This window comes from Mytilus edulis, chromosome 10, assembly GCF_963676685.1.
Source record: "Mytilus edulis chromosome 10, xbMytEdul2.2, whole genome shotgun sequence".
Classification (NCBI taxonomy): Eukaryota; Metazoa; Mollusca; class Bivalvia; order Mytilida; family Mytilidae; genus Mytilus; species Mytilus edulis.
Genome location: NC_092353.1, coordinates 63,118,444 through 63,262,622, shown reverse-complemented (window position 1 = coordinate 63,262,622; position 144,179 = coordinate 63,118,444). Strand labels below are relative to the sequence as shown.

Sequence of the window (144,179 nt, the reverse complement as noted above, 5' to 3'; positions counted from 1 at the left end):
TAGGACCAATTGAATTGGACAAGCCAGGTTAAATAAAAAATGCACTGAACCAATGAGAATAAATGTATCATTTTAATCGTGCATGCGGAACTAGCACTGAGGAAAGTAAATGCTAATAGTTATATAAACAAATAAAAGATACTTGAATTTTAATTATGCATTTTAAGAATAAAAAAATTACAATAAGAACACACAATATGGATAAGATTTGTTTTAAATATTGTGTTGAGGAATATCAAGTCCCCAGTTTCTATTGACGCAACATTGCCACATATAAGCACTCCTAGACAAAGATGTACTTCGCATACAATCTGATAAGTTTGTTCGCTTTGCCGGACATTGAGAAATGTAGAAAATATACAATCATCCATTACACATCTCGGGGAAATCTCGAGAGACTCCGACTTTGATAGCAATATTTATCTACATTAGTGTTGCCTCCACATCAAATTTAATTATAATCTTCGAGAGAAACTATCATCGATTCCTTTGTGTTATATTTTATATAAATATTCACCTTAAGTCAGATTATTACAAAAATTAAGCCTCCACAGGTCGCTTATAATGTCTATATTATCGGAACTAATAAAAAAAAGTTTTTAACAATACCACGAAGAAAAAAGTAGTGTTGTATACGTCGTGATACATAGATTAAAAGGAAAAACCAACTTTTTTTTAATTTGGTTTATAGAGTTTGATGACGTCATTTATTCCATTTTGATAATTATTCAAAAATATCTACTTTTGGCAAAGTATCAAATTAGCTTCATTTCTATTGATTTCTTGTTCTTATTTCAGGTCACTCTATATCGAAAAGGGATTTTTATTGTATGTTGTCATTCTGATTGCTTAATTATCAAAAGCTATTTTTTCATTTTGTTATTTAGTGTTAAGGATTTCTATCTATAACAGTTTTAGCTTCTTTTAATTTTTTTAAGTGATGGTAGAAAGAGGAGGCAAACGAATCAAGTCTCAATGACTTTATTCATTTCTGGAGAAAATACATCGACATAAAACATGTCCATATTTTGATGTAATCATTTCAAGGGATAAACAAAAGGGAAGATAAATAAAACTATATAAAAAAAACACAATAATACGAAGGATTGTTCTTATCCAAAGCATAGATAACCTTAGCCGTATTTGGCACAACTATTTTGAATTATGGGTCATCGATACCCTTCAACTTTGTATTTGTTTGGCTTTCTAACTATTTTTATCTTAGCTTCATGGATGAATCATATGTAAACGAAACGTGTGTCTGGCGTGTTAAATTATAAGCCTGGTACATTTGGTAACTATTTTTATCACTGGGTCGAATCCACTGCTAGTAGTCAGCACTTCGGTGGTAACATGAATATCAATTATATAGTAATTTTTATAAAACTACTGTTTGCAAAAGTACAAATTATTCGAAATCTAAAGATTTTCTTATCCCAGGCATATTTACGCTTAGCCGTATTTGGTACGACTTTTTGGAATTTTGGGTCATCGATGCTCTTCAACTTTGTACTTGTTAAGCCATCTAACTCTTTTGATCTGAGCGTCACGGTTGAGTCTTATGTAGACAAAACGTGTGTGGCGTGATTAATTATAAGCCTTTGATAACTATTATATATATAAAAAAAAAAAGATGTGGTATGATTGCCAACGAGACAACTCTCCACAAGAGACCAAAATGACACAGAAATTAACAACTATGAGCAAAGCCATAGCTATAAAAGGCCCCGAAATGAAAATGTAAAACAATTCAAACGAGAAAATTGACGGCCTTGTTTATGTAGAAGAAATGAACGAAAAACAAATATGTAAGAAATAACCAAACGACAACCACTGAATTACAGGCTCCTGACTTTGGACAGGCTCATACCTACATAATGTGGCGGGGTTAAATATGTTAGCGGGATCCTAACCCTCCCCCTAACCTGTTAACATCAACGTCCTTTGACTCTGCTGGTTAGTTGTCTGGCTATTTTGATACGGTATGCAGTGTATGATTAATTTGCAGCAGCGGCTGGTTTTGCTTATGGCAAATTACAATCCGTAAATAAGCTGCATTAGCTCAAAGACAAGACACGAGCCTAAGCAAGGAGAGTACGATTAAAGTAACGACATAACGTATATATTCGACACAAATATTGCGTCACGGTCACCCAATTTCTGCTGGCACAATTAAAACCCTCAATGTGATGAGTTCATTTTTACAATGAGGGACTCTGGTTTAGTAGCTTCTCTATAACCACCCCTCTGCAACAAATAAATACGGGTATAACAAAGATGTTGTCAATATTAAAGCAATCAAACATCTTGATGACGTTACTTGAACTTGTTTCTAAAATTAGAGCGCGTTTCTATTATCATAAGCAGGATATTTCTACGCTTGCAATTCTTTTTATGAAACAACAGTATTTTTGTTATGAAGGAAGCAAAAATCATAACAGGAATCCAGATCATAAATTTAAAGCAAACGTCGAAGAGCTGGACAAAATTGAAAAGACATAAAAATAGATTTTAATCAGATAAAGTTACCGATAAACACTTTAACGAGTTTTATCCTGTATTATTTTGGAAAGAATATCGGTATTTTTTTATCATTGCAATTTTTTGAATTTCGTATTTACATGTTATTGTCACAGTGTTGAGATACTCATTGGTGTGTGTTACAATAGGGAGCTAATTCTCCATCAACCAGAGATTTCAACTCAATGATAATTTTAGCATTGATAGGCTAAAGGGATCATTAAATTGGTTAATGAAATACAAATGACATCACAGATAATCTCTAAATTTATATATTTTTTTCGTCGCATTCATAACTTGAAAAACTGTGTAAATGATCGACCAAAGTCCGTTTTCAGAGACAAAGAGGCTATAGAATGTCTATCATCTATTCAAGATAAGTATGTTGTTGTTCCTGCGTACAAAGCTTCAAACAATATTGTCTTTATATGTAAATCGTATTACTACGAGTGTCTTGTAAAAGAATTAGGAATAAACGAGCACACAGGTAATCCCACATACAATAAAATATCATTTGACAAGGATGAGATTTTGGCGAATCATAAGTCCTTCATGGCTTCAATGAACATTGCATTGAACAACAATTCGGAGGACTTACCTTGTTTGTATTAGACACCTAAGCTTCACAAAATTCCGTACAAATAACAATACATTGCCGGCTCATCTGCATGTTCCACTAAAGAATTGTCCATTACTTTTGATTAGATTGACTAAACTTCTGTCCGCAGTGAAAGAGGGTCTTCAGAAATACAGTGAAACTGTTTACTCGCGTAGTGGTATTAACCATATGTGGATTCTTAAAAACTCTAAAGAACTTCTGGATAATTTATATATCTCCCAATTGATACGATATTCCCGTGCTTGCATTTGCTATCATGATTTTCTTGATAGAGGGTTACTGCTCACAAGGAAAAAGTAAAAACACAAAAATACTGAACTCCGAGGAAAATTCAAAAAGGAAAATCAAACATGAAAAGGCAAAATCAAAAGTCCAAACACATCAAACGAATGGATAACAACTGTCATATTCCTGACTTGGTACAGGCATTTTCTAATGTAGAAAATGGTGGATTGAACCTGCTTTTATAGCTAGCTAAACCTCTCACTTGTATGACAGTCGCATCAAATTCCATTACATTGTCAACGATGCATGAACAAAACAAACATACTCAAAGAGTAAAAATGTCAAAAATAGGGGTACAACAGTCAATATTGTGTTATCATCTTAATATCACTACATAAACAACAAATGTAACAAAGTAGCACAAAAAGGCATACATCAAATTTAACATTCTCATTTTGCTTTTCTTATACGGCTGAATTTATCTATGTAAAGTCTACCCATAAATGAAAGAAGGTTTTCATTACTGGTGTAAAATTGCGCGTTTGAAATTCGCACAGGTAGACATAAAAATAATTTTGTCGTATGACGGCATACATAAATGCAGACTCACGTAAAGTAGATATAACAAGAAAAAGACTTACAGTAAAAATAATAAATAAAATAATGGTGTGGTTCAAAGTATGACGGGACACATAAGTACAGTTTCACGTCAAATACGGCTGAATTTATGTATGTAAAGTCTACCCATAAATGATAGAAGGTTTTCTTTACTGGTGTAAAATTGCGCGTTTGAAATTCGCACAGGTAGACATAAAAATAATTTTGTCGTATGACGGCATACATAAATGCAGACTCACGTAAAGTAGATATAACAAAAACCAGATTTAACAGTAAAAGTAATAATAATAAATAAAATAATGGTGTGGTTCAAAGTATGACGGGATACATAAGTACAGTTTCACGTCAAATGTATATCATAAAAAACAGACTAAACAGACAAAGTAGTCTTATTGAATTAAATAGTTTAGTCATTCATAGTATGTCAAGATCCTTAAGTAAAAGTAATATCAATAAATGAAATAATTTTGCCGTTCAAAGTATGTGGTTTTACGTAACCACAGAGTCACTTCAAATGAATATCTAAAAAAGACATATAAAAGAATACTATAATACGTAATTAAGATGATAACAAACGTCAGTACGCAAAATCTATACTTCAAGACCATCTTGTATTATTTGTGAAGTTGATACGGAATATTTATCAACAAGTTCTGGGTATCTTCCGATGAACTTTTTTAGAAAAAGGACGAGACGTTCTTTGACATACCCCTGGTTCATCAATTTTCTGCTCAGACACTGGTGACGTTTTACAAAGTCTGAATAGGAGCTGCAAGCTCTTGAATACCTAATAAGTTGGGAAATGTATATTCCATATGCAGGTGAAGTTGGTATATTACTACTAAGGTGGGGGAAATTGATAATTTCAAAATTAAAATCGTCTCGTTTGTCATAGATTCTGGTACTGAGATGACTGTGTATGTCAAATTCGAGGTATAAGTCTAAAAATGAGGCAGAGGAAGCCGTGTCTGTGGTCTCTTTAATTTCTAGTTCTGTTGGGTATATTAATGAAATCCAATCAGAAAAGTTCGGATTGTTAATGGAAAGAACATCATCAATATATCTGCATGAAAGTGAAATTAAATAACCTGGCTTCTTTGATCTTCTTGTTTTTGACAAGTGTCTGAAGGAACTCCGATTCATATGAAAATAAGAAGAGGTCGGCAAGGAGAGGCGCACAGTTTAATAGCTTCACAGGAAGCTATTAAACCAAGAGTTCCAAATGGTGAAGTTGAAATCATCCCTTCGTAAATTTTACGGACGCCATCACGAGTTGGTTGACCGTTATGGAATAACCGTTTCACAAATGATATCGGATATGTTCCTTACGTCGTAACTACAATCCCCTTCCCTTTCATGAATGTGACCTACCGAATTAGACTATTTACCGGATTTGTAATCACATAAGCAACACGACGGGTGCCACATGTGGAGCAGGATCTGCTTACCCTTCCGGAGCACCTGAGATCACCCCTAGTTTTTGGTGGGGTTCGTGTTGTTTATTCTTTAGTTTTCTATGTTGTGTCATGTGTACTATTGTTTTTCTGTTTGTCTTTTTCATTTTTAGCCATGGCGTTGTCAGTTTGTTTTAGATTTATGAGTTTGACTGTCCCTTTGGTATCTTTCGTCCCTCTTTTATAATCTCGGTCTTTTTTCTGAAATTAGTTCTATCAAAACTTTTGATTTTTCAACCTTGTATACCACCATTCCCCATGTGAAATTGAAAAACCGTCTAAAAGAAATAATCCACAATGCTTTTCATCATAAAAATGGAAGCATACGCTATAAATTTATTACTTTGGGATACCATAAGGCATATTTTGTAAATAGTGAACAAAGGGGTAAAACATGCTACACAGAGGAACAAGTGATCAGTATGCTGGAGTTTCTTATTGACAATATATTTGTTGAATTTGGAGGTAGACTTTTTCGACAAATTGTCGGCATTCCTATGGGAACGAACTGTGCGCCTCTCCTTGCCGACCTCTTCTTATTTTCATATGAATCGGTGTTCCTTCAGACACTTGTCAAAAACAAGAAGATCAAAGAAGCCAGGTTATTTAATTTCACTTTCAGATATATTGATGATGTTCTTTCCATTTTGGGTTCCATTAATATATCCACCAGAACTAGAAATTAAGGAGACAACAGACACGGCTTCCTCCGCCTCATTTTTAGACTTATATTTCGAATTTGACATACACAGTTATCTCAGTACCAGAATCTATGACAAACGAGACGATTTTAATTTTGAAATTATCAATTCCCCTCCCCCTTAGTAGCAATATACAAACTTCACCTGCGTATGGCATATACATTTCCCAACTTATTCGGTATTCAAGAGCTTGCAGCTCCTACTCAGACTTTGTAAAACGTCGCCAGTGTCTGAGCAGAAAGTTGATGAACCAGGGGTATGTCAAAGAACGTCTCGTCCTTTTTCTAAAAAAATTCATCGGAAGGTACCAAGAACTTGTTGATAAATATTCCGTATCAACTTCACAAATAATACACGATGGTCTTGAAGTATAGATTTTGCGTACTGACGTTGTTTATCATCTTAATAACATGTTATAGTATTCTTTTATTTGTCTTTATCGGTAATTTGTATATTTTTCCTTTGATGTGTACTCGCTGATAATGTCAGTATCAGTGGACTGGCCGTGATATAAAAATTATTGGGTTAGTACGCAATTGACATGCGCGAATACAACGCGTAAGGATCTACTTTCCCCTTTTATTCACAAAATTGCGCGTGATTTTTTTCGCAGAAACGCACGAGATTTTTGGCGAATGAAACACTTTACATTCACTGGTGGTAAGCGGATGGTCGTAACTAAAAGTTACGACCATCCGGAGATGGGAGACAACTCTAGGGATAAGTTTTTCTTTTCATATTTTCGTGCAGTAAAAGGTTCATTTGAGCCAAACCGCTGGTCTCATATACACTTATCGCGAGTGCGTTGATATTGAAACCAAATTTGATAGACAAAATCATTCCAATTTTCGTAAAATAGTCATTCAAAAGTTGGAGCTTGATGGTCGTAACTTTAAATGTGTGATGGTCGTAAATTCAACTATAATATTTTGGATGATGGTCGTAACTTTGAAAGATGACCGTAACTAGAGTATTTAGACAAACTTTTATTAATGTATTTTAAAAGTAAAAGTAATAAACTCAGATGTCATACATGATTTGTTACAAACAATAATATTTGTTACCATGATAATGGTATGCAGAAATTGAGCTAGGGAATTATTAAACACACACAGTTCAGATGTATTCAAAACGCTCATCATTTAGGAGGAATAGTGAAAACTGTTCAACTCGCATTAAGCCAAAAAGTATGTTTGGGTTGAGTATTAATATTTTTTTTTACTGTACGTTAAGGCATAAAATTATCAAATGCACGTGTGTTCCCTTATATTTTTTTTTTATTTTCGACTTTTTTTCTGCAATCATGTCGGCAGATGAAATTATTAAACGTACAATTCTGAACACTCATCGTTAACTTTTAATCATCTATTGCAGTTCTTGTAAACTATAGGCCTTCAAATATTCGGCTTTTGGTGGTTCATGCGGAATTTAAATCCACAAATACACTTCGGAGTCCTGGGTTGAGTTCAATATCGTAGCAGCTACGTATAGTGCTACGTAGATTTTGATTATTGAACGTGTAGCTATAGACTAGTTGCTAGATAGATATTGATAGCAGCTACGTAGCCGCTACGATATTGAACTCAACCCAGGATTTTTTAACGTGCTGTCTATTTTTTATCGATTACATAACGATTATATATATATATATTTTACTGTGAGGCAAAATATGTCTTGTAAAAGTTCAAACGTCATCTATTCTCTCATATGTTCAAATTGTGAGGAATTCTATGTTGGAGAGACAAAAAATGAACTGCGGACTAGAATGACTTTACATAGACAGCAAACCAACCATGAAGATTTAACACTCATCAGGGCAAACGACCATTTCCATCGTTGTTCTAATGGACGATTTAAAATATTTCCATTGTATATGGTCAATCGTCAAAATGATTTATATACAAGTCACATTACCTGAAGATCTGCGGAAGCAGTGAAAGTACTAGTAAAAAAGTGATGCATTGAAACCGTTTTTATCTTTTAATAATTTTCTTATATATATATATATATATATATAGCGGTATATCATTGATATTAGTTCTAAGTATTGGTACGGAATGAAAACTGAATCCATTGTGTCGCAATAAAAATTGTATTAATCTCTCGAAAGTAGGAATATTGTTGATATATATATTTTACACTTCTACACGCGCTGACTTTAAAAGTAAAATAAAATACTAGTTTGAAGCCAGGCTTAAGCTTGTAACCAGGATAATATGTCAGAGACTTAGGTAAAACTAAATGTACTGCGGCAACTATCACATACAAACCCCACGGTATGCAGATTGAACATTATGTGTATGTTATATGTTTATATTGTATGAACGGCTACACGCTACTCATGGACTTCGTAATGGACATAAATGTCCACCTTATTATCAGCTTGATTTCACCAAATAACAATATGACTTCTAAAAATCCAGGCTAAAAATAAAGCGTATGTTCTTTAACTCAGGTACGGACCTGCGAATTCGCGGGAATGGTCTAGTCTAGATAACGACCTCCATAACCTATCAATATTAACTTTTAGATTATTTTGACTCCTTACTAATGCTATTTCGACTTATGTATCAATCTTAAATTGTAGATTAAAAAAAAAATCAACTAGTAGGTACATCCTCAAAAACTTTTTACAATGTTTATCTTTAACAAAGATGCAAAATCTAAAGAAGAAAAAAAAAAACAGGATACTGTTATTTCATGTGATGTCCATTTTACTAAAAATGCCTTTCCTTAAAATCATTTATTTTGTAATTAAAAATGATTTGATACATTTCGTGCTTTTTATTTCTAATTAAGAATTATCATAACCAAGGCTGTGTTTCTTATTTTAAAATGAATTCTCCACTTTTGAGAAATTTACATTGTTAATGAATTTAATTGCTTATACATTAATTCAACTATTTGCCTCTGGTTAGTTTTATACATTATATTTTCAGTATATATGACTGTCATTTCATTTTGTATTGTTTCGTTCGATTCGTTCCAATTTTCTTCCGTTTCGCACTTTACAGGTACCCCTCTCTTCACCCCCTTTATATTTTATCATTGGTGAAAACAACTTCACAATATATAATATAATATTTCATATAATAAAAGACACGTTTAAAACTGTTGACTTGCCTTGTTCGGTCCAAAACATTTTAAAAATTTGGAATTTTAAACCAATTTGAAACTTTAATCAAAATTCCCCCAAACTAATATTTGAAAACTTTTTTTAAAATTTTAATTGATAAGTGTTACACAGATTGAAATTGCTTTATTTTACGTTGTATGTAAAATTTTTAAAAAATCTTCAGAAATACAACATATAATATATACATACAATAAAAGACACGTTTAAAACTCTTGACTTGCCTTATTCGGTCTTATTTAAAACAGAGTTACGACCATCACAAATTTTCGTTACGACCATCCTCAACATTTTTGTTTTTTTAGTTACGACCATCATGCTCGAATTTTTGAATGCCTATTTTACGAAAATTGGAATGTTTTAATGCATCAAATTTGGTTTCAATATCTCCGAACCACCGAATAGTTTGTATGAGATAAGCGGTTTGACTCAAATGAACATTTTACTGCACGAAAATCGGAAAAGAAAAACTTATTCCTAGAGTTATCTCCCATCTCCGGATGGTCGTAACTTTTAGTTACGACCATCCGCTTACCACCAGTGTACATTGTTTGAAACTTTCACAAAGTTAGTTTAGCCTTTTAGAACGATTGATGTCAAAATGTAAACAAAATATGCATGAAAAAGCCGATAGACTTTTAAAAAAAATGCGTTATCTATAATTGATATATTAAGTACATGACTAACATTATTGTATTGTCCATGATGTTCCAATCCGAGTTTTTATGCATACAATACCAATACATAGCCGGGTGGTGTTCCAAGTAGTTTTCTTTCACATAAATAGTGACCAAAAAGGTACCGCTATCGCATGAGAGAAGCTAGAAAATAATGGTCAATTTAAAGACAGATATTCATAGAACAAAGAACAAAAAAGTGAACTTATTCATTTGCCGATCTACATGTAGGATAAATTTTAAAAAGGGGGGTAACCGGGGTCACCAAACTATACATGTATAAAGGTCTGCTTTGACCTGAATTGTAGCCTTTATAAGCTAAGAGGTGACTGACACGGGTCGCCTTCCCCTAAATTCACATAAGAAATTAAAGGTAACCACAGTGACTGTAAACTCAAATCTCATTTTTCTGGTCCGTGTTGAAAATAGATGAACAAGACTTTGACAAAAGCAAGAATTATATTAAGCTAAAAGTTTAGTGACGTCTATTAAAATGTTTGAAATAATTATGAAGTAGGCAAGAAATGAGCTTGTTCAGATAATTTACAAATAACTTTAACAGTCACTCAGCTCCAAAAATGTCTCCTCACATAGTCCAAATAATCATGACGAAAAAATATAATAAACTTTCAAGACGTCATAATTATTTGGACTACTCAGTGCTTTCTTAAAATTATTTGAAATCAATGTGATCGTTTTCATGATGAACACTGAGCGAATAATGACAAGATAAATGTAATTTTATCCACTAAACTAAGTAAAATATAATTATAATAACTTGTCGTTAAAACTTAAAAATGATGATCGATGAACAATCTGCTGATTCATATCGTATCATTCTAATGTTCTGACTTACTATGCTCGGGGGGTCATGGATGCATGGATAGGACCTTTATCGGGACTCCGGGATCGGGTGTTTTTAAGCTCGTGATTTCGGGATGTCGGGATTTACTTTATTTAAATTCGGTACCTCGTGATTTCGTGTTTTTAAACGGGCCGGGATTTCGGGATCAGGAACCCTCCTATCCCCCTCTATGTTGATGCTTTGTGAAAAATACAGAAATTTGACTTACCGGTATGCTACCATTATATTTGCCATCGTTAGAGTCATGTCCAAAGCAGAATATTAATGAAACACATGCAATAATTCCTTCAAATCTTTATACTTTGTGCAAGAGAACGCCATGTTTAATGTTTACTGCACTGTGACAAAATTTCAAATGACGTAATGCAGCCTGTGACGTCAAGTGTGATTCGCCGTGATCCGACGCGAAAAAGAAGTTCGTTTGTTATTTACTCTGTTATTGTAGTGATTTTTAATTTTTTTTTAAATTACCGATAAACAGAATAAAGCACTTTTAGTTTTTGATACTGACTTTATCACAGAAAATATCAGGCTCGCCCTTCGGCATTGACCGTATATTCATCTCGAAATATCAATGTTATTTGTACAAGGCTTAGAAACAGGTAGAAAGCGAGGCTGTTGAGTACAAATAACAGATTGATATTTCGAGACAATGTATGGTTATTCTTTATATACTGCAACTCTCATAACTGTTCAAAATGAAGTATTTAGGGTAAAAACCGTCATTCTTTAATTGTGAGCGGACAACGTAAAATTGCCGCGAACCTGTATGTTTTATTGACGTCATAAATAAAACTCTACGGAAACACATTGTCAACGTCATAAACAAGGCGATACGGTCAGTGACTGTATATCACATATGAATATACGGTCAATGCAATTTGACTGCTCAAATAGCACAGCTGCAGTATATTTATTAATATTACTTTTACTGTTTAGTCTGTTTTTTTAGATATCCATTTGACGTGCCTCTGTGCTTATGTATCCCATCATACTTTGAACGACACAATTATTTTATTTATTAGATATTACTTTTACTGTATTTTATTTCTTATTATTACTTTTACTGTTAAGTCTGTTTATTGTGATATACATTTGACGTGACTCTGTTCTTAAGTATCTTGTCATACTTTCAATGACAAAATTATTTTATTTATTAATATTTCTTTTACTGTTAAGTCTGTTTTTTGTGATATACATTTGACGTGACTCTGTACTTATGTATCCCGTCATACTTTGAACCACACAATTATTTTATTTCTTATTATTACTTTTACTGGTAAGTCTGTATATTGTGATATACATTTGACGTGACTCTGTTCTTAAGTATCTTGTCATACTTTCAATGACAAAATTATTTTATTTATTAATATTTCTTTTACTGTTAACTCTGTTTTTTGTGATATACATTTGACGTGACTCTGTACTTATGTCTCCCGCCATACTTTGAACCGCACAATTATTTTATTTATTATTATTACTTTTACTGTTAATTAAGTCTGTTTTTTGTTATATCTATTTTACGTGACTCTGTATTTATGTAACCCGTCATACTTTGAACGACAAAATTATTTTATGTCTACCTGTGCGAATTTCAAACGCGCAATTTTACACCAGTACTTAAAACCTTCCATCCTTTATGGGTGGATTTTACATAGATGAATAAAATCGTATAATATAAGCAAAATGAGGATGTTAAATTTGATCTATGCCTTTTTGTGCTTCTTCGTTACATTTGTTGTTATTATAGTGATTAAGATGATAACACAATGTTGACTGTTGTACCCCTATTTTTGACATTTTTTACCTATTGTGTCTGTTTGTTTTGTTCACGCATCGTTGACAATATTATGGCATTTGATGCGACTGTCATACAAGTGAGAGGTTTAGCTAGCTATAAAACCAGGTTCAATCCACCACTTTCTACATAAGAAAATGCCTGTACCAAGTCAGTAATATGACAGTTGTTATCCATTCGTTTGGTGTGTTTGAACTTTTGATATTGCCATTTGATTGGGGACTTTCCTTTTTGAATTTTACTCGGAGTTCAGCATTTTTGTGATTTTACTTTATGATACTTTTCGTTTTCAAATTTACTTTGAGTTCGGTGTTTTTGTTATTTTACTTTTTCTCTAAAATCTTGTCCGTTTATTTGCAGACTCTATTTCATATTGTGGTAGCAACTTTCAATTTGACAAACTATTGACCTTTTGTGGTACATAAGAGAATCTCATGCCATTGCCACAAGGTCATGCATGAGAGTCTGGATGGGGTCTGTTATTCTGTAAACATTTAATTTTCACCCCTTTTTTCTCTATTCTTCAAAAAATTAACCCCTTTTTTCTCTTATTTTCAAAAAATTAGACCACGCATTTCTCTAATTTTCATTGGTTTTGCCCGTTATTCTCTAATCTTCATTTTTAAGGGCATTATTCTTTAATCATTTAACCCCATCCAAACCCTCATGCATTTCTCTGACTTTTTATGACGTCTTAACAATAAAGCCATTGGATGTTGGATGTGTACTGATATGATTGATAATTTAGTCTTAGATGCATGATTTATTCTGTTAGTGGGGTTGAACTAGCCGTTAGTAAATGCGAGTACTCACATATCTGCACTTGGTGTCTTTTGTATTTGGGATGTACAAGTACACGGCCACGTCCACTTTGTGTTTTTGTTAGATGTATTTTTATTTGTATCAATCTGTTGAGTTTTTCAACTGATTTTTATCGTTCGTTCTTATTTTGTACTGCTACACCACGGTCCTGAGTAATGTAATGCAGTCGTTTGTTGCTGTGCTTTATATTTGTTTTCATTCATATTTTTGTACATAAATTAGCCGTTAGTTTTTCTCGTTTGAATTGTTTTACATTTGTCATTTCTGGGCCATTCAAGGCTGACTAGGCGTATGGGATTTGCCTATTGATGAAGGCCGTTTTGTGACCAATTGTTGTTAATTTCTGTGTCATTTGGGTCTCTTGTGGAGAGTTTTCTCATTTGCAATCATACCACAACTTCTTTTTTATATCAACAGAACAGACAGTACTGTGGTCCACCAAATGGTCTTCACAGAACAGTCAATACTGGCTTAGGTCTATCAAAAGGCCTCCACACAACAACCGATTCTGTCTAATGTCCGCCAAAATGGCTTTCACAGAACAGTCAATAGCATCTAAATTCTACTTAAAAATTCTAACACTGTCATAGTAAGAGAAACTTAGAAATCAAATGACTATCTTCAATTGAAAGAAATAACTCATTGTAAAAAAATCGTGTAAAAAGAAAATAAATCAGATATGTTTCAATCAGATTTTACCAAACAGGGATAAATTTAATCAGAAGAGACTGTTTCATTTAGTGCTACATGCATTAACTACATCCAGTCAGGAAAACTCCAACTTTATTTCTTCTCTTTAAATTAATTTGCCCAATATCCAATTTGTTAGATATTCCGTAACTTTGTCTGAAGACAAATTTCTTTTAAACAAAAATGACTCCATGATGCACGATATCGAATATTTGTGTAATTGAACATTCTTGATATTTTGATTTTATCGTTTTGATTTATTGTATTTGTTATACATATTAACTATTACATACTCGGTCACACCTTAACGGGTAGCGCTAACGGATGCCTAACGGATAATTTTTTTTCAATCTGTTTATGTCCGTTAGACGTCCATTCTTATCCGACAGACGTCCGTTCATATCCGTTGCATGTCCGTTAAGCGTACGTTTTATCCATCGACGTCCGTTCTGTCCGGTGGAAAATTTTGAGCATGTTCAAAACTTTGAACGGACGTCCAACGGATAAAATGTCCGTTGAACGTCCGTTAGGCGTCCGTTTTGTACGTTACTCGTCCGTTTTGTACGTTACTCGTCCGTTTCGTTTCCGTTTTGTATCCGTTACGTGTCCGTTCTACATCCGTTGGAGGTCTGGAAGATAAATTCACCAACGGACTTCTACCGGACGTTTAACGGATAAAGTGGATGAGAAACGGACTTCTACCGGACGTATAACGGATAAAACGGATGATGAACGGATCTGAAACGGATAAATGCCAATTGAAAATTTCGCGTGAGAAATGTCAATTATTGGTATGTCAGATTTCTTAAGGTTCATGAATTCTTATTATTCATAATCGATCTTAGAGTATAGGCACGTCTTCAAACAATCAAGCAGTTCTTATTCAGGCCAGACACTGCCCTTTGGCGGCATTTTGAAGAACAAACCAAAACCAGTTACACAGAAACATTTTGAATATTTATGCGATTTACATGTATTATTATTTTCGCCTTTGATTTTTCCTTAAATCTTGTTCATCCGTTTTATCCGGTACGCTTCCGTTAGGTGTCCGTTTTATGCGGTACTCGTCCTTTGGATGTACTTTCGATATCCGTTCTGTCCGGTACGTTTCCGTTTCTCGTACGTTGCATATCCGGTGTGTGTCCGTTATGCATCCGTTACACGTCCGTTTTATTCGTTCAGTACATCAACGGACTCCCAACGGATAACAATTTTGTCAACGGACAACTTTTATTTTCATCCGTTAGGCGTCCGTTCGTGCTATCCGGTAAGGTGTGACCGAGGCTTTAGGCGTCCGTTCGTCTTATCCGGTAAGGTTTGACCGAGGCTTTACAGTCTTATATCATGAAATTGCTTTAACTCAAATGAATTTTTGAAGCCGAAGATTTGTATCAAAATAGACTTCAATACATCTTATCTTATTTTATTAAAGAAACAACAAACAGATATTTTATATAGCATTTACCCCCGATCACGAAAAAAAATCTTTGAGTAGATATAAAAAGAGAAATCAATAAATGAGAAAAACGGATTGATAAATAAATAAATTCGTTACCAAATAGATCAGTTACGAAATAAAGTTAAACGTAGCTTACTTATAAGCTAGTGCTTGCGGCTTAATAGACTAATACCATTTCTCATTATAGTAACAGGACCAATCTTTGGAAAGTCTTTGTTTTACATAGATTTATAATTCAACTTATATATAATATTTTATTCATTATCAGATGTCGAAATTTCATCACAAGGGAAGCTGGTAAAAATGCCTTAAATTCAATGTACAGGTATTCAGGCAAAGAATCACCAAATAGAAAACACAAACTTTTCTTCACGGTGAACAATATTGCAGGGGCGTCCGTAAATCTCTTAAATAAACTTTTTAGAACCTTCATATTTAAATATATCTGTTTTAAATTACTTCTCAGATAAATATTTCCCTTTTTTATAGCATTAACTGTACCAAATTTACTGAACCAGATGCTCATTTCGACAATAATTGTCCCTTCGATGATTTACAAGGCAAAACTATTCAAATATTCAAACCTTATGCAAAAAGAGCTGAACAAAGAAAACAAAACATCAAGCAAACTTCTGACAAGGAATCAGAGCTATACAGAAAACAGAAGCCCTTCTTAATTAAAGATGATTTCCAAAATTTTATAATTGCAAGTTTAAATAATTTTACTGGATTAAGCATTTTTTATATTACACTGATCAATTAAAACAATTTACGACAATCAAATTAAAGAAATGACAATGTCGAAATTAAAGAGATCATGTGTGTGTGGGTGTTGTGAACTTTCAATCCACGAAAAGGGTGAGATGCAATCACCGCGAGATTTGTAAAAAAACAATTTTCTATCCAAAATTACAAAGCTCATTCCCATTTATGAAAGCCATTTTCTTTTACTCAAATACATATCTTTGTACGTTATTATACTTTTTCTACTTCAGTTTTTAAATTTCAGTACAAACTCTTCCAATTAATTATATAGGCTATTTTATATGGTGGCATATATCTGCCCCTACTTGTCACTTAGTTAAGTAGTCATAATTAGCCAATTAAGTCGACTTGTCAGTAAATTGAGTCTACTTGTCACTTAGTTAAGTATACTTGTTAGAAAATAGTTACATTTTATTATCTGACAAGTAGACTTAATTAACTGACAAGTCGACTTATTTGGCAAGTAGGGGCAGATATATGCCACCATACTTGTATCTTATCCTCCCCTGAATATTTCCTCGATGTATCAAATGTATATTATCAACTTTTATTTTTATTATAGTCTCAATAGAGAAGATAGTCCTAAAAAAAAACACGATTTTATATTTTCATACTTGCATGGACATGAACAAGGTAAATAATTACCATATAAAATTAACGGCAGATCATCAAGTTCTATATTCTTTGTCATATTCGTTGTTTATCTAGGCAACTATGTTAGCGTGAAAGTAACAAGAAAACATTGCAAACATGTTTAATGCTTTGGAAAAAGTCATTCTAAAATGTTCTTTGTCAACGGAAGTCAATTTTAAAAACCATTCTTCGTTAAAACCATTTTCATAACAAAATTAATGAAAAGCATAACAAAATCAATTGCTTTTTTATTTGTTGGTGACATACATGGGATTAAAAATTGCAGAGAAAACAAATTGGCGTATCTGTCACTCAGCTTGAAACAACTATTTCTTGTGATTTTGGAAATTGAAACGGAAGTGGAGTAATGAAGTTAAGTTGTCGTAATTTATTGTATCGCATTGGCACATAATATCGTACAATACTAGAAGCTAATGAAACGTTTTATAGAAAAATATATCAATCTTTCAAACCACTCATTCCTTTAGAATAAAGTCAACAATAGCAATCTTTGCGCCGGAAGCTTCGAAGATTGGACTTTGTATCATTTATAATATTTTTTATTTACTGCCATGGAGTGTATTTCAGACTGTCATTTTCCCATTCATATTGCAAGAGAGTTCACAGTGTCTTCACTATATTAAGTTTTTATCAGATAGTGGGTATAGAGAAGGTCGGAATAAAACGAGTTGCATAGCTTCGTAACATTTCACAACACCAATGATATATCTATGACTATAAATCAATGGCTGACAAGAAAGGATCGTCCAATTTTATTTGTCATGATATGATGAGCCTATTTTACTAACATTAAGACTCAAACTAGAGATCTTTATTCGCAAAAAGAATTGCATTTTTTCTTGATTTCTCATTTCTGATTAAAGCATAACGTGAGATTTATCATAGGGTTGGGAAAGGGACTTTGAAGAAGTATTGGGTTATTTTTCGTTTTATTCGTGGTTTTTTTTTCATTCACGTTTCAAAATCTTAACTAAATGATGTCAGCCTTTTATTCAACACTTGTTGCTTGTGAACGGGTTGGGTTTTTTTTTAAGTAAAATTAGTTTTAAATTCATTCTTTTAGATTCGACTTCAAATGATCAATATAAAAAATGAAACTTCAGTACTAATAAAAATACTGTTGACTCATGTGTTTGCACCTGTCTCAAGTTAAAAATGTCCCCAAAGTGTCCATGGAAATTTAATACTTTTCTTCTGGTTGTGTATCAAAAATTCATTTTAATATCCGATTGTCATGTTACATCAAAGTGTTGTTCTTGTGGAAGCCTTATAATATAATAGGATTCATTAAAAGTTTGATTCATTTTATTCTTATAACAGCCATATGAATACTGTGATTTACAACTAACAAATGAATAAACAGTTTTTGTAGTTTTTACTATTACAAACCTGAACAGGTCAAACACAATAAAACCTGCCCAATGTCGATTGATTAATTAAAGTACATAGCTATCATTCCCAACTAGAAATCTCTATTTTGCGATAACAAAACAAAAATAAAGATAAGAAGATATGGTATGGTTGCCAATGGTAAGATTATACAACAAATGACAAAATGACCTAGCAGCAAAACGTTATTGTCATAGGTGTTTTCCCAGGCATGGGAAAATCTGCAGAAACTATTCACTTCACGAGAGTAGCACAGCAAACTGATGAAGATGGTCACAGTTGTTAAAATAAAGCCCTCTTTAATTGTGATGCTCTCAAAGGTTATAGTTTATTACGTATACCGTTGCTGAAGGTTTTCCCAGAAATACGACATAAGGCCCGACTTCACATTGTTTTACATTTGTCATTTCGGGTCCTTTTATAGCTGAATATGCAGTGTGGGCTTTGCTCATTGTCGAAGGCCGTACGGTGACCTATAGTTGCTTATTTCTGTGTCATTTCTGTCTCTTGTGGAATGTTGTCTCATCATTTCACATCTCTTTTTTATTTTCATGGTCCATTTATGTTTCATTTTCTTACATTTCTCAATATTTGTCTTCGCAAACTTTTGGTTCAAACTACCAAAATGAAGGTTATTGAAAACACAAATACCATGCGCATTGAAATTGGTTTCAAACGTTAACCTTGTAATTCATAATCATGAAATAAGAATATAAGAAACCAACATATTAATATTGTTTATGTTCTTCTTCGCTATACTCATACGAACATAAAAATTGTCTTAATAATACATAAATAAAACAAAAAGCGATTTGGGATGAGAAATTGTACTGATTAGTTTAATAGAAATAAATTGTGACAACTCTGGTCATGTAAATCATGGTCTCTGGATCTCCAAAAATGGTAGGAAATCTACAAATATAAAATTGTTAAATCAGAAAAAGAGATAACTGTATTTAATTACATATCATGAATGCAAAATATACGTGTCGATCTGATCATATAAAAAAGAAGATGTGGTATGATTGCCAATGAGACAACTATCCACAAAAGACCAAAATGACACAGACATTAACAACTATAAGTCACCGTACGGCCAGTAAATTTTTCTCGACAAGAGAAAAGGCGCGAAATCTGGATATATATGTGTGAAAACCGAATTACTGATTTAAGCGTATGCGAATATTTATACGCCAAATTAAGAAATGAATTTATCATATTTCATATATATGAAATAATTTTTAACGGCCTTCAGGAAATATTTTAGACGACTAAACTGAATTCGGTTTTGACCTTTGGGTATAACGATTTGTGGACGTAATTAGATAGAATACATTGGATATGTCTACTTTGATGGACTGAAGTGGTCCCTTTAGCACCTGAGGTCGAGATAGTTCTGCGAAATATCTAGCAGTAATGAAATCTTCACCAACATGAGGAATAAGCGACAATTTGTCAAGACACACTTTATTAGATTCTAATGACAATTAAAATCACGAGCGGACATTCAAAGATGGCTGACTTGGGAAATCACTGACTTTCTACGACAACTTATTGAGATGATCTAGCAATTACCTTCCTACTTTTCTTCATAAATGTAATAAGAAAACGCTAAACAATCACACTTAAGAGAATTTGACTATTTTTCATTTTTTTGTCGTTTGATAATTAGCCCAGTAAATAGACGTGATCGCAACCATATTTATTTCGATTTCTCTTGATAATAAAAGTAATAAGAACACAGTTTATCATTTCTTGAATGCTCAGCGCACGGAATTTAAATTTTATCAAATCAAAAATGTATAAATGTGATAAATATTCATTGTATATAGCATAATTATTTATATTTTGTATGCATGTTTTTAACTTCTCTGTACCCTATGAACTTGCATAGTTTTATGAGAACAACCTATTTATCTATCTATAACTTAACAAGGGCAAAGCGGAATTAACTTTGTCTGAACAAATGTCACTTAGCTACAATGTCGTTTTGTAGTTTAAAGAAAGTTGTGGCTTCTTAAATAAATCTCTAAATTTAGAATGATAATAAAATTTGATAAGTTTCTGGTTTATAATTGTAATATTTATTAAACCCGATGATTAAATAAGTACAGTTATTTTTTTATACGGTTAACGTTCATTTGCTCTTACTTTTTACATATTAAATTCCAGCGCTCTAAAACTGTTGCTGTATGTACAGCACAACCTTTTTGTTGGTCAAAAATATGGAGGTAAGCATTATACATTTACGTTGCTCGGATGTTATGGTCCTTATTTTTTCAGGCGAACATTTACCAGAAAAGTCACATTATGCTGTATAACAATCTAAAATGTTGTTATTGATAGATTCAGATATATAACTGAAATAGTATATACTTATGCATAACTTAAGAGATGGCGTTGGATTGGCCACGTATTAAGAAAAGGAAATGAGGATATCACCAAGATTGCTTTGCGATGGACACCTGATGGTAGACGAAAAAGAGGGAGGCCAAAAAGAGACCTGGCTCAGAATGAAAGAATCAGAGATGAAAGCACTTAGGAAGACTTGGAAGGGGATCGAGAAGAAGGGAAAAGACAGGCAAATGTGGCGAGTACTGGTTGAGGCCTTATGTGCTGGCAGGCACGAAGAGGATGATCAATGATAACTTATGGTTAAACAAAAAGAAGAGTAGTTTCAGGGAATATTATAGATGAGATATGAGTGACAATGAGACAACTCTCCATCCAAGTCACTATTTGTAAAAGTAAACCATTGTAGGTACGGTCTAGGTACGATTGAGAAAAAAAAGAACATAAAATATCTATAACAGAAGAATTTTGTAATAATATTTCGCGATGAGCGGTCAAGTCAACTTGCTTAAATTTGTCAAAATAATCTTAAATGTATCGATAATGTATAATTTGCTTGCAAGTCAATAATTCCATCTCATGTGAATCTGTGTTCATGCAATAATACATTTGACCTTAAGCTGGCGATGGCTTATTCATGGACTAAGCATGTTTAGTTATAAAAAAAAAAAGAATGTCAATATCGAAAATATAACAGTGAGTCATCTGAAAACTACTTCGCTTACTCATTCGTCTACAGGTTAAAGTTAAACATATGATTTAGATATTTTAAATTTTTGAATCGATGACATGGAATCAAACAAATTTGGCAAACTATTTGCAGTATTCGAATGCACATATTTTAGTGTATTTATTTTTACGTTTATCTTTATATCGGATCATAGACCGTCGGAAATTCTTCGGATTTCATCTATAATGTTAGTTAGATAGCGTCTAGTCTAAGATACACACATAATGGGGATACATTATTATAATTTAAATGTATGTTTTAGTATGTTATAGATTGATTATGAAATTTGAGTCAAATCGGTTAACATGAATTTGACAGCTAATGTCCCTTTTTAAGAGACCTGGGTTTTAGGAGAATAAAATAAAGAAGTTATTATCGCTCCAACTTAATATGAAAGGATGCATTATATGAAATACTATTTTACAGATAATTCATTTAAAAGTTAACAAACTATATTTTACACAGATTCTAAAGAAAGCATCGATTCAATGACAAAAGATAAACGGTATTTGATTATTTTTATAGCGATGCAACTGGGAAATATGATAAAACAGTAACTTGCCCACCTTTTGGATATTTGGGACTCACGAGACTGAAAATTAAATCAAAATGATAGTTTTCCTTTTATTACCCACTTGAATCGTGAGTTAGCGTAATTAATTACAACTAAATTTTTGAAACAAATTATTTTGGAGTAGAATTAATTATATAAGAAATGGCAAAATAATCAACAGAAATGAAAATGAAATAAAATAATTTCCAAATGTCTGAATAAGAGACAGAAAAATTAATCTTCTTTCTGTAAACCTTTTGTAATGAATTCCGTGTGAAAGCCCCATCAACCTGGTTAAATTTCAGTCTGTTATCTACAAGATACACTGTTACATCTTATTACTTAACTTTATCTTCTCAATAGTTTGAGTAATTCTCTACTATTGTACATCGATTCTTGTACAGCTTTACAGCTATTGGTTTTCACTTTAATAGCAATAAGGACAAACATCTGGCAGTCAGACAATAAAATGTTGATGAAGTAGTATCAAGGGAATTATTGATATTTTTAATTTAAGTTACTGTTGAACTGTAGACTTAAGGATAAATATCTTTGTTGTAAGTAGAATGTTTCTTTAATTTTAATAAAATGTTCAATACAACAATTAGCAACTTTAACTTGACACGCAATTATTCACAGTTTGACTGGAACAAAACAAGAAATTTAGAAACATTTTCAAATCTGGAATCAGTACTTATACCAATAACTTTCTCGATGATATTTTTGTTTGGAATAATTGGAAATGGAGTACTTTTATCATACATGGTACGTAGGAGGAGAATGACGTCACCTCACAACATATACGTCATCAACCTTGCAGTTGGAGATTTGTTAATGCTAACTGTTTCTATGCCTTTTATGTCAACTATTTTTACTTTTGAAACGTGGCCTTATGGGGACATCGTTTGTAAATTAAGTGAATTCTTCCATACTTTGTGTTGCTCGGTAACAGTATGTATGTTGACAGCTCTCAGCATTGAACGGTACATTATTGCATCCGGTAGATGTTCGGAACACCGAAACAGTATGGCAATAATCGCTGTATTTGTTATCTGGGTATACTCCTTTATGTTTGCCATTCCTGATCTTGTGTCAGCAAATCTGTACGAAGACCCTGGCTATGAAGTGTGCGTTCTGTACAGACATTCGTGGGGCGAAGCCTATGCTAAAACTATGACAATTCAGAAACTTATCTTTTTATTCATTGTTCCAGTTATGACTTCTTTTCTCTGCTATACGGCAACTCTAATCAGACTTTTACAAGTATCCTCTAATTCATCCACTGTACAGATCGACACTGCTAGAGAAGACGGCAAAAAAATGCACTTAATAATCCTGATATTTATACTAATGATTGTTTTTATATTCAGCTGGTTGCCGAGGAGAATATATTTGATGTGGTACTACTTTGATCCTTCGCCTTATGACAATTTTTGGCATCTTATGAAACTTACAGGATTTTGTTTGATGTATGCAAATTCTGCCTTTAATCCGTTGGTATTCTTTGTCTTAGATCGCGATTTCCGAAAATTCTCGATATCGTGTTGTCACAAATGCCGAACACAACAATACTCCACCGTTGATAGCGCCAACGCAAAGAATGGGCAAACCATGATGCTTACAGGACTTACACCGATAGATGAAATCGGTTCTATGGTCTAATTATATTTAGTTATGTACAGTAGTTTTGTTAAACATTACGACGTATGAAATATTATTGTGATAGTTGATAGTTGTTAAGTTGTAACAAATAATTTATTTATATTCTTCAATATTATAATTTTGCTTATAATGAACAATATAGATAAAATGAATTATGTATTTTAAAGCTTTATTAGAATATAAAATGTATGTTGTTTGTATATAAAATAATATATGTGAAATACATTTGTAATAATTTACATTGAATGATTTAACTGATGTAATTGTAATTAGTTGGGTTTTTTTAACATGTACCCATTGCTATTGTATGGCAAACCGTTCAGGAATTAATTCGTCATTTTTTATTAAAAAAAATCGTTAATAAGCCTGGTACCTTTGATAACTATTATTAACATAATCTACTCGCTGTATCATGACTCTTGTAACACTATCGTCACGAAAAAATCAAGACTTTAATAAAAAAAAATCCTATGTGTGTAGCCAAGTATCGCATATGCTAGACAATCACATGTCTATTAATTTCACAGTTTGGTCTTTTTTATAGACTTTTTCATTTAATATATGTATATACTCACACGTATTTGTATTTAACTTATTTGTATGCGTTGCTTTTAATTTCAAAATGGTTTTATAGTAGACCTTTGCCTTTTCTTAAATAATATTTTATGTCTGACAAATACTTATGAGAATAATCCGGTTTTTCTATTAATAAATCGATGTGATATTATAGTTACTTATAACTAGGGTCTGGTGTGGTATTATATTCCAATTACAGAAGTATATTGGGCACTGAAATGACATTTAATACACAGCCAGATCAGGATCAGAAATTTGATAAGAAATTATTCTTCATTCAGGAGGCGTATAAGCCTCTTCACGTCTTTTATTTTGATTTTCACGCCCCTAGAGTTCTAAAAAAAAATAGACCGATTATTCCTTTTCTAAATTAGTACCTTAAATGTTGTTACAGAATTTTGTTTAACAAAAATGTGAAAATCGTACAAACGGTGAAAGTTAAATAAATAATGGGATATATGTGCAGATTTCATTTGACAAAAGCAGGCGACACAAAAAAATCTAAAACATTCTTAACGTTTTTCGAATACCAAATTCATCAAATGATCAAATATATTAAGATACAATAAAAGACACAACAGAAGATGTTCCTCAGTAGGACTGGAGGACAAAAGACCATTTAGGGTGATTAAACAAGTTTATTACAGATATCTATATTCTACTTTTAAATCTGAATCTACAATAAAATTTCATAAATTCATCAAAAAAAATCCTCGACATCTTTATGATAAACATGATCGTATTAAATAGTTGTCGAAAATATTATTTATTTGGATAATACTATTTTTCTATTAAATTATCAACCAAAGAGTTTCTCTCCTATATTGAACGAAAAAAGTTAGAGTTAGAGAACTAAATTGCACGACAAGAAAAAAACCTTGTTTTTTTCTATATTGGACTTTTCGTATAAATTTATGTATCAGTATTTCGTCAGCACATTAATTCTAATAATACTTGACATTTGGTACGAAATTCCGTTGCCTCTTTTTCTTCCATGATTTTCATGACAGAACATATTGCTCCTTTTTAGTCAATGGTTTCTACTGGGTATGTTACAGGTATCTATTCAAGTTGTATCGACGCCAATAGGGTTTGGTTGACAGCTATAACATATGTTTTACAGACGATATGTTGTAGTCACAAGTATTTCTTACTTTTCACATTTCTGAGTGCCTCTGATGAACCAGGAACAGGATGGCTAAATCCTTTCCTGGAGCTTTCGGTTTCAGTGGGGTTGCGTTAGTCTCAGGTTTCCTAAGTAGTGTTTTGTAGATGTGTCTTGTTGCCTTTTTCTTTTTAGCCATGGTGTTGCCTATCTTTCTTAGACTTGTGGTTTCACTTTTTATTCAGATAATTGATCCCAAAAAAATCTTCAAAGATTATTTAAAGTTATTTTGATGGTTTTGAAATGAAGTATAATTTAGCTAAACGACTTAATAGAATTGAATAGTTTCTAAAATATTTTTGCTGCCAAAAGTTCATATATAAAGACAAAATGAACAGATCATGAAAGTAGGTTTAATCTATTATTATATTTTTACCAGATTTTGCCGGCAATTGATTAAAGTTTGTACTTGAAATAATTTGATTCTTGGTTGATGTTGTTAATTTGTCAAATGAAGAAAATTAGCAATTATTCAGACACTATGTTTTGAAAGATCGCAATAGATTTTAATCAATTTCTAAATAACAGAACTTTTTTTTTATGTATTAGTAAATAAGTAATTGTATATTGATCAAGTCATTCTGATATCTAATACGTGTTTCACCTACACACACTTTTGACATAACGCAAATACGTGGAATGCCAACATCCTACAAATTATGTTCTAATCGAGTTTGAAAATTTTCATCATTCAAACGGATATCATGGATTGTCAGTAGATGAGAAAATCGTCCGACAAACAAAATATAAATCAAAACCTGTTTATCCGCTGCATTTGTATGCATCTGTTCTAAATCAGGAGCCTATTGTTCAGTGGTTGTCGTTTGTTGATGTGGTTCATAGGTGTTTTTCGTTTCTCGTTTTTAGATCACCTGGCCGAAAGGCCAAGTGAGCTTTTCTCATCACTTGGCGTCCGGCGTCCGTCGTCCGTCGTCGTCCGTCGTCCGTCGTCGTCCGTCGTCGTCCGTCGTCGTCGTCGTCCTGCGTTAACTTTTACAAAAATCTTCTCCTCTGAAACTTCTGGGCCAAATTTAACCAAACTTGGCCACAATCATCATTGGGGTATCTAGTTTAAAAATGTGTCCGGTACCCCGCCAAACCAACCAAGATGGCCGCCATGGCTAAAAATAGAACATAGGGGTAAAATGCAGTTTTTGGCTTATGACTCAAAAACCAAAGCATTTAGAGCAAATCTGACGGGGTAATATTGTTCATCAGGTCAAGATCTATCTGCCCTGAAATTTTCAGATGAATCGGACATTTCGTTGTTGGGTTGCTGCCCCTGAAATGGTAATTTTAAGGAAATTTTGCTGTTTTTGGTTATTATCTTGAATATTATTATAGATAGAGATAAACTTTAAACAGCAATAATGTTCAGCAAAGTAAGATCTACAAATATGTTAACATGACCAAAATGGTCAGTTGACCACTTTAGGAGTTATTGCCCTTTATAGTCAATTTTTAACCATTTTTCGTAAATCTTAGTAATCTTTAAGAAAAATCTTCTCCTCTGAAACTACCGGGCCAAATTTAACCACACTTGGCCATAATCATCATTGGGGTATCTAGTTTTAAAAATGTGTCCGGTGACCCGGCCAACTAACCAAGATGGCCGCCATGGCTAAAAATAGAACATAGGGGTAACATGCAGTTTTTGGCTTATAACTCAAAAACCAAAGCATTTAGAGCAAATCTGACAGGATGTACAATTGTTGATCAGGTCACGATTTATCTGCCCTGGAATTTTCAGATGAATCGGATAATCGGTTGTTGGGTTGCGGCCCCTGAAATGGTAATTTTAAGGAAATTTTGTTGTTTTTGGTTATTATCTTGAATATTATTATAGATAGAGATAAACTGTAAACAGCAATAATGTTCAGCAAAGTAAGATCTACAAATAAGTCAACATGACCAAAATGGTCAGTTGACCACTTTAGGAGTTATTGCCCTTTATAGTCAATTTTTAACCATTTTTCGTAAATCTTAGTAATCTTTTAGAAATACCTTCTCCTCTGAAACAACTGGGCAAAATTTAACCAAACTTGGCCATAATCATCATTGGGGTATCTAGTTTAAAAAATGTGTCCGGTAACTCGGCCAACAAACCAAGATGGCCGCCATGGCTAAAAATAGAACATGGGGGTAAAATGCAGTTTTTGGCTTATAACTCAAAAACCAAATTATTAAGAGCAAATCTGACAGGAAGTAAATTTGTTGATTAGGTCACGATTTATCTGCCCTGGAATTTTCAGATGAATCGGATAATCGGTTGTTAGGTTGCTGCCCCTGAATTGGTAATTTTGAGGAAATTTTGCTGTTTTTTTTTTTTTATTTTGAATATTCTTATAGATAGAGATAAACTGTAAACAGCAATAATGTACAGCAAAGTAAGAACTAAAAATAAGTCAGTATGACCAAAATAGTCAATTGACCCCCTAAGGAGTAATTGCCCTTCATAGTCAATTTTTAACAATTTTCTTAAAATTTGAAGATTTTCAATAACATTTTCCACAGAGAGTACTGTTATAGATAGAGATAATTGTAAGCAGCAAGAATGTTTAGTAAAGTAAGATCTACAAACACGTCACCATCACCAAAACACAATTTTGTCATGAATCCATCTGTGTCCATTGTTTAATATTCACATAGACCAAGGTGAGCGACACAGGCTCTTTAGAGCCTCTAGTTTATAGATAGATAGACCGACGGCTTTCCGGTTTGAATTGTTTAAAACTGACCATATTGGGGCCCTTAAAAGCTTGCTGTTTCGGTGTAAGCCAATGCTCCGTGCTGAAAGCCGTACTTTGATCTATAATGATTAACCATTTTTTACATTGTGATTTTGATGGACACTAGTAACACGTGTTTTTATTTATATTAGCATGTAACACAATCTATTCTATACAATAAAGGCAACAGTAGTATACCGCTGTTCAAAGGTTATTTAGTATCACTATTCGAACACGTTTGTTCAGGTTCACACTCGATTTAATTTCAAAATATATTAGTTTAATCTTAGATTTAAATACATTGTGGACGATATTGGAACGTTATAAACATATTTAGTAGTATGAACACTTACTATTAGTTTTAGAATAATTAAATTCACTTATTTTGTAATAGTTTCAACGAAATTATGCTGTGTTTTTGTAGTTTATGATACTTTTATAATTGAATTAAAAGTTTTTCCTGCCTTTTATGTGCTCGTATATCTTTTCAATGTGTGTTTTCCATTGATCGATGCATACAGCATGCACTTGTCATTCTATGTGAGTCTCGTCCATTATTAAAAGACGTTATACAGTATATAAAAACTCTTTCCTAATGTAGTGATAACACTCAATAAAGGTACTTTGGTTCACTAGACTCGCACGTATTCAAGTGGTACCTATATATATTAAAACGAGATGATAAAGCTTCTTTTTATAAATTGTTAGATTAAATGATGAAATATTATACGAATTGTTTCTACATGGTCACTAACAGAGTTTGGCAATTGCGTAAAAAGTTAAGGTTAATGTTGTTCTTTCTCTAGTTTTCTATGATTCTTCTTCACTAAGCATGGAATAGAACAAAGATAGGATAAATAAAACAAGATGAAAATACCAAAATGATAGTCAAATTCAGAACTGATAATACTATTGAAAAAAAGGAAAAACGATCAAAAGGCAAACAACAGCCTAGGACACACAACAAAGAAAACTAAAGAGGTTAAAGTTATACATGTAATCATACCCGACCTCTGAACAATGACATCATTATAACCAACCTCTCTACAATGTCATCATCATACCCGACCTCTCTACAATGACATCATCATACCCAGCCTCTGTACAATGACATCATCATACCCAGCCTCTGTACAATGACATCATTATACCCGACCTATGTACAATGACATCATCATACCCAGCCTCTGTACAATAACATAATCATACCCGACCTCTTTACCATGACGTCATCATACCCGGCCTCTGTACAATGACATCATCATACCCGACCTCTGAACAATGACATCATCATACACGGCCTCTCTACAATGACATTATCATACCCGGCCTCTGTACAATGACATCATCATACACGGCCTCTCTACAATGACATCACCATACCCGGTCTCTGTACAATGACATCATCATACCCGGCCTTTCTACAATGACATCATTATACCCGGCCTGTGTACAATGACATCTTCATACCCGGCCTCTCTACAATGACACCATCATACCCGGCCTCTGTACAATGACATCATAATACCTAGCCTCTCTACAATGACATCATCATGCCTGGCCTCTCTAAAATGATATCATCATACCCGGCCTCTCTACAATGGCATCATCATACCCGGCCTCTGTACAATGACATCATCATATCTGGCCTCTCTAAAATGACATCAGCAAACCCGGCCTCTCTACAATGGCATTATCATATCCGGCCTCTCTACATTGACATCATTATTACCAGCCTCTCTATAATGACATCATCATACCCGGCCTCTGTACAATGACATCATCATACCCGGTCTCTCTACAAAGACATCATTATACCCGACCTCTGTACAATGACATCATCATACCCGGCCTCTGTACAATGACATCATCATACCCGGCCTCTATATAATGACATCATCATACCCGGCCTCTGTACATTGACATCATCATACCCGGCCTCTCTACAATGACATCATCATATCAATGCTTACAATTTCGTATGCATCTATAGATTACAGATGATGTCTTTATTTCAAAAGTTAACAGATTTTATAAACACTATTATTTCAAAAATGTGGCGTATATAAGAGAGGTATCCTTATTACCTTATCTAGCATAGAAAAAAGCACAATTAAATGGTAAGAGTGTGCTCTAAGATTGTCATGCAACACAAAAAAGGGAAACACATAACATAAGAACAATATAAAGTGTTGAAAAGCGCAGCAGTAGTATACCAATGTTCAAACCTAGTAGTCCATCTTTTATATACAAATCAAGATAAAAAAAACAAATCAAATTGAGTGTGATCACGTGTTTCATCTCATCTGAAAGATTGGGGGTTTTTTTTATAAAAGATTTGTTGTTGAAAATTATCTAATCGGGTATCGCACGAATTTGATATACTAGTAAGCCATCACAGAAACCACGGTTATCAGCAAAACCAAAAAGCAGAAATAACTAATTGTAGAATAGGAAACAATATATATATTGTTTCATGTGGAGCTTTCTAGCTGCAATAAGTTGGTGAAACTGAAACAAAAGATTCAAAGATCATCGTTCTTTTAGAACAAAATATAAGAAACAGCCCACTTAAAAACATCTTTAAAAGACATTCCTTGGATATATCACCTTTGATTAATAGAGGTGATCAAACAAAGAGGCAAACTAACTTAGTATTAAGAAGATTTTGGAAGCATCAGCTGTGTAATACTTTTCCACGAGATTATTGAATAAGAATAATGAAAAGAATCGTATCTTGCAAGCAAGTTCTTTCTTAATTATTAACATCTATTTTATCAGCAATCAAAGACGGGCTTCAAAGTTATTGTGAAACTGCCTATTCTAGAGGTGGCGTGAATCAGATGTGGATACTTAAAAATTCCAAAGATCTTTTAGAGTACATACAATCTAACTCTCTTTCATCTTGTAACAGTATTAAAACATTTGACTTTTATACTCTTTACACAAGTATTCCACATTCCAAACTAAAAGACAAATTGAAAGAGTTGGTATTACTTTGCTTCATAAAAAAGAATGGCCAACGTAGATACAAGTATCTTGTCTTAGGGGGGGATAAATCATACTTTGTAAAGAATCACTCTGATTTAAACAAAAAATTCTCTGAAACCGATATTATCAAGATGCTTGATTTCTTGATTGACAACATATTTGTAACGTTCGGAGGGCGTGTTTTTCAACAGACTGTCGGCATCCCAATGGGAACAAACTGTGCCCCTCTACTTGCCGACTTGTTTCTTTATTATTATGAGGCTGACTTCATGCAGGAACTTCTTAGGAAGAAAGATAAGAAGTTATCAATATCCTTTAACTCTACTTTCCGCTATATAGATGACGTTCTTTCACTAAACAATTCAAAATTTGGTGACTATGTGGAACGCATCTATCCCATCGAATTGGAGATAAAGGATACTACAGATACAGTTAAGTCGGCTTCATATCTTGACTTACATCTAGAAATTGACAATGAGGGTCGGTTGAAAACAAAACTTTACGACAAAAGAGATGATTTCAGCTTTCCAATTGTGAACTTTCCATTTCTAAGTATCAACATTCCAGCAGCACCTGCATACGGGGTATATATCTCCCAATTGATACGATATTCCCGTGCTTGCATTTCCTATCATGATTTTCTTGATAGAGGGTTACTGCTCACAAGGAAGCTATTAAACCAAGAGTTCAAAGTGGTGAAGTTGAAATCATCCCTTCGTAAATTTTACGGACGCCATCACGAGTTGGTTGACCGTTATGGAATAACCGTTTCACAAATGATATCGGATATGTTCCTAACGTCGTAACTGCAATCCCCTTCCCTTTCATGAATGTGACCTACCGAATTAGACTATTTACCAGATTTGTAATCACATAAGCAACACGACGGGTGCCACATGTGGAGCAGGATCTGCTTACCCTTCCGGAGCACCTGATATCACCCCTAGTTTTTGTTGGGGTTCGTGTTGTTTATTCTTTAGTTTTCTATGTTGTGTCATGTGTACTATTGTTTTTGGTTTGTCTTTTTCATTTTTAGCCATGGCGTTGTCAGTTTGTTTTAGATTTATGAGTTTGACTGTCCCTTTGGTATCTTTCGTCCCTCTTTTCTAGGTGTAATAAACAAACAGGTCTGTTACCTATTCTGACATCGAACTCGGACCTCTCTTACATTGAGTTTTACTATGCGTATTGTTGTGTGTGTTTTTTTTCTACATTGGCTAGAGGTATAGGGGGAGGGTTGAGATCTCAAAAACATGTTTAACTCCGCCGCATTTTTACGCCTGTCCCAAGTTAGAAGCTTTTGGCCTTTTTTAGTCTTGTATGATTTTTAAATTTAGTGTATTGTGTATAATTTGAAGTTTAGTATGACGTCCATTTTCACAGAACTAGTATATAATTTTTTTAAGGGGCCAGCTGAAGGACTCCTCCGGTTGCAGGTTATTCTCTCTGCATTGAAGACCCATCGGTGGCCTTCGGCTTTTGTCTGCTCTGAGGTCGGGTTGTTGTCTCTTTGACAGATTCTTTATTTCCATTCTCAATTTTAAAATAACAGAACTAGCGAACCCCGAGGAAAACTAAAAGCGGAAAGTCCATAAGCAAATGGCATAATCAAAAGGCCAAACATGTCAAATGAATGAATTACAACTGTCATATACCTGACTTGTTCAGGTAATTTCTTTTGTAAAAATGATTGATTCAGCTGGGTGCATAGCTAGGTGAACCTCTCATTTGCATGACACTCGCATAAAATTTCATGAGTAAGTAAGCTGGAAATGTATTCACATGAATCCAGATGATCAACAGGAAAGTATCATGCTTGTGTTTTATAATTGTATTTCTTATTTGATATTCTTTTTATAAGTCTTTGTTTTGTAGGGTACACCTCTATATATACAATTGTCATACAAGTGGGCGTTCATGCTTATCTATAAAACCAGATTTAACTCTTCCTTATGAAGACACGAAGTTGTATTGAAGTGTGGTCACTATTCAAAGGATGATTTTATTTCTTATTATTGGATAGGATTAAAACAATTGAAAATACCTAAAAAATATCTTCATCTCTATAATATGTTTAATGAACTTTACATTTTTATAAAAGTTTATAGTCAGAATGACTTGATACGTTGGAGAATTCCTGCACATTTTCTTATTCTTCCGAATTTCACTTTAATTGAATTTATTCAAGATCAAAAGGAGTTGATGTTTAAAAAAAAAACCTATCACATTAAATATGTATGTCTTAAAATGAATAAAAATGTAGGAGTTCTTCACTTTGAATTAACCAGAAGAGAAAGGCTCGTGAATTACATGACATAATCATATAAACCTCTTTGTTGGGCGTTTGACGTGCAATATGTTGTCGTGACAGCTTTATTGTTTAAGTAATAAACTGTAAAAACAAGTGTCTTCCTGGAGTCGTTTGAAGCGAAAAGTTAATAGATAGATAAAAGAGATATAACAAATATAACAATATTTTATGATAGATAAAGATAATCAGGTAAAAAATTGAAAATCCACGTGTTGTTGCATTTCTTTTATATTAACATGTTAACATGCGATTGAATTTTCTAAAACTATAGCATTTTAAATCCATACATAGCCTTTTGTTATATGCAAAAAGGGCGGCAGAAGATACCATAGGGACGTACAAACGTATAAATCGAAAATAAGCTGACAACGCAATGGCTAAAAAAGAAAGAGACAAACAAACAATAGTACACAAAACACAACAAAGAAAAATAAAGACTGAGCAACACGAACCCCACAAACAGTTGGGGTTATCTCGGAAGGTTAACCATAACCTACTCCGCAAGTGGACTCGTCGTGTTGCTTATGTTAGTAAACACCCGGTAATACGTCTAATTCGGTAGGTGACATTCGTGGAACATTTTTTGAATGTAATATGTACAATTAATGAGGAGATGCAACTAATTTCGTGTTTTAGTGATTTTTGACAATTAGCGTTTATAAATGTATATATTAATTTTCAAAATTGCACTATTCGGGTCACTTTGGTATATTCATGTCTTCCAATATTAAGTTTTCAGAATTTGTCCCGTTAGTACTTTTGTTGTCAATTGAAGTTTTATCAATAATCTGAATTCAGTCCTAAATTAGAATGAATGTAAACACTAGTTTGAATGTACAAACATTTTTGATCTATTTTTAGCATTTTTCTTTAATTTCCGTATGAAATCCCTATCTTTTGTATACCAACATGTTATTTAATTCATATCACATCTAAGATTCGAGAGAGCCCACAAAATTTCAGCTTCATTGTTGTTTTTGTGTTGAATTACATCATATACTTAGAACAACCTAATATTTCAATTGGAAAGCATTAATGATACAATTGTGAGGACGTTAAGAATACCTTAAAAAGAGAACCAAACCTTAAAAAACTGCATCCTTTACTTCACCATACATATTTCTTGCCACAAAACTATTTTTTTTATTTTGAATATGCAATATGACAAATGGAATAAAGTGTTATAATCAAATTTTAATAATAACAATTACATGTACTATGGTTTAAATTGTGTACCTTGGAAATTACGAGAAAGTGATTATTCCAAAGTTGGTTGTAGTACTTTCAATAATAAACAGGGTAACTTTAACTAAAAAGAGCAAATATGATGACATATTGGGTCTTATTAAATATCATGACAGCATAATGGTCAAAATATAAACTTTTTTTCAATCGAAGAAGGTTTTATGTTGTATTAATGCAATTTTTACTTATATGTCTTAATTAACATACTCATTTATCTTTTTATATTTTCTCTCCCCCAAAGAAATAAGTTATGTTCCTGTCGCAGAAAAAATGGGACACCAATGTTTTCGCCAACCTGGGTCACTAATATTTTGGGCGTGTTATATATAGTGGGCCATTTTCTGCACTGATAGAGTCGTCCAGTTTAAATACTTTATTATTATAATCTGCAAGTTTACAAATTGTAAAGTAAGTTTACAATTGTGTTCCAATAAATATGAACAATATATTTGACTGAAATATTTGCATGCAACGGAGCATTATTCAGACATTAACTGCATACCAAAATGCGGCTTTCAAGCCATACTGAATTCTATATATTTGAAATACTAAAGTAACTTTACTTTAATTGAAACATTTTAAACATGGCTAAAAGAATAAATAAAGTTACAAGTACCTGCAGCGGTGACTTTTGTCTTCCGCCCTCCTGAGTGTAATATTGACCGTGACTAACTCGAATAGTGAAGTTATATAAGTATATATATGGTAAATATTGCCGCGCTTTGAGTTCATGCATAACATATGCCATTTAAATATAAATATATATCATTTAAATAGTAATAAAGAATCGCTTTAACTTTCTATTGTACTAATTTAAATATTCAGTATATAAAGCCAAACATAGCGTACAAGGCTATAGTTTGTTTCAAAATACGCAGCGCAAAACTATGTGTCGTCAATCGTCAAGAATCACGAATATGAAATATGAATATGATATGAATGTGAAACATATAACACTGAAAACACTAATAATATAAAATGCTTGATAATGAAACAAAATGGATAAATATATCCGGTGACATTCCTTCAATATCGTACCAAATTAAACATTTAAAGTTTTTCCTGGAACATTTATCAAGCCACTGAACTGAATACTACAATTTGCATACACTTATCTGTGGCCCATTTCGTCCATTGTTCATGGAGAAATCAAACCATAACTGATATGATATTTATAAATGCAACATAATTACATAATTTGCCATAAATCAGATGCTTGTTCTGTAACTGTGAAGAATGATGCAGACGTAATAGGAATTATTAGTACGTTGTCTTGTATTTCTGTTCTTTTTTACATGCTATTTCCGTTTAAAACAAAAATAAAAATAGCTTTGTAAAAGTGTTAAAATAGTTAAGTCAATCATTTCAACGTTCTTCAATTTTTTTCAAATACTAGTACTGGTTTCTAACCTTATTTTCTTTATGTAATCATTGAGTTGTAAATTAAATGCTGGCTTCTAATATATTATTGTTTTACATTTGGAAACAACTATGCTGCATCTGGACAGAGAAGGAAAATAATAAATATCTTCATATGATAGATGGCTTCTCCAACGTGTGATACCACTGTCAATAAGGCTTTACAGATTAAAACAAAATTGAGAACTTGGATAGTTTAAATTAAACATAGATGATTAGAACCTCAAAAGAACATACCATTACTAGTTATCATACCGTGCGGTCAGGCCATGATTTATCACTGAATAATATTATTCCAATAGCGTTTTGTCAAGATTGTATTCTTAGTTTAATTGAATTTTGTTATCGTTATGATTTGGATAAAAATAATCGTCATATCATATTAAACGATTGTACAACACAATTTTTTATATGAAAAATGGTGACGTTTTTGTTTTCACTTAATTGTATAATTCTTAAAACTTTCTATAATGATCTCGATGCCATCAATCAATGACCTATCATATCCGCCATAAATCAGTTCATTCGAAAATATCACCCCACTTTGAATATCAGCAAGCTCTAAGATATCTTACACATGCACCGCACCAATTACTATTTTTCTCTACAAATGCGTGTTTGGAATCTAAATATTGCCGACTTCAAGTCTAAACCGCATGATTGGACCGAATCATTTATCATTTTGGCTGGACTGTGCTTAAGACCTACATTAAAACTATCTACATGACATCGCATTTGTCTTTCCAACGTTTCGGGGATACCTTTTTTAGTTGTTTATGCTAAACATAGACTTATTAATTCCTAACATCTGTTAAAAATACATACAATCCTCTTGCAATGCAGTTAAAAGATTTCAATTCTCTTCGCTTTACACTCGAATTCCTCATTATAAACATAAAGACAGACAGAAATTAATTATCAAACCTTTTTTTGTCCAACGCAGCTACAAATATTTCAATTTAAAAAAACAAAATCGTACGGTGACTTATAGTTGTTAATTTCTGTGTCATTTTGGTCTCTTGTGGAGAGTTGATGGTTATCATACCGCATCTTCTTTTTTTATATCGAATTCGAACAAAAATTTCTTTGAAACTAACACTATCAAGATAATAGATATAGGAAGATGTGGTATGAGTGCCAATGAGACAACTCTCCATCCAAATAACAATTTATAAAAGTAAATCATTATAGGTCAATGTAGGGCCTTCAACACGGAGCCTTGGCTCACACCGAACAACAATCTATAAAGGGCCCCCAAATTACTACTGTAAAACCATTCAAACGGGAAAACCAACGGTCTAATCTATATTAAAAAAACGAGAAACGAGGACCACGTATAAATTACATAAACAAACAACAACTACTGTACATCAGATACCTGACTTAGGACAGATGCAAACATTTGCAGCGGGATTAAACGTTTTAATGGTACCAAACCTTCTCCCTTTTTCTGAAACAATAGTATAACATCACAACATAGAAAAACACGATAGAATATCAATTGGAAGGCTTAACATCAAAAAACGTAAATTAACACACTATGAACGAATGTCTTTATCTTTATTGACCAAATATTTGTTACGTACTAGATGGTGTGTTTATAAACAAAAATCTGCGCTCCCACTGAAACCAATTGTGCTCCTCGTCTTATCGACTTGTTCCTTTATTCATATAATGCACACTTCATCTAGAAGCTTCTAATGAAGAATGAAAAGAAGCTAAGTTTCTCAACCCAATTGCTTAACATCTAGTTAATCAGGGTTTTTTTCTTCTCACTTAATAATTCTATAGTGTCTGACTATGTTGAACTGATCTCCTCCCAGATATTCCTAATTGCGTTGGGTTTATTTGTTACTAGGCATAACAGTCATTGTTCAATTAAACACTTTAGTAATATATCATTCAATATTCCCGCGCAAACAGTATTTGTTTGCCCTTGCTGCTCCACGTATGTGTAAGTACTTATGCATCCTTACAATTGGCTTTCATTCTTTTTTCATTTGAACGTTCTAGATGATGGCAACTCAAGGAACTCGCATTGAACACAACTAAATAATAATTACAGACAACAGGAGTATACCGTTGTTCAAAAATCATCAATCGATTGAGAAATAACAAATCCGAGTTAAAAACTAAAACCGAGTTTTATTTTCATAGTAACTTTAACTTAAAGAGTGTCGACATTTAAACACGTCGCGCTTCTCGTGTAGATACAACCCTGGTGATACGTCTAATTCGGTAGGTAACTTTCGGATTATTTTAACGACAATTAGAACATATCAGTCGGTCGTCATCTTTGGAACAGTATTTTCCATAACGGTCAACCATCTCGTGATGGCGTCCGTAAAATTTACGGAGGGATGATTTCAACATCACCAGTTGGAACTCTTGGTTTAATATATTAGCTTTCTTGTGATCAGCAACCCTCTATGAAGGAAATCACGTTAAGAAATACATGGAATATATTATCAACTGAGTGATATCTACTTCGTATGCAGGCGCTGCTGGAATGTTGGTAAATGGATATAGAACGATCACACAATTAGGAAGCTGAAATCATCTCTCTTTTCGTATAGTTTTATTTTTTAAAACCGATCCTCAATGTCAATTTCTAGTGAGAGAACATCATCTATATAGCGGAAAGTAACGTACGAGGATTCGTACTAACACAGTCTAGATGATAAATGAGATACCACCTATCACATATAATGCGACAAAGATTCTTACCAATATTTAGGTCATTAAGTCCAAGGTAAATGTTAACATGAATAGAATGAAATCTAAGTGGTTTCAGATGCCAAAATGAGACTACAGCGTTTCACTTGATGATAATAGTAATGGTGTTTCTTCGGTAATTCTCTGTTTAATTTGCTCGCCACTTGTAAAGTGTAAGACAGAGAATATGATTTATGCACTTGTTTGATATAGACCATTGTAGGTTGCTGTCTTGACATCGAAATAAACCCACGCATCATTATATTCATATTTTCACACAGAACCGTTCACAGCTATGTTCAAATATCTTCAATATCATAACGTTTCAAGAAATTTGTAATATTGTTAGCTTTTATTCTCACAATGGAAATTATCACATACCAATCCATGATCCCCGCACATTTACAATGTTAAATAGTGAACGGTTAAATAAAGCAGTCCTGTCATCTTGCAATAACAACTTGGTTTCAGAAACATTTCCTAGCCTCTAGTGTTACTTCAGCGATGAATGTTTTGTGGAATCTTCAAAAACCATTTTCTCCAAATTGCTCTATGGTCCTAAACTTGATACTTTATTTGACGTTTAAGCTTTTTTATTTTAGCGTCACAATGAATTAATCTGAAAACGAAGTTTAAAAGACTTTGCAAGATATTTTTTATTTGTCATTAACACGCTACTGTGTGAATTCTGCTTCATTTGATCACAAGAAAAGTCGTCCAGTATTGTCGGACAATAACTAGCCATTGGAATACCGACTGTCTACCGAAATATCATTAAAATAAACTCAACAAACATATGATTGATCAGTTTGTACTTAGTATGTGACAACGGAATAAGTTAAAATTTCATTGCTGAGGATTTTGCAAAAGAATGGTGGACATGGTTTCTATTTTTGTAAAATAATCAACACAGTGTCATAAATTTCCACCAAATTTGAAATGCACATCTTTACAAAAATATCCGAAATATTGTTTTTCGTTCATTTCATCAGTTGGAAGATACCAAAAGGAAGGAAAAAAACTCGTTATCAGACTACACAAGTATCCGTTTATGAATTTAAAACCTAGCTCTAAATGAGATATCTATTTAGGTGAAAGATATGAAGTGTAATTTGATTTTTCAAATTTTGGGTAAGGATATCGATAGAATTAAATTTTCAATAAAAAATAACGGAATGTATGATAATTATAATTTCATTCGTTTAAACGGGCAGTGCATTAGAGTGAAATTAATTTCTCCTGAGTGTTTCATCATATGTAGCATAGAGGGCGTAATGTTTTCCCGCTTCAAAATTATTTTCGCGGTATTTTATTGCCTATGAAATCATTCAGCACGACATCGTCAATCTGAGCAGTCGAATTTTCTTGGTAAATTTTAATTCTGGTTAAAGTTTATTAAGCTTTATATTTGAAGAGTTTTTTTGTTTGATACTGATGTTTGAATTATATATGATATGTGTAGATATATATGTATGAATTGTGTTTATTTCTTATTAAATATAGAGCATCGGCGTTGTCGTGCGACTATCCACTTTACAAAGTCTTTAGTATTTATTATAGCCTTTTATGGCGTGCATATTCAGAGTATTTATGTATACTTGGATATTTGGTACAAGTATTGGTTATACTTGGATATTTGGTACAAGTATTGATTATACTTGGTTATTTGGTGCAAGTATATGTTTTATGTCTACATTGATGGGTGGTTTATACCAGGAGAAATGGTGGTTTTATAACTAGAAATATATGTACCGAAAGCTATTGTCAAATTATTTCAAAATGATCAATTAACAAGACTTGAAAAGTATTCATGTCATAATTATATTTCCTGACAACACAATTGAGTTTTATGTTTGTCTTCAGTTTGGAAAAAGACCGTGTCCTTTCTGTTCGTTTTAATTTTGCACCGGCTTTGTGAGTCTTAATCAAACATTAGTACGAAAGTGCTTAAGCAATGGTTGTAGTAATAGGTACATATGATTGTGGCGTAATTTTGTTGAAACAAAATTTCAAGCTTGTAGAAATCATTCTTTATTCAGTTCTAACAAAACTTTATTAGAGCGAATTCGCTTGGCGGGTGTTACATGCAATGAAGTCCAGTGGTCCAGTTACGTTTAGAGGCGTACGTTTCGCTCCTTTTTTTTTTGCTTGGTTCCTTGATTTGTCTCTCCTTTGTCGATTTATAAGATTTGAACATGAACGGAAATCCTTGGATATACGCTATTTGTGTCTGTCATAAAAGATGATATTGTTCTTCTGTAATACCACAGTCCCACTAGGCCACGATTGCACTACGATCTGTGTATATCACAGTAAGGTCGTAAAACGGTCATGGTGAGGTCTTCAAGATCGTGATGAGCGTGGCCAACTGTGAACATGTACAAAACAATCGTGTTGCAGTCGTGGCGAAATCAGGTCGTAGTAGAAGCGTAGTGAGAGCGCAGTAAGGTCATGGTAAGATCGTGAAGGTCGCTGTATCATCGTAGCGAAAGCGTGTTTCTATTCGAAGAGACTGCGCTACGATCTCACAGCGACGTTACTACGACCTCACTACGACCATCACGTTCTCACTGCGACCCATCTACGCTTCCACTACGACTATACAACGTTTACATCACGCTGTTCAAGACCATAGTACGATTCTAGCACGCTCATGCCGTCCTCAACACGCCCTTCTTACGACCTGACTACGTTCATACTACGACCATCATGCTCATTGTCATTTTCACATGAAATATATAAAAGCTATCCATGTTTTGTTTGTCTGAATGTAATTTTGACCTCTTGTCTTTTTTCTCCAACGGATCAATCATGCTTGACACATTTGTGTCATCTCTGCTATCGTTCACTAAAACACCGTCATTTGAGCTTGATGAACCAGCAGTAGGTTGTGATTCAGGTTGCATTGTCCGGTCCGACATCTCTGCTAGATCAGGATTCGTTACTATTAGAGCTCCCTTTTCCCCTACATCTACTCCTACCACCACGCCCACGTCTTCTGGTAAATTTTGGTGCCACGACTGTGTTGTTTCCGATAAATCTACGTACTAATGAAAAATATAAGGAATGGAACAGTTTTTATATGGAACAAGATGTTGACGTTATTGCTGAGAACGTAGTAAGATCGCGGTATGAACGTAGTATAATCGCAGTAGAAGCGTGGTAAGATCGTGTTGCAATCGGATAACTCGTGGTATGGTCGTAGTGAGGTCGCAGAATAAGCGCAGTGAGAACGTGGTATAATCGTAGCGGGATCGTTGTAGAAGCGTAATGAGGACGTAGTAGCATCGTGAAAGCAACGAAAATTAACATTTTCATGCCGCTCATACCGCGACCTCATCACGATCTGAATTTATTTTAGATCGCGCTGAGCGTGGTGCGATCGTGGTCTAGTGGGACTGGGGCTTAATATAGCTTTATAGTCTATAGACTGTCTGCTCTATGGTCGGGTGGTTGACGCTTTGACACATTCCCCATTTCCATTCTCAATTTTATCTAAATACTACCTTACATCATGTATTTTGTTACAAACTTATGTACATTATACTACATTGCAGAACTGACTTGTTGGGCTACGTGTGACACGAACTAATCAATCTAAGGTGCATTATATGTTATTGTTTTTTCCATAAGAATGATTATGTACCCTGTGATGATTTTATGCTAAACATATGAAAATTTTTATAGAAAAGGACTTTTGTAAACAATAAACGCTTGCACATCATAGAAAAACAAGTGAGTAATCTATGTTTTAAGTTTTATAACAAAAATCTCTGTATTAAAGTCTGTGGATTTTCTACAAAAGTATTGGTTTCATCTTCACCAAATTCTCTTTTTCTACTAAATGCAATTAAACTATAAATTATAATGCTTTGCACGAGGTTTACCCTTGGTATATGTACAAAATTGCCCATCTCTATTATTCATTAAATTTGCTATTTTGATACTATTGCAGTTTGAAAATTTCGTAATTCACAGGGCACAGAAGGGGTCATAAACCTTAATATGTAAGACCACAATATTTAATGAAAAAGTCAAAACCATGTCCTTTGCGCTGTTAGATTGGGGAAATCGTTACCAATTGACAATAGATTTAAATCATAAATTGGTGCACAAAAAAAAATAATATGAAAAGACTTTAACCTAGGGTCACACAGTAAGAATCCTTCTAAGATTAGCCCCAGTGTTCGTATTAAATTATAAGCCTTTTACATTTGTTAACTATTACACCACTGGGTCGATGCCAATGTTGGTGGACGTTTCGTCCCCGATGGTATCATCAGCCCAGTTATCAGCACTTCGGTGTAGACGAAACGCGCATCTGGCGTATAAAATTACAAGCCTGGTACATTTGATAACTATTCCCGATGACTAATCAGTTTCTGCTTCAGTGGTGATATCCATAATTAATGTTTATAGTATAGTTGTATTTTAAGACGTGTCCAAGCTATCGAACAAAATTCCAAAAGATTATAGCAGACATGTCCTATTAAAGTGCAAGACTAAACGCCTACAAAAAATAAACAGTTGTATCAATCATATCGTAATAACTATACAACTTCTTTGTTGTAGGCGTCTTAAAGGTTACAGGACATTTAAATTGGTCATACATAAGACGTTGTCAGTAAGCTATATCACGGGGAATTAATCATCCATTACACACTTTCAAATGTAACAACTATTTGTGCTAGAACCTTATTAGTTGGAAGATATTTTAATAATTTTCTACGATAATCAAATGTTAATTTTTATAAGATGTTGATATGAATCTTTTGCTTCCTTAAAATTGATTGTTATAACTATTTATTATCGACTCCTATGAGACGATATTAGAACTGAACGATGGACAATCAGTGCGTGAATTTTTCTTGCTACCTGATTGGAAGATATTACGAGACGTGAATAATCAAAGTTTATTGATTGGTTAGGACAATCCAGACCTAGTAAATGTCCTTCAATCCCGTAGAGTATCGGATTTGTTCTCTCTATTTTAGCAATTATATTTTGCCTGGTCATTAATCATTCATATTCATGATATTGGTACACAGGTAACTTTTATCTATAAATAGTCGAATCTTCTGGAGTTTCGTAAACAACAGTGTTAAACGATATATACTACTTCATAACGTGTGACCTCACGTGTGTGGTAAAATTTGTTGATTGATGCACGTGGCTATTCTAGTAAATGAATTAATCTACAAAGCGAGAGCACTTTCCATTTTCATCAGCTAAGAGTCGAATAGCCCTTTTTGAAAGGCTAATACTTGTGCATATATATACATGCAATGATAATCTTACTGAATCGTCCCTTTCAGTTGATTGAAATAAGTGAGGCTACTGTAATATTCTGATAGTTGATAATATGATTATAGCCTTATCAATAATATTAACAAACTAGATGCGGATTTCGACAATAACTGTCTCAATGATGCTCGGACAATTTATCTCAAAGTATAATCCTGATATAAAAAAGGCAAAATTTAAGCATCACAATATCCGTATGTGCATGCCTTTTCTGAAGTACTGGCTACAGGGCTGGTGATATCCTCGAGAAATAACAGATAGTCCACCAGCAGCGATATCGACCCAGTGGTTGTAATAAGGTATTAACGGTACACAGCATTGCAAAAACACATTGTTCATGATGATCAAAGCTATGACCAAATATGACGTCATACACATTGGTTACTTTTAAGATTCGTGGTAAAGATTTTTCGTATATCTATTTTTGATTAATAATATATGTGACATATTCAACTGTTTTACTGTTAATAAGTATCTGGGTATCTATTTTTAGCAACAAAACACAGAAACGATCTTGTTTTTCTCTAAATACTTGATTAAGTTTTCAAAAATATTTGTTATGTGACGTCGTGTACGCCTTATTTTACATGCACTCTGTTGTTTTCCTTTACAGATATTAGGTTTACAAATCCTAATTCAAAAAGATTGCGATTATGTGGACACAGTATGGCTATACAAACACCCCACCCACTCACTTGAATTGATACAGCTTTTGAATGATAAAATATTCTGATCGTTTAACGACGACCACAAAGATTTTGACATAAAATTCGAACACTTAATTAAAATTTTGTGTTTTTTATAGGGGGAAAGGTTTACTAAGTTACCATAATACACCTCAATCCACATAAGACGGTTGAACATTAATTGCAGCTGATACGGAGCCTATGTATGTAATAAATTGCAAATGACAGTAGACTAGTTACGATGTGACGGTTTGCTTCATGGAAATGACTGGGATATTTATTACCATTTATCATGATTTCTGACATATTGATACATAAATTACGTCTATCTTTGAAGCATTTGTCAGCCCGTGGCAGCAATTACTGCTGCGGAATCAAATAATTAGCCAATATTTCACCGATGATAAACATGTATCTCAAATGATCGCACATGGTTTCTTCCAATTTAATGTTCCTAATTGATCTTTTCATTCGAAATACTACTCTGGAATTTGGATCAATGTAATGTGTAAGGTTAACTTTCTGGTAGTCATAAATTTGGCGGGAACACAAAGTGAATTAAGTTTATACGTCTGCCTAATAAGAATTGTCGATCATAACTCTGACAAATTGACACAACAATTTATTCCAGGACAATTAATCAATCTCAATTCAATACGAATGAAAAAAACATGAACGGAAATATATCCATGTTTGCTTTGTCGAACACGCATGGAATGGTAGCCTTTAACATGCAGAAATCACATTACAGTCTATTTGTGTAGTTCTCCCACCGGAAGTTTTCTTGTTTGTGGTCATTATTAGTCTCACTTCGAACATATAGACATTCAGCATAGCAGTTAGAGTATATAGAATCAAACTGGAAAGCTTTTAGAGTCTTCTTCCATTATAGTTAAACATTAATTTTACGATTATTATTAAATCTGCAGGATATGCATTTACAAATACGGAAGTTATTTTGAATTTTACACATAGAACAATCATGACAATGTTTTATGCATATTAAAAAAAAAAAGATTTACAAGTGGGGTTTACCTAGCTGGAAAAAAGGTTTGATACAAAATAAAATTCCTGTGCCAAGTCAGGGATATGACAGTTGTTTTCCACTTGTTTGATTAGTTTGAGCTTTTGGATTTCCCATTTGATAAAAGAATTTCCCATTTGATTTTCCTAAGAGTTCTATATTTTTTTTATTATTGTACGTTTACATCATTTAAGCTCAATACGATATAAAATGCAGATGCGATATACAACAAGTTTTCTATGTCAGTGTTCTCTGAGGTTAGTAACTGACACTTTTTTCTGATATCGAAAAACAGATGTACAGCAATGAGTAATTCTTTCAAAATATGTATATCTTCAAATTCTTAAATGTGATTGATTTGTTCTGAGCTTAATCTTTGATAGACAATGTTGCAGAAACTTTTTTCGTAACATATCCATAATAGGCACAAGGATTATAATCTAATAGGCCAGACGCGCGTTTCGTATACATAAGAATCATCAGTGACGCTCAGATCAGAAAAGTTATAAAGCCAAACAAGTACAAAGTTGAAGAGCATTGATAACCCAAAATTCCAGCATTGATGACCCCAAATTCCAAACATTTGTGCTAAATACGGCTAAGGTAATCTATGCTTGGGATAAGAAAATCCCTTTTAGTTTATTCGACAATTTCAAAGTTTTGTGAACAGAAAATTTATAAAAAAATTATAAATAAGCGATAAACATGACTGTATGGTATCCTGGTATGTAAGAAAATAAAAATATTGAATTATAAAACACTACATTCTTTTTCTAATTCCTCACAATGGAAATAATGCATTAGACCTTGTAAAAGTGTAAAAAAATATGATAAAAATTAAATTCATCAAAATTTCATGAATGATCTGAGTGCATTAGTGTTATGAAAAATATGATGACATATGAATACAAGTTTATTAGATGAGGGTTATTCCGTTATTTCTTCGCTTCAAATTCGGATAAAATCTCAATCAAATGAAGTTTTTGTTATAAAGTTAATGTTTCATAATCTAACATTTATGGATTCCAGTCAGTCAATAAAGCGGCTCACTCCTTAATGTTTTATATCCAAACTATAGATTTCACGGTCATAGATGTCATATCCAAAATATATCTACAAAGCTCATCAAATTCATGAGGGAATGTGAACTTTACTGGATATAACTTCTTTCAATTACAAACAAATAATCCACAATCGACTATTCTATATTACAGCTGTTATCCTAATTCTAGCAAGTTCAATGTTTGGTTGTCTTGCTTGAATGGCTTGTGTTGTTTGATCTAGAATTGTAATAAAGATTCACATCTGCAATCAATATAAGTAGGCGGATTTAAGCCTGACAATGCTAAATGTAAATTAAACAAAATAGATACAAGTTTAACTCCTATGCTATATTGTCTTCAGATGTCAATCTTGAACAAACATTTATTCAAACAAAGCGAACAGTTCAACCAGACCTGGTAATAATAACTTGCTAGCATTATGATACAGCTGTTATCCTAATTCTAGCAAGTTCAATGTTTGGTTGTCTTGCTTGAATTGCTTGTGTTGTTTGATCTAGAATTGTAATTAAGATTGACATCTGCAATCAATATAAGTAGGCGGATTTAAGCCTGATAATGTTCAATGTAAATTTAAATAAATTATATACAAGTTTAATTCCTATTTTATATTGTTTTCAGATGTCAATCTAGATAACACTGTTTGAGCAAACATTTATACATACAAAGCAAACAATTCAACCAGACCCTTAACTTGCTAGCATTATGATAACAGCTGTTATCATCTTTGAACGCCGTGACCACTACTAACCATTTCCATTATTATAAAATTCCAAAAAACAGTTTTTTTCCATCCACTATTGTATCAGGTGTGGTATCAGTTATCACTATATTTGCAAACTGATTTATGCTAGGTAATGGATTTAATGCAAAATACGTAAATATAGTTAGAATTCAAGGTAGTTGATACAAATTAGATTAAAAACTGAATTGGTGTAGGAATAACCAAGCTACATTGATCCTCAGACCAAAATGATGGCAAATACTTGTCTTCACTCCAAAACGGGTATGGTGGTTAACCAAATATGAAATCTGAATAGTTATAGGTTAGTTTAAAAGTCATATGAAACGAGGGATCTGTGAAAAATAAAGTTAATCCAATTCGCGAACCAATGCATATATATATCAAAAACAGTCTTCTGTGCACGATTTTATCATTTTTATCGCATAAATTTTGTGTAATCGTCAAAAACATTTTCAATCGGTCAGTGTTGTTGTGAAACTACAGCAGCTAATTAATGATCGGTTTTGAAACCAAAGTTAAACGATTGTCATCCGTTTGTTAACAATCAACAAAGAAGCATGGATATTCAGGTAAGCATGTGCATAACAGGTACAATAAGATATAGTTTATCTTGATGACGGAGCGATGTTTACGTTTGGTTTTCCATTCGCACTTGCGTATTGCGATCACCGGATTTTTACGAAAAAAGTCACGCTACATATGGAAAACAAGTCGGCGAATTGTTTGCTGGAAACAAGCAATTATAAAAAAAGTAAACTGTGTCTAAATTTGGACAAATCAAAGAATTTTCTTCAGAAAAAAATATATGTACATAAGTTTTATAATAATAACTAGCCATTTAGTTATTAAAAACATATGCATATTTTATTGACTGTACAGGATACATAAATGAGAATGGTGTCCTAGCAAACATTATTTTGTCGAGACTGCTTTTGCATGTGCTCTGAATAACCCATCTTTTAATATTCAGTTGCTTAGCAATTAAATACGGCTTTAGAGTTACATAAAAATCAGGAAATGAGTAGTGAATTACTTAAATATTACAAAGTTGGTGAACTCTGCAATTACAAACAAGAATGTGTCCAAAGTACACGGATGCCCCACTTGCACTATCCTTTTCCATGGACTGTAAAATTAATCTAATTTGGCATTAAAATTAGAAAGATTATATTATAGGGAACTGTGTAATAAGTTTCAAGTTGATTGGACTTCAATTTTATCAAAAACTACCTTGACCAAAAACTTTAACCTGAAACTCCCACTTTCATTTTCTATGTATAGTGAACCTTGAAATGGGGTCAAAAGTCTAATTTGGCATTAAAATTAGAAAGATCATATCATAAGCAACAAGTGTACTAAGTTTCAAGTTGATTGGAATTCAGCTTCATCAAAAACTTCCTTGACCAAAAACTTTAACCTGAAACTCCCCCTTTCATTTTCTATGTTCAGTGGACCGTGAAATTGGGGTCAAAAGTCTAATTTGACTTTAAAATTAGAAAGATCATATCATAAGCAACAAGTGTACTAAGTTTCAAGTTGATTGGACTTCAGCTTTATCAAAAACAACCTTGACCAAAAACTTTAACCTGAAACTCCCACTTTCATTTTCTATGTTCAGTGGACCGTGAAATTTGGGTCAAAAGTCTAATTTGACTTTAAAATTAAAAAGATCATATCATAAGCAACAAGTGTACTAAGTTTCAAGTTGATTGGACTTCAATTTTATCAAAAACTACCTTGACCAAAAACTTTAACCTGAAACTCCCCCTTTCATTTTCTATGTTTAGTGGACCGTGAAATTGGGGTCAAAAGTCTAATTTGGCATTAAAATTAGAAAGATCATATCATAAGCAACAAGTGTACTAAGTTTGAAGTTGATTGGACTTCAGCTTCATCAAAAACTACCTTGACCAAAAACTTTAACCTGAACGGAGGCACAGACCAGAAAACATAATGCCCCTCTACTATCGTAGGTGGGGCATAAAAATAGTTTACTTATCTACCCTTTTCACTCGTATTCCCCATTCTAACTACTTAAAAAGAAAGACAGATTAAAAATGTGTCAAAACATGTGTCAAATAAACTCATCATAGATACCAATAATAAAATTATGTACGCCTGGGCACGCTTTTCCTCTACAACTATTTCCCATCGAACTTGAAATAAGCAATCCAAAAGTAGTTATATCTGCCTCATATCTTGGATGCAGAGTCAGTTAAGATCAAAACTTTACGAAAAAAAGAGATGATTTCAACTCTCAATTTATAAGTAGCAATCTTCCAGCAGCGCCAGTATATCGACAAGTCGTTATGATATTCCAGAGCTTGCGTTTCTTATCTTGATTTTCTTGATATATATATATAAATAGTTTATGACAAGGAAACAATAAAACCAAGGATTCCAGGTAGTTAAATTGACGTCATTACTTTGAAAATTTCATGGCATCTATCTCAAGTTGGTTGACAATTTTACAGATGACATCAGATATGTTTGCCATAGACACAGCCCCGTATTACTTTCCTCAAATATGTCATCATCGAATGAGACTCACCAACGATTCTGCAGTTACATATGAATAACGACAGCTGCTTAATGTGAAGCAGGATCTGCTTACCTTCCCAGTACACCTGATATCCCCCGGTTCTTGATGTGTTTCATGTTGTTCAGTTTTAATTTTTAACGTTGTGTTTAGTAGACTGTTTTTTTTTCTTCTTTTTATGCCATGTTGTTGCAAGTCTGTCTTCCACTTTCATCACTTTATCTTCAGCCACCAATTGTGTCAATGTTTTGATTGTACCAGTTTGGTGTATAGACAAATAGATATGGAATTTTAAATGGTCATTGACTTGTTTTTAGATTGAGTTAATCAAGCTTCAGTTTAAGTATTTGAAAGATATCGATTTATAGTTGGAGAGTATCTTTAATGCTGGCATGCAGACTGGTCTACCAGAATATGCTAATAGGGAAAAAAAACATAAGAGATCAATGCTATTAACTGAGTCATTCATAAGACCTGACAAGTGCTGACTGTGAAAATGTATTTCATAATAGAGCATGTTTACATTAAGGATGTACTTAGGTGATGTTTTGGAATTTGTGACAAATGTTCGGACTCCTTGGTGTTTTTTCATACAATACAATGTAAAATATTTTGCCCCATAACACCCATTTATTTTTTTCACATAAGACTAAACAGCTCATGAAAGGTCATTTACCAAAATTTTAGAAGATTCTTAATTTTCTTTCTTTTGTTTTGAGACCCAATAATACCAATGCAAAGATAAGGTAAAAGTCTGAGTCAGCCTTTTCCCGCCATATTTTAATTCTCAAATATCTCGAAAAGGAGGTCCATGACCTATCAATATTTTTAGCTTATGTTTATCCTTAATTGATGCTCTACCAGCTTATAGTATCAATTTTAACTTCTTAATTCATTAATTTTCACCTAACCTCACCTAAGTACATCCTTAAGTCTGATAACCATTTGTTGAAGGTGTGATATATAGTTCCCAAACAAAATGTAAAGAAAACAATATAATCAGTAAGTTTAGGAATTTTCAAGTATTCTATTAACATGAGAAGCAGAGAAACTGAAAATGCATCATTCAATATAGCATATGCACATGTAGCTTGAAACTAAATTTCAACCAGATGCTCCGCAGGGCGCAGCTTTATACGACCGCAGAGGTTGAACCCTGAACGGTTGGGGCAAGTATGGACACAACATTCAAGCTGGATTCAGCTCTAAATTTGGATTGTGATTAAATAGTTGACACAGCATAGGTTGCTGACACAGAATGAATGTGGTCTAATATTGTGATTAAATAGTTGACACAGCATAGGTTTCTGACACAGAATGAATGTGGTCAAATGAACTTAAAAAAAAATGTTTACTTTGAGCAATTCACTATGCTGTTGAATATAAATCCTCTCAAAAAAATGTTTGAAGAAATTTTCTTTCTATTTATGAAATCTGAAATGAAAAAAATTGACCCTCCAATTTTTTTTTCACATCCCCCTTTCCCTTATTTCAAAACTGATCTCAATTCAAATTTCTAATGAAGTTTGCAACAATAACTGCTCATTTAAATACATCATAAAATATTAAAATGTAAAAAAAGTGCTTGTTATCACTGAATGGTAAAGATTGTTTTAATCTATCAGTTGGTAGTAAAAGTGAATATACATTGTATATTGTATAAAACAATGATTTAAGTTGATTCAACTACTATTCTGGACAAAGAAAGATAACTCCAATTGAAATCCAATTGGAATTTCTTGCTATTGCACAATATTGTGCAATTAGATATTTCTTGCTATTGTGAAATACTGTGCAATTGAAAATATTTGCTATTGCACAATACTGTGCAATTGAAGATTTCTTGCTATTGCACAATACTGTGTAATTGAAGATTTCTTGCTATTGCTGAATACTCTGCAATTGAAAATTTCTTGCTATTGCACAATACTTAATATAATAATTTTGGATCCTGATTTGGACCAACTTGAAAACTGGGCCCATAATCAAAAATCTAAGTACATGTTTAGATTCAGCATATCACAGAGGCCCAATAATTCAATTTTTGTTAAAATCAAACTTAGTTTAATTTTGGACCCTTTGGACGTTAATGTAAACCAATTTTAAAACGGGACCAAAAATTAAGAATCTACATACACAGTTAGATTTGGCATATCAAAGAACCCCAATTATTCAATTTTTGATGAAATCAAACAAAGTTTGATTTTGGACCCCGATTTGGACCAACTTGAAAACTGGGCCAATAATAAAAAATCTAAGTACATTTTTAGATTCAGCATATCAAAGAACCCCAAGGATTCAATTTTTGTTAAAATCAAACTAAGTTTAATTTTGGACCCTTTGGACCTTAATGTAGACCAATTTGAAAACGGGACCAAAAATTAAGAATCTACATACACAGTTAGATTCGGCATATCAAAGAACCCCAATTATTCAATTTTTGATAAAATCAAACAAAGTTTACATCTGGACCCTTTGGGCCCTTTATTCCTAAACTGTTGGGACCAAAACTCCCAAAATCAATACCAACCTTCCTTTTATGGTCATAAACCTTGTGTTTAAATTTCATAGATTTCTATTTACTTATACTAAAGTTATGGTGCGAAAACTAAAAAAAATGCTTACTTGGGTCCCTTTTTGGCCCCTAATTCCTAAACTGTTGGGACCTAAACTCCCAAAATCAATACCAACCTTCCTTTTGTGGTCATAAACATTGTGATTAAATTTCGTTGATTTCTATTTACTTTAACTAAAGTTATGGTGCGAATGTAACACAACACATGGTTATTTGGAATAGTTGTTTATTAAAGCCGGTCTGGACCAGTGTCCATAACGGACGGTCTCCCTATATACAGTAAAATACACAAGTATATATACAGAAAATAAACAGTGTCAAGGATTCTATTAATTTGACCATTATAGTCTTAAATCAAAAGATACAGGGATGAATATCTATTAAGTTGTCTCTAATTGACATGTTTTGACATGCTTTGACCAACCTGGAGATTGATGGTCAAAGAATGCACGTATGTCCATTGTTTTAACTAATTGCTACATGTCACTACTTGGTCTAATGTAAACATGTTATATATATATATATATATATAACCTAGAGGTCAATTGAACAACCTTTTACAAGGTCATGTTTTTCTTAATAGATATTCCCCTGAATTTTATTTAATTTAATAAACATTTTTGAGAATATATAATCCTAAATATAAATATAAATATATATAATATATATTTATATATACATTTTAAGCCATCATATTGTCACATTCCTCCCTTTCTTAAGAAATATAATTTTATATTTTAGTTAAAATCGGTGACAATATGAATGCTCGCAATTTCCCTAAAAACAACAAAAAGTATTCATAAACAAAATCATTTCAAAAGTTCAACAACATCTAAATGTTCAGCAATGTATAGTTCATACAATTCTTGTGTGAATAACTAAGTTCGTAACATCAAATATCGGAACTTCTTATTTCCAGAAAAAGGCGCAACCATTAACTGCGGACCGTCTTCATAACCCCGACTCCAGTGAACTGCTCCTCTGATCGTCGTTGTCAACTCCAACAATCCCTTTGTTTATCTGCAACGCCAATTCCCATCATTAAGAAGTACTGCAATTACTCCGACCTGCATGTGATCCACCATCCATCGGCGAAAATCCAACCTGCATGTGATCCACCATCCATCGGCGAAAATCCAACCTGCATGTGATCCACCATCCATCGGCGAAAATCCAACCTGCATGTGATCCACCATCCATCGGCGAAATTCCAACCTGCATGTGATCCACCATCCATCGGCGAAAATCCAACTTGCATGTGATCCACCATCCATCGGCGAAAATCCAACCTGCATATGATCCACCATCTGTCGTTGATTTACTCCTAACTGACCTAGCTTACCTACTCTGTTAATTCAGAGTCCCTGACTAGGTTGCTCAGTTATCACCGGCTGAAACATTACAGGCAAATCTACCTGTGATGCTGTAGAACAATTCCCTCTACCAATATAAGTTATGTGATCGTATAGTTTTATGTACATCTAATCGTCTGCGTTGTGTCCAATGATCAAAGCCAATATCCAATACTGGATAATGGTTCTTAGTGGCTGGTTCTTGTAATGGTGCAGAAGCTATTTTAACATCTCTGGAGGCAGTACCATCGCCCTCAACATTAGTTGACACCATTTGATCGCCACCAAGGTATCGTGTGACTATTTGAACCTCTCTATTACTAAATTCTCTTGGCTAAACACCTATTATTAAACTTAAGAATATTTTAATAACAAAATACCTATAAATATAGCAACAAAATGAATTAATACATTTACTAAATTTGATAGTTCAAAGTCGTCCTCAAGTTCTAACTGCTTTAATTTGAAAAAATTAAATTATCGATATAAAAATAAACTCAAATACAAAAACAATAAACTAATAAGATAAACTTTTCTCTAGTTAGGACTGAAAAATTATTTAAATAAGGTTTGACATCCAACCAACACTTTCCTTCCTTTTTCATAAACAAAGCTGTGATTCAGAGATTACTGATATTTATAGGATTTCTAAACAATCAATTTTTCAGCGATCAATCTGAAGCGAGAATTAGAATGATTAATCAAAACAAAATTATTTTATATACACATATATTCATTTAAAAACAATCATCACGAAGCCTACTTTTACGACATGTTAGTCGTTCATTTTATTAAGATAACAAGAAATGTTTGAGAGAAAACTTAAAATTAATTCGTCTTTCTTTTCAGACTTTTTAACATTTCGCTTATTTTTCTTTGGTATTATGATTTCATCAACAGGCATGTCTTGATTACTTTCTAAATTATATCTATCAGAACTATTATCATTTGTCATATCACTTAAACTGGAAGTTAAAGATGACCTTATGCTCTTGTTTTTCTCATTTTTTCTTGGGTTGCTAATTTTCTTTTAACTCAATCAGGGTCACATTAAAATATTTGCGGAAGATGTATCGCGTTATTGTTTATAACGATTAATCATATGATACTTATTTCCATATTTTAAGTCCTAAATTGTTTTATTATGAAAACATTTCCATTTTCAACCCTTAGTATAGATTTATGTACTCTATAAATGTATAAATAATCCTATATTTCATCTATCGCTAAATACTTTTGAAACTTATTAAACCCTATATTTCCTTAAGAGTGGACTTAAACAATTATATCAATTTTTATCATTTAAGTGCTATTTTCCGAAGATAGTTCCTCAATTCTTTAAAAATACCACAATAACTGTGCGGAAATAAAGGTTTGGATTCTAAATAACATAGAATATTTTGTTTCTCTAAACAAATGTGCTTACGCACCTACCCAATTGCGTCAACCATATTTAAACAACTATATGATTATAACATCGCAGAAATACCCTTAAATCCGTCGCCAAAAGTGTTCTTATGAAACTTTCTTATACCAATGTATATAGGCGCGTATATTCTAGAATTACAGATTGTCTCTTCAGAAAACAGCTCAAAATATGAATAAAAAATTCAATTATTATATTCAAAATCAAGATATATTAAATGTTTTAATATTATCATTATTCACGCAGTTAAATACTTTAAAATATAACCAACATCTTTAAAATATTTTTACCTATTGTTATTTAATTCTTAAATATTAATATTCAAGTGTTTTTTTTTTTTCTTATTTAAATATCTATTCTGTCTTTTTAAAAAAACAGCATATAAAAACTTCTCATTATATCATTACAATATGTACGCAAATCTTATATATTGACTTATACTATCAATTAAATACCTGACAAAGTTGCCAGTCTTTTATATTGACTAAAACAATCAAATACCTATTATAAGTACCTTCACCCTGATGATAATGATTACATAAAAAAAATATCAATACAAAAATCAAACCTTCACCATTGAAAAAAAATAAATATCTACATTTTCGCTTAAAAAAAACTTTATTTAATAAAACTTTTTTTTAATGAATTAATCCACGTCATTATCTTGAACATGAACAATTGTGCTCACATCTGGTGCACCTAATCCTATTTTTTTCTGATATTGAACCATCAAAGCTTCCAATCGAATTAATGCCTTTTTTAAACACCCTTTGAGTAAGACTTTGAACTTTTGTTATTAAATTTTGAAAAACAGACCCTACATTGAATTTTTGTCTAGCCATTTTGAGAAATTAAATAAAGAGTATCAAATAAAAAGTCACTTTACCTTAATATCCTTTGGTCACGGTTAACCAAAAATAACCACATGTAACACAACACATGGTTATTTGGAATAGTTGTTTATTAAAGCCGGTCTGGACCAGTGTCCATAACGGACGGTCTCCCTATATACAGTAAAATACACAAGTATATATACAGAAAATAAACAGTGTCAAGGATTCTATTAATTTGACCATTATAGTCTTAAATCAAAAGATACAGGGATGAATATCTATTAAGTTGTCTCTAATTGACATGTTTTGACATGCTTTGACCAACCTGGAGATTGATGGTCAAAGAATGCACGTATGTCCATTGTTTTAACTAATTGCTACATGTCACTACTTGGTCTAATGTAAACATGTTATATATATATATATATATATAACCTAGAGGTCAATTGAACAACCTTTTACAAGGTCATGTTTTTCTTAATAGATATTCCCCTGAATTTTATTTAATTTAATAAACATTTTTGAGAATATATAATCCTAAATATAAATATAAATATATATAATATATATTTATATATACATTTTAAGCCATCATATTGTCACACGAAAACCCAAAAAAATGCTTATTTGGGCCCTTTTTTGGCCCCTAATTCCTAAACTGTTGGAACCAAAACTCCCAAAATCAATCCCAACCTTTCTTTTGTGGTCATAAACCTTATGTCAAAATTTCATAGATTTCTATTTACTTAAACTAAAGTTATAGTGCGAAAACCAAGAAAATGCTTATTTGGGCCCTTTTTGGCTCCTAATTCCTAAAATGTTGGGACTAAAACTCCCAAAATCAATCCCAACCTTCCTTTTGTGGTCATAAACCTTGTGTTAAAATTTCATAGATTTCTATTCACTTTTACTAAAGTTAGAGTGCGGAAACTAAAAGTATTCGGACGACGACGACGACGACGCCAACGTGATAGCAATATACGACTAAAATTTTTTCAAATTTGGCGGTCGTATAAAAACCTCTGATTTCAAGTTCTAGAAAAATCAGAGCAGATTGCTCTGAGGGATACGATTGCCGTTGTTTCATTGACTCATGACTGTATACATGTACATGTAGCTGGATAATATTATTTTCAAAACTAATTCAACTGCACATTTAAAATAGTTACAAAATAGCCAATCACGGATAAAAGTGTATGAACAATGTAATCAGGCCTGTTTTATTTTTATACTATCAATTCCAAGTTTACTTTCCACAGCAGTCACTGAGACTCAGACTGAGAGAAGGTATTTCACTTCGTATCTTATCACCTATTTTCCTACGTTAATTCTAGGAGGAACCCCATTCCTAACTCTTTAAATATTTAATTTCCTTTGGGTCAGTGATCATGACTCCTTTCCGTACACATTTATCGGTTTAAAATGCGATCGTTTTTTAATATAATACGACGTTTATTGACAGAACGAGCTAATACTCGACGTGTTGTATTGGGACCGTTGTTTTGATTCAGAATTCACGGAAGTCTTCTGGAAGGGAGACAACTCGAATAATAATATGGAAGACTCCATTTCGCCTGAAGGGGTGTTCTACGATGAGGACTAATTTATTTTAATTTAAATGATGCATATGATTTAAAATTATGCAACAACAATAACCTTCAATAGCAGACATACATAGAAAAGATCCTATGAGTTATAAATTAATTAATTGAGTGGAGAATCCAGAGCAACCATTCAATCCAAAACCCCTTGAAGTCAAGAAAACTATACGCATGCGCATAATTTCCAAAACAAACCCTGGAGCAAGAACGTACAAATGTAAATTAAATGTTTATTAAACGACCTAGATGGTTCTCTATTTCTTTATGGAAGTACAATCTCAAATATCAGTTTCATAACGGTAACATATAAGAAAAACTCCACTTCAATTCTTAAATGACAGAAATAGATTTATCGGAATTCAGAGAACTCTCGCATTTTATCAAAACTGGGAATTCCCTCTGACGTGTTTCTAAATTTATAAAAATACTAAATATAAATACTGCTTAATTCTGAATTTTTGGAAAGTTGTTTAAGTTCAATCCCTTTGTTAGTTTTTACCTTTTAAAGCAAGACAATCATAAGAATCTGAGATGTTCCTTAATGTTTAGAATAAAACGATTGACGTGAGAGCAATGCTCTGAGCCACCGGTATAAGTCTACAGATTGCTTGAAAGCAATCGTATCCCAAAAAACGAAAATTTACTGGTACAGGAGGATGGAAATACTGACAGAAAGATGGAGAGACAATCAATGATGGTGGCCTCGAAATAGTTGTCAAACTGATATTTATAGTTATTTGCCACAAGTAGTTCCAATAAAACTAACTTAAGCAGAAAACTAATCAATTGTTGATGCAGATGCTAGAACACCAAATCCTATGTGTCAATTTCCTTGCAGGTGAAAAACTGCATCTATATTGATTTTTCTGCTTCAAATAAATTAAAACCCACTGCAAATTAGAAGTTATTTATTATAAAACATACTATTAACATCTGTCTACTGGTCAAGGCAAAGAAAGACAACTTTAATGCAATTATTTCAATGAAAATATTAACATTTACAAATTAAAAGATAAAGACTTCTCTGCAATTAATTGCATACATAAAATATTAAAGTTAAAAAATGAAACAGACTACAATATCTTTGAAATAAGATCAACCTAATATTATATTTACTTAAGCTCAAAAATTCATTTTTACAGTACTATTGTGTAGTGTTACTTGTACATATATCACTGAAGTAAAAGGATACCCCAAGTCTTAATTGTACTTCGAAATTGTAAACACATTTCTAAAATTCTCTCAGTCTTTATCTTGCAAAGTACAATCATCAAAACCAGATCTTTATTTGCTTAAAATACAATTTTACCAGGAGAAATATTTGTTTATTTCAAGCTTCATATTGCACTTATCAACCTTACTCATTCAAAATAGCTTTTAAAAAATAAACAATACTTCAAACTGTCCTTAGCAAATATGACTCAAATAGAAATCTAATAAACTAACATAACAGTTAATTTACATTTTAAACAAAAATAATATAATAGACTGGTTAATTGCAAGTTCTTCAATGCCACTGCACCACCTTATGAAAGAACAGAAATCTTTAACAGTATGTTTCATAACAAAGTTATTCTATCAATGAATATACAGTTTGTAAAATGAGCCATTTAATTCTTTTTCTTATAAAAATAGACTATATAAAGTACTAAGTACTTAAAGCTGTGAATACAATGGGGGTAATGATTATTACAAATTAATTATATGAATGCATGTTTGTTATATAAGAATTGTGGTTTTAATGATATTGTGGTAATATTTAATCTGCACCAAATACCAGGGAATGCTTTGAATGTAGCAATTCTGCACCAAATGCCAGATAAAGTTTAGTTGGTTAAACTACTATGCACCAAATTCCAGAAGGTAAATTTTTAATCTCAAGACTTTCCAATCATTTTAAAAAATGTAAAAAAAAATAAAAAAATTAGGTGATTTTTTCTGTAATTAGGATGATTAAATGGTGTATTGGTGAATATTTAAATGATTTAGTGTTTGAAAATAAGGTGTTCAAATAAAATCAAAATAAAAATGTCTAACTTTCAACATCATGTGATTTTTTTTATTGTTTAGTACAAATATACAACACATTAAACAATTACATAAACAAAAGATTTCTACTAAGCATTACTATATTTATGCACTTATGATATTAATAAATATTATTGCAACAAAACTCAATTAATTTAAAATCATCCACTCATGTATTGTTACCATATTAGTAATTAGACTGAAATAGTGCTATGTATCATTATGATGATTTGTGTAAAAAACTAGAATTATGGATGATTGGTTTATATTATATGACAAATGTTTAAATAAATCTACATAAATTACAGGTTTTTATATTCCTTTTTAGTTCCTACTCATATGCAAATGAAATAATGAATAGAAATTCTGTTCATAATACTATTAAATATTTGGCAAATCACATGGCTCAAAATACAAACTGTTTAATTCAACAGTAACAATGTATATATAAATAAAATGTCTAGATTCCACTTGTGTAAGCCTGTTATTTAATCAAAATTTTCTCTGAATGCATAACAATAATTTGAATATAAATAAAACTGTTCCTAGATTCCACTTGTGTTTATCTTGTAGATTCCACTTGTGTTAATGTTGCTTGTTGAAATGATGCCAATTTATTTTTTGTATCCAAACTCCTTAGCATCATCTTCAGTGAAGTCTCCGTAGCGCCAAAGATTCAACTGGAAAATAAAAAGCATAAAAAAGTTGAATCCTTGCAAAACAATGAAGAATAAACTGGAAAAATAAAAGGCTTATGTATAATGTTTACCTGGAAAATAAAAAGCATAAAAACAAAGAATCAACTGAAAAGTAAAAAGCAATATTTTCTTCAACACGACTGACTGTTTATAAAAAAACAAATAAATTACTCACTCTTCCTGCTTTGGCTTTCTCCTGAGCCTTCTGGTAATCAGAAACCAACTTGGCAAGTTTTTTCTCTCTCCTTTTTTCAACGATAAGATATCCGTCAGAAATGAGTCCTTGAGCGACATCCTGGTCTGTATCCGGGTACAACAGAACCACATAGTTTCCACCGGATCTGTATTCTATATTCAACTTCAGTTCCTTGTTCACTACACTGTCATAGAATTGATCTAAGGCATCTTGTTTTGCATCTTCCTATAAAACAAAAAACAATGGTCCAATCTTTATTATAACATTTCAAAAATAGATCTGCTGACACAGAAAGATATCTTGCCTGCTTTGCAGTGAATCAAAAACTGTTTTTATCATATTACTGCATGCATATAATTGCAATAAGGATGGATCTCTTTTTAAGTATTTCTATAACTAACATTTCAGCCGAAACTTCTAATTAAAGTGTACAAATGTTAACAATATATCAATTTTTTGGTGAAAGTATATCTCTACTAACATAACAAATCAGTAGACACATGTATCTGACCGTCTGCTACTTACATCTGGTGGTAATGCTGAACATGCCAATGTGAATTCTGTTGCCTGAGCTGGTAATGTTTGATAGGAAGCTGGCAGTGTAGCAAGTTCTGTTGATGCTGTTTTCTCTCTCTGTAAATAATTAAATTTAACTATAAACTAGAAATTAGAATCATATTGTTCAATTATTGTTGATAAAGAATGCTATTGTCACTAACTTCTCTGAAGATTTGTTTTACTTTTTAATCCATGATTTACTTATTTTGTATGAAAAATATTGCTTTCTTACTTCTTTACATTTAAAAACTTTTTCTGTTCAGTTGTCGGTTATCAGAGAAAAATGTTTAAAAATAATGTAACTATATGTACAGGTGTATTTTCCTGTTGAGCTAACTGATATAATTGTGACAAACAGTTTAGACACATAGAACTGTTATTTTTAGAAATTTTGATAATACATGACAAAACACACATTTATATCATGATCAGCTAGAACACAATACATGAAATAATGATTTAATTTAACAGCAATCTGCAGACAGACAGTAAAAAGGGTTCACCATTTTTTTTTATCATTTTTTCTTCTGAATTTTAGAAATAGCATTACTACTAATTAAATGGAAAATTGAACACATAATGACAGTTTTTAATTTAATTTTTAACATGCATCTTTTTGTCTTCAAACTTGTGTTCAATTTTCATATTCCCTGTACTTACATTGCCATAATCTATAAATAGAACTGTGAATTTTCCTTTCTCATTTTTCTCTACTTTTGCTCTGTACCTGTACAGAAAATAATGTATATCAAGATCTTTAGAAAGCTAATACAAACCAACAACAACATATGTACAAACCACTATTATAAGCATAAGTAAAAATAAGCATCAAATTGAAGAGCAAATGAATAAAAAATACAGTCAAATGTCACCTAAGCATATCCTTATTTAAATAAAACCAAATCAAATTCAAGACAAAAATCATTAGCATAAGCATTAGCAAAACATGTAACCAATAATAAAAAGAAAAGTTAAACATTTGCTATTTTTTAAACAATAGAGTATGTAATAAATCATAGTAAGCCAGTTCTTAAAACTTTCAAAACGTTTTAAAATGTGTGTTGCACTTCAAATATATTACAGTAAATTGCCCAATACTTTTATTCTAAAATTGAGCTTTGAAAGTCTGGTCATGTTTTATTATCTAATATCTCCATTTGGTTTTTTTCATGAGTAATTTTTTATCCCCCTTTCTAGTGAAATATTTGTTATCTCCCCTTCTAGTGAAATATGAATAAAAGATTACTTTTTTTTCAAACGACCTGAGGTATACATACAAAATGTACAACAAAGGTGTTAACAAATGCAACAGAACAACTACTATGTTGGATATCATTGTAACAAGTCTGACCCACATCAAAAAAAATAGCAGCCTCTAATTGATTAACTTTATGATTGTCAAAAAAGTGGATGCAGAAATTGCCTGTTTAGCAGGCTATCAGTTTCAAAAGTATAAACCCATACTGTGTTCAAGAAATTTTAATGCTTTTAGAAGTTGCTTTAAAATTGCGTTCTCACATGTTGGGGTATTTTTAGCAACCAAATGGTCAAGTTATATAGAAATTTATCTACATAAAAAGGTTCATATAAGCTTCCCTTGTTTTTAATTCATGTCAAGGCATTTAATTTAAGTAATATATTACTGCTAAGCTTACCATTGACCATCCTGAGAGAATTTAGCTGCACATAAATCACCTTTCTTTGGACTATAAGCACCAGGCAGAGGTGGGTTAGACTCCATTTCAGTCCTCAATTGTTCCATTAATTTTTCTAGCTGTGGTCCTGGAAAAGTAAGAGAAAAATTAATTTTACAGAAACTACTTTTTTTATATACATTTTATATAAAGAGAGCAGGTTATGTTAGTGCTATGAATGTAAAGATTTAAAAGGTAAAACACTCAAATCAAGACCATCATGTGTTGATGTAAATGAAAGGAAATTTGGAAATGGTACAATTTGATTAGCGACACTTTCATACTTCCTCTACCTAGATAACAATGCCTAGTATTGATTTTTCTACTTTTAAAACAATGGCTTGGCCCCCATGAGGGATTTTCCCGCTAGATAAATTATACAGGGTTTCAATCCACAACCAGATGCTCCGCAGGGCGTAGCTTTATACGACCGCAGAGGTTGAACCCTGAACGGTTGGGGCAAGTATGGACACAACATTCAAGCTGGATTCAGCTCTAAATTTGGATTGTGATTAAATAGTTGACACAGCATAGGTTTCTGACACAGAATGAATGTGTTCTAATGAACTTAAAATTTTTGTTTTCTCTTAGAGCAATTCACTATGCTGTTGAATATTAATCCTCTCAAAAAAATGTTTGAAGAAATTTTCTTTTTTATTTATGAAATTTCAAATGAGAAAAATTGAACCCAATTTTTTTAATCACATCCCCCTTTCCCTTATTCCAAAACTAATCTCAATTAAAATTTCTAATGGAGTTTGCAACAATAACTACTCATTTAAATACATCATAAAATATTAAGATGTAAAAAAAACTCCTTGTTATCACTGAATGGTAAAGATTATTTTAATTTATCAGTTGGTAGTAAAAAGTGAATATACATTGTATATTGTATAGAACAAAGATTTAAGTTGATTCTGGACAAAGAAAGATAACTCCAATTAAAAAAAAATCTTGCTATTGCACAATATTTTGCAATTAGATATTTCTTGCTTACTATTCTGGACAAAGAAAGATAACTCTAATTAAAAAAAAATTTGCTATTTCACAATATTGTGCAATTAGATATTTCTTGCCATTGCGCAATACTGTGCAATTGAAAAGACTTGCTATTGCACAATACTTAATATAATAATTTTCTGATTTGGACCAACTTGAAAACTGGGCCCATATTAAACAAGAATGTGTCCTCAGTACACGAATGCCCCACTCGCACTATCATTTTCTATGTTCAGTGGACCGTGAAATTGGGGTAAAATCTCTAATTTGGCATTAAAATTAGAAAGATCATATCATAGGGAACATGTGTACCAAGTTTGATGTCGATTGGACTTCAACTTCATCAAAAACTACCTCGACCAAAAACTTTAACCTGAAGCGGGACAGACGGACGAACGGACGAACGAACGGACGGACGAACGGACGCACAGACCAGAAAACATAATGCCCCTCTACTATCGTAGGTGGGGCATAAAAATCTAAATACATTTTTGGATTCAGCATATCAAAGAACCCCAAGATTTCAATTTTTGTTAAAATCAGACTAAGTTTAATTTTGGACCCTTTGGACTTTAGTGTAGACCAATTTGAAAACAGGACCAAAAATGAAGAATCTACATACACAGTTAGATTTGGTATATCAAAGAACCCCATTTATTCAATTTTTGATGAAATCAAACAAAGTTTAATTTTGGACCCCGATTTGGACCAACTTGAAAACTGGGCCAATAATCAAGAATCTTAGTACATTTTTAGATTCAGCATATCAAAGAACCTAACTGATTCATTTTTTGTCAAAATCAAACTAAGTTTAATTTTGGACCCTTTGGACCTTAATGTAGACCAATTTGAAAACGGGACCAAAAGTTAAGAATCTACATACACAGTCATGACAGTTAGATTCGGCATATCAAAGAACCCCAATTATTCAATTTTGATGAAATCAAACAAAGTTTAATTTTGGACCCTTTGGGCCCCTTATTCTGTTGGGACCAAAACTCCCAAAATCAATACCAACCTTCCTTTTATGGTCATAAACCTTGTGTTTAAATTTCATAGATTTCTATTTACTTATACTAAAGTTATGGTGCGAAAACCAAGAAAAATGCTTATTTGGGTCCCTTTTTGGCCCCTAATTCCTAAACTGTTGGGACCTAAACTCCCAAAATCAATACCAACCTTCCTTTTGTAGTCATTAACATTGTGTTTAAATTTCATTGATTTCTATTTACTTAAACTAAAGTTATTGTGCGAAAACCAAGAATAATGCTTATTTGGGCCCTTTTTTGGCCCCTAATTCCTAAACTGTTGAAACCAAAACTCCCAAAATCAATACCAACCGTTCGTTTGTGGTCATAAACCTTGTGTCAAAATTTCATAGATTTCTATTAACTTAAACTAAAGTTATAGTGCGAAAACCAAGAAAATGCTTATTTGGGCCCTTTTTGGCCCCTAATTCCTAAAATGTTGGGACCAAAACTCCCAAAATCAATACCAACCTTCCTTTTGTGGTCATAAACCTTGTGTTAAAATTTCATAGATTTCCATTCACTTTTACTAAAGTTAGAGTGCGAAAACTAAAAGTATTCGGACGACGACGACGCCAACGTGATAGCAATATACGACGAAAAATTTTTCAAATTTTGCGGTCGTATAAAAAAATATGAATTATTTATTACTGATGAAGATTTGAGAGTTTTGAGAAAGCAACATTTGAAGTTCTTTTAACTCAACAGAACAAATAAATCTATTCTTTACCAACAACATATCTGAAATAATGTATAATCTTAATTTTAAATAAATATTATACACATTTAACACACTAAGAGTTAGGACAGATTACACAACAACACTTCTGCTAGATTTCTATGACTCACATCAGTAATTCTGCTAAGCAAGATAAATAATATATTACCATTGTCCACATACTGTGCAAAGAAACTGAGATCCTCATTGACTTCAGTCACAACAACATTTCTATAATTCACTTCCCGTTCAGTTTTGTCATCTACAATTTCTTCATGAACACTTGTGTCTTCAACGTAATCTTTCCATAGCTAAAAAAACACAATACATTAAGTCTCAAATCTATACTTTTTCACTTAATTACTATTCATACAGGTTTCCCGCTTAATATACAGAAGTCGGTTTCACAATAAAACTTAGGACTAAGATTGATTGTAAGTATACTGAATTGTTCTTGAATTATGACCAATCTTAGTCCTAACTATTTTTGTGAAACCAACTCCAGCAGAGAAGCTTTCAACAGTACCAAGAAAAAAAAAGAAACATTCATATGACCTGTCAACCTACACAGACATATTATTCTGAATCAAAGCCGACCAGCCTTGTATCTTTCTCAACAAAAAACAATACTTAGCTTAGAATCTAAGATATGTTTCATACCCTTGTCAATCTTTATAAGATCTTCATTCAAAATGATCTTATTTTACCCACAAAATAATTTCTTATATATAGAGGAATAATATTCACCAATAAAAGCAAAGCTTGAGGAAGTTCTGTTTAAAATATATTTTTGAAGCTTTATTTGCACTAGTGCAATATGATATACTAATGCATCTTTGCTTTTGATTATGTTCTGCATGATGTTCATTGTTGCAATATAATAAAAAAAAATATTTCAGTTTCTTGTTTTGCAGTTTATTATTCTATTTATAATTTAAATTTTACAAGTCATTTAGTTCTGAAATGTTTAATATTACAACTTACATTAAGCTTCTTTTTCTTTGCATTTTCTTCTGCATTTAACATCTGTTTATAAAAATTACTTCTTTCTGCAGTGAAGTGGACTTTTGCTAGACCTTCTTCTACCAAGGCCAGAGACAGATTTACATTATCAACAAACAACCATCCAATGAAATTACCTCCCTTGTCCATTGCTTCTACAGTAACCTCAACCTATTATAAACAAACAAATTATAAATGATAGTAATGTCCCTTGTTAATGGTTTTGATGGTATTGAGCATTTTTTTGCTGATACATGATCAGTAAGTTGACCTTGAAATACTTTTTCACGAAAATATTTATTTTCAAATGCTAGCTTTTTCATTTCAATTGACAACAAGAATGTGTCCCAAGTACATGAATGTCCCATCCGCACTATCATTTTCTATGTTCAGTAGACTGTGAAAATGGAATAAAATCTCTAATTTGGCATTAAAATTAGAAAGATCATATCATAGGGAACATGTGTACTAAGTTTTAAGTTGATTGGACTTCAACTTCATCAAAAACTACCTCGACCAAAAACTTTACCTGGACTAAAAACTTTAACCTGAAGCAGGACAGACGATCGAACGCACAGACCAGAAAACATAATGCCCATAAATGGGGCATAAAAATGCAATTTTTACTTGAGATTTCAGGAAAATCTGTATACAGTTAAATGCATCAGATAACAGATTGCAAGTTCTTCTCATCCAGTGGAATTATTAATACTTATAAAAACACTGCAATAATTTCTGAATTCAGAGTGAATCATATGTGGCCTTATGAGATATGGACTTGTAAAATGATAACAACTGAATTATATGTATCCTTGATCCTGCACTATCCAATGGTTTAAGATGTCCATAATAAATAAGTAATAGTTTAGTCATTAAAACTTTAGTTAATGGTAAGACTTTTTGAGTGGTAGTTTTCAAACAAAATTGTTATTACCTCTCTCTGTAGACACATTTCTTTTGTGAATGCTAATGCTTCATCACCATAGGGCTCAGATTTACTGGTCTCTCCACCTGGCAATGGTCTGGCTCCACGTGGACATGATATACCTGCAACAGTTGTAACAAATATTGTATATCAAACATTCTTTATCATTTCATACAAATATTATGACAAACCAAAATTATTATTAGACTATGATACCTTTAAGAAAATACTAAACAAAGTAAAAGATAAAGTTTTAAGCTCTATAAAGGAGAACAATGATAAGGAGGGAAAGGAAAGCTGATATACAACTAAAAACCTTTTATAAGTAAATTGAGTTCATCTTTTTTGTTTGTCTAATTATTCTGTATCAGAGATCACTTTTAAGTAAGCGTTTTTTTAGTTTTGTTGTCTCTTTTGACAAAATATAATAGAAAATGTATTTAAATGCACCATTTAAACATAAACTGCACAAGACCTAAATGAAGCTGTTAAAGTAACAATTAAATTTTACCTGATAACAGGAATGTAACAAGACAAGTCTCCCTTGGTATATACAGCCTCAGACGAGAACCACTGGCTATAAATTCAACCAAGGCTTCAGATCTACCTGCTCTTTGTAAAAATGGCAGAAATTGCTTAGATTTTGCTATATCCTGTAAAGAAAAACATAATAACACATTACATCATTTCATCACTGACATATTCTAAACCATATGTCAAACTATAATCATTATAAACTTGGTATTCAAGATGTTTCAAGTATTATACATGTGTTATTAAAAGCAGTTTGAACCAATGCCTGGTATATCTTTTGAATGAGAGAATTCTTTAAGTGTATTATTTTTTTTATCTAACTGTTTAAAATTTCTTCTTAGTGGAAAAAAATTTAAGTTTTTTAAAGAGTAACAATAAAAGCACTTGTTTCATTAAATCCTAGTATATCTTTAAATGATTTTTATGCCCCACCTACGATAGTAGAGGGGCATTATGTTTTCTGGTCTGTGCATCCGTTCATCCGTCCGTCCGTCTGTCCGTTCGTCCGTTCGTTCATTCGTCCGTCCGTCTGTCCCGCTTCAGGTTAAAGTTTTTAGTCAAGGTAGTTTTTGATGAAGTTGAAGTCCAATCGACTTCAAACTTAGTATACATGTTTCCTATGATATGATCTTTTTTATTTTAATGCCAAATTAGAGGGTTTACTCCAATTTCACGGTCCACTGAACATAAAAGATGATAGTGCGAGTGGGGCATTCGTGTACTGGGGACACATTCTTGTTGTATTATACTTTTTCCCTATATCTATTTTTCAGTTTATCATATAAATGAATGAAAGAAGATGTGTGGTATCAATGTGACAACAACCCAATACACAAGTAAACCAAAATACACATTTATAAATTTTACTTGGTTTTAACTTTCATAAGTTCTATGTGACAATTGGAAATTTAGAAACAAAATTGTACATTCAAAATCTCTATACTCAATGAAAAATTGGTAACAACCAAAAATAAATTCACAGTATTTTATGTAATAATTGTATCCTAGATACTAACCCCTGAGACATCAGCTACTCTGTGTATTGGAGCTTCTTTTTTTGAATGAATGCCTACTAATTTCTTTTCTGCCCTGGCTTCAGCTGCCAATAATTCATCATAATGAGATGATCTTTGGTCATCGTCCTGTCTGTATCTGATTACTTTGGCTAATCCCTTGCCAACTAATGCCTCTCCAACATTTCTGGAAAACAATGAATATAGGTTGATAAATATAATATCATTTTCAAACTGCAGAACTTTATTGACATCAGCTGATTAATTATCTGATGTTTTTTCTTTTAGAAAAATTTCAGAATGTTCATGAAATGATAACAAAAATAAATAAAGAGTATGTCAATGACAATGCATTTGACATATTAAGGTCAGGGATAGTTTACCCTGTAAACTTTAAGGCAACTAGTTGAAGAAATTAAAATTACCAAGTGTATGTAAATAAATTTGTATAATAGCCGTTATCAGATCTCTAAGATAACAATTAGTCCTAGACTTAATACTTACACTCCTCCAATGGTAACAGTACAGCATGTTTTCTCTGGAAAACCTTGGTTTGCTGGCTGTATATAATCTACCTTTACATTAACCTAAAATAATCCAGTAAATGTTAAAACTTAGCACAACAAGACATATCTACTCAGCAATCACATATGGTTTGTAAAACTTCAAATATTTAGTATGTTCTTATTCAAAGGTTAATTAAAAGTTTCTTTTTAACAAGTGGTATTGGTTTAGGCTGATATCAATGTGATTTCAATTTTTATACACCAAAGTTTTACAAGTAATTCTGTTAAAAATTGCTAAGAAACAAAAAATATCTCGATGTTTGTGGAGAAATATACAGAAACAACATTTCAAACTTCAGAAATCTAGAAAATGATTAAAAATTAGTTGACAGTTATATATTAATATTGACATGAAATGTATGTGTACCTTTTTCCCAATGAGTTTGGTCCTGAGAAATTCTCTAGCTTCATACATGTAAGGTATATCATATAATGGTCTCATTCTTTTATTTGGAGCTTGGTTTTCTGTGTTGTCTACTGCTCTTGGTGGTCTTACGCTGGACAAAAAGACTTTTTTTGACTTTCCATCTCCCATCTTGACGACTAATGCATCACCATTTACAATCTCAACAACCTAATTACAAACAGAATCAACTCTTAATTCTTTAACTTGAACTTGTATGGTCAGTTTCAAAATATTCCATAGCCATTTTCTCAATAGCTAGTGATTTAATTATTTTTTATATATTGTTGATTTTTAGCTAACCTGGCCCGAAGGGCCATGTGAGCTTTTCTCGTCACTTTGTGTCCGTCGTCGTCGTCATTGTCATCCAGTGACGTCTATTAACTTCTACAAAAATCTTCTCCTCTGAAACTGCTGGGACAAATTAAACCAAACTTGGCCACAATCATTATTGGGGTATCTAGTTTAAAAAATGTGTCCGGTGACCAGGCCAACCAACCAAGATGGCCGCAATGGCTAAAAATAGAACATGGGGTAAAATGCAGTTTTTGGCTTATAACTCAAAAACCAAAGCATTTAGAGCAAATCTGACATGTATGGGTTCAAATTGTTTATCAGGTCAAGATCTATCTGCCCTGAAATGTTCAGATGAATCGGACAACCTGTTGTTGGGTTGCTGCCCCTGAATTGGTAATTTTACGGAAATTTTGCTGTTTTTGGTTATTATCTTGAACATTATTATAGATAGAGATAAACTGTAAACTGCAATAATATTCAGCAAAGTAAGATTTACAAACAAGTCAACATGACCAAAATGGTCAGTTGACTCCTTTAGGAGTCATTGCCCTTTAAGTCAATTTTTAACCATTTTTCGTAAATCTTAGTAATCTTTTACAAAAATCTTCTCCTCTGAAACTACTGGGCCAAATTAATCCAAACTTGGCCACAATCATCTTTGGGGTATCTAGTTAAAACTAGAGGCTCTCAAGAGCCTGTATCGCTCACCTGATTCTACTTGGGTTTTTGAAATCATATGAAAAAATATAAAATTTGGCTAAAAGTGACAACACAACCTCATTGATAAGGAAAGGAACATGTTTAATTTCATTCAAAAGTCCCCCACTGGCGGCCATCTTGGATGGTGGATCGGCTACAAAGTAACAACACTTGGTCAGCACCTCATAAGGAACATTCATGCCATGTTTGGTTTTATTCCATTCAGTGGTTCTCTAAAAGAAGTCATTTGTATGCATTTCCCATAGGGTCCTATGCTAAACTAAGTCCCCCGCTGGCGGCCATCTTGGATGATGGATCGGCTACAAAGTAACAACACTTGGTCAGCACCACATTAGGAACATTCATGCCATGTTTGATTTCATTCCATTCAATGGTTCTCTAAAAGAAGTCATTTGTATGCATTTCCCATAGAGTCCTATGTTAAACTAAGTTCCCGGCTGGCGGCCATCTTGGATGATGGATCGGCAACAAAGTAACAACACTTGGTCAGCACCACATTAGGAACATTCATGCCATGTTTGATTTCATTCCATTCAATGGTTCTCTAAAAGAAGTCATTTGTATGCATTTCCCATAGGGTCCTATGTTAAACTAAGTCCCATGCTGGCGGCCATCTTGGATGATGGATGGGCTACAAAGAAACAACACATGGTCAGCACGGCATAAGGAACATTCATGCAATGTTTGGTTTCATTCCATTCAGTTGTTCTCTAAAAGAAGTCATTTGTATGCATTTCCCATAGGGTCCTATGTTAAACTAAGTCCCCCGCTGGCGTCCATCTTGGATAATGGATCGGCTACAAAGTAACAACACTTGGTCAGCACCCCATAAGGAACATTCATGCTATGTTTGGTTTTATTCCATTCAGTGGTTCTCTAAAAGAAGTCATTTGTATGCATTTCCCATAGGGTCCTATGTTAAACTAAGTCCCCCGCTGGCGGCCATCTTGGATGATGGATTGGCTACAAAGTAACAACACTTGGTCAGCACTCCATAAGGAACATTCATGCTATGTTTGGTTTCATTCCATTTAGTGGTTCTCTAGAAGAAGTCATTTGTATGCATTTCCCATAGGGTCCTATGTTAAACAAAGTCCCCCGCTGGCGGCCATCTTGGATGATGGATCGGCTACAAAGTAACAACACTTGGTCAGCACTCCATAAGGAACATTCATGCTATGTTTGGTTTCATTCCATTTAGTGGTTCTCTAGAAGAAGTCATTTGTATGCATTTCCCATAGGGTCCTATGTTAAACTAAGTCCCCCGCTGGCGGCCATCTTGGATGATGGATCGGCTACAAAGTAACAACACTTGGTCAGCACCCCATAAGGAACATTCATGCTATGTTTGGTTTCATTCCATTCAGTGGTTCTCTAAAAGAAGTCATTTGTATGCATTTCCCATAGAGTCCTATGTTAAACTAAGTTCCCGGCTGGCGGCAATCTTGGATGATGGATCGGCAACAAAGTAACAACACTTGGTCAGCACCACATTAGGAACATTCATGCCATGTTTGATTTCATTCCATTCAGTGGTTCTCTAAAAGAAGTCATTTGTATGCATTTCCCATAGGGTCCTATGTTAAACTAAGTCCCATGCTGGCGGCCATCTTGGATGATGGATGGGCTACAAAGAAACAACACATGGTCAGCACGGCATAAGGAACATTCATGCAATGTTTGGTTTCATTCCATTCAGTTGTTCTCTAAAAGAAGTCATTTGTATGCATTTCCCATAGGGTCCTATGTTAAACTAAGTCCCCCGCTGGCGTCCATCTTGGATGATGGATCGGCTACAAAGTAACAACACTAGGTCAGCACCCCATAAGGAACATTCATGCTATGTTTGGTTTTATTCCATTCAGTGGTTCTCTAAAAGAAGTCATTTGTATGCATTTCCCATAGGGTCCTATGTTAAACTAAGTCCCCCGCTGGCGGCCATCTTGGATGATGGATTGGCTACAAAGTAACAACACTTGGTCAGCACTCCATAAGGAACATTCATGCTATGTTTGGTTTCATTCCATTTAGTGGTTCTCTAGAAGAAGTCATTTGTATGCATTTCCCATAGGGTCCTATGTTAAACTAAGTCCCCCGCTGGCGGCCATCTTGGATGATGGATCGGCTACAAAGTAACAACACTTGGTCAGCACTCCATAAGGAACATTCATGCTATGTTTGGTTTCATTCCATTTAGTGGTTCTCTAGAAGAAGTCATTTGTATGCATTTCCCATAGGGTCCTATGTTAAACTAAGTCCCCCGCTGGTGGCCATCTTGGATGATGGATCACCTACAAAGTAACAACACTTGGTCAGCACCCCATAAGGAACATTCATGCTATGTTTGGTTTTATTCCATTCAGTGGTTCTCTAAAAGAAGTCATTTGTATGCATTTCCCATAGAGTCCTATGTTAAACTAAGTTCCCGGCTGGCGGCCATCTTGGATGATGGATCGGCAACAAAGTAACAACACTTGGTCAGCACCACATTAGGAACATTCATGCCATGTTTGATTTCATTCCATTCAGTGGTTCTCTAAAAGAAGTCATTTGTATGCATTTCCCTTAGGGTCCTATGTTAAACTAAGTCCCATGCTGGCGGCCATCTTGGATGATGGATGGGCTACAAAGAAACAACACATGGTCAGCACGGCATAAGGAACATTCATGCAATGTTTGGTTTCATTCCATTCAGTTGTTCTCTAAAAGAAGTCATTTGTATGCATTTCCCATAGGGTCCTATGTTAAACTAAGTCCCCCGCTGGCGTCCATCTTGGATAATGGATCGGCTACAAAGTAACAACACTTGGTCAGCACCCCATAAGGAACATTCATGCTATGTTTGGTTTTATTCCATTCAGTGGTTCTCTAAAAGAAGTCATTTGTATGCATTTCCCATAGGGTCCTATGTTAAACTAAGTCCCCCGCTGGCGGCCATCTTGGATGATGGATTGGCTACAAAGTAACAACACTTGGTCAGCACTCCATAAGGAACATTCATGCTATGTTTGGTTTCATTCCATTTAGTGGTTCTCTAGAAGAAGTCATTTGTATGCATTTCCCATAGGGTCCTATGTTAAACTAAGTCCGCCGCTGGCGGCCATCTTGGATGATGGATCGGCTACAAAGTAACAACACTTGGTCAGCACTCCATAAGGAACATTCATGCTATGTTTGGTTTCATTCCATTTAGTGGTTCTCTAGAAGAAGTCATTTGTATGCATTTCCCATAGGGTCCTATGTTAAACTAAGTCCCCCGCTGGTGGCCATCTTGGATGATGGATCACCTACAAAGTAACAACACTTGGTCAGCACCCCATAAGGAACATTCATGCTATGTTTGGTTTTATTCCATTCAGTGGTTCTCTAAAAGAAGTCATTTGTATGCATTTCCCATAGAGTCCTATGTTAAACTAAGTTCCCGGCTGGCGGCCATCTTGGATGATGGATCGGCTACAAAGTAACAACACTTGGTCAGCACCTCATAAGGAACATTCATGCCATGTTTGGTTTCATTCCATTCAGTGGTTCTCTAGAGGAAGTCATTTGTATGCATTTCCCATAGGGTCCTATGTTAAACTAAGTCCCCCGCTGGCGGCCATCTTGGATGATGGATCGGCAACAAAGTAACAACACTTGGTCAGCACCTCATAAGGAACATTCATGCCATGTTTGGTTTCATTCAATTCAGTGGTTCTCTAAAAGAAGTCATTTGTATGCATTTCCCATAGGGTCCTATGTTAAACTAAGTCCCATGCTGGCAGCCATCTTGGATGATGGATCGGCTACAAAGTAACAACACTTGGTCAGCACCCCATAAGGAACATTCATGCTATGTTTGGTTTTATTCCATTCAGTGGTTCTCTAAAAGAAGTCATTTGTATGCATTTCCCATAGGGTCCTATGTTAAACTAAGTCCCTGGCTAGCAGCCATCTTGGATGATGGATCGGCAACAAAGTAACAACACTTGGTCAGTACCTCATAAGGAACATTCATGCCATGTTTGGTTTCATTCCATTCAGTGGTTCTCTAAAAGAAGTCATTTGTATGCATTTCCCATAGGGTCCTATGTTAAACTAAGTCCCCTGCTGGCGGCCATCTTGGATGATGGATCGGCTACAAAGTAACAACACTTGGTCAGCACCTCATAAGGAACATTCATGCCATGTTTGGTTCCATACCATTCAGTGGTTCTCTAGAAGAAGTTCAAAATGTAAATTGTTAACGACGACGACGACGGACGACGACGGACGACGGACGCCAAGTGGTGAGAAAAGCTCACTTGGCCCTTCGGGCCAGGTGAGCTAAAAATGTGTCCGGTGACCCAGCCAACCAACCAAGATGGCCACCATGGCTAAAAATAGAACATGGGGGTAAAATGCAGTTTTTGGTTTATAACTCAAAAACCAAAGCATTTAGAGCAAATCTGACGCGGGATATTTTGGTTATCAGGTCAAGACTATCTGCCCTGAAATTTTCAGATGAATCGGACAACCTGTTGTTGGGTTGCTGCCCCTGAATTGGTAATTTTAAGAAAATTTTGCTGTTTTTGGTTATTATCTTGAACATTATTATAGATAGAGATAAACTGTAAACTGCAATAATATTCAGCAAAGTAAGATTTACAAACAAGTCAACATGACTGAAATGGTCAGTTGACCCTTTTAGGAGTTATTGCCCTTTATAGTCAATTTTTAACCATTTTTCGTAAATCTTAGTTATCTTTTACAAAAATCTTCTCCTCTGAAACTACTTGGCCAAATTAATCCAAACTTGGCCACAATCATCTTTGGGGTATCTAGTTTAAAAAATGTTTCCGGTGACCAAGGCAACCAACCAAGATGGCCGCCATGGCTAAAAATAGAACATAAGGGTAAAATGCAGTTTTTGGCTTATAACTCACAAACCAAATCTGACGTGGGGTAGAATTGGTTATCAGGTCAAGACTATCTGCCCTGAAATTTTCAGATGAATCGGACAACCTGTTGTTGGGTTGCTGCCCCTGAATTGGTAATTTTAAGGCAATTTTGCTGTTTTTGTTATTATCTTGAAAATTAATATAGATAGAGATAAACTGTAAACAGCAATAATGTACAGCAAAGTAAGACCTAAAATTAAGTCAACATGACCAAAATGGTCAATTGACCCCCTAAGGAGTTATTGTCCTTTATAGTCAATTTTAAACAATTTTCATAAAATTTGTAAATCTACTAACATTTTCCACTGAAACTACTGAGCCAAGTTCATTATAGATAGAGATAATTGTAAGCAGCAAGAATGTTTAGTAAAGTAAGATGTGCAAACACATCACCATCACCAAAACACAATTTTGTCATGAATCCATCTGCTTCCTTTGTTTAATATTCACATAGACCAAGGTGAGCGACACAGGCTCTTTAGAGCCTCTAGTTTTATATTCAATGTATGGTCCAAATGTTCTTCTCATTCATACATTGATAAAAAAAGTTATGTCAAAATTCCTAATAACTTTTTTTGATATTATGATGGAATAAAAATTGTGCTCATGGCTTCTGACATTAGGATGACATGGAAAAATAAAATGCTTTGCTGAGCGTAGCCGGATACGACAGCAGAGGGTGAACCCTGAACAGATGGGGCAAATTTGGACACAATATTCAAGCTTGATACTGTCTGAATTTGAATTGTGATAAAAATTTTGACATAATATAGGTTTCTGACACAAATTAAGTGTGGTCAAAGATCTTACAAATCTATTGCCCAATACTGTGCAATTGAAGATTTCTTCTTGAAACTTTTCAAAAATTCCAAATTTGAAAAATTTTGAAAAAATAAATAAATCCCTTAAAAACATTAGAACCCCCCCCCCCCCCCCCCCCCATTTTTTGAAACCCCCCTTGAAGCAATAACCCCAAAACTCAATACCTGCCTTTCCTTTGTAGTATGTAACCTTGTAGTACAATTTCAGAGAGATCCATACACTCAAACACAAAAGTTATTATCTTGAAACTACAAAAATGCTTGTTTTTGGCCCTCAATTCATAAAAAAGGTTGGCCCCATAACTGAATCCCAACCTTCAACTTGTGATATTAAACATTGTGGTACAATTTCAGAACAATCGAAATACTTATACTCAAATTATTATCCTGAAACTAGACAAATGCTAGTTTAGGCCCTATTTGGGCCCCTAATTTCTTAAAGGTTTGGACCATCATCCCGAAATCAATGCCAATCTTCCTTTTGTGGTATTAACCTTTTTCCAAAATTTCATAGAGATCCATTTACTTAAACTAAAGTTATTGTCCAGTAACCAATGTGTCTTTGGACGACAGAGCAGAAGATGATGACAACGTACTATTATACGATCCCAAAATTTTATTTGTGGTTGTATAAAAAGATCTAGGAGACAATAGGCAAAACCAAGTAGTTGTCATATAAAGATTGAAATAAAAATCCATGCATGAATGAACAAGATATAAGATATACCCCTGAAACAGTCTAGAATTACTGACGACCGACTATAGATTTGGGTATAAAATACAATAAAAGACCAGATATTTACCTTGCCTTGGAAAGCTTTGTCTTTGATATCAATGGACGAACTTGAAGGTGTGTATTCTTTCCAAATTCTCTTCTTTTTATCTTTTGCTTCTCTAAAATCAAATAATCAGTTTGCTAAAATTAGTTTATAGACACAGCAGTAAAGGTTTCATTTCAAATGGACAAAACTAACTTAAATCCTACAATGAATTGTGTTTTTCTTTAAAAACTTGAAATTTTCTGCTCTTAATTTGTAGAAGTATATTAAAAATATGCAGCTTATAGTTATGAACTTGTCAAAAAAACATACATTTGCAAAGCATTTCAAACATACATTTAATTTGTAAAGCATTTCAAGCACAATTTTATTTTCAATGATTTTCCTCTTGTTTAAAGGATCATTTACCTTTCTGCTGCTCTCAGTTTATCAGCCCCTTGACTAACAACACCCATGCTCCAGTCTACACATCGGGCAAATCCCTCTCGGAGTAATAGTTCAGCAATGTTACCATTCTACAAACACATAGCAATTTTACTTGCTCTTTAAAAGTCAAGACACAACCATGGTATGAATTTGTGTTACAAGCCTATCTGAAGTATATTATAGCATTGTTTTCTGTGTGCTGTGGTTTTAAGCATTGTGTATGAGTTTATAAAATATGCATGAGGGACACTAAAGTTAAGAGTGCAGAAAAGAAGATGGAAAAGACAAACAGTCAAGGGTAACACTAAATGCTCCCTAATGCAGGGGCATAAAATATGTTCATGTACAGGGAATGAATTTTGTGCTTAAATTGACATTTAACAGACATTGAATGACTTTTTTTTAATTCACACATTTTTACTTTAAAAATTGCAAAAAAATCATTGCATGTATTAAATTCTTAACCCTTTCAACGCTACACAAAAAAATAGAAAAATGGCTGCTGCTGCTGCATTTTTTTGTGTTCATTCATTAGAACAGTATATTCCTTTTCAGACTGCTGTATCTTTTTTATTATAAGAGATACAGAGAAAGTTATTGCATGAAAAATGCTCAGGAGAGTATGAACTGTAATATTAGGTAGTTATTTCAGTAAAATTTTTATCAGGTTACCTTCATTTTCAGGTAGTTAACAGGTAAAAGGTGTTATTTATCACATTTGTGTTGAATTTTGAATAAAAACTGCTGTTAGTCTTCATCTATTTCGTTGTTTTATCTGCCATATAACAAAGAAGACACCATTTGCTCTATTCTGTAGCGTATTGCACCATACACAACGTATTATGTAATCGTGGCACAGATCAGTGGCTCCGTCCTCAAAATTTTCAGTCAACCTCCGTTTCCCCCCCTTTTTCTTTCTCGTAATGATCGATCAAATCATATTTCCCACACGAATTCATTGTGATAAACACATTGAGATAACAAGATATTTACAGCTTCGTTTCCGATTTCCACCATTTGCATTTGTCAAAATATTTGTTTTTATTTTTCTTCTACTGTATGATTTTACAATAAAAATTGCCGGGATTTCAAGCGCAAATGAGACCTTGCATATCCTCGATTCATACAAGGAAAAATTAGAGAGGACCTGAATGAAAACCGAATGGTTTAAGAGTCCTGGTGAAAAATCCATTGTCATCGCGGCATATGCCGTGAATAGCAGTGGCGGACGACTATGTCATCGCGTCATATGCCCTTCATAGCGTTGAAAGGGTTAAAACATACAGATAAAAGCAATAAACTTACTGGATGTAAAACAGTTCCAATAAGATTTTGGTTAGAAACACTCTCTAGGATGACTTTGACATCTCTCTGGAGAAGTCTGACCTCTGTGTAAAATTTAGCTTCCTCTGCAAAGGGTTCTGACACTTGATCACCTTTGTCATCTTGTTTAAACATTGGAGCCTAAAAAGTAAAAGATTTTAATGAATAAAATGATTTAAATACACATGTAAAATATGTTATCATTGATTACATAAACACTACATAACTATTCTTTTTCAGATCATGCATCCCCTTGCTATCTTTTTTAGGCACTTTTTCTATTCTATGAAAAAGTGTTCATAATTTTGATTGCAAAATTCATACTACAATGACCATAAATTTATCCTTGTGGGAAATTATGTCTTAAGTACGATCAATTTTATTTGATAAAATAATATAAAAAGAAAAGAAGAAAAATCACCATCAATCTAATATTGTTCTCAGTGATATGAATATATATGTACCTTTATTCCTGACAACAAGATGGTGACATAATCCATCTTGGGAAGAAGGAATGCTCTAACTGTGCACCCATCTCTGACATGTTCTATAACAGCTGAAAAAGTTCAATTAACATATACATGATATATAAGTTACATCTGTATGGCACAGTTATCTAAGTAAATGTTACATCTGCATGGCACAGTTATCTAAGTAAATGTTACATCTGCATGGCACAGTTATCTAAGTAAATGTAACATCTGCATGGCACAGTTATCTAAGTAAATGTTACATCTGCATGGCACAGTTATCTAAGTAAATGTTACATCTGCATGGCACAGTTATCTAAGTAAATGTTACATCTGCATGGCACAGTTATCTAAGTAAATGTTACATCTGCATGGCACAGTTATCTAAGTAAATGTTACATCTGCACGGCACAGTTATCTAAGTAAATGTTACATCTGCACGGCACAGTTATCTAAGTAAATGTTACATCTGCACGGCACAGTTATCTAAGTAAATGTTACATCTGCACGGCACAGTTATCTAAGTAAATGTTACATCTGCATGGCACAGTTATCTAAGTAAATGTTACATCTGCATGGCACAGTTATCTAAGTAAATGTTACATCTGTATGGCACAGTTATCTAAGTAAATGTTACATCTGTATGGCACAGTTATCTAAGTAAATGTTACATCTGTATGGCAAAGCAATTTAAGTAAATATCAACTTGTATTACAAAGTTATTTAAGTAAAAGTTTTGCTCTTATTTGAATTGTTTGTGAAAATAAAAACTTAACAAACAAGTGAAAACGCATCACACGCTATAGCTGACTTATATAAATCCTGGAACCAAATTTCAGAAATCTTAATGATGTACATGATGTAGTTCCTCAGATAGTTGTGACGAAAAATATCCATGGGACGGATAGATGGACAGACAGAGTTAAACAGAATACCCCACTTTTTTGAAGCAGGGTATACTTTTTTTAAAGCAAGGATATAATAAAGTAAATGGAGAATATATGTCCATGGGGAAACTGATGATGCCCTCACATGCATATATTACATTAACAAGAGGCTGTCACAACGACAGCAAACCAGGTTTATTAATATTTATTTGTGTCCTGGCAATATCACAAGAACCATTACTTATGAATGGTGAAAGTGAAAATCGTCAATATCAAATTTGACCTCCATTTTGTCATCAGTATCAACATCTTAAAATTTGAAAAGCTTAGATTGAATGGTTCATGAGTAAATGCAACAACGTGAATGGAAACGCCATTTCATAATCTTTCAAGAACCATAACTCCTGATCATCATTATTGAACTTGACCTTCATTTTGTCATCAGTAACAACATATTAAAATTTGGGAAGCTTAGGTAGAACAGTTCATGCGTAAATGCACGGACACGACTGGAAACTCCATTTTTCATTCTTTCAAGAACCATAACTCCTGAACGGTAAAAGTCACAATCACCATTATTGAACTTGACCTCCATTTTGTCATCAGTAACAACATATTAAAATTTGGGAAGCTTAGGTAGAACAGTTCATGCGTAAATGCACGGACACGACTGGAAATTCCATTTTTCAATCTTTCAAGAACCATAACTCCTGAACGGTAAAAGTCAAAATCGCCATTATTGAACTTACCTTCATTTAGTTGTCAGTAACAACATATTAAAATTTTAAAAGCTTTGGTTGAACAGTTCATCAGTTAATGCACGGACAACATTTGATTGCCGCCCGCCCGCTGTACATCCCCAAATCAATAACCGATATTTTTGTCACAAAAATCCGGTCAAAAAGGGACATAACTAGAGAACTGAAAAGTGACCCCACCCAAAAACCAATTTTGGGAACTATGTTATTATAATTATGTACAGAATGACAGATCTAGCATGGATAGACAAGGGTAACACTTATTGACCTCTTCAACAAAAAAAAAATTTTATTCACATTACATGTGAAACTGGCTAAGAAATATGTGTGTTTAAACACTGAATGTTACTTTGTAACTTACCATCAATTGGCTTGTTATGAAAGGAATCGACAAAGTTTCTTGGATTTTCTATAACCCATGTGATGTCACGTACATGTTTACTGGCACCTTCTCCCCATCGTCCTTTACCCTGAGATTTAGCTTCTTCTTCTAACTGTATCAGTCGCTGTTGGTTAACACTGAAATAATAAATGTAAAGGTTGAATATTGGAAAAAAAATTACATGAACTAAAATTTCGAAATAAGCATACTATTCATAAAAGAATAACTAATTTATAGGACTACATAAATCAATGTTAATTATAGTTGAACTATTGCTGAGTACATATTTATTACTACTTAGTACTAAGGAACATTCAAGAACCTTAACTACCCATAAGGGTCTTTCATGGTCAGCATACTAATAATATACAAAGTTCCATGATAATATATTAAGACCAAACATGAAGACTTACTCATCAGGTTTTAATCCTCCTCTCCTGACCTCAACAAGACCTTCAGACACCATAGATTCTGTTATATTTTCTGCATTTGTGTCTGTAAATAAACAAAAATAAAAAATATACTAGGAATCCTTCAAACAAGCTGCGAATGTTATTGACATTTTGTGAGGCAGAAAATGTATGGGTGTGTCCAATTATCGCTATCTGAAACAGAATCCATTTTAAAATGAAATTTACCTTTCAACAAGATTACCTGTCCATTTTTAAAAATGTACATGTACTGTACAAAGCTCTACAATCAAAAAATGAAAACAGTGAAAATTTAATTGGTCCTTTAAAGGCTCTACCACTCTCAAATCTGACCCCAAAATAAACCAATATTACTGGATCATTGGATCTGCTTTGTCCTCAATATGACCAGACGAAGTGTGAGCCAAGGCTCCAAGATGAAAGCCATACTTTGACCTATAATTGATAACTTTAAAACATTGTGATCTGGATGGAGAGTTGTCTCATTGCCACTCATACCACCACATCTTCTTTTTTTATAAACGCTAAAAATCATAAATGTAGTCACTTGTACTCACTACTAGTCAAGGTTGGCAAAAACCCGGGTTTTATGAGTATTGCTCATCCCAGTGGGAAATACTGGGAAAACCCAGATTTTACTGGGTAATACTGGGCAATACTGGGTAATACATGTATATAAGATACTAGCCAGAATTAAAGAGGATTCAGTAATCAAAACACAAATGCAATACATTTAAGATATATATAAACATAATTTGATTTATAAACAAAAAAAACCACATGAATACACTAACCTATTACAGACCCAAAACCACACATGAATAAAGTAACTTGTTACAGACCCAATACCACAAATGAATACAGTAACTTGTTACAGACCCAATACCACACATGAATAGAGTAACTTATTTCAGACCCAAAACCACACATGAATACAGTAACTTAGTACAGACACAATACCACACATCAATACAATTACTTGTTACAGACCCAATACCACACATGAATACAGTAGCTTATTATAGACCCATTAACACACATGAATACAGTAACTTGTTACAGACCCAATACCACACATGAAAACAGTAACTTATTACAGCGGCAATACCACAATGGAATACAGTAACTTATTACAGACTCAAAACCACACATGAATACAGTAACTTATTACAGACCCAATACCACACATGAATACAGTAACTTAGTACAGACCCAATACCACACATGAATACAGTTACTTATTACAGACCCAATACCACACATGAATACAGTAACTTATTACAGACCCAATACCACAATGGAATACAGTAACTCATTACAGACTCAAAACCACACATGAATACAGTTACTTATTACAGACCCATAACCACAAATGAATACAGTAACTTATTACAGACCCAATACCACACATGAATACAGTTACTTATTACAGACCCAATAACACACATGAATACAGTAACTTATTACACACCCATTAACACACATGAAAACAGTAACTTATTACAGACCCAATACCACACATTAATACAGTAACTTATTACAGACCCAAAACCACACATGAATACAGTAACTTGTTACAGACCCAATACCACACATGAATACAGTAACTTATTACAGACCCAAAACTACACATGAATACAGTAACTTATTACAAACCAAAAACCACACATGAATACAGTTATTTATTACAGACCCATAACCACACATGAATACAGTAACTTATTACAGATGCAATACCACAAATGAATACAGTAACTTATTATAGACCCAAAACCACACATGAATACAGTTACTTATTACAGACCCATAACCACACATGAATACAGTAACTTATTACAGACCCAATACCACAAATGAATACAGTAACTTATTATAGACCCAATACCACAAATGAATACAGTAACTTATTATAGACCCAATACCACACATGACTACAGTAACTTGTTACAGACCCAAAACCACACATGAATACAGTAACTTGTTACAGACCCAAAACCACACATGAATACAGTAACTTATTATAGAGCCAATACCACACATGAATACAGTAACTTGTTACAGACCCAAAACCACACATGAATACAGTAACTTATTACAGACCCAATACCACACATGAAAACAGTTACTTATTACAGACAAAAAACCACACATGAATACAGTAACTTATTACAGACCCATTAACACACATGAATACAGTAACTTATTACAAACCCAAAACCACACATGAATACAGTAACTTATTACAGATGCAATACCACAAATGAATACAGCAACTTATTACAGACCCAAAACCAGACATGAATACAGTTACTTATTACAGACCCAAAACCACACATTAATACAGTAACTTGTTACAGACCTATAACCACACATGAATACAATAACTTATTACAGACCCAAAACCTCAAATGAATACAGTAACTTATTATAGACCCAACACCACACATGACTACAGTAACTTGTTACAGACCCAAAACCACACATGAATACAGTAACTTATTATAGAGCCAATACCACACATGAATACAGTAACTTGTTACAGACCCAAAACCACACATAAATACAGTAACTTATTACAGACCCAATACCACACATGAAAACAGTTACTTATTACAGACCAAAAACCACACATGAATACAGTAACTTATTACAGACCCAATACCACACATGAATACAGTAACTTATTACAAACCCAAAACCACACATGAATACAGTAACTTATTACAGACCCATTAACACACATGAATACAGTAACTTATTACAAACCCAAAACCACAAATGAATACAATAACTTATTACAGACCCAAAACCAGACATGAATACAGTTACTTATTACAGACCAAAAACCACACATGAATACAGTAACTTATCACAGACCGCATACCTCAAATGAATACAGTAACTTATTATAGACCCAATACCACACATGACTACAGTGACTTGTTACAGACCCAAAACCACACATGAATACAGTAAGTTATTATAGAGCCAATACCACACATGAATACAGTAACTTGTTACAGACCCAAAACCACACATGAATACAGTAACTTATTACAGACCCAATACCACACATGAAAACAGTTACTTATTACAGACCCAAAACAACACATGAATACAGTAACTTATTACACACCAATTAACACACATGAATACAGTAACTTATTACAGACCCATTAAAGGGAAACTTTGCAAAAAAATCAAAAATTGATATTTTGTTCATTCAGTATAAAAATGCTCAAATTCATTGTTATTAAAGTTTTATTCCGCTAGATAAGAGATCACCATCGATTTTAAATTTAGAGTATCAATTCTCTGCGTTCGGCCATTTTGACTTCTTTCCCGATTAATAACAACGATATGTCTATAAACCACAAAGGAACAAAACTACAGTAACCGATGTAGTCGTAAGTGCGTGTCGATATCTTGTCAATCGTACGGTTGTTTTATCGGACTAACTAACTTGATACGGAAAATATTCTTATTTTTCTTAATTACCATGCTCTGTTGTTTTTAAACTGTTGATATTGGAATTAGGTAAAAAGTCAAAGTTGAAATCATAAATAAGTGTTCCGTGAAAACTGTTTTCGAAAATCTAATTTGTTCATAATTCTTTAAAGTAATAAACTTTTTTCAAATAAATTCTGATCTTCCCTCATCTGATCACCAGCATGGCTAAAGGTATTACTTCCAAAGGTATTGTGAAGGGTGTGAGGTGGCACGTCCAGGTATTCAAGCGATTTCCTGTCGGGCTTGCAAGTTCATGCATCGTTTCACCTCTGCAGGTATTGATCAGTGTACACGGCGGATAACTTATAACTTTCCATTTTGTACTATTAGATGTATAATACAATAAAATTGAGAATGGAAATGGGGATTGTGCCAAAGAGACAACCCGACCATAGAAAAAAACAACAGCAGAAGTTCACCAACAGGTCTTCAATGTAGCGAGAAATTCCTGCACCCGGAGGCGTCCTTCAGCTGGCCCCTAAACAAATATATACTAGTTCAGTGATAATGAACGCCATACTAATTTCCAAATTGTACACAAGAAACTAAAATTAAAATAATACAAGACTAACAAAGGCCAGAGGCTCCTGACTTGGGACAGGCGCAAAAATGCGTAGGGGTTAAACATGTTTGTGAGATCTCAACCCTCCCCCTATACCTCTAGCCAATGTAGAAAAGTAAACACATAACAATACGCACATTAAAATTCAGTGCAAGAGAAGTCCAAGTCTGATGTCAGAAGATGTAACCAAAGAAAATAAACAAAATGACAATAATACATAAATAATTAAAGAACCTTAGTGAGCACGCTCACATACCCCACGTCCCCACATTGTCATTGGAGAAATTAAATATGTATAAGAAAAAAAAATTGTATAAGAAAAAATATTGAATAATAATTTCCTGTCAATATACACATCTACATAGTATGTCCTTATTATCTACAAAATTTCATGAAATTCTGTTGTGTGTTTTCAGAGGAGTTGAGATGACAAACTGTTGCAGAAGTACATTGAAGCAAATAAGTTCAAAGGGGCGTAACTCCTAGAAATAAAATTGAATCGTAATTTCCCGTCGATATGCACAACTACATAGTATGTCCTTATTATCTGAAAAGGTTTCATGAAATTCTGTTGTGTAGTTTCAGAGGAGTTGCGATGACAAACTGTTGCAGTAATACATTGAAGCAAATAAGTTCAAAGGGGCGTAACTCCTAGAAATAAAATTGAATCGTAATTTCCCGTCGATATACACAACTACATAATATGTCCTTTTCATATAAAAAGATTTCGTGAAATTCTGTTGTGTGGTTTGAGAGGAGTTGCGATGACAAACTGTTGCAGTAGTACATTAAGTAAATAAGTTCAAAGGGGCGTAACTCCTAGAAAAAAAATTGAATCGCAATTTCCCGTCGATATGCACAACTACATAGTATGTCCTTATTACCTGAAAAGGTTTTGTGAAATTCTGTTGTGTGGTTTGAGAGGAGTTGCGATGACAAACTGTTGCAGTAGTACATTAAAGTAAATAAGTTCAAAGGGGCGTAACTCCTAGAAAAAAAATTGAATTGCAATTTCCCGTCGATATGCACAACTACATAGTATGTCCTTATTATCTGAAAAGGTTTCGTGAAATTCTGTTGTGTGGTTTGAAAGGAGTTGCGATGACAAACTGTTGCAGTAGTACATTAAAGTAAATAAGTTCAAAGGGGCGTAACTCCTAGAAAAAAAATTGAATCACAATTTCCCGTCGATATGCACAACTACATAGTATGTCCTTATTATCTGAAAAGGTTTCGTGAAATTCTGTTGTGTGGTTTGAGAGGAGTTGCGATGACAAGAAACAGGACTGACGGACTGACGGACGGACGGACTGACGGACGGACGGGTCAAAAACATTATACCCTCCGCAACTTCGTTGCGTGGGGTATAACAACAGACTACTAGCAGTTAACTGACATGCCAGCTCCAGACTTCAATTAAACTGACTGAAAGATTATGATTATGTCTTACTTGTCATTACTAAACTCATACGCTTGTTTACAAATAACATTTCTGGTGTAAAGAATATTATTCAGAAAAATATAAATAATACCCAAAAAATAAGATTTGATGAAATTAAAATCTATTTAAGGTTTATGTACCCTTCTGTAGCCATTTTTGTACGAACTTTTCAAACTTCAATTGTATCAAAACTACAGATATAATGAATAGTAGAGATAGGCCATTTTGTACATATTCCAAGGGGAAACTTGATGCAAAGCATTATTTTTTACTGTTCCATTGCATTTAATAGAAAAAGAGGACTTTGTGGCAAATAAATCAAGATTTTTATAGAAAATCCACAGCCTTTATCCTTGTACTCTCATATTTGGCAATTTGATGGCTGATAGATATAGGACTATTGCATGTAGTGCTAGCATTGATTTTCTTAAAACAAGTTTATACATGTAGGTATTGGTTAAGACAAGTATAAATATGGCCAAAATTAAGTACACCTTTTAGGGTGCGCTCGACTTTAGTGACTCAGCACGAGGTGTTTTGGAATTTACAGGTTACTTAGAACTTTTTGTAAAAAATAAACACTAGCACATCATAGAAAATCAAGTGAGTAATTTATGTTTCAAATTTTATAACAAAAATATCTGTATTAAAGGCTGTGGATTTTCTATAAAAATCTTGATTTATTTGCCACAAAGTCCTCTTTTTCTATCAAATGCAATGAAACAGTAAAAAATAATGCTTTGCATCAAGTTTCCCCTTGGAACATGTACTAAATGGCCTATCTCTATTATTTATTATATCTTTAGTTTTGATACAATTGAGGTTTGAAAAATTCGTACAAAAATGGCTACTAATATTTAAGGGTATATAAACCTTAAATATTTTTTCCAAGGGTGAATTTGGGAAAATGTAATATATACTCATTGTCAATAGTGGAGGACAGATTGGAACATACCAGAAATATTGATTTAAAAAAATGTATGCACTTGTCGACGATTCGTTTATACGACTGGGTAGAAAGTTATGGAACTATAGCGCAATTTAAAATATATAAATGTATACATTGAACATAAGAAAAAAACATATATTTTGAATAAATTGGGGTAAAAGTTTTGTAAATAGACTAGTCCACGTATGCCAACAGTATGTAATCATCGAATGTCGATAGACTATTGTATACCAGAAGAAGAAGAAGAAGAAGAAGACAACCAATTTGATTTAAATACAGGTCGATGTATAATTTGCTTTGGTTCATCAAAGTTGTGGACATAGTAAAATCACAGATTTATATTTCAATAAGATTGTTCTCGAACAAAGGAAGGAATTCGTCATCACAATTGTTATATATGCCACTGGACGAACACTAATTATCTCCAAGGGATGTGAATATTTTGCTGGGAAACTATTGAGTATCAAAGTTTCAAATTAATTTCAGGATTTATTTTCTGTCTTGGTATTCAAGGGAAATATGACATTAAATTGGTTCTGTCTTTTTTTTAAGCATCGTTAAAAAGATGTGTGTCTAAGGTGGACGCCACAAGAACCCTGTACTACTAGTACGAGAGTATAGCATGTAAACATTCCTTCTCAATAATATGGTTGTATTGGAAATCTTTTCATACAGATTGACAACTCATGGTCCGATATGCATGTAATATTTGCCACATGAAGCCCATAGTTCTTTCTACCATCATCATCTTATTCTTTGATATTGCTGTAAACATCGATGGTTCACACCCAAACAAAATGGGAGTAATGTACCTTCAGAGCTTCTCCGTGGTATACACTTGTGAAACTTAATACATAGACGAAATTTCTGTATTGAAATGAATCTACATCTTCAAATAACGATTTTGAGTAATCACCTTACAAACCAATATAAACGTATGGCAAGATATAACCATGAAGGAATTTAGTTTTTGTCAGACCCAAGAACTCATCACTATCATAAATGTATACGTATATATGCATGCAGTTTCAAATATCAAGAACAAGCGGTCGATGTCGATAGTCTGTTTTCTAACTGTTCAGAGTAAGACATGTCACTTGTTCATTCTTGGAAGCCTTCATATTCCCCGTCCAACGATGGGAACTCTTTCTGGTTGTGTTGACTATAAATGCTTGTATGGTAATTCTGTCGTTTATCTGTACAAGTGGTTGCATTTCCTCTCCTTTCCCAACAAACAAACTAATGAAACGCTACTAGTCTGCTTTCTCTAGAGCTCATCCTCATTGGCGCTTATACGTCAGGAAACTTACATGTATACTAATAATGATTGTTTCAAGAACAACGATGTATGGACGAACTATTTTAAATTCGTCAATATCAGTTATGCATGACTAAAATATTAGTTTTATTACAACTACTGTATTACTTATTTGGATTAATGACGGCTATCATGTTCAACATTGCACAAATATTATCAAAGAATTTAGAAAAAAAAATGTACAAAAATCCTCAAAAAAAATAATGCCTTAGCTTAGATCATTGGTATTCTTTCACAAAAAGTTTGTGTAAATGATTGTTAAATGAATTTAATAATTATGTAAGAATGAAATGTTAAAAAGAAACTAAAAAAAAATCATGCATGTTGTAAACTTTAAAATTGGGATAGTTTTATGAGCATTAAGAACAGCCAGATTTGAATACAATTTAAGAAATTCCGGTAAAGTCAATGATATCAAACAGATGTGCAATGGTATATCAAATTGGGAAATATTGCATTTAGTTTTTATTAAAGATTAAAACTAATATTTTTTACTTCATATTTGAATCTTTACGCCAATTGCCGCTAAGAAAGTAATCCAAAATGGTTTCCTTTTTATTTTTATACACTTTCGGAATTATGAATCTGAATTTTATGGGTACGTCTAAACACCGCTCAGGACCTCCTGAGTGCACTCAGGACCCTTTATAGTCATCGTATTTGAACACAGGATGGATGAATATGTTTGTTACATGCTGCTTATTTAAGAGTTAGATTTTGGTAGAATTTTGGGGCACTTCCAACTCTGTGCAAGAAGACTTAGTTGTGGTTTTGAACGTGGTTTACTTACAAATCATTTAGAAATAATTACCAAATATGACAATTTTCAGAAAACGGAGACAAATTAATTTTTCAGAATTTATTTTCACATTTGAATTCGTTCAACTGAAGGCTTGTATTACAGCTAGACAAAAACAACATTAATGAGAAAGATAAATCTTACCAAATTTGTTAAAACACTCGTATTACTCAAGAATAAAATTACTGGAAAAGAACGATAAAAATGGGAAAGTTCACGTCTAACTTCATGAGATTTGATTATTTGAAAGGCGTATTTTAGTAAGTACGGCTTCTACAGTTAAGAACGGATTCCATTTACAAAACTAAATCTTAATTCATGAAAAGTATGACAAATTTATTTCCCTTTTCAAACTCGTTTAAGGAATTTATTACAGGACAAGAACGAGTTCTAATAGGGGAATAAATCTACCTAAATGAAATTTTGATTGAATTGTTATGTTATACATACACAGCCTCTCATTGGTTAAAAAGTCAGTTAATTATTTGAATAAGACTTAGAACAGAATGATACCAATATATTTATTTTTGAATTCAACGCTATTTTTAGTGAGTGATCAGTTCGGAAGCCCTGGAGTGCCACGCAAAAAAACTACAACTTGCGCATGAGTTACTATCTTGCGTGCAAGTTGTAATGTTTGTTCATGGAACTCCAGGGCTTCTGTATTATTGTAATATATCTAGCGAAAGAATTATTCTTTTTAATTTTTTTAACTAAAAATAAATCTTAACTTTTTATTGCACGAAATTTTAATAAAATACGAAAATCTGATTCTATACAAAGAATATAATAACGATATTTTTTTTTATCTATTAGGTTAATGAAATAAAATGAATTTTAAAAACAAAAATTTCCTATATATATAACTATATATGTACATTTCTCATATTTCTCGACTGGCTTCAATTATTACAAACAAAAAGAAAGGTTAACTTTATTTAATAGTTTTTTTTTTCTAAAACAATATATCTTCATTGTTCTTTATTTTTCAAAAGACATCTTGATTTTGGTTGTTTTCAAAGCTTACTTGTATGGGGTTTGTACCATCACTAATCACTCCTAATTATTAAAGATTAACGACCTAATCAACATGATAATTGGTATTCAATATAATCCACGGTCATGCCTGACATATTTCCCAAAACGGCTAGTGCCGATGAAATCTTCAATAACTCCTTAAATGTTAAAATAATTTAATAAAAACAAAAAATATTAGATGGAGAATTAAATTATCTATCGAATGCATACCTCCACCACTCACTAAAACATATAGTTTGTGTCCTTTGTATGTCCTGAGTGCACTAGGGAGGTCCTGAGCGGTGTTTAGACGTACCGGAATTTTATTTTCAATGAGTGATAGATTTCTCTTGGAAGAAATTTAAAGGTCCCATCAAATAAACTATACAGAGAACAATACCTGTTGTATTTGTTCAATGGGACAATAGAAATTACAAAAGTTTAAATGGACGGGTAACTTGCAGGTGAATCTATGGAAAACTATGATAAGGTACGCAATAAATACAGCATACTCTTTCTAATCCTTTCTCACTGTGTATCATCGCCACCAGAAATTGGGTACTAATGAAGCAGAGAGAAACAGAAAAAAAAAGTAAACAAGTTGAGAATTCATTCAATTTAAAGCATTTCCACTCATTTGATGAGGATGCCGCTTAAGAAATGATTTTCTGATATGTAATTCTTGAAATTATTAGGCCGATAAGTACAAAATTGCGACCAGATTTTGTGTTATACTCCAAAACTTGCCACTTAGTACCGGAAAATTTCGAGGTCGATCGTCCTCTGTCGCCCCATTCTCAAGATATTGAACTGTTTTTCATTATTTTTCCAGACACGTTTGTAGATTACTATAGTGTGGCATCATATTTACTCAATTTTTTGTCAAAAAGATGTTTTTTAAGGAATATGGACAAAAACATTGTTTGTTTATTGTACGGCGAATTGCAGGACGTTGTATGGCGAATTGCAAAATAACAACTTTTGTCTGTACGGCGTCTTGCAATATATTGTAATTTTAAGATAAAATTAATTACTGTTTAGATAATATCAAGTGACGATATTTTGTCGACATCAAAGCTTTACAGGCTAACAAATATACAAAATAAACTACAAATCAAATATCATAAAATATATGCCGTTAATTTGTTCAGAAGTCGTCGTTGCGTACCGCCATTTGACTTTGTACTAAAAGGTTTTTTTTCCAACCATATTATTCTAAATACATTCATATATCGTTATACTACTAACAACTGTTGTCTTTTTTGTTTCAAGGGTGAAATTTTGTATGTTTAATAAAAAAAAAAAAAACCCGACCATTCATCTTTTGTTGGTGCTGTTTTTTTTGTTTTTTTTTTAAATATAAACAGTGGAGATGTGGTATGATAGCAAATAAGATAACTATCCATCAGGATCAAATAAAGTTTTTGTAGGCAATTAGATGCTATCGTACAGCATTCAACAACGAAAACTCGTACCTTATAGTCGGCTATAAAAAGCCCCGACATGAAAAATGTGGAAGGATTCAACAAGAAAACTAACGGCCTAACTCATAACAAAACAATTTATGAAAAACAACAAATATGATAGAGATGAACCAACGACATTTACCGAACTACAGGATCTAGACTTCGGACAAACACATAAAGTATGTGCTGGATTAAATACATTGTTTACTCTTTTAATTTCTAAAAGGATTCATTTGTAAAAAGAAAAGTTTGTTAAAAAAATACTTTGTTTTCATTGAAAGTTAGGAGAATTAATCGTGAATTGTGTTTCGAATTAACGTTCTTGTTTCTTTTTTAGTTTCAGCAAATTCAATCAATCTTTTTATTTACAGGGGGAAATCATAAAAGACTGTTGCTAAGGCTGTTTGGCTTAAACTTAAAGGAGTAGATAGAGGGTTAGTGAGAAGGAGTGTATTTGTCTGAACTCTCATTGTAGTGCATTTTCAAGATTAATATGTGAAATATTTCTCAGTAAATTTTAATGTGATTTTGTGCCAATTAAAATTATATAATAACAGCCGATTTCAATGAGTGTGTGGCTTAATGTAAAATCTTTAGTTAGCTTGCTTGGAAGCTGAACCATGAAGTCATTGTTATGTAAAGTATAATGCCCTCCTTTCGAAGTAGTCTAGTCCTACAGACAGATATATTTGTATTTCTGACGGACTAGTCTACTCTACAGGAGGGTAGTTTACCTATAAATCTAACAATGACATCACGGTTCATCTAACAAGCAAGCTAACTTAAGATACTACCTTTAGCTACACACTCATTGAAATCGGCTGTTGTACAAGTAAGACTTGCATTTGCGTTCAAAGATATAGGAGCACGTGATTGTTTGTTTTCAAACACAGTCACCTTCTCTGTTTTGAAGCTTATTTAAGTACTGAATGCTTCTTTTTGTAAATTCATTGGGTGTAAAAGCGTTGACCGAAGTACATTCATTCTAAAAATGTACGCACGGTCAACGCTTTTACAACCCTATGAAATTACGAAAAGAAGCATTCAATTCTTATAATTACATTTGTTCTCGCTATGATCATGAAAACACGATTACTATCAAGTTTTTTTTTCTTTTATTGACCTGTGCACTTTATTGTGGAAACGTGTGTCATCATGCATGTTTCATCATGCAATTTATTTTTATTATATTTGCACATGCGTATATTGACTTAAGAATAATGAATTATCAAATTATCATGCACTTAATATATTTCCTTAACTTTAAAACACTTTGAAACTCTTAAATGGTGCACATGATGTTACTAATTCATTTATTATGACTGTAATGTGTTGCATTCCAAAATTGACATGGTTGACCTAAATACAACAACCGTTCATGCTGGCTGTTCAATCTCCTCCCTCTGAAAAATCACAGTGCAAACCGTTTGCTTCTTTACAAACAAAAAAGAGAGGTTCATGGAAGAGCCTACACAAATGCTTTTACACTTATACTTATCGGTCATAGAAATTACCTCAATTGTCCTATTCAGAATCGAAATAATTGATGCAAGCTATACTCTATTGTAGTTTTAACATGGGTAGGCATTATATTCGTGTTCACGAATATAATGCCTAACCATGTTAAAACTACAAAAAAGTATATAATGCCTACCCATGTTAAAACTACAATAAAGTATAGCTATACCCATGTTAAAACTACAATAAAGTATAGCTTGCATCAATTATTTCTAAATGAAGTATGAAGCGAGATTGCTGTTAGCCAATCAAAATAACGTATAATAATGAAACATACATATAATGTAATTATAAAGATATGGATCTCGGCCTGATCAGATGTGTTTCAAAACAGTTATCCCTATTTTTGTGTGTGTGTAAATAATCTAATCTTTAGATAGGTGCTAAAATAAAAATCATTTTTATTAATAAGAAACAACAAGTGCAACTTAAGCATGCCTGAATGTAAAAAGGTGTACCCGACTTATTCTTTCACGATATGAATTTAGTAAATTACCGATTACGGTATTTTAATAAAACTGTTTATGAGGTCAAATAAATAAATGAACGCTATCAAATCAACAGTTTTATTCCATATTGGTATTATTTTAGTAGGTTTCTCTATATGAATTGGTTTTTGAATAAAAAAGCATATTCACCTGAGAAAGTGTTATTCACCGCGCTAAACGTCACGCACTTTTGCATGCAACGTTATGGTAAAATGTTTCATGTGTAAAAAAAATTTGGTATATGTTTGTCATTAAATACATTTTCTTCTCTCGGAATATGGAATAAAACAATTACTGTCTTTTGTTTCGGTAAATATGTGGTTTTATTGACTTTTGAAAAACTGATATTCACTGAAGCCGACAGTTCAGTATCTTGAGAATGGGGTGACAGAGGACGACAGAGGACAATCGACCTCGAAATTTTCCTGTACTAAGTGGCAAGTTTTGGGGTATAACACAAAATCTTGTCTTAATTTTGTACTTATCGGCATAATAATTTCAAGAATTATATATCAGAAAGTCATTTCTTAAGCGGCATTCTCATCAAATAAGTGGAAATGCTTTAAATTTAATGAATTCTCAACTTGTTTACTTTTTTTTCTATTTCTCTCCGCTTCGTTAGTACCCAATTTCCGGTGACGATGATACACAGTGTTTCTGTTTATCCTTTCCAAATAACAACATTCATACCTGTGTACGCTTGAACTCACACCTGCGGCTAAATAGCTACAAGGTAAACGAATTGACCTCAAGCCGAGAAATATACAGTGACCTTTACAAAATAATATACACACTCTGCTCACATATAAGTTGTATTGAAATGATTTATCATTATCAAAACAATAACAGTAAATAGAACTGAATATTTCAGTTCAATATAAGTAAAAATGTTCAATAAATATTTTATGAAAAAAATCTCAACAATAATTAATGAAATTTATTCGATAACATTTACTAGAGATAATTTTATAGGAGTTTAATTCAATCAATACAAAACGGTATATGCATATTCATTTTCGTTCATTCTTATATTGTGGTTAATAACTACGACCATTCGTCAGCTGTGCGCTTTTAATTACGTATATTGTCGATAAGCTATAAGAGTTAAACAGATTTTATTTTTTCCCAGAAATCAACAAATCCGACTAAAACGTCACGACCCACTCGAGAATTCAACCAAAAAAGTTACAAATACTTGATTTTCTCAGTTATTAGAAGGAATATAAATTTAAAACTTTGCAAATGTGTTTTTATGTTAAGATGAACATAATTAGATGATAAGTAAAAACTCGCGGAATTTCCCTTTAACACACATGAATACAGTTACTTATTACAGACCCAATACCACACATGAATACAGTAACTTATTACAGACCCAATACCACACATGAATACAGTAACTTAGTACAGACCCATTAAATTAACACACATGAATACAGTAACTTGTTACAGACCAAATACCACACATGAATACAGTAACTTATTACAGACCCAATACCACACATGAATACAGTAACTTATTACAGACCCAATACCACACATGAATACAGTAACTTGTTACAGACCCAATACCATACATGAATACAGTATCTTATTACAGACCCAATACCACACATAAATACAGTAACTTATTACAGACCCAATACCACACATGAATACAGTAACTTAGTACAGACCCATTAAATTAACACACATTAATACAGTAACTTGTTACAGACCAAATACCACACATGAATACAGTAACTTATTACAGACCCAATACCACACATGAATACAGTAACTTATTACAGACCCAATACCACACATGAATACAGTAACTTAGTACAGACCCAAAACTACACATGACTACAGTAACTTAGTACAGACCCATTAACACACATGAATACAGTAACTTGTTACAGACCCAATACCATACATGAATACAGTATCTTATTACAGACCCAATACCACACATGAATACAGTAACTTATTACAGACCCAATACCACACATGAATACAGTAACTTAGTACAGACCCATCAGTGTTCTAGGATTCCCATTACCCGTTACCCGGGGTAAGTGGATTAGGACAACGGGTAAGTCATTTTTTAGCCTTTGTCACCCGGTGGTAAGTCAATTTTCAAGTTTGGGGAAGCCGAAAAACTCTTGAAATTTCCCGGTCCTCTTCAATTTTCCCATATCTGCTTTTTATTTTTATTAAATCACGAGAAAAAACTTTGATAAAAGATCGAAGATTTTGTCGATGTCTATCGGCGCTTTTATTCAAGCACTCGTTTACTAGGTGTAATCAAGCGCAAAAGAGACCACATTCTTCTCCTATCATTCTAAAAGTCGGTCACGGTGTCGGTAAAATCCGAAAATCCGGATTGATAACTGGTGCTTAAATCGGGACATAAACGATTTTTTTTCTTGTCATCGGAGGAAAATAAACTTACAGTTGCATTTATTATAGCTCTTAATAAATGACATAGTAATAACTATAACATATTTGTCAAATTTAGTAAGAAATCGGTTTTTTTAAATTTTGTACAAAATTCAATCGTATCCAAATCCAGCTTTGTTCAGTAAATTACAATATTCAAAGTTATTATGGCGGGTAAGTAATTTTTTTATTGATCTTACCCTTGGTAAGTCAAGGTGCCAAAAAAATCCTAGAACACTGCCCATTAACACACATGAATACAGTAACTTGTTACAGACCCAATACCATACATGAATACAGTATCTTATTACAGACCCAATACCACACATGAATACACTATACAGTAACTTAACTTTCAGGCACATGACCCCAAACTTACCTTTTCCTGCGTAGATAATACCATACAGTCTCTTTGTACCAGGTACTTCATATTCTTTAACGAAAACAATCTCTTTGCCGATTAATTTCTTTCTTAAAAATTCTCTTGCTTCCCAGGCAAATGGCTGTAAATAAAAATAATTAAAATACATTAACTCTTAAAAGTTAGAAACTTGTCATGCCTGTTCATACTGATGAAGAATTTTTCAGTATATACTACATGTATATGTATAACTAACATGAAACCATCCTGTTGTTTATGCTTATTTTTTGCGATTTACTTGCATGAGGAATGAAGTTAATTAAATTGTGTTATCATGAAAGGCATAAAAATAAACAAATGAACAAAATGAGATTTTCACATACAAAAAATTCAGAATAAAAAAACATGGTTCATGTCTATTTATAAAGATGGAGCATTGTGAGAGAGAGAATTAAATGATGTACATGTTAATGATTGGAGATAATAAAATGTTTTCCTTTAAAGTAATTTTTTTTAAAAGATTCAAAAGCTTGTTTTAGATGTTAATCATATCTTTTTATTTTCTATCTACATTCTTACCTCATCTTTAGTTTCAACAGAACCTTCCATGTTTGGGTTTGGTCTTCGTGCCATTCTTGGTGCAGTAATGTTCGACAGGCATATTGTTTTTTCTGGAGGTGGACCACCCTGTGGCTGTCCTCTGATGACAACTGCATCTCCAGACAATGCCTGTTAATTCAACAAAACAGTGATTATATAAATGTCTATCACTTGTCCTCAAACCTCTTGTTTATTATTACTTCTAACTTGAATATCTAGTCTTGACATGTATCAAAAAGACACCAAGATGTACAATGTTGGCAGTACATTTGTGATACACTGATTAAGTAATAAACTAAATAGTCATTCTTTTAATAGCAATAATCATGATAATTCATGTAGAAGCTGAAATCAGCAGTGGCATACCAATTATGGATCTGAAACTTTCACTAGTGTTAACGTGATATTGAATATCTTATTCATCTTATTTGATCATTTTAAAATACAAATTTTAATAGGTGCTCACACAACATGATCAAAAACTGTGTTTCAAATTGATATGAGTTCTTGATTGTTTTATTTCATAAGAGCTTTGTTAAGACAGAAGTCCTACAGAATGATTGTGTATAAATGGAAGATGTGTTTTTTCCTCTTATGTCTTTATCATTGACTTGTTTATCAGGATTCAGAATTCAGTTTTGTAGTTAGTTCAAACAAGGTGATTGTATTCCTGTTTACTTTAATATTTTTTCCAAGTGAATGCTGGTGATTGTAACCTACATGTACTCATTCAAGATATCTCTCTGTATATCCAAGAGATAAAGGTACAGTGATACAAGGTGTGTGATGAGATTCAAGACTTATATATATGTAAGAGCAATTTCTAATATAAAAATCCTCTTTTACAAGTTCATGTTTTACTGTACAAATCTTTCATCACCTCAAAGTAAAGATTCCCACTTTAAATGAGTCTTCAATTTCTAAACCAAAGATCTTCATGACAATAACATGAATCCAAACTGACATGGATATACAAAAATGTACAACTCATGAACATTGTTAAAAAAAAAACTTAATCCCCCTGGCATACGATACAATGCTGATTTACAAATCAATTAACTGATAAAAAAAGTGGTGATTGGCATATATGCCTTATTCTAATTTGACATTCTCAGCCTTCAGTTACTTAATACTTATTTCACATCATTTAGACTGCTACAATCATTGACAATACAATGATAAGACATTTAATGTCATCCCTAATGGATGGGCTTTTCATGTTTAGACAATTAGTCAGTGAATAATTAAGAATAATCATTAGATAGGTACATGTAAATACATTGCCAAAATTCAGGACGACTTAAAACAATACAACGGCAAAAACCCTACATTTTTCCCAATTTTGGGAGTAAAATTCCCAAATTATCACAAAATTTATTTTCATCTTTATTATTCATGACAGAGATGTTCATTTTATTCAACAGTAAGCTTTATGTCAAAAATCGTCAACAAGTAATGTGTAAATCCAAGTTGAAACATATTGAATGACAAACAACATTTGACAAACAATGGCTGCCATAAATAAACAGGAAATGTGGGAAAATACTAAAACCAGATCAAATCCGGAAACGAACAAGTATATAATTCCGGGTTTGTCAATCAAATACAGTTTATAAAAAATGAAAAGAACCAAACATGTGACAGCTATCATAGCAACACTAAAATTGAAAAGTAAAAGACATATATAAAAGAAAATAGAAACAGGATATATTTTATACAGAACTCAAAATATTTAAGTTCAAAAATGTTCATGTCAAAATAAAACCAGATGTTCCGCAGGGCGTAGCTTTATACGACAGCAGAGGTTGAACCCTGAACGGTTGGGGCAAGTATGGACACAACATTCAAGCTGGATTCAGCTCTAAATTTGGATTGTGATTAAATAGTTGACACAGCATAGGTTTCTGACACAGAATGAATGTGTTCTAATGAACTTAAAATTTTTGTTTTCTCTTAGAGCAATTCACTATGCTGTTGAATATTAATCCTCTCAAAAAATTGTTTGAAGAAAATTTTTTTAATCACATCCCCCTTTCCCTTATTCCAAAACTAATCTCAATTAAAATTTCTAATGGAGTTTGCAACAATAACTACTCATTTAAATACATCATAAAATATTAAGATGTAAAAAAACTGCTTGTTATCACTGAATGGTAAAGATTATTTTAATTTATCAGTTGGTAGTAAAAAGTGAATATACATTGTATATTGTATATAACAAAGATTTAAGTTGATTCTGGACAAAGAAAGATAACTCTAATTAAAAAAAAATCTTGCTATTGCACAATATTTTGCAATTAGATATTTCTTGCTTACTTTTCTGGACAAAGAAAGATAACTCTAATTAAAAAAAAATTTGCTATTTCACAATATTGTGCAATTAGATATTTCTTGCCATTGCGCAATACTGTGCAATTGAAAAGACTTGCTATTGCACAATACTTAATATAATAATTTAAGATCCTGATTTGGACCAACTTGAAAACTGGGCCCATAATAAAAAAATCTAAGTACATTTTTGGATTCAGCATATCAAAGAACCCCAAGATTTCAATTTTTGTTAAAATCAGACTAAGTTTAATTTTGGACCCTTTGGACTTTAGTGTAGACCAATTTGAAAACAGGACCAAAAATGAAGAATCTACATACACAGTTAGATTTGGTATATCAAAGAACCCCATTTATTTAATTTTTGATGAAATCAAACAAAGTTTAATTTTGGACCCCGATTTGGACCAACTTGAAAACTGGGCCAATAATCAAGAATCTAATTACATTTTTAGATTCAGCATATCAAACAACCTAACTGATTCATTTTTTGTCAAAATCAAACTAAGTTTAATTTTGGACCCTTTGGACCTTAATGTAGACCAATTTGAAAACGGGACCAAAAGTTAAGAATCTACATACATAGTCATGACAGTTAGATTCGGCATATCAAAGAACCCTAATTATTCAATTTTGATGAAATCAAACAAAGTTTAATTTTGGACCCTTTGGGCCCCTTATTCTGTTGGGACCAAAACTCCCAAAATCAATACCAACCTTCCTTTTATGGTCATAAACCTTGTGTTTAAATTTCATAGATTTCTATTTACTTATACTAACGTTATGGTGCGAAAACCAAGAAAAATGCTTATTTGGGTCCCTTTTTGGCCCCTAATTCCTAAACTGTTGGGACCTAAACTCCCAAAATCAATACCAACCTTCCTTTTGTAGTCATTAACATTGTGTTTAAATTTCATTGATTTCTATTTACTTAAACTAAAGTTATTGTGCGAAAACCAAGAATAATGCTTATTTGGTCCCTTTTTTGGCCCCTAATTCCTAAACTGTTGGGACCTAAACTCCCAAAATCAATCCCAACCGTTCTTTTGTGGTCATAAACCTTGTGTCAAAATTTCATAGATTTCTATTAACTTAAACTAAAGTTATAGTGCGAAAACCAAGAAAATGCTTATTTGGGCCCTTTTTGGCCCCTAATTCCTAAAATGTTGGGACCAAAACTCCCAAAATCAATACCAACCTTCCTTTTGTGGTCATAAACCTTGTCTTAAAATTTCATAGATTTCCATTCATTTTTACTAAAGTTAGAGTGCGAAAACTAAAAGTATTCGGACGACGACGACGACGCAGACGACGACGCCAACGTGATAGCAATATACGGTCGTATAAAAAAATAACAATCCTTTAAAAAGTTAGAACTCATTATTTTGATACTCAAATAAACTTTAATGCCATGTTGTTATATTTAAAAACAAATTTAATGAACTAAACACACTAAAACTAACATCTGGTATATATATTGGTTGTTTTTCCCAATTTCATTGAAAACTGCGCTAAAAAATTCTCAAAACTGGCCAGGGTCCTTTTTCCCAAAATACCCAGATAAACCCTTGATACGGTTGAATGTACCCTGGAATACGCCTCCACTGTATGGGACCCTTACCAACATAACCTTGAAAAAGACCTAGAACAAGTACATAGAAGGGCAGCTAGGTGTACAATGAATACCAAGATGTATCCCCAGGTTGTGTCAGCTCCTTAATGGAGACTAAAATGGGAGCCTCTTAAAGATCGCCGCTGCAAAGACCGACTCACCATGACATACAAGAACCGCTATAGATTGGTGGATATTGACCCCTCTAATTATTACAAACCTGGAGATTCAAGGACCAGAGGAGGCCACCCCATACACCAACAGTGCACTCTAAAAGACCTATACAGGTACTCCTTCTTTCCAAGATCAACCAGGGAATGGAACACTCTACCGGAAAAAGCCACAACAGCAGCTACACTAGAAGAGTTCAAGGCCAGCCTTACCATCCTGCCAGAGGCCTTGACAGGAGCTTCACACACCTAGATCTCCTTTGACCCCAGATGTACATAGTTTTATTTGTAAATAATTTTCCTGTAAATAGTTTTTATTAATTGAGGAGGGAAGGCCTCATGATTTCACGAGCAAGAGTCATTTATACACTCAAGAAGAGTCCGACTCTGTACTGAAAGAAGAAGAAGAAGAATGTGATCATCATGGTTATTCCTGTAGCTCACAAACAAATGCAGGTTAAATTCCCAATAGCATTTCTATTCAGTAGTCTCCTTCTTTATCGAACCGTCAAAATCTTCTAATAATTGGCAAACTCTCAACAAATCTTGTCATTAATTAAGATACTGTCACATATCATCTCCCTTATACAGTCCCAGGAGATGGAAACTGGATTTTTTTTCACAACTAAATTAATCATAAATGTCGATGATTTGAAAATAGGTGGGGCAAATGTAGACTTGAGTTTAAATAATACATTAGTGAATTCATGAGGTATATTGTATGCACCCAGGGGCGGATCCAGCCATTTTAAAAAGGGGGGGTTCCTAACCCCGGACAAAGGGGGGGTTCCAACTATATGTCCCCATTCAAATGCATTGATCGTCCAAAAAAAGGGGGGGTTCCAACCCCCGGAACCCCCCCTCTGGATCCGCGCCTGGCACCCATATTGTCCAAAACTGGAATTTATAGGAGATGGAGTTATGATTACCCATAATAATACCATGACTTTTGATTGGGTATATACAGTCAGGGCATGTTACTTGAAATTCAAGCTGCAGAGTGCAGACACATTTTTTGAATGCAACAATCCAACATATAAAATATTTGACTCTGGCAGTTACCTCATGCATATTTTATGCATTTGTTTAAACCTAATCAAAACAAAACATTTTCATTCTACCAATACATTTATCAGGTGCTCATTTCAACCTATGAAAGAAATATAAAACACTTATGGCTATAGTAAGCAACTTCACACCTAAAAATTAATTTTCATGATCAAAAGAAAAAAAAAGGACCTACCAAAAAGCAATGAAATGCTTCCCTGACTGCAGCCTGATTAGACCTCGGATTTGATTAAGCATATAAAAACATACCAAAATTTAATGTCAAACTTTTAGACTAATTTGAAAACAGGTATCAGGTGAACCTGAAACATTTCTTTTCATCAGCAGTCTCTGACTACATATAAACTTTCTTAATTTTTCATGGTTGTCCAACAAAAATGTTGAAAATATTTACTTCTATTTTTTTTCTAGCTTCTCTCATCATGCTCATGTGAAGGCAGTACCTTTTTGGTCACTATCTATGTGTTGCATCTAAATATGAATTGTAACACTTTATAGTGACTGAACAGGTTAAACAAATACTTCTCAAGAAACAAAAAAAAAGGAAGACAACTTGGAACAGCACATCCATGAGACTGAATAAAAACTCATAAATGAATAGCATGGACAATAGTTTAGTTATATGTCCTTGTGAATAGTTAGGAAAGATATCAATAATTCTGCAGATAACACAATTTTATCAGGTTGTAGTACATTTTGTGTTAAAATTTTCACACAATTAGTGAATCTTTCAGAAAGGCTAAACTATATAACTTTTAATTACTGAAAGTTTCAAGCAATGACTGTTGAAGTGTTTCATTTACCAAATAACTGTCATAACTGTGTTTCTGAGAAAAAAATCATGTTCAAGTTTGTTAATTAACAATGATTAAAGAGAAAGTAGATCCTTTTGCACTCGATCACACATGTCAATTGTGAACTAGGGAGACAGATTAATATACAAATGATATACATGTAAGTACTTTTTGCTTGTTTCTGAATCCTAAATGTGAATGTGTAGATAAAATATATTTGTATTATTTTATAATAAAATATTGTTTACATCAGTTGCTAAATGAACAAATATACTTTTTTTTACAAGGACCAGTCCACTGATACTGACATTATCAAGGAGTACACATGTACATAGAAAAGGAAAAATGCAATTACAGATAAAATAATATACACCCTCTCTTTCATGTGTATCTCCTGCCATTTCAGTATTTGAAATTTTGAAAAAACTTAAAGAAAACATAATGAACCCCTACAAAAAAAAAATCCCCCCCCTAAAAAAAAAGTTTACCCTGAAACTCAATCTCAGCCTTCCCTTTGTGTTGTACAATTTCAGAAAGTTCAATTCACTTACACACAAGTTATTGTCTAGAAACTACAAAAATACTCTTTTTTGGCCCATGACTCCCTTAAGGCTTAAATTAAAATATTGTTTGTTTGCCCTTTACCGACCGACCCTATAAATTCGTTCCGCCTGAAAATCTTTTATTTGTATTTACCAGCAAAATTTTATTTTATTTCATTTGTTCGTTCCTACCAAAAATCTTATATTTGTATTTCCCGCTCAAAACATTTTTACCGGAATCCTCCGATTTTATCTTTAACGTATAAGGTCCGGTCCGTTTGGTATCACCTGAGCGTTTGACATGAACACTTGCATTTAAAGTTTCAATGCATTTGTTTGAAATCGATGTTGAACGCTTCCTGAAAGCATGATATGATGTACAATACTCTGTACCTTTATACTTAAAGAGCAGGGTTCGTTTACAAAAAAGTTCGTTCGATACAAAATTATCAACGTGTGTACAAACTAATTTGTAAACGGACGTTGTGTTCTATGTTGGGATTGCCTTTTGACAAATTTTGTGATCCGCAGATCAGGATGATTACGTTAACGATGCCGATATATTATTTATATCTGAAATGAACCAAAAGTTACAAAACCCTGTAAAGTGGAGAATATCTGGCAGTAAAATGAGGCCCCTCATGGGGGGTCCTAGTAATCACATAATCACCATTTTTTTGCCAATATAATCACATAATCATTAAATATTTGCTTATCTTTAGTAATCAAATAATCATAAACTAAAAATACAGTCCTAGGTAATCAAATAATCATGAAATATTTGGCTTAATAATCAAATAATCATTAAACATGTTAAAAAAACGGCCAAGTAATCACATAATCAAAAACCCCATGAGGGCCCTCTAAAATCGCCAAGTTTTTCATACAGATCATTTATAAATGCGATGGAAAATATGTGACGTCTTGTAGCATTTTTTATTGGAAACAACTTTTAGGCACACACGAAATTTTGAACCCTCTATGGACTTTTTCTACCAGTAATGTATGACTTCCCGGACATATCTTACCAGTACAAAGTTATCTCTTACAGAAAACCTTTAGGTAAGCGTACAAGGTACGTAGTACAGAATGTGAGCGCAAGTTCAGACTCTTCAAAGATCCAGGTATATAAACGTTGAAGATATGCGGCACAGGTCTATATTTTGATATTTGAAAACAAAATAGTAGTGCATATGAATTAGCTTCACATTCTACGTGATATATTTTTTTCAAAACTAATAGTCCCAGAAAACTTATTTACAAAAACAAAACGGACCAATATGACATTCTGCAGATTTTGTATCTATAAAATAAAATATTATACCTACCTGCCTACCCATGACAAATAATATACCGAGCCAAGTTATTTTAATGGGGGAAAAAATAAAATATTTTACCTACCTACCTACCCTGTTTCAAAACATAGGGTCGGAAAAGGGCAAACAAACAATATTTTAATTTAGGCCTAACTGTTGGTACATGTACATTTGTACCATAACCCCCAAAATCAGTTTTAACCTGGTTTCATTTTTGGTATTGAACCTTCTGGTACAATTTCATAGAGATCCATTCACTTACACTAAAGTTATTGTCTGGAAACCAAATGTGTCTTCAAACAACAACAATGACAAAAATTAGATAGCATTATAATGCAATCTCATTAAAATTGAAATGTTCCCTATTTTCATTCTAAATTTTATTTTGCCATTATATAAAAACTTGAAATCTCATGGGGAAAAAAATGCAAGAAATGACAAAAAAACTGACTTTGAATAAGTGAAATTGATGTAGAAACCCACAAACAGAAGATGATCAGGAATTATACATTAATACTGCTGACTGCAGTGTTCCCCCCTCAAATCTTAAATAGCATCCTAGAAAATAGCAAAATCTTAAGACTATCAACTTAACAAACCTATCTATCATGGTTCCTTAGGATTAGATGAAAATTAAAAAAAAACCTGATCAACATAATTTTCAAAACAGGCTCACTGTAAATGCAAACCCCTCTTTTAACAATCAGAATTATCCTCTTGCTGATCACATATTTATGATATGCAGGTAACTGGGAATACAATATGAACATCCAGCCAATTGAGAATGTACAAAAATTCATCAAACAGAGAGTTGTTTGTAATACAAAATAAAATAAAATAAAATAAAAACAGCTACAACTTTTAAATATCATGAATATTGATGTCAGAAAAAGATATTCCAAATCCTTCACCTCTTCATGAAAACCAACAAAAAAATAATTTAATAACCATGCATGATAATGTTATGGATTGTATGACAGTATCTGAAGTTTTGAAATTAAACATTTTTTTTTAAATTGCAAAGAAAGAAAAATGGATATGAAAATGGAACAAGATAATGAATGTAAGCATTGTCATTTTTATGAATTACATGTACCAATAAATTAATTTTTCAGCAGAAAACAATATTGGATCATCAGATCAGAGAGCAACCATTTAGCTTTAAAGGGGGGGGGTATGATATTTGTTGGATTTTTTACACACGAAGCACATTAATGCTATCAATCAAAATTATTCAGTCACAATATAACACTAGAAGGTATGGGGGAAATCTGGATACAGAATTTTTTTGTCCTCTGCTTGAACAGATTTTTTTTTTCATCTTCTTCTTTTAGTTTCCGCACTCCATCATAATATTGATGACTATGTGCCGTGCATCATATTTGGGAATCAGAATATTTTTTTTAGTCCAAATAATTATGACATCCAGGTAAGCTATTTTAAATTTTGGCAATGACGCCTTCTTGCGATGCGGGAAAAAAAATAATAGCCTTTCAAGACGTCATAATTGTTTGGACTTGAAAAATACCATACCCGCTCCTGTCTTTTGAAGTTTAATGATGGGTCCCTAAACATTTTCTTCCTCAACTTAGTTTTATTATATTTTAGACAAAATCTATAATGTAGGACATTCTACCTGAAGATGCATGAAATATTTGCCACTGGAGGTTAAGCAACCAACATTGGCAACAATACACCTTGTCGCTAATCCCAGATGACCCGGCCGCTTGAACTTTTGACGCATAAAACAATCACTTTTTATGACATTTTATGACGTCAAAATTTTATGGGAGCCTGTGTGATATCCAGTAATGGCGGACACATAGCAATAAGGTCTATCAATCAATATATAGGACATAGTCTAGGTATAAAGCTGGCATTTAAGGTAGGGCCTTCCTCATATTAATATAAACAAAAACTAAGTAACATATGTTGACACACATTAACATGATTATGACATACACTTTAAAAATCAATAAATGATCATGAAATGCAGACTGACACAGTTTCTTATTATGGAGATAAACAATTCAATCTAAAACATAATGGAACTTTTTAGGTGACTTACCGGTACCGTTATGTGTACGCGTGGCACTCTTCCAGATGTTTGACACTTTTATTCAAATCTTCGAGACCATACTAGAAACTTTAGAAGTTCATGATAACGACACTTTTGTGTTTACTGTTATATTTCTCCAAAAATAATTGAATAAACTTACTTGTTTAACAATACCCCTTTGAACAGCTGGCTGTGCTGTACTCATGTTGTCGACTCGTGTCAGTTACTGAATGAAAAGGAAGTTCGTTTAGTCACGTGATAATAATGTTGACATTCGTCCCGGATTTCTGCCTGAAGGAATCTGTGTGAGAGATCAGGCACTCATTCGGGTTGTGATATTTTAATAAGTTTATGGACACCGTAGTTTTATCTTTTAAAATTTTATCATTTCAACTATTTTTTCAAAAATAAAAGAATGAACTTTGCCCCAAACCGGAACTTTAACATGTTCAGTCAGGTCAAACCTTCAAAACTTATTCAGAAATTTCGCGTTATTAAACGCAAATCGGACCAAGTTTTTACAAACGTTCTAAATTAAATAAACATTTTCGAGAGCATATTTGAGTTATTACTATTAAACATTTTCGAGAGCATATTTGAGTTATTAGTATTCGATATTTTCGGTTTTTAATTGTTTTATCATTATCGTGTATGAAAAATTATGAACCTGATAACGGTAAGACTTTACCGTTCAATTTGTGCTGCATTGGACTATTGTATATATGTTTAAGGTTTAAAAAGAGGAGTAAATTTTCGATTTTACCTACACATATATAAGAATGAGGTTTATGGATCGAATAAGGCAATCAGATGGTTAACCTTTGTTTCACTTTCAATGCTGACATTCTTTTCTTTTAGTAACCGAACACGCATCAATCATGTGTAATCCATCCATGTATTACAGACTAGGGGAATAGCTCTGGTAGCATGGATGGAGGCGATTATATACGGACACATAAAAACACATCAGCTTCCATTTCTACATTTTAATCAGACAAAGAATGACGTCACAAACATAACTACAAAAGACTGGCAAACGGTGAACAACTCTCTCTTTCACACAGTAATCCTACCATACACATATTACTGATATATAACACAATGACATGGCTAAGGGGTTAAATTGAAGTTCACGACATGAATACATGATTAATCAGAATACACTTTCAAGTAATAAATAATTCATTATTGGCAATGTTTCTTAGCTTGTTTTGACAAAATTTAACTATTTCACTTTCATTAGTGATTGGAAAAAAATCAGAATTCAAATGGTAGGTATCTCGTCCCCCGGCTTTCAGCTTGCTTGATTGTTGCTTGCTTAGTTGCTTGCTTGCTTGCTTGCTTGCTTGCTTGCTTGCTTGCTTGCTTGCTTGCTTGCTTGCTTGCTTGCTTGCTTGCTTGCTTGCTTGCTTGCTTGCTTGCTTGCTTGCTTGCTTGCTTGCTTGCTTGCTTGCTTGCTTGCTTGCTTGCTTGCTTGCTTGCTTGCTTGCTTGCTTGCTTGCTTGCTTGCTTGCTTGCTTGCTTGCTTGCTTGCTTGCTTGCTTGCTTGCTTGCTTGCTTGCTTGCTTGCTTGCTTGCTTGCTTGCTTGCTTGCTTGCTTGCTTGCTTGCTTGCTTGCTTGCTTGCTTGCTTGCTTGCTTGCTTGCTTGCTTGCTTGCTTGCTTGCTTGCTTGCTTGCTTGCTTGCTTGCTTGCTTGCTTGCTTGCTTGCTTGCTTGCTTGCTTGCTTGCTTGCTTGCTTGCTTGCTTGCTTGCTTGCTTGCTTGCTTGCTTGCTTGCTTGCTTGCTTGCTTGCTTGCTTGCTTGCTTGCTTGCTTGCTTGCTTGCTTGCTTGCTTGCTTGCTTGCTTGCTTGCTTGCTTGCTTGCTTGCTTGCTTGCTTGCTTGCTTGCTTGCTTGCTTGCTTGCTTGCTTGCTTGCTTGCTTGCTTGCTTGCTTGCTTGCTTGCTTGCTTGCTTGCTTGCTTGCTTGCTTGCTTGCTTGCTTGCTTGCTTGCTTGCTTGCTTGCTTGCTTGCTTGCTTGCTTGCTTGCTTGCTTGCTTGCTTGCTTGCTTGCTTGCTTGCTTGCTTGCTTGCTTGCTTGCTTGCTTGCTTGCTTGCTTGCTTGCTTGCTTGCTTGCTTGCTTGCTTGCTTGCTTGCTTGCTTGCTTGCTTGCTTGCTTGCTTGCTTGCTTGCTTGCTTGCTTGCTTGCTTGCTTGCTTGCTTGCTTGCTTGCTTGCTTGCTTGCTTGCTTGCTTGCTTGCTTGCTTGCTTCCCTTTCAGCTTGCTTGCTTGCTTGCTTCCCTTCCAGCTTGCTTGCTTGCTTGCTCGTTCGCTCGTTGTATCATTTTTCTTTTATTGTTATTGTAGAAAACAAAAGTTGTGTTCACGGATTTTGCTCAATACCTGTGGCTTGTAGGTCCATGATATCATGGATATATGAAGATATGTATCCTAAGTAGAAAAAAGGATCATTTGTCCTTGGTAGAAAGATTTTATAATTTTGAATAAGAAAAATATATGTCAGTAGTATATTATTAAAATTTTGGCTTCGTTTAAAAGATGGGCTTCAGATACCCGGAGGGACAGTCAAACGCATAGATCGAAAATGAACTGACAACGCAATAGAAGCTGTATCTAATATTTAATTATCTACAAGGTTTAATAGTTTAAACAGTATTTATTATTGAAAAAATACATCAATAAGGTATAACAATGTTACATGAAATTGAAATATATATAATATATATAATTTGATAATATATATATGGGAGGTATCCGGTCGTTCCGGCCCCAAGTCAATCCGACCAAAGTCGATCCGGCCCACGTCGATCCGGCCCCAAGTCGATCCGGCCCACGTCGATCCGGCCCCATAATAAAATATGAATAAACTATATTCACTATATGGAGGAATTTGTGACAAATTTGAACAGTATATATATAAACGAAATCATTAGTCTATAATTGGTTTGTTTATTCAACAATTGTCTGATGATTGTGAACTAAGGTAATGCCACTCGTAACGCAATCTCCGGCGCAGAGCTCACATCCGTTCCGTACTTACTACGTATCACTACACTAAATATGTATTGTAGTGTACTAAGTATACGGAAAGGAAACGAGCGCTGTACGGAGATTGCTCGTAACGGTGCATTTAATACGTTTGCGCGCATTACCATTACATTTACGTGCAAAAATCATTACCGTTTTGCGCGCAGCTTTTGATTACAATTGCGCGCATTTTTTTGACAGGTAAACTCAGGTAAAATACAGGTAATAATACTTATTTATTTATAATTAGTTCAATTATTTACAAGTATAAGTACTCATTCCGTTAGTCTTGGTCCCCTACTCAACAACGATGAGGTGGAAGTGGGATTTCGAGCAAGATAAGTCCGTTTTATTATGCACAAGTACTAAATCCTAGAAAAATGTACAGATAAAAATGTTAAAATGCTAAAATATAGCTAATCATAAAGGTAAAAGTATTCAGTGGTAATTTCATATACTTTACATGTAGGTACGTGTCAAAACTCCATGTTTGTGCCTTAGTGTAACTTTACAAAATAACTTCAGTTATTTACTTATTTTAAAAACGATCACTATTCGTTTAAATCCTTTTCACTCTGAAATATTCGCAATGGAGTATAAATGATGATAACTTTATAATTGGTTTTATAATTCAAGATGAACAATATATAGTTTGAATTAAGGATTATTTTCAAAATTAATAATTGATAGTCATATTTATTATGAAAATAAAAAAATATATAGTCAATTATAATTTAATTAAATTTTTATTAATATTTTTACCTGAGTTTACCTGTAAAATGAATGCGCGCAAATGTAATCAAAAGCTGCGCGCAAACGTAAAACATTTTAATCCCCAAATGCGCGCAAATGTAGTGCGCCCACTCGTAATCACTTAATTCAATCAAATCCTGATTAATTAAAGTTACGTAATGAACAAGGTCGATCTTTTCGTTTGTATATAATCAGATAATATTAATTCGATCTTTTGTTGGGTGTATATAATAATAATCAATTGTATTTTTATTTCAGGTAACATATAACATTTTTTTTTTGTAATATCGAATATAGTCAATATATTTTAAGTGTGTATGTATCAGCTTGGGGATCGGGAACTAGTCAAGTTTGAAAAACTTTATTTATAAACTCATCTCCCAGGGTACTTATCACACAATCAAGAATTACATTGGAAGAAAAAATCAGTGAACAGATCTTTATTTCATTTTTAATTTTCACTTTTAAACACAGGCTGAAATAAAACTGGCGTAATTTATTTGTTTCCTTTTAGTCCTTTTATATTCGCGATTAATTTGATCTGAGGTCGGAGTGAAGATATTTATTTTCATACAGAAATTTGTTTGAATATGGCTACCGCGGGACAACAACCAAAACCAAAAGGTATTTTAGCTTCAGAAAACTATACAGACAATTCTAACAAATCTAAGATAGCATTTTTCAATTAACTATTTTATCAGAACAATACGAAGAGCATAGAAAATTTCATTTAGTGACCCGTATTATGTATTTGAATCATTCAGACTGACATGCACAAACAAGTTTTACATTCATAAATTTAAAGTTGTTTTATATTAGTAGCCAGTCTTCACGCTGAGTGGCAGCCCAGGCAGCCCAGGCTTGTAAAATTGCTCTCGGGCCTCTAAAAATTATATCTACAGGCCAACAGAATCTTACTAAAAATTTTCAAAAATTGAGCTCAGGGCCTGTAGATTTAAAAGTTCATCGTGAAGACTGAGTAGCAAGAGACAACAAATCTCATTATATACCTCATGACATGTACAAATGAATTGATGTATTTGATGATTTAATATGAGGCAGGCAATACCTGTGAAAGGGAACAAAGTCTGTATGAATTATTTTTGTAACTTCAAAATCTGTTGAAAAAGAAACGGAAAAAATTATACCGTAACGTTTCCGATTTTGGTTCTGTTGTGAGGGATTTTACTTGTGACATTATTTAAATTATGATGTCATGTTCAATGTTAACAAAGAAACGCTATCATTAGGTTACGTTTATTCATATCAAAGACAAAGAATTCGCCTTTTCAGAATCTAATGGACTATGGGTAATCTCATTGTTCGTACACCAAAATGAAAATAACGTCAGATAACTGGTTGAATTTCCATTGTTTGGAAAGTTTTAAACTAATCACAACGTTTTGGTGTACATTTTTGAAAATATTACCCAGCATGCATTAGATTCTGAAACGGCTAATTATTTAAAATAAAATTGGTATACACCTTATCGCTATTCCCGGCTGACCCGTCCGCTTGAACTTTTGACGTCAACAACAATCACTTTTCCATTGTGGCGTCAGACATTTTGTTTTATGACGTCAAAATTTTACGGGAACCTGTGTGATTTCCAGCAATGGCGGACAAATAGCGATAAGGTGTATTGTGTTCCTTGATTTTCTATACTTTACTAGACTACTCAAATTCTCATCATGGCTCATGACAACGTGACTGGAAGAAGGAAGTAGATTTATGTTTTCTGCGCAAATGCAGGAATTAAGAAATTGACAAAAAAAATTCACGATTTTGAGTTCATTAGTCATGTTAGTACAATGAAAATTTCCCCATTTTTTTTTATTGATTTTTCTACTGTAATAGGGGACTTTGTGCCCTTATTTAACACAAGAAGAATGTCATGCATCTTATAATATTGAACTGTATCATAATCATGATAAATGAATGATACCCTTTTTATACAACCACAAACATGTCACAAACAAATTTTGGGGTCATATATATACACCTTTTCGCTATTTGTCCGATATTTGTCATTTTGGGAATCATGTCTCTCACCAGAAAAGATAGTCAATTTCGCCTGCCTTTGTTACGTCATTTACCAGATAGACAGTGTGCCTGTATCCCTGCTGTATTAAACGTTTCCAGCACTTTTATAATCATCATTCTGTAATCATGGTAATCATGGTAATATAGAAATGATTTATGTTCCATAAGTACGTAATCTTGATTCCGGTATGACTGAGGGAGGGTGACAATCTAATTAGTTTTTAATTTCCCAAATATTTTGTGCAGTATAAAATCAAACTTTTTCACCTGTTTGCTCATGTTGGAAATGACAATGCATACATTTTTGTCACGTGGTAATTAAAGTCATAGGACAGATTGTCTGAACAGCGGTATCCCTTATTTGGCCTACTACTGGACATCACAAAGGTTTCCCAAAAATTTGGATGTCATAATCCATGTAATCATGATAATACAAAATATTTGACACCACACCACAAAGGAAAAGTCATTGTCAATAGTTTAAGCGGGGCAAATTCTCTTGGTCAACCAAACAGATTTCCAAATAGCAATAAGGTGTATTGCTATGAGGTCGTCATTGCCAGCATTATTGTCATCAGTTTCCTGACATTAACTTAAGTTAAAGTGTATGGATCTCTTTGAAATTTATCAAAAACTTGAAAAGGTTCAATACCACAAAAGAAAGGTTGGGATTGATTTTGGGAGTGATGGTCCCAACTGTTTAGGAATAAGGAGCCAAAAAAGGGCCCAAAACAATGAAATTGAGAATGGAAAGTTGGATTATGTCAGAGTCAATAACCCAACCAAAGAGTTGATAACAGCTGAAGGCCACCAATGGGTCTTCAACACATGACTCAGCGAGAAAATCCTGCACGGCCGAGAGGTGGTCCTCAACTTTTCTAGTTTCCGGACTATTATACAACTTGTGTATAAATATTTTGATTGCTCTGAAATTTTACCTCAAAGTTCAATACCACAAGTAAAAGGTTTTGATACATTATGGGCATTTGTAGGGGGTAATTTCACATATATATACCAATCAGGAATTAGGGAGCCAATTTTTTTTTCTTTTTCTCCAAGATGTACATGTAGAGGACCACTGTCAAATTCCTGTTTACTGATTTGACTGAAATTCTCATATTTGATTTATAACCATGTAAAATATTTATCCCAATTAGTCTTTTATAGACCAAGTTTACAGAGCCTGGGATTGATAATATGTAAAATCAATTTGTATGTATTTTAGTCTTGATGCCATCTAATTTACTATTACGTTGACCTCTGAAGACCTCCTATAGTCATATAAGCCGAGTAAAAGATTTTATGTATAGATCAATGAGACAACAAACCAAAGACACACATAACAATAAAATAAATCTTTTCTAGAGGGTAACATACAGCCTTCAATTTTATACCAGTTTTTATACAATAAGTTGGAAATTGAAGTTTGCATTATTGCAAACCCTATCATACTTTTCCACAGATATACCTGCAAGTTACCTGTCGATTTAAACCTTTGTAAGTTCTATTGTCCCATCTAACAAATACAGTACTGAATAGCTATTGTTTATGTGTAGTTTATACAATGGGATCTTTAAATTTCTTCCAAGAGAAATCTATCACGCGCACTCATTGATTAATTTACCTGAACAAAAAATTGAACTGTCAATGATGAAAAAATACTTATACTTATACCAATACTAAATAAGGACTCATAAAACTGCATGTACCTGGTGGTGTTGTATTTATTCAATATCAATGTCATCAATAATACAGTTTTAATGTGTTCAATATAAAACACTGACTCAAAAAATAAAGGTTGATTTCTGATCAAATATTCAATATTTATTTGACCTATTAAAATTTTTTTTTTTTTGCATTGTGTGTTTGATAAATAAAAACTTAAATATTAATATTTTTAAAGTAAGGTCTTCATAAATGTATTCTATAATTGAACAACAACCAAAACCTGCAAATTCATCATGTTCATTGGAAAAATACTAAAAAATGTGTCAGAAATAAACTTTTTACTATTAAATCAGATTTTATATTGAACAGATTGATATTAAATAAATACAATATATTGCATGCAGTTTATGTGAGTTTATAGAAGTTTTCAATAAAAAAAAAGGAGATATTCTTTTTTGGTCAGTTAAATTAAATAAATTTTAAAAGTAAATTAAATAAATCAATGAGTGATAGATTTCTCCTAGAAGGAATTAAAAGGTCCCAGTGAATAAACTACACAGAGAACAATATATATCTTTATTTCAAAGTCTATTTACACTATAGGCATATTGCTATAGCTATTGTATTTGTTCAATTGGACAATAGAACTGCCAAAAGTTTAAATGGACAGGTAACTATCAGGTGAATCTGTGGAAAAGTATGATAGGGTTCGCAATAATACATTTAGAATATTCAAAGCATATATATACATGTACAAAATGATGTATGCTCATATTTATATAAAATTATCACTGATTATTATTGCAATAATTGATATTTTCCTTTTTTTTTTCAGGCAGAATACAGTTAATTGTATCCTTTCAAGATGAAAAGTCATATTGACTATTTCTTTTTCATTTTATACGACCACAAAAATATATTTTTTTATAGTCGTTTATTGGTATCACATCGTTGTTGTATGTAGACGCATGATTTCCAGATAATAACTTAAGTATGAGTAAATAAAAATCAATAAAATTTTAACACAAGGTTTATAACCACAAAGGAAGGTTGGGATTGATTTGGGGGGTTTTGGTCCCAACAGTTTAGGAATTAGGGGCCAAAAGGGTTCACAATTAAACTTTGTTTGATTTCATCAAAATTTGAATTATTGGAGTTCTTTGATATATGCTGAATCTAACCGTGTATTTAGATTCTTAATTTTTATGCCCCACCTACGATGGCATTATGTTTTCTGGTCTGTCCGTTTGCTCGTCCATCTGTCTGTCTGTCTTCAGGTTAAAGTTTTTGATCAAGGTAGTTTTTGATGAAGCTGAAGTCCAATCAACTTGAAACTTACTATGGATTCATTTATTTTCGTGGGTATCAATTTTTCGTGGATTAAGGAAATCTTGCATTTTCGTGGGTATTTGATTTCGTTGTTTGGAAAATCTCTGCATACAAAGCCAATAGAAAATGTGTGATTCCTTGAACATTTAAATTCGTGGTTCATCTGGAACCACGAAAACCATGAAAATTGGTATCCGACGAATAATAATGAATCCACAGTAGTACACATGTTCCTTAACCCTTTCCTCCATAATGACACCTTTTGACGCCTCCCCCTTTACTCCATAATGACGCCTTTTGACGCCTCCCCCTTTACTCCATAATGACGCCTTTCGACGCCTGTGTAGTGCCTCAGTTGAAACGTATTACCTAGGATAAAACTTCATCAGACTTTAAAAAAAAAATGTAATTTATATAAAAAGGATATTCATGAGAACATCTGACTGGAATTTTATTGATGGAAAATTTGTTTTTCGCAATGCATTAATACTTTAAACATGTTAAACCTGATGATTTTTTTTCATTGAAAAAATCCTATGCGAATCAAGTATGGAAAAAAAAGAATTCCATGGAGGAAAGGGTTAATATGATATGATCTTTCTAATTTTAAAGCCAAATTAGACTTTTGACCCCTATTTTATGGTCCACTGAACATAGAAAATGAAAGTGCCAGTGCCAGTTTCAGGTTAAAGTTTTTGGTCAAGGTAGTTTTTGATGAAGTTGAAGTCCAATCAACTTGAAACTAAGTACACATGTTCCCTATGGTATGATCTTTCTAATTTTAGATTTTTTACCCAATTTCACGGTCCATTGAACATGTAAAATGTGCCAGTGGGGCGTTCATGTACTTTGGACACATTCTTGTTGGTCCTGTTTCAAATTGGTCTGGTTCAAAGGGTCCAAAATTAAACTTAGTTTGATTTTTTTCAAAAATTTAATTCTTGGGATTCTATGATATGCTGAATCTGAACTGATGTAAGTAGATTTTTCCCATCTCCCAGATTTGCAGTTTTTATACTAGCCCAAAAATTTAAAAATTTTGGTCGTATATTGGTATCACGTTGGCGTTGTCTTCTGCGTCGTCGTCGTCGTCCGAATACTTTAAGTTTTCGCACTCTAACTTTAGTAAAAGTGAATAGAAATCTATGAAATTTAAACACAAGGTTTATGACCACAAAAGGAAGGTTGGGATTGATTTTGGGAGTTTTAGTTCAAACAGTTTAGGAATTAGGGGCCAAAAAGGGCCCAAATAAGCATTTTCTTGGTTTTCGCACTATAACTTTAGTTTAAGAAAACAGAAATCTATGAAATTTTGACACAAGCTTTATGACCACAAAAGGAAGGTTGGGATTGATTTTGGGAGTTTTAGTTCCAACAGTTTAGGAATTAGGGGCCAAAAAAGGGCCCAAATAAGCATTATTCTTGGTTTTCGCACAATAACTTAAGTATAAGTAAATAGAAATCTATGAAATTTAAACACAAGGGTTTATGACCACAAAAGGAAGGTTGGGATTGATTTTGGAGGTTGAGGTCCCAACAGTTTAGGAATAAGGGGCCAAAAAGGGGCCCAAATAAGCATTATTCTTGGTTTTCGCACCATAACTTTAGTATAAGTAAATAGAAATCTATGAAATTTAAACACAAGATTTATGACCATAAAAGGAAGGTTGGGTTTGATTTTGGGAGTTTTGGTCCCAACAGTTTAGGAATAAGGGGCCCAAAGGGTCCAAAATTGAACTTTGTTTGATTTCATCAAAAATTGAATAATTGGGGTTCTTTGATATGCCGAATCTAACTGTGTATATAGATCCTAAATTTTTGGTCCCGTTTTCAAATTGGTCTACATTAAGGTCCAAAATTGAACTTAGTTTGATTTTAACAAAAATTTAATCCTTGGGGTTCTTTGATATGCTGAATCTAAAGATGTACTTAGATTTTTGATTATTGGCCCAGTTTTTAAGTTGGTCCAAATCGGGGTCCAATATTAAACGTTGTATGATTTCATCAAAAATTAAATAATTGGGGTTCTTTGATATGCCAAATCTAACTGTGTATGTAGATTCTTAATCTTTGGTCCCGTTTTCAAATTGGTCTACATGAACATAATGAAAGTTCAAAGGGTTTAAAATTAAACTAAGTTTGATTTTAACAAAAATTAAATTCTTGGGCTTTTTTGATATGCTGAATCTAAACATGTACTTAGATTTTTTATTATGGGCCCAGTTTTGAAGTTCAAATCAGGATTCAAAATTATTATTTTAAGTATTGTGCAATAGCAAGAAATTTTCAATTGCACAGTATTCAGCAATAGCAAGAAATCTTCAATTGCACAGTATTGTGCAATAGCAAGAAATTTTCAATTGCACAGTGATCTTCAATTGCACAGTATTGTACAATAGCAAATATTTTCAATTGCACAGTATTGCACAATAGCAAGAAATATCTAATTGCAAAATTTCAATTGGAGTTATCTTTCTTTGTCCAGAATAGTAGTTGAATCAACTTAAATCATTGTTTTAAACAATATACAATGTATATTCACTTTTACTACCAACTGACAAATTAAAACAACTCTACCATTCAGTGATAACAAGCACTTTATTTTACATTTTAATATTTTATGATGTATTTAAATGAGTAGTTATTGTTGCAAACTCCATTAGAAATTTGAATTGAGATCAGTTTTGGAAAAAGGGAAAGGGGGATGTGAAAAAAAATGGGGGGGGGGGGGGGGGGGGGTTAAATTTTTCTCATTTCAGATTTGATAAATAAAAAGAAAATTTCTTCAAACATTTTTTTGAGAGGATTAATTTTCAACAGCATAGTAAATTGCGCAAAGGCAAAAAAAATATATTTTAAGTTCATTAGACCACATTCATTCTGTGTCGGAAACCTATGCTGTGTCAACTATTTAATCATAATCCAAATTTAGAGCTGAATCCAGCTTGAATGTTGTGTCCATACTTGCCCCAACCATTCAGGGTTCAACCTCTGCGGTCGTATAAAGCTGTGCCCTGCGGAGCATCTGCTTGCTTATTATCTTGAATATTATTATAGATAGAGATAAACTGTTAACATCAATAATGTTCAGCAAAGTAAGATTTACAAATAAGTCAACATGACCAAAATGGTCAGTTGACCCCTTGAGGAGTTATAATAATATAATAATAATATAATAATAATAATAATAAATTCTTTATTTAAAGAGGGTAAACACAGTTAGTTACAATCACTAATCTTCCCTGAGGCCCTCATATACATGTATGCAATACAAGTAAAAACAAAATGATAATAATAAGAGAAAAAAGCAAACATACAACATATAAACACAATTTTATAGACATAATAGTTCAATGTACATGTACCATGATTAAAAGATATAAAACAGTTACATATCGCATGTAGTAAATAGACCTAGAATATACAAATCATTAAAATCATACATTCTAAGAGTAATAGTTGCAATCATTTCAGACTGAATATTGCGACTGTCTCAAGTATTGTTTTATAATTTGTTTAAAAGAATAAGTGTTTTGCACTTTACGCATTTCATATGGTAGTCCGTTCCATAAAACTGATCCAGAATAAGCAAAAGATTTTTTAAACAGTTCAGTTTTTATACGACCGCAAATTTTGAAAAAATTTTCGTCGTATATTGCTATCACGTTGGCGTCGGCGTCGTCGTCGTCGTCGTCGTCGTCCGGCGTCCGAATACTTTTAGTTTTCGCACTCTAACTTTAGTAAAAGTGAATGGAAATCTATGAAATTTTAACACAAGGTTTATGACCACAAAAGGAAGGTTGGTATTGATTTTGGGAGTTTTGGTCCCAACATTTTAGGAATTAGGGGCCAAAAAGGGCCCAAATAAGCATTTTCTTGGTTTTCGCACTATAACTTTAGTTTAAGTTAATAGAAATCTATGAAATTTTGACACAAGGTTTATGACCACAAAAGAACGGTTGGGATTGATTTTGGGAGTTTTGGTCTCAACAGTTTAGGAATTAGGGGCCAAAAAAGGGCCCAAATAAGCATTATTCTTGGTTTTCGCACAATAACATTAGTTTAAGTAAATAGAAATCAATGAAATTTAAACACAATGTTAATGACTACAAAAGGAAGGTTGGTATTGATTTTGGGAGTTTAGGTCCCAACAGTTTGGGAATTAGGGGCCAAAAAGGGACCCAAATAAGCATTTTTCTTGGTTTTCGCACCATAACGTTAGTATAAGTAAATAGAAATCTATGAAATTTAAACACAAGGTTTATGACCATAAAAGAAAGGTTGGGTTTGATTTTGGGAGTTTTGGTCCCAACATAATAAGGGGCCCAAAAGGTCCAAAATTAAACTTTTGTTTGATTTCATCAAAATTGAATAATTGGGGTTCTTTGATATGCTGAATCTAACTGTCATGACTGTGTATGTAGATTCTTAACTTTTGGTCCCGTTTTCAAATTGGTCTACATTAAGGTCCAAAGGGTCCAAAATTAAACTTAGTTTGATTTTGACAAAAAATGAATCAGTTAGGTTCTTTGATATGCTGAATCTAAAAATGTACTTAGATTCTTGATTATTGGCCCAGTTTTCAAGTTGGTCCAAATCGGGGTCAAAAATTAAACTTTGTTTGATTTCATCAAAAATTGAATAAATGGGGTTCTTTGATATACCAAATCTAACTGTGTATGTAGATTCTTCATTTTTGGTCCTGTTTTCAAATTGGTCTACACTAAAGTCCAAAGGGTCCAAAATTAAACTTAGTCTGATTTTAACAAAAATTGAAATCTTGAAGTTCTTTGATATGCTGAATCCAAAAATGTACTTAGATTTTTTATTATGGGCCCAGTTTTCAAGTTGGTCCAAATCAGGATCTAAAATTATTATATTAAGTATTGTGCAATAGCAAGTCTTTTCAATTGCACAGTATTGCGCAATGGCAAGAAATATCTAATTGCACAATATTGTGAAATATCAAATTTTTTTTTAATTAGAGTTATCTTTCTTTGTCCAGAATAGTAAGCAAGAAATATCTAATTGCAAAATATTGTGCAATAGCAAGATTTTTTTTTAATTGGAGTTATCTTTCTTTGTCCAGAATCAACTTAAATCTTTGTTATATACAATATACAATGTATATTCACTTTTTACTACCAACTGATAAATTAAAATAATCTTTACCATTCAGTGATAACAAGCAGTTTTTTTACATCTTAATATTTTATGATGTATTTAAATGAGTAGTTATTGTTGCAAACTCCATTAGAAATTTTAATTGAGATTAGTTTTGGAATAAGGGAAAGGGGGATGTGATTAAAAAAATTGGGTTCAATTTTTCTCATTTGAAATTTCATAAATAAAAAAGAAAATTTCTTCAAACATTTTTTTGAGAGGATTAATATTCAACAGCATAGTGAATTGCTCTAAGAGAAACAAAAATTTTAAGTTCATTAGAACACATTCATTCTGTGTCAGAAACCTATGCTGTGTCAACTATTTAATCACAATCCAAATTTAGAGCTGAATCCAGCTTGAATGTTGTGTCCATACTTGCCCTAACCGTTCAGGGTTCAACCTCTGCAGTCGTATAAAGCTACGCCCTGCGGAGCATCTGGTTGGCTTTGGAACTATCAAATTACCTTGAGTAACACCCCTTAAAGCATAAGGATTATTTACAGATATAAGTTGAAACTTTTGAATTAGGTACTGTGGTGCTTCTTTCCGCATACATTTAAATAGCAATAAATATTTGTGGTATTTGATTCTGTTTTCTACTGTCATCCAACCAAGTTTTTTAAATAAGGGGGCTGATGGGGATAATGGGTCTGCATCAAGAATTAATCTTGCTGCTCTTTTTTGAAGTTTTAATATTCTTACTATCCCTTCATTTTTACATTCTCCCCAAATAATACAGCAGTAATCGATGAGAGGCAGAATATACCCATTATAATATGCTTTCCTGGCATTTATATCTAAAAATTTCTTTAATTTAGAAAGAAGGTATATATTCTTGATGAAATGCTAGCACACATTTGATCAATTTGGTTTTTCCAGCTAAGTGTGCTGTCAATTTTAACACCTAATAATTTCTCACATGATGAATTTTGTAGTGTTTCTGAATTTATTACTAAATTTGGTTGAAAAGATTGGGTTGATAATTTCTGACTTGTTCCAGTAACCAAACATTTAGTTTTTTTGGTATTGATGAACATATTATTCATTTTGCACCATTCTTCAACTTTGCATAAATCTTCTTGAACATCATCATGTAAATTTTCTATACTTTTCCCGGATTTATGAAGAGTAGTATCATCAGCATACAAGTCTGTTTTACAATTTTTAATGCACAGGGGAAGGTCATTTATAAATAAGACAAATAATAGAGGACCTAGTATAGATCCTTGGGGGACACCAAATTTCACATCTTTTTTATCAGAATTAACATTGCAAATGTTTACTTGCTGTGTTCTATTACTTAGGTATGACCTGAAAAAACCTACTGCAGACTCACTGAATCCATAAATACAGTCTGCACCAAAAACTTTTTCAACTTATAGTCCGAAGACCAATATTCTGACTTTTTTCTTATTGGTCCAAACAAATTTTTGCAAAAACTTACTAGTCCGAATGAAATTTTACTAGTCTGGGGCAGCGGACTAGTGGCTAACCGTGCAGACTGTAAATAGCAAGCTTTAAGCAAAGAATGTCATGATCTACAAGATCAAATGCCTTTTTAAAGTCTAACAGTATTGCTAAGTTAAGATTACCATCATTCATTTCTTGCAGCCATTTGTCAATGATATCAATAAGTGCAGTTTGACAAGAATGATGTGGCCTAAAACCTGATTGTGTAGGATGTAAAAGTTTAAATTTAGACAAGTACTTATACATGTTATTTGAGACATGCCTTTCTAATACTTTTGATAAAGATGGAAGTACAGAAATTGGCCTGTAATTTGTTGCTAAAACCTTATCACCATCTTTGTAAACTGGTGTTACCTTAGCATTTTTCAGTAATGAGGGGTAGATACCAGTATCTATCATTCTGTTGAATATATATGTGAGAGGAGAGGCAATACATGGAGCACTTATTTTAAGGAATTGTGGTCCAATATTATCAGTTCCTGATGATTTATTTACATCGAGTTTAATTAACTCATCAAATAGCTCATTTATCTTTATTGGTGGTATGGTAAATTTCTCATGTTTTTGTTGTTTTAATTGATTTTTAATAAATTTGCTTAGATTATTGAAATCTGCCTTGTCAATAGATGTAATGTCCCTTTGCTCTCTTAGTTCTTCAGCACAGGAAGTAAAAAAGTTATTAAAAGTATCTGCTATAGATTGCCCTTTATAGACATTTTTTACCACTTTTTCGTAATATTTTGTAATCTTTTACAAAAATCTTCTCCTCTGAAACTACTGGACCAAGTTTAACCATACTTGGCCACAATTATCATTGGAGTATCTAGTTTAAAAAATGTGTGGCTATGACTAAAAATAGAACATGGGGGTAAAATATAGATTTTGGCTTATAATTCTGAAACCAAAGCATTTAGATTTAATCTGATTGGGTTAAATTGTTAATCAAGTCAAGATCTATCTGCCCTGAAATTTTCAGACGATTCAGACAACTGGTTGTTGGATTGCTGCCCCTGAATTGGTAATTTTTAAAGAAATTTTAACGTTTTTGGTTATTATCTTGAATATTTTTATAGATAGAGATAAACTGTAAACATCAATAAAGTTCAGCAAAGTCAGTTCTACAAATAGGTCAACATGACCAAAATTGTCAGTTGACTCCTTAAGGAGTTATTGACCTTTATAGTCAATACACAAAATATTTTCCTCTGTTACTAATGGGCCAAGTTCATTGTAGATAGAGATAATTGTAAGTAGCAAGAACGTTCAGTAAAGTAAGAACTTCAAACACATCACCATCTGACACCAAAACACAATTTTGTCATGAATCCATCTGTGTCCTTTGTTTAATATGGACAAACACCAAGGTGAGCAACACAGGCTCTTTAGAGCCTCTAGTTTATTATGGGCCCAGTTTTCAAGTTGGTCTAAATCAGGGTCCAAAATTAAACTTCGTTTGATTTCAACAAAAAATGTATGTGTCATGTATGTATGAAGAAGTTACATAATGTTTTAAGATGTCATCAAAATAAAACTATTCAAGAAGTATTATGAATCCTTAACAGATTCAAAGAGATCTTCACTACCCTACCAAGTTTTACTATATTTGAATGGATGGTACTTTGGATTCTTTTTCATTTGTGAAATACTCATTTTCATATTTAAAGGTAGGTATTCATTATTGAATCTTATAATACATTGTAGCTGTTTAGATTGTTTTTAAGTTTATTAAGAGATCAGCATGATCAGTCTAGTACTCTACCATTGATCACTTCTTTTTTAAGGTAAAAATATCCTTTAATTTTATAGCTTAATAATGTTTTTTTTTATTTTAAAACTTTTGATACATTTTGTACATGCTGAATCATTTGTTAATCAGGCCAAAGTAAAAAAAAATGGTCCCAATTTATTTTTTTTGGTCAAATTTCAACAAAGTTTTAGTGCATTTTCTTTTACTGTATCTTGATACATATACATTTAAGTTGATATATCCAAAAGGATATAAAAAGTATAAAGAAACAAAAAAGTTCTGAAACTTAATTGACATAAACCAATAAAAAAAAAATCAAGTATACCTTTTGGGAATAAGTTTTCAGACAAACACTATTTAATATTAATATTTGTTTCACCCCATTTAATTGCAGAAATCCAAACATTACTTTTAATGCAAAAATTGATAATCTCATCTGATTATAATTTTTTTTAATGTTTTTGCCTATTTTTTGTATCAATTCATTTAAAGTTGATTGAAAAAGTTTTAATTAAAAATTAATTCATCAATAAGTTTATAAAAAACCTTCTCCTTATCAAAATTTACCCTTTATTACAGTGACTTGACTGTTAGTGTTGCTATCCACTAATTGCAACTCATTCAAAATTTTGACCAAATTGCAATTTGTTTTATAAAATCAAATTGTTCAACTAGTCAGAATATTGAGCAAATTGTTCATTCAAAATGTGAAAGTGCAAGGTGATAAAATAAAATATACTTACAATCCTATAAGACTTTAACTGCACTTTAATGATGTTATTACTAAATTTTTCTATCAATCTGTATAGTTATATTATAGCCATTACCATACTAAAGGTAAAATGTTTTATTTTGAATTGCTATAAAAATGTCCAAACTAAGCTTTTATATAGTTTTTCTTTCGAAAAGGATTTTATATTTATAAGAATCATATATCATTTAAAATAATACATCATATATTCAGTAAAATACGTGTGAAATAACAATATGCTATTGATAAGTTTCCTTGGGGAGATAACCTAAAATACTATTCTTTTGAATAAAGATTTTTTGAAACCAAAAAAGATTATCTCCCCTTCCTACAAACATATTGCAATTTCACAAATATTTTACTGAATATGAAATGTTTTTATTCACATAATGTGTGATTCTTATGAATATAGAATACTTTTCGAAAGAAAAACTATATAAAAGCTTAGTTTGGACATTTTTATAGCAATTAAAAATAAAACAGTTCACCTTTAGTATGGTAATGGCTATAATATAACTATACAGATTGATAGACTGATTTAGTAATGCCATCAATAAAGTGGAGTTAAAGTCTTATAGGATTGTAAGTATGTTTTATTTTATCACCTTGCACTTTCACGACTTGACTATGGTTTTCTACAGCAGTTGGTTCAAATTTCTGACCAGTTGAACAATTTGGTTTAATAAAACAAATTGCAATTTGGTCAAAATTTTGAATGAATTGCAATTGGTGGATAGCAACACTTACAGTCAAGTCACTGTGAATTGACTGAGGAAAAATAATTGATAGAGAAATCTTTTAATAAAAAAGATATAACAAATAGAAAATACATCCAATTTCCCCTGTTTTTGTTGCACTCCTGACTTATTATACACCAAACTAAAATACAGAAACTAGAACAAAATGCTCATGATTTTTAATTTTTTTAATCATTGCTGGTTTATAAAGACCTAAATCTGTCATTTGAATGTAATTTCTGTTTAAACTTATGCATCTTACATGTCTAATGCACTTCAGACCATATTTAAATTGATTTTTCTAACATAATTGAGGGTAAGTTACCAAACTATGAACTAAATTCCATTAAATATCCATCAGAATTGTTGTTTGACTACTGAAAAAGAGATCTGCAATATTCAAAGTTTTTTTAACTCTTATTTTTTTTTTAATTATTACTTATATAAGTTACTTTATTTTCCCTATCTTGTTGCACTCCTGACATTCAATATATATCATATTTTATACATCATCAAAACATACCATCATTTCTAGATTAAGTGTTTATATACATATATGCCTTTCAGATTTGACATTTTATTTTCATTTAAACAATACTTTTTAGCTATATCATACATACATGTATCACTTATTGTATACATAAGTTCAAGTCTCATCACATTTTGCTACTTTTTTTTTAAATGGCAGTCATTGCAATGTTAAAATGGGCTGAATTTTGTGGCTTGATGTGTAGAACAATCCTGCTAAATATCTTTGGAAAATTTCAAGCATAAGAAAAATTACATTAAAAAAAGATGCCAAAATTGTCAGGAGTGCAACACTTTTTCTTCACATTTTGAAAAAAAAAAATTATTTGAAAGACACAACAACTTGTAATATAATGACATGTGCCATAGATTCTTATGTTTATTACAACTAGTATGTCTTAGTGATGAATTCAGCTCAGAATGAAGCTTATCCATTGAACCGATTTGATACAGATGTGTTTTGAAAAAAGAGTTGTGCCATGTCAGGAGTGCAACAAAAAAGATAACATTACTGATAATCTCAGCTCCTGGTGACTTATTTGCATCTAAACATGTTTTACAACTATTTAGGTTACTTGTAGGAGTTATAATAAATTCTTACTTGTAAATATCAAAGCAGGACTTTGATCTAAGAAATATAGTTTGTCCCAAGCAAAAATTCTTGAATGACCAATTTTTATATCATTTCAGAATTTAGGAAGCTGATTCTCTTAAACTGCATTTTTATGAGAAATAACAATATTCATGATATTTCTAAGGTTTCAAAAGTTTTATAATGGTTTCATGTTATACTTATTAGATTATTATAACTAATAACAAACAATTAATTTTGTTGTTATAACTAATAACAAAGAATTAATTTTGTTGAACTCCTCACATGAATTTACCACAACAAATAGTTTTGCACATATCTAATTTTTTAGAAAGTTTCGCAAATTTCGAGTTCATCTTGCGGATGTAATATTAAAATAAATGAAAGATCTATGGGAAAGATTGTTGATGAAACTAAACTTACTTAACTTACTTGAGAATACAATCAGACCAACTATGGGATCAAAACACACTATCAAAGTCAACATCGACTATAACTTTGATGAGCAGAAAATTGAGAAAAAAAATCTGAAAGAAGATCCACCTCAAGGACACACTAGACAAATATAACCAAAGAAAGAACAAGAAATGTAAAACTTAATTACAAAGACTTAAACTTGAAAACAAAAAACATAGATATAAAAAATGGAAAAAAACCCAGAGAGATTGGCAACAAAAGAGAAAAAATAAATTTGCACATGCCAAAAAAAAAAATGCAAACCCACAGAAAATTATCTAGTCGATAAGTAAAAGTACAGGTGCATTTTACACCATCTAGAGAAATCAGAAAGACAAGACTAAGTACAAATGTATAGGGAAAATTTGTCCTGACAAACCCATATCTTGCCCTTAAACAATTGAATACATCATATCCACAGCTAAGCCAAGGTAGTTGTAAAAACTTAACAGTACTGATGGAAGTGTGCTAGAAATTGAAGGGTGCTGAAGTGGAAACAAAGTTGAGAGACCCTTAATAGATCTGGAAACCTGAAAAGAAACTGGCATTTTCAAAAAGAATAGAGGCTACCTAAAAACTTAGACTTAGAACTAAAGAACTCTTTGAAAATGTCATTTTTTTCAACAGTTTTCAGACCTTAAAGGGGTTCCTCAACTTTGTTTATACTTCAACATGTTTATGACTCATCAATTTCTTTTACACAGCTGCCATCAGTTCTCATTAACTCTGACAACCACCTTGGTGTTGCTGTGGATATGATATGCTCCAGTGTTTTAGCACAAGATTTGGGATGGTCAGGCAGATAATGTTTTTTTCTTTGACTTCTCTTTCTGATTTCTCTAGGAACTGTAAGTGCATCTGTACTTTTGCTACATCATGTACATGAGTGGACAATTTTCTGCTGGTTTGCAACTTCTTTAGCTTGTGTCAATTTTCTTCTTTTTTTGTTACCACTTTTTCTGTTTTGTTTTCTTTTTCTCATATGTGTTTTAATTCTTAAGTCAAAGTCTTTTGAATTAAGTTTTACATTGTTCTTTGTTTAGATTTGTTTAGATTGTCCTTCAGATTAGGATCTTATTTCGTTGTTTTCCTCAATTTTCTATCCTTCAAGGTTGAAGTTGTTTTTTACTTTGTATGCACTTAGCCTGTGTGATGTAACTCTAAAGTTTAGTTTCACAACCATCTTTCCCATCTTTCATTCATTGAAAGGTTGGGTCTTAGAATTGAACTCAAATTGTGCTAAATGGTTTGTTATGGTAAATCCATGTCAGGAGTGTAACACAATTAATAGTATTCTAAAACTTGTAAATTGAAATATGGTTATTTCCTAATCAAATGACAAAGTTTAAGACAATTAGGTTCCATAATTTGAAAATTATATGAAAATTTAGCATTAGAATATGTTTGCTTGTGACAAAAAACAATTCTTGGATCTAAGTCCTGTTTTGAAATTTACCTTTAAGAATTTATTATAACTCGTACATTCAACCTAAATAGTTAGAAAACATGTTTAGATGCAAATAAGTCACTAGGAGCTGAGATTATCTTAAAATGTAAGTCCAAGAAAGTGTCATTTTAAAAGTGTTGCACTCCTGACATCAAAGAAATGGTTCTAAAAGAAAAATTCCTTGTCTAATGATTTTTTAACATAACTTTTTTAATACTTGAGATTTACCGAAGATATTTTGCAGGAATATTCTACACATCAAGCCACATCATTTTATCCAATCAAATTATCAGCATGGTTGATAAATATTGCAATATATGCAAGGAACCATTTATTTTGACTTTGCCCTAATGTTACTTGTACAAAACATGGTTTGGATGGTACATATAGTTATATTCCTATTTTGCTTGTTGAATACATTATGTGTAATCAGAGTTTTAAGATGATCAGTAAAATGTATATGGAACTTGAAAAAGCAAATCAATGTGTTTGTTTACCTTATAAGGACTATTTATTACAAATTTATTCATAAGATTATACAATAATCAATATATATATAGAAATTGGTAATTTCTTGCAGGAGAAACATTACCTTATGCTGAAAATGTGTTGCCTGCTGAAGTCATACTGGTTTTCCTCCTAGCAGCAATTGAAGCCCTCAGAATTTTTTTTGGTAACTTAATTATTAAAATTTTAATTTTAATAGTTTAGAAATGTGTTAATTATTAAGTTATTTACACCAACCAAAAAGTTAATAGATAACATGCTCCTAGTATACAATGTATATGTGACATGTCAAAATACACGTTTACCATATATACACAGCTCACAGTACATTGTACATTGTACATTGTATATATTTAAAACTTTCTGTTTTAGATTGTTATAAATCCAATATGAGAATTTGAGTCAAATCGGTGAACATGAATTTGACAGCTAGTGTCCCTTTGAAATACAATGAATCTATATGTTTTCCTTTTTTAGATTAGAATATTGTAGAAAAAATTGCAAGAAATTAATTGCGTGTCAGAATAATAAGGGTCGGGGATACACTTATAATTAGTGTTGTCGAATTGTACAGTTTTGACTAACCAGTTACTTAGTAATTGTTCGACCGATTAACTGGTTAACCGGTAATTTAAGTTGATGTTTTTTTTTGAAGGCCTTAACTATATACATGTATATTATACCCTACAAATGTACGCTTTTGTAATACAATGAATTGTAGTTGGCATTAAAAGGCTTGTCTGTGAGGATTGATGGCGAAGTTTAACTTTTAATAATCCAATTTCCTGTATCAACTTTGGCGTTTGTTCTAACTTAAAATTAAACCTTCTTGATCACGTCGAATTGAAAAATGTCTGAAATCGATGATTCTTTCATTGTTTCTTGATGTCGAAGAATAATGTGCAGTGTTTCAATTTGAAATAATATTACCTGTTACTCGTAGCATCAGGTATACATCAATTACATCCAAGGCTTGAAGCTGATTGTATTTCGAAATTTATGAGTTGGCATTTCACTTAAAGTATGACAAAACGTTGCACGATGGATGTTGTACATGAGACAATATTTGAAAAAGTCTAATTTCCATGTCCCACCTTTCACCAGCAATTTTTTTTTTATTCAGGCATCTTTTTGGAAAATTTTAAGTTTCAGTATTAACTAGAGTATATAATGCACCAACTGCATCAAATTAAACATTCTTTTTAATATTGCTTCTAATAAAAAAATATAATTTAAAGGATCACACCCCCCCCCCCCCCCCAAATCATGTTGTCCCCTGTTATTTTCTGAAAATTAAATCAATCAAGGAATATCTAAATTAAGTAAACAGTCTTCCGATTTTCACAAGTCTGATAGATTACATGTATATAAAACACTTCTCCATTACTGGTCTGATTTTGTTATAACTAAAGCATGTAATTTTTTTGGCATTTTTAAGGGTATTTTAAATGTTGTCCTCAGGGGTAATTTCTTTCCTGTTACCGCTTTTTATTTTTTAATTGATATTGGATAGACCTACAGCTGTATGTGAGACAATATCTGAAAAATAATTTTGTTTTTCTCTCCTGTTTTTTGCGTACCTCATTTGTACCTAATGAGAATATTTCATTGTCAGCACTAAACAGTACATGTGTTTTTATAGTATCTTATCAAATTGATATGTAGATGAAAGTAAACTTCTTCACAATTCGAGTAAATGAACAAAAAGTACTGCGTATTTCCTTTCTGTTACGTTCTGTCATGTTACCTGATAAAAAGTAACAGCATAACCATAATCAGTAACAGGAAGGTATGTTCAAGACAATTTCACTGATGAATCAAAAAGTTAATCTAATATATGCCAACCATTTCATTTAATATAAGGTATCATCACCATATTAAATAAATTTCAAAATAATATACAGTATATTGAATGAAAAAATAGGTTTTTTGCTTTTGATAACTGCAGAGAAAATTGTGCAATTCTAGTAAAGTAGATAGTAACAGAAAGGAAATTATTTTAGAATTTTTCTTTACCTAGGCAGATTTTTCATCTTGCAAATACAGTTTCAAAGGATAAATGATGTTATCATTCATTTGTGACCAATCTGGAATGATGTATTTTTCTTAAACTATAAAATTAAGCATTTTTTGGAGAAAAAAATCCTTTCTGTTACCAACTCTGTCCTGTTACTGTTTTTCCTGTTACTCAAGATTCTTTTATGTTACTGACATATCTGACTATATTTTAGTATGTTTCTAAACCTTTCGTATTGCAAATGGTAAAATCAATAATTGGCATTTGATAAACTATTGCAGGATATACTAGTAAACCACAAATAGTGTCTTAAACTTATTACTTTTTCCAATTAGGAACTTTTTAAAATTTATTCACTTTGGTAACAGGAAAGAACAGTTCCTAGGTCCTCAATGTGTGTTCTTCGATTTGTGCTATTAAAATACCGGGTCTAATGACATTTTTTTTGTTTTTTTCTTATTACCAAAAATTAGACTTTTTCAGATATTGTCTCACATACAGCTTTAGGTCTATCCAATATCAATTATTGCAAATCTTATCATAGTTTTCCACAGATTCACCTGCAAGTTACCTGTCCATTTAAACTTTTGTAAATCCTATTGTCCCATCTAACAAATACAACAGCTATTGTTCTCTGTTTAGTTTATTCAATGGGACCTTTAAATTTCTTGCAAGAGAAATCTATCACTCACTGATTAATTTACCTAAACAAAAAATTGAACTGACAATGATGGAAATATATGTACGAATAAGTAATTATGAAACTGCATGTGATGTTGTATTTATTCAATCAATAACACTTTTTCAATTTGTTTGATATAAACACTGATTTAAAAATTAAAAGTTGATTTCTGATCACATTTCAACATTTTACCTATTAAAATTTGCTTTTTTTAGTCTGTTCATAAGTAAAAACTTGAAATGATAATGTTTAAATAAAGGTCTTCATAAATGTATTCTTTATAACTGAACAACCACAAAAAACATGCAAATTCTTTAAAACATAAATGCATGCAGTAGTTAAAAAAAAAATCAGAAATAAACTTTTTATAATTAAATCAGTGCTTATATTGAACAGATTGAAAATATATTATTGATATTGAATAAATACTGTATCACATGCAGTTTATGTGAGTTTATACATGTATTTCAGTGAACAAAGAAGATATTTTTTTGGTCAGGCAAATTAATCAATGAGTGATAGATTTCTCTTGGAAGAAATTTAAAGGTCCCATCAAATAAACTATACAGAGAACAATACCTGTTGTATTTGTTCAATGGGACAATAGAACTTACAAAATTTTAAATGGACAGGTAACTTTCAGGTGAATCTATGGAAAACTATGATAGGGTTCGCAATAAAAAATTAAAAAATGGAGTATATTGTAAAATTTAATTGAATTACTAATTTAAAGTTAGTGTTTTAAAAAACATGTATACTAATTATGTTTCCTAAAGATCCTGCCCCAGCTGATAGAAAACTTGTCTAAATTCTAAATAATTAATATGATGTTTTTAGGATTAACAATATCAATCAATATACTGGACAATAAGTCTGTCAAATTAATTACCACGACTATAATTTATTAAATAGAACAAAATTATTTAATGATCTCAATACTTATATTTATATCAAATCTATTACAATTGAAAAAATTCCCGGTTAACCAGTTAACGTTTTTGATATTCAGTATTCTGTCATTCCGACAGTTAACCGGTTAACTGTTGACAACACTACTTATAATGCATGATTTTGCATAATTTTTTCCCGAGCTTCTTGGGGCTTTGAGTGGCCCCAGACCCATCTCCTGAATTTTTTCTCCTCCCATCGCTCATCAGATATATTTTGCCTCACTTTTAAAAGAAGCTAGTTATGGCCCTGCCTGGTGGCCATCAAACTGAACTAATCAGATTCAGCATATAAACCAACCAATGATTTTTGGGGGTCAAACCCCCTTATATCTATAGAATGAGATATGCAAATGCTCCTCCAACTGTATGTATAGTACATGTACAAACCATGTCTAATGGACTTCCCATAAGAGTTTCCTGTTAAACTAACCAACATGTACACAAACAGTACACTCCCACATTTAACATGTCCAACAATTGTTATTGGCCAAAAACTTGTACACTATGATACTACATGTATGTACTTATGTCCTCAATATTTATGCACAAAGGTTAATGGCATTTAATGATGGCGAATATTTTTACCTCACTTTTAAAAGAGGCTTGTTACGACCCTGAGCGTTTGAATAGGTACCAACCTTCACTCTTACCTGAAACAAAAATTCATATTGTTCTGTTTGACTGAGTGTGTCAGGGAATCTGAAGTACCTATGATTTAATGTGCACCTTATTATTTTTATAATATACTTTACCAAAAAAAATGGTTTAAGGCTTAACATTTTGTAAAGAAATTCAACTGTAGAAGGAGGCCTTATGTGGACCTTTTGATGTCATATTTTATTGTATTGTTAGGTTGCAGCCCCATGGTCAGTTGACCAACAAATTATTTGATTCATATTCTTAGCTTCAACACACATTTTGTAGTTTAATATTCCTTCTCATACTGAGCATTGTTTTTGTTTTATGAATGTGGATCTTTATTTTTTAGCTCAAAAAGGTAACCTAACAGAAAGAATAGTTGGTGTATTAGTGTCTATATTACTGAGTATACCTGCTGTGCTTGGAGCTTTATATTTAATACTATGGCAGACCTATGTCTTGAGAGTTGATGTAATATTAGCTTCAATCCAGGTGGTGTTGATTGGACTGGAACTCATCTTTGGAATTATATCTATGATTACATTTGCAAGGTAAATACAATAAAAATGTTAACAATCTAGAAGTAGCAATACACATGTATCTTTCATTTTACAAGTGACAAGAAAAAACAGATTTCTCTCAAAATTTGTTAGCAATTCTTGATATTACTTTTTAACTTGCTTACTTGCCATCAAAAGATTCACAGCTTTATGGTGAAGAACATCACAAAAGTGCCTACAGCTTTTGATCAGTCATTGAGTATATTTGCAAATCTTAAATTATAAAATACAAATTGAAATGAATTAAAAGCATTGAAGCTTACTGCTTTCACTTCTTAGAGAAATTACTGTAATAAAGATACACGTAAGCAGGAAAAAATAAATCAAACAACACAAAATACATTGATAAGACATAAAATTTATGGTACAAATTTCAACTTTCATTTTGTAAAATTATATTCTTAAATAATTAGAATTATTTATTTATTTTTATAATATTCAGGGATAAAATAAATTAATTGAGGATTTTATACTTTTCTTTGCCTGATAATCACAGAGCTGTTGATGATACTATTTGTTTGAGCGGTCAGTCAATTATGGTCAATGATTTTATTTATTTTATAATTACTGCTTAACCTACATAATTAATAATGATCTTCAAATTTATTAATTTGTTGGGTTTTTTTTTTAATTTCAGAGCTACGCCATATTAAACATTTAAAGAACTTAATTGTGGTTCATCTTTGACAGTAACCTGGTGCTGAGGATACATAAATGCATACATTCTTTATAATATTTGTTATGAGGATACATAAATACATACATTCTTTATAAGATTTGTTATGAGGATACATAAATACATAAATTCTTTATAAGATTTGTTATGAGGATACATAAATGCATACATTCTTTATAAGATTTGTTATGAGGATACATAAATACATACATTCTTTATAAGATTTGTTATGAGGATACATAAATACATACATTCTTTATAAGATTTGTTATGAGTCTGACACCAATATAATCATAAATTAATTTCTGACGTGGATAGACACAACCTTTTTAAAACAATTTTGAGCCTTGAGTAATTTGTAGGCATGTAAATATAGCTTGTTACTAGTCTTAATGATTTTCCTCAAGGTTAACTGTATTTTCTTATCATTAATACATGCTCAATTGTTCTATGGTATCTTATTCTTCCAAGTCTGGTGTATCAGAATCCAGTTGCATGTAACGGTATTTATGTCATTGACAATTTATGCTAGATTTCCATCGTCTAGGATGACAAAATTATATTACAGCAAAATTATCATATACCGTCCTATAAATATTCATTCATTTTGTGGTAAACATTATATTGTAAAATATTGTACATTAAGATAAAGATAAAAAAAGATTTTGTATATATGATTATACATATTGTACATGTAGTAAATAATAAATATTTATTGAAATGAAAAGATACAGTTTCTCATTATTATTATTTAGTGAACATGAATCTTAGAATCCATGAGTCACCCAAATTTACCAGAAAAAAATTAATTAATTGGGACATAGAGACAACCTTCTTCAAAGAATTTTGAGTCTTGCACAATTTGTAGGCATGTAAACTTACCTTGCTTAGATATGGCTCTTCTGTCAGCCATTTTTGATTTGATCAGCTCTTTACCCATTGTTTGGATTGAATCATTTCTGAAATATTTTGACCCCAAGCACCCCTGTAGAGACATTCGTAGTAAAATTAGCCTCTGGTGCAGTTAAAGGACAAGGTACGATAAGGCCCGTTTTTTGCCCCCTTATTTTCCAATTTTCTAAATTTTGTTCTGGAAAGTTACTGATCTCGTTAAAATATTCCCTTAGGTTTGAAGTTTGTTTGGATGAACTTCAAAACAATCAATTTCAAAAACGGGTGAGCTTAGGGGGGTAAAAGGGCATCAAAAACGTCAAAAGAAAGAAAAATAATGATTTTTGGCCATTGCTTCTCAACATTTAAAAGCATGCACCTATGTGACCCGGAAAAAATTATGGCGATTTAGACAGCAAAAACAGTTCTCATGACATTGGAATAAAAAAATTCCTGGGTCACATTGGCACAGGCACTAAAATAATAAAAAAATGTAATAAAATCACCTGCAAAATGAATAATAATTACAATATTTGAATAATAACAGAAAGTTAACCCCCTCACCTCACCCAGTTGCAAAAATTAGTGGTTTTGAAGTTCATCCAAACAAACTTCAAACCTTAGGGAATGTTTTAACATAAAAAGTAGCTTTCCTAAGCAGAATTCGAAAAATGAGAAAAAAGGGGGGCCAAAAACTGGCCTTATCCTACCTTGTCCTTTGTATCGTTTATGTTATTCGAATTAAATACTACAATTGAATAAGACATTGCTTTGTAGGCAAGTTATTAGTTTTATACAAAAATAGTCAATCAATATATCAAAATGGGGGTCAGTCACCGTCAGTGTATATGGTTAAATTTTTAAACAAACGTTCCAATGATTCAAAAGAAGCTTTTGTATCCTATTTCTTGCAGACAGTGAGACTTTATGTATATGACACCAGCTTTCAGAAACTGAAAAATATCAATAAAAACTGCATACATGTGAACCTCCCGACGGGAGTACAATTATCCCGTGTTCAGGGGTCTCCTCCGTTCCTCCCGTTAAGGAGAGAAAAATCCTGTGTATGAACAAACATTGATACAATAAACATACCTGACATTAATATCTGGTGTCTCATGGTTACAGTAGACATGATGACTTGTATCCCCCAGTCCTAAACTATATAACACCAACTCTATCCCAGTCATGTAGTATGAATAAACTGATACAATAAACATACCTGACATTAATATCTTGTGTCTCTTGGTTTCAATAGACATCAGGACATGTATCCCCAAGTCTTACACTGTATAACACCCACTGTATCACAGTCATGTAGTATGTATACACACTGCATTATACAATAAACATACCTGACACTTATATCTGGTGTCTCTTAGTTACAGTAAGCATCTTGACTTGTATCCCCAGTCCTACACTCTATTACACCCACTCCATCCCAGTCATGTAGTGTGAATACACACTGATATAAATAGTAAAAATAAAATTGAGAAAGGAAATGGTGAATATGTCAAAGCGACAACCACCCGACCACAGAGCAAACAACAGCCGAAGGCAACCAATGGGTCTTCAATGTAGCGAGAATTCCCGCACCCGTAGGTGTCCTTCAGCTGGCCCCTAAAATATGCATAATAGTACAGTGATAATGGACGTCATACTAAACTCCGAATTATACACAAGAAACTAAAATTTAAAATCATACAAGACTAACAAAGGCCAGAGGCTCCTGACTTGGGACAGGCGCAAAATTGCGGCGGGGTTAAACATGTTTATGAGATCTCAACCCTCCCCCTATACCTCTAGCCAATGTAGAAAAGTAAAACAATAACAATACGCACATTAAAATTCAGTTCAAGAGAAGTCCGAGTCTGATGTCAAAAGATGTAACAAAAGAAAATAAATAAAATGACAATAATACATAAATAACAACAGACTACTAGCAGTTAACTGACATGCCAGCTCCAGACCTCAATTAAACTGATTGAAAGATTATGTCTTCATCATATGAATATCAGGTACAATCCCGCCCGTTAGGGGTTTAGTATCATACTATCATAAAATATATGAGAAGAACATAACCCGTGTCATGCCAACAACTGTTTTTTTAGAAATAAATGTGTTTAGTTCCGATGCAAAGACCCTATCAGTGAATCAATGTTAAAGCCAAAATATGCAATCTTTAATGACCTGACAACAGTATCGTAACTATATCCCCTTTTAATAAGTCTATTTAAAGGTTTTGTTAGTTTCTGAGGAGAATACTGACATTTTTGTGCTTTATAAAGAATATTTCCATAAAATTTTGGATGTGAAATACCTGAACGTATAAGATGTCTGCATGTTGAGTTATATTTACGAATTATTTCCTTATACCGGTGATAAAATTTAGTAAATGTTTTGACCAGTTTGTGATATCGAAAACCCTGGTGTAATAATTTTTCAGTAATACATAAATTTCTCTCGCTAAAATCTAATACATTGTTACATACACGAGCGAATCGTACAAGTTGAGATATATAAACACCATAAGATGGTGACAAGGGAACGTCACCATCTAAAAATGGATAATTAACAATAGGAAATGAAAAATCATCTCTTTTATCATAAATTTTTGTATTAAGCTTCCCGTTTATGATATAGATATCAAGATCGAGGAAAAGACATACATGAATTTAATATCTTGTGTCTCGTGGTTACAAAATACATCATGACATGTATCCCCCGTCCTCCACTGTATAACACCCACTCTATCCCAGTCATGTAGTATGTATACACACTGATACAATAAACATACCTACCATTAATATATTGTGTCTTTTGGTTACACAAGACATGATGACTTGTATCCCCCAGTCCTACACTATAACACCCACTTCATCCCAGTCATGTTTTATGTATACACACTGCATGATACAATAAACATACCTGACATTAATATCTTGTGTCTTTTGGTTACAGTAGACATGATGACTTGTATCCCCTAGTCCTGCACTGTATAACACCCACTCTATCCCAGTCGCACACTGATACAATAAACATACCTAAAATTAATATCTGGTGTCTCTTGGTTACAGTAGACATCATGAAATGTGTTTCCAGTCCTGCACTGTATAACACCCACTTCATCCCAGTCATGTTGTATGTATACACACTGCATGATACAATAAACATACCCGACATTAATATCTTGTGTCTTTTGGTTACAGTAGACATGATGACTTGTATCCCCCAGTCCTACACTGTATAACACCCACTCCATCCCAGTCATGTTGTATGTATACACACTGCATGATACAATAAACATACCCGACATTAATATCTTGTGTCTTTTGGTTACAGTAGACATGATGACTTGTATCCCCCAGTCCTACACTGTATAACACCCACTCCATCCCAGTCATGTTGTATGTATACACACTGCATGATACAATAAACATACCTGACATTAATATCTTGTGTCTTTTGGTTACAGTAGACATGATGACTTGTATCCCCTAGTCCTGCACTGTATAACACCCACTCTATCCCAGTCGCACACTGATACAATAAACATACCTAAAATTAATATCTGGTGTCTCTTGGTTACAGTAGACATCATGAAATGTGTTTCCAGTCCTGCACTGTATAACACCCACTTCATCCCAGTCATGTTGTATGTATACACACTGCATGATACAATAAACATACCCGACATTAATATCTTGTGTCTTTTGGTTACAGTAGACATGATGACTTGTATCCCCCAGTCCTACACTGTATAACACCCACTCCATCCCAGTCATGTTGTATGTATACACACTGCATGATACAATAAACATACCTGACATTAATATCTTGTGTCTTTTGGTTACAGTAGACATGATGACTTGTATCCCCCAGTCCTACACTGTATAACACCCACTCCATCCCAGTCATGTTGTATGTATACACACTGCATGATATCATAAACATACCTGACATTAATATCTTGTGTCTTTTAGTTACAGTAGACATGATGACTTGTATCCCCCAGTCCTGCACTGTATAACACCCACTCTATCCCAGTCATGTAGTATGTATGCACACTGCATGATACAATAAACATACCTGACACTAATATCTGGTGTCTCTTAGTTACAGTAAGCATCATGACTTGTATTTCCAGTCCTGCACTGTATAACACCCACTTCATCCCAGTAATGTTGTATGTATACACACTGCATGATACAATAAACATACCTGACATTAACATCTTGTGTCTCTTGGTTTCAATAGACATCATGACATGACATGTATCCCCTAGTCCTACACTGTATCACACCCACTATATCACAGTCATGTAGTATGTATGCACACTGCATGATACAATAAACATACCTGACACTAATATCTGGTGTCTCTTAGTTACAGTAAGCATCATGACTTGTATCCCCAGTCCTGAACTGTATTACACCCACTCTATCCCAGTCATGTAGTATGAATACACACTGATACAATAGACATACATGACTTTAATATCTGGTGTGTCGTGGTTACAGAAGACATCATGACATGTTTTCCCCAGTCCTACACTGTATAACACCCACTCCATCCCAGTCATGTAGTATGAATACACACTGATACAATAGACATACATGACTTTAATATCTGGTGTCTCGTAGTTACAGTAAACATTATGACTTGTATCCCCCAGTCCTGCACTGTTAAACACCCACTCCATCCCAGTCATGTTGTATGTATACACACTGCATGATACAATAAACATACCTGACATTAATATCTTGTGTCTTTTGGTTACAGTAGACATTATGACTTGTATCCCTCAGTCCTACACTGTACAACACCCACTCCATCCCAGTCATGTTGTATGTATACACACTGCATGATACAATAAACATACCTGACATTAGTATGTTGTGTCTTTTGCTTACAGTAGACATGATGACTTGTATTCCCCAGTCCTGCACTGTATAACACCCACTCTATCCCAGTCATGTTGTATGTATACACACTGCATGATACAATAAACATACCTGACATTAATACCTGGTGTCTTTTGGTTACAGTAGATATTATGACTTGTATTCCCCAATCCTGCACTGTATAACACCCACTCTATCCCAGTCATGTAGTATGAATACACACTGCATGTTACAATAAAAATACCTGAAATTTATAGTTGGTGTCTTTTGGTTACAGTAGACATCATGACTTGTATCCCCCAGTCCTACACTGTTTCACACCCACTCCATCCATGTCATATAGTATGAATACACAATGATACAATAAACATACCTGACATTAATATCTTGTGTCTCTTGGTTATAGTAGACATCATGACATGTTTCCCCCAGTCCTACACTGTATAGCACCAACTCCATCCAAGTCATGTAGTATGAATATAAACTGATAAAATAAACATGCCTGACATTACTATCTAGTGTCTCATAGTTACATAGACATCATGACATGTATCCCGCAGTCCTCCTCTGTATAACACCCACTCTATCCCAGTCATGTAGTATGTATACACACTGATACAATAAACATACCTGACATTAATATCTGGTGTCTCTTGGTTACAGTAGACATGATGACTTGTATCCCCAGTCCTACACAGTATAACACCCACTCCATCCTAGTCATGTAGTATGAATACACACTGATACAATAAACATACCTGACATTAATATCTGGTGTCTCTTGGTTACAGTAGACATGATGACTTGTATCCTCCAGTCCTACACAGTATAACACCCACTCCATCCCTGTCATGTTGTATGAATACACACTGCATGATACAATAAATATACCTGACATTAATATCTGGTGTCTCTTGGTTACAGTAGATATGATGACTTGTATCCCCCAGTCCTAAACTATATAACACCAACTGTATACCAGTCATGTAGTATTAATAAACACTGATACACTAAACATACCAGACATTAATACCTTGTGTCTCTTTGTTTCAATAGACATCATGACATGTATCCCCAAGTCCTACACTGTATAACACCCACTATATCACAGTCATGTACTATGTATACACACTGCATGATACAATAAACATACCTGACACTAATATTTGGTGTCTCTTAGTTAAAGTAAGCATCTTTACTTGTATCCCCAGTCCTACACTCTATTACACCCACTCGATCCCAGTCATGTAGTATGAATACACACTGATACAATAAACATACATGACTTTAATTTCTGGTGTCTCGTGGTTACAGAAGACATCATGACATGTTTTCCCCAGTCCTACACTGTATAACACCCACTCCATCCCAGTCATATAGTATGAACAAACACTGATACAATAAACATACCCGACATTAATATCTGGTGTCTCGTGGTTACAGAAGTATCCCCCAGTCCTACACTGTACAACACCCACTCCATCCCAGTCATGTTGTATGTATACACACTGCATGAATGTTTCAATAAACATACCTGACATTAATATATTGTGTCTTTTGGTTACAGTAGACATATGACTTTTATCCTCCAGTCCTGCACTGTATAACACCCACTCTATCCCAGTCATGTAGTATGTATACACACTGATACAATAAACATACCTGAAATTATAATCTGGTGTCTCTTGGTTTCAGTAGACATCATGAAATGTATTCCCAGTCCTGCACTGTATAACACCC

At 32.8% G+C, this 144,179-nt stretch overlaps 3 protein-coding genes across 3 annotated transcripts; 2 read left to right on the top strand and 1 right to left on the bottom strand.

Annotated features, from left to right (window-relative positions):
- Window positions 1-22,580: 22,580 nt before the first annotated feature.
- On the top strand, window positions 22,581-23,722 carry LOC139492518 (neuropeptide CCHamide-1 receptor-like). Its single transcript, XM_071280690.1, has one exon. It carries the CDS (start codon window positions 22,613-22,615, stop codon window positions 23,684-23,686), a length of 1,074 nt encoding a protein of 357 aa, XP_071136791.1. The 5' UTR covers window positions 22,581-22,612; the 3' UTR covers window positions 23,687-23,722.
- A 35,152-nt stretch (window positions 23,723-58,874) lies between these two features.
- On the bottom strand, window positions 58,875-109,388 carry LOC139492223 (staphylococcal nuclease domain-containing protein 1-like). The gene is made up of 21 exons (XM_071280408.1): window positions 109,058-109,388; window positions 98,988-99,137; window positions 98,427-98,550; window positions 82,541-82,622; window positions 82,107-82,264; window positions 80,095-80,186; window positions 79,613-79,771; window positions 78,290-78,396; window positions 77,906-77,996; window positions 70,310-70,516; window positions 69,881-69,963; window positions 69,380-69,563; window positions 68,341-68,482; window positions 67,839-67,951; window positions 66,887-67,075; window positions 66,072-66,213; window positions 63,119-63,245; window positions 62,124-62,190; window positions 61,431-61,538; window positions 60,885-61,130; window positions 58,875-60,691 (listed from the first exon to the last, which is right to left on the bottom strand). Exons 1-21 carry the CDS (start codon window positions 109,100-109,102, stop codon window positions 60,626-60,628), a joined length of 2,682 nt encoding a protein of 893 aa, XP_071136509.1. The 5' UTR covers window positions 109,103-109,388; the 3' UTR covers window positions 58,875-60,625.
- A 3,774-nt stretch (window positions 109,389-113,162) lies between these two features.
- On the top strand, window positions 113,163-137,371 carry LOC139492224 (transmembrane protein 216-like). Its single transcript, XM_071280409.1, has 6 exons — window positions 113,163-113,303; window positions 117,226-117,242; window positions 125,926-126,019; window positions 131,194-131,286; window positions 135,758-135,959; window positions 136,606-137,371. The coding sequence occupies exons 1-6, from the start codon at window positions 113,270-113,272 to the stop codon at window positions 136,619-136,621; spliced, it is 456 nt and encodes a 151-aa protein (XP_071136510.1). The 5' UTR covers window positions 113,163-113,269; the 3' UTR covers window positions 136,622-137,371.
- Window positions 137,372-144,179: the final 6,808 nt, after the last annotated feature.

Excerpts from the sequence above, each read along its gene's own strand:
- LOC139492224 (XM_071280409.1), top strand. The coding sequence starts at position 113,270 with ATGGCTACCGCGGGACAACAACCAAAACCAAAAG. Across the intron at positions 126,020-131,193 it reads ACTCATTTTCATATTTAAAG|GAGAAACATTACCTTATGCT; the intron begins GTAGGTATTCAT and ends AATTTCTTGCAG. Across the intron at positions 131,287-135,757 it reads AGCCCTCAGAATTTTTTTTG|CTCAAAAAGGTAACCTAACA; the intron begins GTAACTTAATTA and ends TTTATTTTTTAG.
- LOC139492223 (XM_071280408.1), bottom strand. The coding sequence starts at position 109,102 with ATGAGTACAGCACAGCCAGCTGTTCAAAGGGGTATTGTTAAACAA. Across the intron at positions 98,551-98,987 it reads CTGTTGAAACTAAAGATGAG|CCATTTGCCTGGGAAGCAAG; the intron begins GTAAGAATGTAG and ends TTTTATTTACAG. Across the intron at positions 82,623-98,426 it reads TATTATCTACGCAGGAAAAG|ACACAAATGCAGAAAATATA; the intron begins GTAAGTTTGGGG and ends GTTTATTTACAG.
- LOC139492518 (XM_071280690.1), top strand. The coding sequence starts at position 22,613 with ATGTTCAATACAACAATTAGCAACTTTAACTTGACACGCAATTATTCA.